The sequence below is a fragment of the Mus musculus genome, chromosome 2 (assembly GCF_000001635.26).
Source record: "Mus musculus strain C57BL/6J chromosome 2, GRCm38.p6 C57BL/6J".
In the NCBI taxonomy this organism is placed as follows: domain Eukaryota; kingdom Metazoa; phylum Chordata; class Mammalia; order Rodentia; family Muridae; genus Mus; species Mus musculus.
Window position 1 is genome coordinate 172,383,430 of NC_000068.7, and position 141,252 is coordinate 172,524,681.

The 141,252-nt window shown below is 49.2% G+C and overlaps 4 protein-coding genes, 2 long non-coding RNA genes and 1 pseudogene across 13 annotated transcripts; 4 read left to right on the top strand and 3 right to left on the bottom strand.

Annotated features, from left to right (window-relative positions):
- Positions 1 to 10,214: 10,214 nt before the first annotated feature.
- Positions 10,215 to 50,323, top strand: Cass4 (Cas scaffolding protein family member 4). Of its 7 annotated transcripts, none has more exons than NM_001379465.1 (7): positions 10,215 to 10,576; positions 32,691 to 33,113; positions 40,170 to 40,271; positions 41,171 to 41,251; positions 43,207 to 44,496; positions 46,213 to 46,290; positions 48,804 to 50,323. In NM_001379465.1, exons 1-7 carry the CDS (start codon positions 10,541 to 10,543, stop codon positions 49,212 to 49,214), a joined length of 2,421 nt encoding a protein of 806 aa, NP_001366394.1. In that variant the 5' UTR covers positions 10,215 to 10,540; the 3' UTR covers positions 49,215 to 50,323. The 7 variants fall into 7 exon arrangements, with proteins under 7 accessions (NP_001366394.1, NP_001366395.1, NP_001074289.1 ...); NM_001379466.1 differs by having other exon boundaries at positions 46,216 to 46,290; NM_001080820.3 differs by having other exon boundaries at positions 41,171 to 41,245.
- A 6,825-nt stretch (positions 50,324 to 57,148) lies between these two features.
- On the top strand, positions 57,149 to 86,470 carry Rtf2 (replication termination factor 2). Its single transcript, NM_025542.2, has 9 exons — positions 57,149 to 57,310; positions 61,218 to 61,312; positions 61,898 to 61,991; positions 63,193 to 63,332; positions 63,606 to 63,684; positions 79,748 to 79,861; positions 82,845 to 82,902; positions 83,000 to 83,095; positions 85,167 to 86,470. The coding sequence occupies exons 1-9, from the start codon at positions 57,242 to 57,244 to the stop codon at positions 85,343 to 85,345; spliced, it is 924 nt and encodes a 307-aa protein (NP_079818.1). The 5' UTR covers positions 57,149 to 57,241; the 3' UTR covers positions 85,346 to 86,470.
- Gcnt7 (glucosaminyl (N-acetyl) transferase family member 7) lies at positions 66,813 to 75,167 on the bottom strand. Of its 2 annotated transcripts, NM_001039560.3 has the most exons (4): positions 75,061 to 75,167; positions 70,492 to 71,533; positions 69,513 to 69,608; positions 66,884 to 67,858 (listed from the first exon to the last, which is right to left on the bottom strand). In NM_001039560.3, the coding sequence occupies exons 2-4, from the start codon at positions 71,471 to 71,473 to the stop codon at positions 67,635 to 67,637; spliced, it is 1,302 nt and encodes a 433-aa protein (NP_001034649.1). In that variant the 5' UTR covers positions 71,474 to 71,533; positions 75,061 to 75,167; the 3' UTR covers positions 66,884 to 67,634. The 2 variants fall into 2 exon arrangements, with proteins under 2 accessions (XP_006500059.1, NP_001034649.1); XM_006499996.4 differs by lacking the exon at positions 75,061 to 75,167 and having other exon boundaries at positions 66,813 to 67,858; positions 70,492 to 71,885.
- A 2,654-nt stretch (positions 86,471 to 89,124) lies between the features above and the next one.
- On the top strand, positions 89,125 to 90,887 carry Fam209 (family with sequence similarity 209). Its single transcript, NM_029608.1, has 2 exons — positions 89,125 to 89,412; positions 90,527 to 90,887. Exons 1-2 carry the CDS (start codon positions 89,164 to 89,166, stop codon positions 90,788 to 90,790), a joined length of 513 nt encoding a protein of 170 aa, NP_083884.1. The 5' UTR covers positions 89,125 to 89,163; the 3' UTR covers positions 90,791 to 90,887.
- A 19,972-nt stretch (positions 90,888 to 110,859) lies between these two features.
- Gm40009 lies at positions 110,860 to 131,456 on the top strand. The gene is made up of 3 exons (XR_867064.2): positions 110,860 to 110,937; positions 116,000 to 116,113; positions 130,620 to 131,456. It is a non-coding gene; the product is annotated as a predicted gene, 40009 (long non-coding RNA).
- Positions 125,973 to 126,308, bottom strand: Gm14303 (predicted gene 14303; annotated as a pseudogene).
- Positions 131,457 to 135,121: 3,665 nt separating the features above from the next.
- Gm35864 lies at positions 135,122 to 135,756 on the bottom strand. Its single transcript, XR_375344.1, has 2 exons — positions 135,712 to 135,756; positions 135,122 to 135,568 (listed from the first exon to the last, which is right to left on the bottom strand). It is a non-coding gene; the product is annotated as a predicted gene, 35864 (long non-coding RNA).
- Between the last annotated feature and the right edge of the window lie 5,496 nt (positions 135,757 to 141,252).

The following is a 141,252-nucleotide window of genomic DNA, read 5'->3' on the forward strand; positions in this document are numbered from 1 at the left end:
TATGACAGCGTATCTGAACCCAGTCCTCGGTCCTCCCAGGTTACAGGACACGGGAGGCCACAGGTCACCATGGTGCCAACCACTGACAACAGACTTGCAGAGTTAGAACTCCGTGTAGAATGTATGCATACATAGAGTATGTATATGTATGTACCAGTAGAGGCCAGAAGGCATTGCTTCTCTTGGAATGGTATATGTGGGCTTGTATGAGCCACCAGCCATTGATGCTGGGAGCCAGACTGAGCCATCTCTCCAGCCCCTTATTTTTGGTTTGGTTTTAGTTTTTTGTTGGTGTATGTGATCATGTTCTTTCCACCATGGGTTCCGTGTGTCTGTGTGTGTGTTCGTGTTTTTCCACTGTGAGTTTTGAAGATCAAATTTAGATTATCAGGCTTGTGCCACAAATGCCCTTCCTGCCAAGCCATTTTTCCCTCCCAGTCTCAGACAGACTTGAAGCAATACAGTTCCAAAACTTTAAGGTCTTAATCTTCAGTATACACTCTGTGTTCAGCCATCTTTATAGTCGTGGTACTGTGTGGGGATCCGCCCTCACATTCACCGTTGCAAGATGGCGCTGACATCCTGTGTTCTAAGTGGTAAACAAATAATCTGCACATGTGCCAAGGGTAGTTCTCCACCCCATGTGCTCTGCCTTCCCCGTGACGACAACTCGGCCGATGGGCTGCAGCCAATCAGGGAGTAATACGTCCTAGGCGGAGGATAATTCTCCTTAAAGGGGACGGGGTTTCGCCATTCTCTCTCTTGCTCTTGCTCTTGCTCTCTTGCGCTCTTGCGCTCTGGCTCCTAAAGATGTAAGCAATAGAGCTCTTGCTCTCTTGCTCTCTGGCTCTTGCACTCTTGCTCCTGAAGATGTAAGCAATAAAGTTTTGCCGCAGAAGATTCTGGTTTGCTGCGTTCTTCCTGGCCGGTCTCGAGAACGTGTGTAAGAGTACTGAGTGCCCAGTTGAAATACTACCAAACTCAACAAACTTCACAGTTGGTGCACAAACTGTTGACGCAAGCAGTACACACAGGTAACTGGCCATCTTAGACATGTGTTAGACGCTGTAGAAACGAAGCGAGAAAATGCACTAAGGCCAGGAAAGGATACTGAGTCCAAAGTGTCACTGGCTTTGTGATAATGGGCGTGTGCTATGATTCTGAGACCACACTGGACTTGAGTACCAGCTTAGCCTAAGCAGCAGTAAGGACTTCACTACAAGATAGGTGTGGCAGGCAGTGTGCCTGTAATCCCAGCACTTGGGAAGTAGAGGCAAGACGATCTAGAGGAAGGCATCCTGGTCATCCTCTGTTATATAGCCAGTACAAGGCCAGCCTGGGCAAGATTTAATACAAGAAAACTCCAAGGTCTCCCCTGTGTGGTTCTCCTTCACTCTGGGTCAGCTTCAGGTCATCAGATATTTTGAAAGCTCCTAGTTTCCCAGAATAGCCTGTTGCGATATGTAGGCTTCCGGTGAGCTTGCCTTAAGATGCAGGCAGGTTGCAGCAGAAGAGCTAATGTGACTTCTCAGATCTTCCATTCATAAAGTTGGACTGGATCAAACCTGCACTGAGCGGTCACATGTGTTTGCAGATAGCCCAGTAGGAGGTAACCCAACCATTGCTGGGCCAGATCCCATTTGTTCAGTGTCCAGCAACTTGAGATGGCTTTCAGTGTGGGGAAGGAACGGAACGCTGCCACCCTAAATTGTGGTGTCTTTCTCAACCTCAAATTCTACATAGTTATTTCACTATGACCTTCAAGTTTGTTGTTTTTGTTTTGGGGGACAGGGTCTTTTAATCTGTCGAAGGTTTTACACGAGTATGTATCAGAAGGACACAGACTTGTATATGTATCCTCCCCCTTCCTTTCCTCTCCTCTGTCCACTTAGGCAGTTCTCTCTCTCTCTCTCTCTCTCTCTCTCTCTCTCTCTCTCTCTCTCTCTCTCTCTCTCATGTGCGTGTGTGTATAAATGATTTCCGATGTCTTTATAAAATCTAGGAGCTTAATCCCAGCTCTTGAGACGCAGAGGCAGGTGGATTTCTGAATTCGAGGCCAGCCTGGTCTACAAAGTGAGTTCCAGGACAGCTAGGGCTATACAGAGAAACCCTGTCTCGAAAAACCAAAAAATAAATTAATAAATAAAAAGTAAAATAAAGTAAAATCTATGAGCCACAATGAGAGAAAATGCTCCTCTTTCTGAGGCTGTCTTCATAATTATCATAATTATCTTTGAATCCATTTTCTTGCCAATAGCATAAATTTCTTCCTCATGATGACTGGGGGAAAAAAGTCCCCCTGTGCACACCGCACAGTTCCTTAGTCCTCCTCTATTGCTGGATGGGTAGGTGGGTTCCATGAAGGAGTTACTGTGGACAGTGACACACAAGCGCCTCTGTGACATGTTGACTTACAGAAACTTTGGCCAGATACCCAGGAGTGTTCGCTGGGTCATGAGGAAGACCCAGTTTTAGTTGTTTGAGAAGCCTCCATACTGTCTCCTCAGTGGCGGGCCTGGGTAGTCTTCTCTCAGTGGTGTGGAAGGGGTCCCTTTGTCCACGTGCACATCAGCATTTGCTGTCATTTGCTTTGATGGCTGCCGTCTTGACTGGGCTGAGATTGGATCTTGGTGTGCTTTGGATTCACATTTCTCTGATGGCACTGGACATTTCCATGTTCGTTGGCCACTTGTGTTTTGTCCTCTAAGAACTGTCTGTCCAGGAATCCACCAAAGAGTGAACTCTTGGTGATAGAAACGACACGGCGCTCTCCACAGCTCTTGGCTTCTGGGGCGTGGGGGGGGTGCTGCAGTAGGGGAGAGAGAGCAAGTGACTGAGAGGCCGAGCGGGCCCGGTCAGTCCACAAATAGAGAACACAAATTGGACATTTTTCTTTTATTCCTTATTTTTATTTTTACTTTTTTTAGGGGGTCTCACAAGGATTGAGGGGCAGACACAGAAGGACTGGGAAGTGAGTGTGATGGGGGTGCATGATGTGAATTCACAGAGAACCATCGAGAGGAATGTTGGGGGCAGGGAGAGCAGTCTGTCCCAGTCTTTGATCTGGGTGGTTTGGCTACTTGTTTTGTTGTTGAGTTCTATATATCAATTAGATACCAGTCTGCCAGATGTTTAGCTAGCAGATATTTTTTTTTCTCCAATGTGTGTGTGCGTGTGTGTGTGTGTGTGTGTGTGTGTGTGTGTGTGTCCCTTGAGACTTGCCTGTCTTTGTCGCCTGAGTTCTGGCATATGTCACCACACCCATCTCTTGCCCCTTTCTGAGGGTCCCAACCCTCAACCTCTCCAGTGCTGGGATTAGACAGGTGCCACCATGCCCAGCCTCCTGGATTTTATTACAGGGAATCTCAAGTGTAGACCAAAGTCAACAGTGTAATAAAGCTATGGTTGCCAGGCTCTGGGAGAGGGAAGCCAGCTACTGGGGATGGGGTTTCTCCAGGGAGATGAAGTTAGTTTAAGTTAAGGGTGATGGTTTTACATCTCCAAATATGCTTTTTGAATCAGGGTTTTGCATCATAAAAGAGTAAATTTGGGGCCTGGAGAGATGGTTCCAGGGTTAGGAACACTGACTATTCTTCCAGAGGATCTGAGTTTGCTTCTCAGAACCCACATGGTTGTAATTGCAGTTCCAGAGGATCCTGTGTCCTCTTCTGGTGTTTTTGGGCACTGCACATACATGATGGACAGACCAAAAAAAAAGTCCACATGCAAAATAATAAAAATAAAATCTTAAAGGTGAATTTTATGGTACTTGAGTTAAATCTAAATAAAGATTTGAGCTAGAGAAAGTACCCAAGGAGCTAAAGGGATCTGCAACCCTATAGGTGGAACAACATTATGAACTAACCAGTACCCCGGAGCTCTTGACTCTAGCTGCATATGTATCAAAAGATGGCCTAGTCGGCCATCACTGGAAAGAGAGGCCCACTGGACACGCAAACTTTATATGCCCCAGTACAGGGGAACACCAGGGCCAAAAAGGGGGAGTGGGTGGGCAGGGGAGTGGGGGTGGGTGGATATGGGGGACTTTTGGTATAGCATTGGAAATGTAAATGAGCTAAATACCTAATAAAAAATGGGAAAAAAAAGATTTGAGTGGGTAGCTGGGGTGGGTGGTGGGTGGTGGAGACAGGGTCTCATTCTGTAGCCCAGACGAGCCTGAACTCACTGTTTCACGCTGACCTTACACCATGGCCTTACAGCATGAATCCTGCTTCAGATTCTCGAGTGTTCGTATTACAGCTGTGAACCACCATATCTGACTTGGTCTCTTTATTCGTTAAAAAAAAAAAAGTGTAAGGCTAGAGAGATGATGGCTCAGCAGTTACCAAAGCTTACTATTCTTTCAGAGGACCCAGGTTGGTTCCTTAGAACCCACATGATGGCTCATGACCAGCTGTAATTCAAGCCCCAAGGGACCTGACACCCTCGTCTTGACCTCCACGGTCACGAGGCTCACATGTGGTACACATACACACATGAAGACAAAGCACTCATCCATGTAAAATAAAATAAAATATAAGTGTAAAAAGTCTCCAGGCAGGGCCGGTGAGGTGGCTCAGTGGATGAAGGCTCGTGTCACCAAGCCTGAGCACCTGAGAGAAACAGCTCCTGCGTGTTGTCCTGGCTGTCACACTATGGCATCTGTGGCAAGCTGTTGCACACTACATACACACACACACACACACACACACACACACACACACACACACACACCATGGTGCTGCAACAAAACACCATGACCAAAAAGCAATGTAAGGAGGAAAAGGTTTATTCAGCTTACACTTCCATATTACTGTTCATCACTAAAGGAAGTCAGGACAGGAACTCACACAGGGCAGGAACATAGAAGCAAGAGATAATACAGAGGCCATAGAGGGGTGCTGCTTACTGGATTGCTCTTCATGGCTTGTTCAGCCTGCTTCCTTATAGAACCCATGCCCACTCGCCCAAGGATGGCACCACCAACAATGGAATGGACCCTCCTTCATCAGTAATCATCACTAATTAAGAAAATGCTTTGGGGGGCTGGAGAGATGGCTCAGCGGTTAGGAGCTCTGACTGCTCTTCCGAAGGTCCTGAGTTCAAATCCCAGCAACCACATGGTGGCTCACAGCCATCCGTAATGAGATCTGACTCCTCCTTCTGGAGTGTCTGAAGACAACTACAGTGTACTTACGTATAATAAATAAATAAATCTTTAAAAAAAAATGCTTTGGGCTGGCAAGATGGCTCAGCTGGTAAGAGCACTGACTGCTCTTCTGAAGGTCCTGAGTTCAAATCCCAGCAGCCACATGGTGGCTCACAACCACCTTTAATGAGATCTGATGCCCTCTTCTGGCGTGTCTGAAGACAGCTACAGTGTAGTTATGTATAATAATAAATAAATTTTGGGCTGGAGCGATCAGAGGTTCTAAAAATAATTCAATTCCCAACAACCACATGAAAGATCACAACCATCTGTACAGCTACAGTTTACCCATATACATTAAAAAAAAATAAATCTTTTTTTAAAAAAATAAAGAAAATGCTTTATGGGTCTGGAGAAATGACTTAGTTGTTAAGAACACTAGATAATCTTTTCCAAAGGACCCAGGTTCAATTCCCAGCACCCACATGGCAGCTCACCACTGTCTGTAGCTTCAGTGCCAGGCGATGTGACACCCTCACACAGACAAGCAGGCAGAACCCCAATATACATAAAATAAGAATAAATAATTTAAAAGTTTTTTTTTTACAGGAAAGAAAATGTCTTACAACCCGATCTTTCTCAATTAAGGTTCTCTTTTAAACAACGAGTTTCTGTATCAAGTTGACATAGGACTGTGCCACACACACACTAAGCAAAGTTATATCTACTCTGCAACTCTGCCTAGCACATCTACCAGACAGAGCTTATGATCTTTTCTGTGGTCCCAGGGATCAAACCCAGGGTCTTGCACAAACTAGGCACACACTCTACTCATCAGCCACATCGCAGGCCCAATCATGACCAACCTTTTTATTATTATTATTAGATATTTTCTTTATATACATTTCGAATGCTATCCTGAGAGTTCCCTATACCCTCCCTCTGCCCTGCTCCCCTACCCACCCACTCCCCCTTCTTGGCCCTGGCATTCCCCTGTACTAGGGCATATAAAGTTTGCAATACCAAGGGGCCTTTCCTCCCAGTGGTGGCCGACTAGACCATCTTCTGCTACATATGCAGCTAGAGATATGACCTCCGGGGTACTGGTTAGTTCATATTGTTGTTCCACCTACAGGGTTGCAGACCCCTTCAGCTCCTTGGGTACTTTCTCTAGCTTCTCCATTGGGGGCTCTGTGTTCCATCCTATAGATGACTGTGAGCATCCACTTCTGTATTTGCCAGGCACTGGCATAGCCTCATACAGCTATAACAGGATCCCTTCAGCAAAATCTTTCTGGCATATGCAATAGTGTCTGGGTTTGGTGGCTGATTATGGGATAATCATGACCAATCTTGATTGACTCAAACATCCACATATTTCCCGAAAGACTGAAGTAAGATCTCAGATGCAGATAGATAGGTAGATAGATAGACAGATTGGTATAGATAGATGTGTGTGTGTGTGTATGTGTGTGTGTGTGTGTGTGTGTGTGTGTGTGTGTGTGTGTACACAGACAGACAGGGTCTAAGCACCATCAATCAGCACCACCATTACACCTGAAAATGTGATGTCACATTAGCAAGGTGGTCACATCCAGCCAGTGTTTGCACTTCCATACAGATGTGTCCTAACAGAAGCTCCAGGGGACCCCTTTGTCATCTATTTCCCCGGATGAATTCAGTTCCTCGTAAGTAAAGCACCTATCACAGTCCAGCTACTTTTTGAGACTGCGCTTGATGCTCAGAGAAACAGCTGCCACATGGCACACCAAGCCTGAAGGCTGGCCCAGTCCCAGGTGACTGGTAGGTAAGCCTAGACCTGGCCCTGTGGCCCTAACCAAACCATAATGCGCTGGAGTCCCAGCTTCAGTGTGTGGCAGCCCGTCACATGGTACAAATGTCAGCCAACAGGACACAGCCTGCCACCACTATCCTCCTCTCTGCTGAGCATTGCAGAGAGCATGGGAGACCCTGGCAGGGAGGACTGGCTGCCCCATCACTGTGAACCCACAGCGGGACCTGGGGGTTTGAGGTCACTGGTTACCCACAAGCTCCTCTCTGTCCTGGTTTCACAGCTTTTCCAGGTGTTAAAACAAACACCACCACAAGAAAGGGGGCGGAGATGGGGGCGGGGGCAGGGGACGAAAGGAGCAAAATCAAGAGTTCTGTGGCTAGAGAGCATTGCTCTAGTAGTGTGGAGAGCTGGGCTTCTGATATTGAAGTCTTATTTCTTCGACAGTTTCATGCATATTCACATAATGTATTTTGAGCACACACACCCCGTACACACACTTATATAAATATAGAATCTTTTTAAAAAATGATTTCCGAGTATTGTGTGCATTTTGAGTGCCGGGAAATCCTCGGTGGCTTACAGGCTCACATGCAGAACGGGTTTAAGGAAGCAACTTCAGGTGAGTTCTGTGGAGGCCGTGCATGACCATGAAGATGTGTGCCCGGTCACTCTTGCATTCACTCGGATGACATCTGACCAAACACTCACCTCTGATCTCTTCCTCCTGTTTCCCTAATAAGTGATGGCATTTGGGCATGGACCTTGGGTTTTGGTAGTTTTCTGGATATGTGTTTGTTAGGGATGTTATTCACTCTCAGGAATTTTCTCAGATCCCCACATCCATTTTTGCCTTTAGAAATTAGTATAAGTAACAAATGCTTTTTTGTTGAGTTCTGCCTTATTTAAAGCATCAACATTGGCAGAGGCTTGGGCTATAGGTCAGTTGGCAGAGTGCTTGGGCTATAGGTCAGTTGGCAGAGTGCTTGGGCTATGGGTCAGTTGGCAGAGGCTTGGGCTATAGGTCAGTTGGCAGAGGCTTGGGCTATAGGTCAGTTGGCAGAGTGCTTGGGCTATAGGTCAGTTGGCAGAGTGCTTGCTTGCCATGCTCCAGGTCCTTGGTTTGACACCCAGCACCACATACATGGGTATGGTGCCTATAATCTCAACACTTGGGAGGTGAAGGCCGAAGGATCAGAAGTTCAAGGCCATCCTTAGCTACATAGAAAATGTGAGGCCAGCCTGGGCTACATGAGACTCTATTTCAAAACAAAGGAAGGGCTGCTGGGAGTGGTGGTGCACACCTTTAGTTCCAGCACTCCGGAGGCAGAGGCAGGAGGATCTCTGCAAGTGAGTCTAACCTGGTCTACAAAGTGAGTTTCAGGTCAGCCAGTAATATTACACACAGAAACTCTGTCTCAAAGAAAGAAAAAAAAAAAAACAAAAACAAGAAATAAGAAATAAAGAAAGGGAAGAAAGAAGGAAGGAAGGAGGAAAGAAGGAAGGAAGCAGGCATGAGGGGATCACTTCAGTAAATATCTGGACTTAAGGTCAGTGGCATAGCAGCTGAAAAGATGCTCAACACCGTCTGTAACTGCAGTTCCAGAGACTCTGACGCCTTCGTCAGGCATCTGTGGACATTGCCTGCACATTTACAGACATATGGGCAAAACACCACACACGTTTTTTTAAAAACTGGATGACTGATGGAGAGTGGCCTGCTACCAGGGATGCCTGGCTCGGTGAGCGAGAGCACGCCTTCTGATCTGTCCCTGTGCAGAGCAGTGGGCTGAAGCTCTTATGATTCACAACTCCTCTCTGCAGCTACAGCGTTTCCTAAAATGGAGCTCGCACTGCCTCTGATCTGACGCACCCCACCCTTTTCAGAATGTGTCTCTCTTGTGAAAAGCCTTCTGGAAATTACTACTTCTTCCCTGTGGACTTTGGCAGGGAGCATGTGGCTGACAGCTACTTCTATTTGCTAAGACAGATTCACACCGTAGTCCAGACTGGCCTAGAACTCTGAGGTGGCCCAGAACAGCCTTAAAGTCGCAGCTGTTCTCCTGTCTCAGCACTGTAGATGTGGGGGTGGGAGCATGCCCGGTTCTACATTTGTCTAGAGCCTGTTCATCCTGTCTAGTCATTGTCACCCCCTTTCGCTACTGTCGCCTGCAGATTGCTGATCACTGGTTCCTTAAAGACCATTTAAAATAGAGACAGCATTCTATCTGTTTGCTTGTTTTGATTGCATTTATTTTATCTGGGGAGGGAAGTATGCACACGAGTGGCAGTATGCATGCAGAGGTCAGAAAGACAGCTTGCAGGAGTCCTCTTCTCCCACCGTGTAATTCCAATAACTCCAACAAGTTTTCAGCTTAGCAGCTGACAGCTTCACCCACTGAACCATCTCACTGGTTCAATTTTTTTAAATTTACTTTTTTTTTCCACTTTGAGTTCGGGGCTGGCCCCAAACTTACTTTGTAAGTCAGGCTATCATTAAACTCACTGAGATTAGCCAGCCTCTGCTTTCTGGGAGTGCTGGTATCAAAGGAGAGTGCCACCGTGGTCTGGCTATGGCATGCTTTTTAAATCTCACACCTGGGAGGCAAAAATAGGTGGGTCTTGGTGAGTTTAAGGCCAGCCTGGTCTACAGATCGAATCCCAGGGGAGCTGGGAGGAGCTGCTTAGAAGAGGGGACCCTTATGCTGAAATGAAATGAAGCCTAAGCTAGTTTTGGGTTTTTGTTTTGTTTTCTTATTTGTTTGTTTGGTTTTTTTGGGGTTGTTTGTTTGTTTGTTTGTTTTTGGTTTTGGTTTTGTTTGTTTTTTGGTTTTTTTTTTTTTGTACTCCGTGGCTCCTCTCTGGATATTGGGTCTGAGTTGAGGGAAACTTTAAACTTGGGAAGTCGTGAGGACTCCACTTCATGAGTTCAGAGCACTCGCTTGACACAAAGAGCCAAGTGTGGGGCAGTATCTGGTGCTCTCAGCAGCGCCCGCTAAAATATAACCACGGAGAATTGGAGTGAAGGTGTAGAAAACGTGGGGTTCAGAGCAGGGCAGTTTACTCCTGTTACCCCAGCTGTCACACCGCAGGGGACAGGAAGGAAGACATGCTGACCCTCAGCGGAAGTCCAGCAGCTTTGCTTCATCATGGAAATGTGTTGCCTCGCTGGGTGGGAATTGTTCCATTAGTCTTCAAGGGACAAGAATGCGGTGTGATCCTACGCTGGGCTGCTCAAAGTAGGAACTTCACCTTGTAAAGCAGAAGGGTGGGTTTTTTTTTTTTTTTTTTTTTCTCCTTCTTCTTCTTTTGTGGTTTCACACAGCAAAGGAGTGTCAGCCTCCACTTACCATGAAGTGGGACAGCAGGCATGGAGGCGTGGGTGTGGCCTGAAGCTCTGGCCCCGCCTCCCCCGTTCCTTTCATTTGACTCTCTTTACTTGAAAGAATCATCTCGACTGTTTCCATGTGTTGGCAAACAGTTCCATAGAATCCAGCTCCTGGGAACCAGCCAGCAGCATGCAGTGATATTGCATCATTGGTCCCTGGAACCAGATATATCAGCGGCAGAACTCCGAGGACCCTGCTCACATCACAGCCATGAGAGGCACCAGCATCAGAGAGGGTGCGCCCAAGGTGAGTGACTGATTGGGGCTGAGTGCATGAGAGCAACAGTTGACTCAACTGTTTTTATCTTTGGGTCTCTAATGAACACGAAGGGTAGGTTATTAGTGGCAGGCAGGTTTGGAATGAGAAAGCTTTGCTCTTTACCAGTTGTTGGTTTCAAGATGACTGGAAATGATGGGGTGAAATCGGCAGGAGGCAGACAGCCCAAGCCCCCACTGTGTGTCTCTTCACCACTCAGCAAACTTCTTAAACATTCTCTCTTTCTCTGCATCCTGAAGGTGCTTAGTGTGGCTCTCAAGGATTCTGACTGGCTTGGGGCACTCACTTCTCTTGAATAGAGAGAGCTTAGACCTTGGCTCTACTCTTGCTAACTCCAATAAGGACACCCATGAACTGCCTTCGTGTTCCTTTGGGCGCTGGGGACTGGAACTCTGGTACAAACTGCAAGTCTGGGCCAGGAACCAAGAGACGGTCCTATAGCATATGTATAGCATGGCACACTGCTAACCCAAGAAGGGCACTGGAGCCTGAGATGTGACGATGGTACTTGCAATACAGGCATAAGGACCTGAATTCAGTACCCAGTACCCACATAAAAAAACAAAAAACAAAAAACAAAAACAAACAAAAAAAACAGGCATGAAAGCGTGTACCTGTAACCCCAGAGACGGCAAGGAGGTGACAGCAAGGTCCCTGTAGTTCTCTGGCCAGCATCCCTAAGACAAGCAACTCCAACTCCACACACACACACACACACACACACACACACACACACACACACACACACAAATAAAGTGGGTGGGTGATGGAGAAGGACATTGTGACATCAACTTTTGGGTTTCACACACCCATACTGTATGCGGGGGCTTGGGGAGAAGGAGGAGAGATCACAAGGAAAGTGAAGCTCACAGTCGTTGCTTTTCTGTCCCCTCCTATTCTTTCAAAATGTGATAGAATGGTAGATACAAAAGAGCCATGAAACAGTTGCTAAATGGGAGGCTGCTTGCCGGAATTAAATGTTGCTTGTCATTGTGATAGTAACAAGTGTTGGGCGTGGGATCCAGGGCTGGGGTCTGTGGCGACTCCTTGTTTAGATGACTTGTAAATATCTGAGTTGAGAATCTTGCCCCACAAAGCGCTGGGGAAGTGAGTAGTTGAGCCAGCCCCACTAAATCTTTCATCCAAAGGCATCCCCGCAGTTCCGGGCAGTCTGTCTCTCCGGCAGTCTGTCTCTCCGGCATACGGCCTCTGTCTGTACATCGACTGATGCTACAGCTCTGCTCACTGTTGCTGTTCAGCTTCGTGAAAATAAATAGCCAGCCCTGCACTCCTCCCTCCTGGGCTGGGGATGTTGTTCCGTTGGCAGAGCACTTGTCTCACAGGCACAAAAGCCCGGGTTTTGTCCCCAGCATGGGCTACACAGGCCTGTAACCCAAGATGATGGGGAATTCAAGGCATCCTCAGCCAGGGCCATCAACAACAGCAGGACATGCTTCATTCCTGTGCGTTTGACCTGTATCCTTACCTTCACATAGGTATTATGAGCCCATTTGAACGTCAGAACAGTCTCCAAAAACACCCTTGGGTCTGTTTGTCCAGTTCAAGGCTTCATCTCAAGGTCACACTCTTTGCCAGGTCTTGTCCTTAATCTGGAATAACCCATTTCCTATTTGTCTCTCACAACTTTGTCGGCTCTGTTTGTTTTGTTTCTGCTGAGATGCTTTTAAGATCTGAAACTTGGCACCACTCATTTCTGCACGTTTTATATGTCATAGTATAATCTGTAAGCGCATATGTATTGTCCGGGCAATGATGCACAGCCCGCTTGTCTGTTTGGTGCAAGGCCCAATAACTAACCGTCACTCACTGCGTGTGCACCAGGTGCTCCATGGAGCACCCAACTAGTCCTCACTCCCTTAGTGTGTGGACTCCGTTTGCAGCCTTCCCATGAGACAGGTCTTCTCAGCCTCATCTTGCATATGAAGAAACCCCCCCGACCCCCATGGGCAATCAGCGGCCCTGCCTAAGCAGAGCAAGAAGAAGACATCTGGCTACCCCCCCCCCGCCCCCCACTGTGGTCTCACCATAGCCATGGGGTCAGTGAACTGCATCAACAAAGAGCCATCTCATGCTGGAGGGGGGAGGGAGAGGAAGAGGGGCGTGGCTTGGACTTTCAGCTCCAGGGAGGCTGGAGGCAGGGGTTGGGGTGTGAGGGGTGTTGCTGCCACTTCAAGGCCAGCTTGAGCCACATAGACCCTGCCTCAAGAAACAAACGAAAAGCCAGGCGCTGCTTCTCACTTGGCAGGGCCCAGATCATGTCTGTTGTGCCGCGCCCTGTTTCTAGGACTCTTTAAAATACGGATTCTTTCTGACCTCACCGATGCCATCCAGCTCTGGTGCTCTAATCTCAGCTCATGCAAGACACCCCTTTCCAGTAAGGTGGTGCCTGAGGGGATCCCTCCCTGAGTGGGGGTCCAGTCTTCATCTCCCAGGCCAAGGAGCCTCCATCTGATTATTCACTCCATTTTTTTGAGTGTCTGTGTGGATGTATTTCTCCCCTTCCCTTCCTGGGTCTCACTAGTTAGCCCAGGCTGGCCTCAAACTCTTGGAGATCTATCTGCCTCTACAGTGCTGGAATGGAAGGTGTGCTCATCACGCTATGTTTGGCGAGTTATTTTCTCACATAAATGAGCAGGAGCAGTGAGTGCGGGGCCTTCTGGGCTTGTACTGTTTAGAATGTAATCAGCATGTCATAGAATACAATCATTAGTCAACATGTCATGTATAATATAGTCAGCATACAGTGTGATATAGTCAGCACTATGCCTTAGATTGCACTGACACAGTTGATCTGCCAGTTGATTTGTTAACCAACTGCCCTCGTTAATGTGGTGCCTCACTGTTCTGTTTTTTAAGTGACATTGTATTTATTTCATGTGTCTGTACATGTCTGGAGGATGGAGGTGAATGTCATGGCATGTGTGTAGTCAAAGGAGGACAGTTTTGCAGGAATCAGTTCTCTCCTTCCACCAGGTGGGTCCCAGGGATTGAACTTGGGACATGAGCCTTGGTAGCGGGAGCCTTTCACCACTGAGCTATTTCACCACCTTCATCTGCTTCCTAAGCAGGAGCACTGTGTGTGAGCAGGCTATACAGGGAAGCAGTTCTCTTTCTCTTCTTCTTTTTTTAAAGGCATTTTTTTATTATTTTTATTAGATATTTTCTTCATTGACATTTCAAATGCTATCCCCAAAGCCCTCTATACCCTCCCCCTGCCCTGCTCCCCAACCCACCCACTCCTGCTTCCTGGCCCTGGCATTCCCCTGTACTGAGGCATATGATCTTCGCAATACCAAGGGCCTCTCCTCCCATTGATGGCTGACTACACCATCCTCTGCTACATACGCAACTAGAGACACTCTGGGGGGTACAGGTTAGTTCATATTGTTGTTCCTCCTATAGGGTTGTAGACCCCTATAGCTCCTTGGGTACTTTCTCTAGCTCCTTCATTAGGGGCCCTGTGTTCCATCCAATAGATGACGGTGAGCATCCCCTTCTGTATTTGCCAGGCATTGTCATAGACTCAGAAGAGAGAGCTATGTCAGAGTCCTGTCAGCAAAAGCTTTCTGGCATATGCAATAGTGTCTGGGTTTGGTGGTTGTATATGGGATGGATCCCCGGGCGGGGCAGTCTCTGGATGGTCCTTCCTTCCGTCTCAGCTCCACACTTTGTCTCTGTAACTCCTTCCATTGGCATTTTGTTCCCCATTCTAAGAAGGAGCAAAGTATCCACACTTTGGTCTTCCTTCTTCTTGAGTTTCATGTGTTTTGCAAATTGTATCTTGGATATTCTAAGTTTCTGGGCTAATATCTGCTTATCAGTGAGTGCATATCATGTGTGTTCTTTTGCGATTGGGTTACCTCACTCAGGATGATGCCCTCCAGATGCAGTCCTCTTCTTTGGTGCATTTAACTTCAAAGCTCTTCACTACCATCCAAGGCCACTTACCCACCTGGATGCCAAGTTCAGATTTGTCCTCTAGCAGTTAAACGAGCTGTGCTTTTGCTCCTGCTGTGGCTGCCTGGTTGCTTTATAAAACAAGAGGGAACACTTAAAATTACGTGTGATATTAGCAATAGGAAATGTTGGTGACCTCAGCATTTAACAGACCCAGCAGAGGGAAGTCATGTACACGGCCCTGCAATGAGCCTGTCATCTCCTTCACTGGCCTACTGGCTGGCTGACCTCCGCTGAGGAAGTGCTAAAAATGGCTCCGCAGGTAGAAGGTGCTTGCCACCAAGCCTGTGGATCTGAGTTAGATCCCAGGACATAGAGGGATCCTAGGACATGCAGGACAAAGGAGAGCACTGACTCCTGTGAGTTGTCCTCTGAGCTCCACATGTGTGCTGTGGTGCATGCCCATGCATGTGCACACACACACACATACACACATACACTAAATACATAGACAGATGGATGGACAGACAGATAATAAGCTGCTTAAAGAAGCGCTAGAAACTTGTTCTAAAGGACAGAAGGAGCTGCCGTTGTGCACTTGGAAGTTAGAGGCAGGGGGATCTTGTGTTTGAGACCAGCATCTGCTTCAGAGAAGAGCCTGTTTCAAAGGAGGAAGAAAGGGAAATCAGTAGTTTATTAGATATGAGTTTTTATTTTGACTTCTTGATGTCTTTAATGCTGTCTTGTCTGGGCAGCACAGGGAGCAGCCTGTGATCTCAGAGCTAGGGAAGGAGAGACAAGAGGATTGGGAGTTCAAAGCCAGTGTGAGCTACATGAGATGTCGTCTTCCCTATCTGCAAAGACTGCTGTGTGCTCACAGGTCTCCAGAAGGGCTTCTCAGAGCATCGTTACAATCTTACCCAAAGTGATGGGCCCTGAATTCACCTTTAGAAACATCTACCTTCGGAACATCAGGGATTCCCGTCTCAGAGGCAGCAGCCTCCTCTCCCTCTCCACTCTCAAGAAGTCGGAGCAAAGACTTAGTATGAAAACAGTCTTCAAGGCTCCTCTCTCTTCTCCTATCTTGCAACCTATCACATGGGTCCCCCCCCCCCCATCAGCCCCACCTTGGATCTGTGAGTCTCTATCTAACCACACCCCAGATCCCCCACTACCTCACGCATTCCCGTCATTTTCTTGCCCATCTTGTCTTTACACAGCAGGACTAGACATTGTCTGGGCTTGCTTGGTTCATGGCTGGTGTGTTTCTCTCTGGAAAGATATTGGGGAGTGCAGGGGATACAATATGACACAACACACAACGTTTGACTTGCTTACAGTGCTAAAGGTACTTCCAGCAGTGCGTGTATACAGCAGGTACTAAGTAAATGCCTCCTGTCATGTGTGAACAGGCAGTTACAGAGAAGCAGACACAACCCTTGCAACACAGTCGCACCGCAGAGACAGGGGCAGCACTTCCTAGTTCTTAGTCGTCAGGTATCTGGGAACAGAGGTCACCCTGCACTCTCAGCTCTCTAGCCTGAACACCACTTGACCTGGATTCTTGAGAAGTGGCCCCTCCTCCTGTGGTCACATTAAAATTCGAATTGTTAAGTTTAAAGTCAGGGTCACAAGGACCTTCCCTCTGAGTTTGCCAGCATGGTCGGTCCCTCTATCACCTCGTGAGGTGAAATTGTGCAAGCACAGGACCCAACAAGAACACCCAAGCAAGTGTCTTCATTGTTTACCCTTTCACCCCACATGGAGGCTCTGGATTGTAGGAGTTCTGGCGTGTGAGGCCTGGGCTGATACTACAGTTGGATCAGAGCAACAGACGGTAAATGCACACAGTGACTTCAGGTATAGCAAGGTGACCTGACAGGGGATGGACGCAGAGAGTCACCGTGGAGATGCAGTGCCAGGCAAGGGAAAGAGCATGTGCAAAGGCCCTACATGGGGACTGAGTCCCAGGAGTGGCCACGGTAAACAAATGGAGGGACTGTCTGGAGAAGAGGCTGGGGTGGGGGAGGGGTCAGTGGAGTAACGAGCCTCATCTGCTGTGTCAGGACTTCAGTGTAAGAAAGGAAACTACTCACCTACATCGGGGCGGGCGGGAGAGCGGATGACACCCTGTGATAGATGTTTGAAAACATTACTTGGGTTGCTATGCAACAGAAACGGAGTGAGGAAGAACTGAAGCCTAGAGATGAGCTAGAAAACTCAAGGCCAAGGGTTTTCACTTCCACTCTGGATAAAAGCATCCGGTGCCCATTGTCCTAGAGAGGAGTGCATTTTCTCTGAACTTAGTGGGCAGGGGGAGGGGCTACTGTTGAGGGCACGAGCAGGAGACAAGGGGCCCTTCATTCATTCATTCCATACACACCGAGTGTTCATTCCATACATACCAAGGGTGGCCCTTCATTCATTCTATGCACACTGAGCGAGCGCCTACTGTGTGGCAGGCACTGTTCTAAGTGCCACAAAGGAACAAGTGTCCGCTCCTCCTCACTATGTGTGTATTTATTTATTCAGAGCCAGGCTCTCCCCGTGGATCCCTGGCTGGCCTGGAACTTGCTGTGTAGACCAAGCAGAGCTTGAGCTAGGAGACAGGCCAGCATCTGCCTCCTGAGTACTGGGGCTAAAGGTGTGCACCACCAAACCAGCTCTCTCATTATTTCATTGACAGTTCTCATTCACTTATAAAATCTACCACTCGCTCGCTGTCTGTTCTCTTGTTGAATAAAGGCCCTTCTCCTTCGCACATCTTATTTCCTATAGAAGACATTTTATTTAAAAGAAAGAAAGAAAGAAAGAAAGAAAGAAAGAAAGAGAGAGAGAGAGAGAGAGAGAGAGAGAGAGAGAGAGAGGAAGGAAGGAAGGAAGGAAGAAAGAAAGAAAGAAAGAAAGAAAGAAAGAAAGAAAGAAAGAAAGAAAGAGAGGAAGGAAGGAAGAAAGGAAGAAAGGAAGAAAGGAAGAAAGAAAGGAAGGAAGAAGAGGGGAGGGGAGGAGAGGAGAGGAGAGGAGAGGAGAGGAGAGAAGAGAAGAGAAGAGAAGAGAAGAGAAGAGAAGAGAAGAGAAGAGAAGAGAAGAGAAGAGAAAAAGAAAGAGAGAAATAGGAAAAGACCACAATCGTGGCTCTTGAGACATGGGCTAGCGTCGGAAAGTTCAAAAGAAAGTGATCACAGGCTGACGGAGTCAAGAGAAATAGGGAAGCGGCCGTGGAAATGCAGTGCAGTCATCTTGAGCAGTGGTGAGTAAGAGGGGAAATGACAGCGGCCCAGAGGGGAAATCACTCAGAAAAGGAGGAAGGTGGAGGCTGCTAAGAAAGCTGCCTCTGAGGAGGAGGCCACTCTCCAACATGAGTTGCAAAAAAGGGGAACTACAGTTTCTTTGTTTTTTTGTTTTTTCTTACTCATGAGCCATGTACTCAGCCCAGAGTTTTGCTGTGAGCTCAGCACGTTGGAGCCTAGGTGTGTGCTGTGCCTGGACAGCAGCTTTGGCTCCAAGCCTCCCACAGGAGCAGCTGCAGCCCCAAGCTGCTCCTGACACTCAGAGAGCCTTCCTCTGTGGGCTCACAGGGGGCAAAATGCAAACTGTTGTGCTCTTCATTTCCGTTAAATTTTGACTGAAAGGGTGTGTGTGTGTGTGTGTGTGTGTGTGTGTGTGCACCACGGCCCACGCGAATGGAGTTCAGAGGACAATTTCCAGGAATCGGTCTTGCCTTGTGCCACGTAGGTCCTGAAGGTTGAATGCAAGTCATCAGGTTTGATGGCAGGTGCCTTTCTACACAGAGCCCTCTCCCTGGCTCAGGAGTGGTGCTGGTCATTTGCACACGTAACTATCGGCCAGGCTGCTTGTCTGCTTCTTGTAGGGGGACAGAAGTGGAGAAGGAAGCACGGGGTCTCTACTCCCAGAGATGAGGTGCCTGCCACCTGGTTAATGAGAACAAAGTATTGTGTGGAATGTTTGCCCCAGGTTCAGAATTTAGGCTCACCTCAGCTGAAAGAGACATAAAAACCCAGGCCGGTCGCTAAAGTCTCATATCTCTGGGCTACTCTCTTTTCCTGTGGATGCTTCCTAGGGTAAGAGATCAAAAGCCACTGAAAAAATGACTAGCAAGGACCAGGCCGGTGGAATGAGCCACCCGTTAGCCTGGGCTGAGTTGATCTGTATCGAACCCAGTTACCAGGCATGAGTGAGTGCATGCTAGCAGAAGAGCTGCCACAGTAAGGTCCCTCACCTATGTCTCTGGTAGGCCAGATGGCTTTTAGGTGCGGCACACAAGTAGTACTTAACATACCTTTGTAAAGTACATATAATTTACATTTCATTAATATATTTCAGGGGGAAACTAGCTCATTAAATCTGTACTTTTGTTTTTTTGTTTTTTTGAGAAGAGGGCTTCTCTGTATAACAGAGTCCTGGCTGTCGTGGACTCACTCTGTAGACCAGGCTGGCCTGGGACTCACAGAGATCCACCTGCCTCTGTCTCCTAAGTGCTAGGATTAAAGGTGTGTATCATCACTTCCACCCCCAGATCCCACCAATTATCATTACACATCAATCACAGAGTGGGGGTGGCGATGTCTGTGGAGGAGCAGTGGGGGGGTAAGGGGGGGCTCCACAGCTCTGCTCCCTCCTGGGTTTCTCTTAGGCCACAGCACGGAGAATGAGTCACTCCGTGCTCACTCCATGGCCTGTGAGGAAGCATTCATGGGCATGGTGGCTTCCAACATGTATGAGTCTGAGGCAGGAGGATTGCCACCAAAACGAGCACAAGGTTGGGATGTGCTTCAGAGCAGGCCAGTTGGGGCTACACAGTAAGACCATGCCTCAAACAATGACAACAAACCCTGAGCTTAGACCAGGAGCCCCGAGTACCTGTTTCTACACACACACACACACACACACACACACACACACACACACACACACAGGACAGATAAATAGAAGCTTGTTCCAGGGAGTGGGCAAGACCCATCCCCACTGGGAACCCAGGGATCAGGTTTTAGGGAAGAAAATGTTTCATTTCTAGTAGTGGTTTTGGAATTTTTCTATGGCCACAGCCTCTTCCTCATAGAAGGTGCTCCCTTCTACAATTGTAGAAGACACTGTACATGCGTGGCTTTTCCATTCGAGCCAGCCGGAAGAAATGGCCACCAGATGGGTAGGCATTCCCTCCCACCATGCAGATGTCACCTTAAGTCTGGGCTTATGCCATCAGCGATCAGGTTTCCCCTTTCCTCATCAACGCGGCCTCATTGTCGTGTCCACTGGCTTCATTCCCTTCTTTGTCGCTGGTGCCTCTGGATAAGGTGGCCACCATGGCTGTCTGCATCCAAAGGAAGTGCAGGAAATGCAGGGAAGGTCCATGGGAAGCTGTGCCCAGACCCCTCCGAAGTTTTGGTTTCTGTCCAGAAAGACAGGCCAGAGCAGGGGCTGGAGAGCCCCATCAGGCACACCTCCTCTGCACTAAGGCTCTGCAGAGAGTGAGGGGTCTTAAACAGTGATCTCCACTGGTCTTGCCTCATGAGGAGGCTGTAGGGTGACTGACTGCCTCTGTGTCCATAGAGGACCGAGATGAAGGTGAACGACCCTCTTGTCTGATGCCCTTTCCTGACTGCTCCCGGAAGGGTAATCATAGTTTCCAAAAGAATGATACCTTGGGGAAACAGGCTTGGAAACAAAAGTAGAGAGTCTATATTTTATTTTAAAGCTCCTTTCTGTGTATCTGGGAAAGTGTGTGAACATCCAGAATCTTGGGCTGAAAAAACGAGAATTGCTACAAGCTTAGAGCCAGCCTGGGCTACACAGCAAGCACCAGGCTAGCCTAGGCTACCTAACAAGGGCCTGGGGGCAAAAACAAACCAAAAGGTGACATATTGCCCAATTTTTTAAGGACTTAAATGTCACATTGCATAAAAAGAAATCAGGGAGGGAGGGACCCAGTAGCAGCCTTTCAAATATGTGGCACCAGGTCACTTTCTGCACACTCTAGAGACTGTCTGGAATCTCCCGCTTACCCCCCCGACAGCTTCTTCTTCAGCCTTCAGCTACTTTGTTTCCGAAAGCACAGCAGGGACCGCAGTCTCTCCAGTCTCTAGATCTAGGATGCTACAAGAAGTCACTTGATCGCTACCTCATTTAAACATCTCAAATCCCCTTGCTGATGGAATTCGGGATAGAGAGAAGCTGTCTAGGAGAGGGGTGGGCAGCATTACTACATAGAACATCTGGGTATGGTTCGATTCTGAGGGCAAGTTCTGGGCATGAAACAGGAAGCCTTTTTGCTACTCTCAATGACTCTCTCGGCTCCCTGTAACTCATGGAATTTTACTTTAGTGAAAATACAGCTGTGGAAAGATTCTAAGGGGAAAGTGACAGTTAAAAAGTGGCTTCATGGTGGGCATATGACTTCATGATGGGTGAAGAAAGTGGGCACGTGACTCCATTCGATGGTGTCATGAATGTCACTGTGTCCCGTCGTGGCAGACCTTCCTGCCAGCTAAGCCACCTCCCCTGCTGGATCTTTGTGCACAGGACCCAGAGCACCATGCATCTGGTTGTGGGGGAGGGGGTGGGGCAGCCTCCTTGGTTACTTAGAGACTCATCCACCCTTCCCTGACTTGCCTGAGCTGGGAGTCTCTTCCAGCGTTAAGGATTTGAATATCCGCACATCTGCAACTGTATTCTGTTGACTTTAGCAGGTTAGGGTCTCCTGTCTTCTCTCTGCGCCTTCACTATGAGCCTGTCCTTGAGCCTCCGGAGCGAACAGTCTCAAAAGTCTCAAAATCCAGTGGCTCTTAGGGGTCGAAGCAGCAGCTCAGTGGTAATGAGATCACCAGGCCAGCAGGAGAACAGAGTTCAGATCCCCTGATCCACTAAACAGCCAACCCGAATCTAAAATCCCAGGGGTAAGGGGTTGAGGGGGCAGAGACAGGAGGATTCTTAGGGCTTGCTGGCTGGCCAGTCTAGTTGCTTCAGTGAGCTCCACATTCCATGAGAGACCCTAACTCAAAAAAATAAGGTGGAGTGTCTTTGGAGACTCTGAGGAGGATGTCTGACCTCCACGTACATGTGAAGACTTTCTGTCCCTTGCTGGTAAATTACAGGCAAATGCTGTTAGATAACACCTAGCAGTAGGAAAAAGGCTGTGTGGTGTGGTGAGTTTCACAGAATCTTGGTGCTGCAGCTTCTCGGAGCACCTGACCATCATGTCCTCTGTCTGGATGTCTGTCACCTCACATCAGAAGTGGCACCCCAGGAGAGTGTCACTCAGACTCTCTGCTTCTTCCTCCGGGCCTCCCCCTCCTTCCCTTTTCAGAGAGTGTGGGTGGGGAGCTTAGAGGTGGTCAGGGGGTTTTTATCTTGCTCTTGGAAACTTTTCTTTCTTTTTTTCTAAACATAATATACTTTGTTTTGTTTTAAAGGATGGAAAGTGAGGATTCTCAGTCCAGTGGCTAGAAAGACCATCTGCTCAGCTTTGGTCATTCCTAGCTGAGCTCTGCATCCAGACAATCCAGACTGTCCTCAAGCTTAGCTTCCTCATAAAGCTGTGGAGTTTGGGGCTGGAGAGATGGCTCAGTGGTTAAGAGGCACTGGCTAGTTCTTTTCCAAAGGACCCAGGTTCAAATCCCACCACCCGTGTGGCAGTTCTACAACTGTCTCTAATTCCAGCTCCAGGGTATAGCACACCCTCCTACAGACATACATGGAGGCAAAATACCCATGTAAATAAAATTTAAAATAAAAGATATATAGCAGGCTCTGTGGGAGGCCTCCTCCATGTCCCATATATCCACTGACTTCCCACGTGCACGGTCTATGTGTTCTTTTACACTTTGATTTATTGTTAGGGTGTGTATTTGGTGTTAGGTGGTGCATTTGTGCCATGGTTTGGGTGTGGAGGGCAGACAGCAACTCTGTAGAGTGGGTTCCCTCCCTTGTGTTGGTTTCAGGGCTCAAACTAGCATCCTCAGGCTTGCACATAAAGCACTGCCACCCATTGAGCCGTCTCACTGGCCAGTGTTGCTTTCTTATCGTGTGTGTGTGTGTGTGTCTGTGTGTCTGTGTATCATTGTCTGTATGTTTGTGTCTGTGTGTTTTGCCTGTGTATACGTGTGTGTACCACATATGTGCCCAGTGCCCATGGAAGTCAGAGGAGGGTGCTGGATCCCCTGGTACTGGAGTTACCAATGTGAGGGAGCCACCACGTGGGTGCTGGGGATTGAACCTGTGGACCTCTGGAAGAGCAGCCATTGCTCTTAACTGCTGAACCATCTCTCCAGCCCTGTAGTGTATTTTCTTTTTAAGTGTAGTTTCCATGTAACCATCCTTTTGTGGGCCTCAGAAGGGAAGTGAGTCTTTCACCTTCCCTAAAAACTAAGAATTCTTGAAAATGAGCCACAGACACTGTAAGGCCGGAAGGCTGCAGTGTTCAGCGTGGCTGCGTGTCAAAACTATAGTTCAGAGAGGTCCAAGGCCACCCTGCCCTGCTGGCCCTTCCACCCCACAGGGTCTGCCACCTATGTCCCTGGCTTCAGCGGAAGCCATTGCTTGTCCCCAGCTGTGAACTTGTTTATTTTAGAAGCAAAGGAGTTTGGTTGGGGAAAGGGGAGTTTGTGAAAGATAAAAGGAGCAGGAAGCAGGGTTGGACAGCATCAAGCTCACTGACCCCTGATGTGGAAAGAGGAAGGAAAGAAAAAGAGAAGGGTCCAAAATAGCTGGACACTCGGGGACTTCTGGGATACTGCCTTGGGCACAGGTGCTCACACCCAGTGGTTGTGGACTTTCACCTTCCAAGAGAAGCAGGGTGAGACTTTTAAACCCAGCCGTGGGTGTGAGGTACCGCTAACTGCTTCCCTTGATCCCCTTGGTGCTATTGTCTTCTTATTCATTATTATTATTATTATTATTATTATTATTATTATTATTATTATTACTGTGTAAATGTGTGTGATGTATATGATGTATGTGCATGATGTATATAATATGTATCTGTATGCATGACATATATGATGTGTGTGTGATATATATGATGTGTGTGTGTGCATGATATATATGATGTGTGTGTATGTGTGATGTATATGGTGTGTGTGCATGATATATATGATGTGTGTGCATGCATGATGTATATGATATGTGCATGTGTGATATATATGATGTGTGTATATGTGATATATAATGTGCATCTGTATGCATGATCTATATAATGTGTGCATGCATGATGTATATGATGTGTGCATGCATGTGTGATGTATATGGTGTGTGTGGATGATGTATATGATGTGTGTGTATGCAGATATATATGATGTGTGCATGTGTGATGTATATGGTATGTGATGTATATGTGCCTATACATGATGTATATGATTGTGTGTGTATGCAGATATATATGATGTGTGCATGTGTGATGTATATGGTATGTGATGTATACGTGCCTATACATGATGTATATGATGTGTGTGTGTATGCGTGATGTATATAATATGTGTGTATGCATATGGAGGTCAGAAGGATTCTGTAGTGTCAGCTCTCTTCTTCCACTTTTGTGTGAGCTCTGGGGATCAAACATAGGCCACCAGGCTTGCTTGGCAAGCATCACTACCTGCTGGGCCATCTCCACAGTCTGCTACTTCTCTCAGTTTTTCCTTCTCTCTGGCTTGGTCAGCCAGAGAGCAAGGTGACTCTTTAAAGCCAGCCTGTGCATGCCACAGCCAACACCTCACCCACATGTGTCATAGCTGCTGCACCCACAGAGTGATTTCCTGCCCAGACCCTACCTGGCATCTCTGTGCTTCAGTGTTGCTTCAGTGCTAGGCTGCAGCCCAGGCTTGCAGGCACCAGGCAGCTTCTGCCAGAGAGTCGCACCCCAGCCTATGCCATTCTTAAACCAGTTCATTTGAGATTTGAACTCATTTAGCAAATTCGACTTAAGCTGAGGGAACAGACTATGGAGATGGGACAATGACAGCCCAAGGTGATGGGCCCAGATCTGAGTGAACCCCGAGGCACTGTCTCTGCTGGGTGACCTTGGGTACAGAAGTCCCTAAAGCTCCCCTGCTCAGAAGTGCCCCAGAACTTTTAGAGTGAAGCTAACCAAGCAAACATCCAGACCCCTCCAGGTCTGACACTTAGCTTTCTGCATTTTTCCCTGTTCCATAAACAGGAAAAATTGAAATCAAAGGTGCAGCTGAGGGACTGGCTCCTCTCGTGTGGGAACTGTGCCCATCCAGCCTGCAGAGCAGATTCCGGCTTAGGCACAGGGAAAACACAGATGCTGGGATGGAGCTGTGGTTGCTGCTGGTCCTGCTTAGAGCTAGGGCAGGCTACTGCTGCGCTTCTCTTGCTGGAGGTAGGATGGTGTGGCCCTGTCAGCTCCCCCAGCGTGAGCCCCCTGCCTCTGTGAGGCCCACTTCCAGGGGACCCAGCACTTCTGCACCTTTCCTGCAGCCATGGGAAAGTAGGCTACACCCATTTGTGGCCTCCAGCAGCCCATTCGCCTTGAACTCCACAAGTCCACTTTCCCCAGACTACAAATAATAGCCGTTGCTTAAATTTTTAATCCCATTTCGGGGTTTCTTCTCCGCCTTTGGTCATTTGGTTCCCAGATAAAAGACACACAACTCTTATTATTTACAATAAGCCTTAAACTGCAGAAGAGCTGGGCAGATATCTACCCTCTATGCTATTAAAATTTAGTTTTCTATTGATAACCCCAAGTTATTACTTCTATGTTTTATCTGGGCTGCTCTTAACTCCTACTAGCCAACCCTCAGGGCCACATTTTCATGACTTGCCTAACCTTCTTCTCCCTCCGTGGTTCTCATCCCACCCCCACCCCTCACTCCCATCTCCCGAAAGCTCCAAATCCTAAACCCCACCTATGTCTCTTTTGCCCAGCTATTGGGTGTTGGCATCTTTATTTATGAATAGGTCACTTGGATCTACATACAAAATCTTTTGTCTCTGAGACCACGAAGGCTCGCCCCCCCCTCCCCGCCCCCGCACTTAACGTTACAGTATGCAACAAAAGACCAAACCTCAATAATTAGCCACGTCAGAAATCAGAATCCTGGCGACTGTGTAAGGCCACACAGCTGCTTGTTTCCCAGCGCCTGTGACTCCTCCATTCACTCACCCTCACACCCTTGCCTGGGGTTTCCCACATCTCTCCTCCTCTGCTGACAGGCCCCTCTCAACACCTTCCCTCTGACTAAGTCCTCACCCCCAGATAGTCACTGTCCCAGGAAACTTTCCCTCAGTCCTCTCCTACCACAGCTTCCCCACAGCAGGCATGGCTTCTTAAAATTTCCCATATTGTCTTTTCTGTCCCACTCAAAAAGCCTCTTGTCTTCTTCTGTGAACTCAATGTTCACTTCTGTGGAGGTTGAATAGTAACAAGCCTTATGCATAAGAAAGTCCATTATATAGATTAGGAACTGTCATGCTTACTATGGTGCCTTTAGGGAGCTCCTGGCAGGGGCACATTCATATTTGTGTCCTGGTGAGTGAGTGGATGGATATAAATGGATGGGTGGGTGGGTGGGTGGGTGGGTGGGTGGGTAGATGGGTGGATGGATGAAATATGCATGGATGGATGGGTGGATGGGTGTGGATGGATGGATGAAGAATGGGTGGATGGATGGATGAATGGATGGATGATGGATGGATGGGTTGATGGTGGATGGATGAATGAATGGATGGATGGATGATGGATGGATGGGTGGATGGATGGGTAGATGAAGTATGAATGGATGGGTGGGCAAAGGATGGATGAATGGGTGGATGGGTGGGTGGGTGGGTGGGTAGATGGGTGGATGAAATATGCATGGATGGATGAAGAATGGGTAGATGGGTGAATGGGTGGATGGATGGGTGGGTGGATGAATGGATGATGGATGGATGGATGGATGGGTGGGTGGATGAATGGATAGATGATGGGTAGATGATGATTGGATGATGGATGGATGGTTGGATGGGTTGATGGATGGGTAGTGGATGACTTTCCAGATATCTCCAGCTGAATAGAGTTTGCATACTGATTTTTGCAGGTGCACAAGGTACCCCTTGCCACCAGCTCACTCCTGTTCTTTGTCCTTAAGGCTATAATCTGCCTTACAGAAACCTATTCCTCTCTCCTCCTTTTCCTGACTGTTTTATTGAGATAAGTATGTGCAAATGTGGCCATGGAAACATCTATCTGAGAGTGAGGGCTTGGTCAGATGAAGGGTGAGGAGGAGGCCTGCCTGCAGAGGAAGAAACAAGTGTGAGGGTCCAGGGGAGGGCTTGAGGATGTGTGAGCAGGGAAGTCGGAGGGAGGGACTGAAAGGTGAGCAGTGGGCAGGAGACCAGACACTTCTCCCACGTTAGCTGTGGTGACACACATCTGTAGCCCCAGAATGTAGGGGTTAGAGACAGGAGCACTAGAAGTTCAGCTATTTAGGGAATGTAGACCAGTGTACCTATACGAGATCCTGTCCAAACCATAGGACCTGTAGAGATGACTCAGAGGTTAAGAGCACTGGTTGGTCTCCCAGAGGACCAGGGTTTAATTCCAAGCACCCACATGGTGGCTCACAGCTGTCTGTAACTCCAGTTTAAGGAAATACGAGGTCCTTTCCTGGTTTCCTCAGATACCACGCATATACATGGTGCACAGCTATGCATGCAAGTAAAATAGCCACATATACGAAATAACATAAAAATAAAGATAAGTAAAGAATAAACTAAGGATTATCTAAAACAAAACCCAAAACCCACATAGCTCAACCTACAGGATGGATGGAATGCACAGGACAGCTGTTTAATTTTTTTTTTCATAAAAGCAAGAATGAAGAAGAACCCCCTGGGGCCAGTGGGAAGACTCTGGCTAAAGGGCAGTAAGGAAAAACCTGCTGCATCCTGTTGGCTTGAGTTCTATCTGGAGACCATATTGTAGAAAGAACTGACGCCAGCAAGTTGTCCTCTGACCTCCACATGCATGCTGTGGTTCATATGCAAGCACACACACACACACATACACACACACACACACACACAAGTGCACATACACCTATGCACACAAAACAAAATGTTTCTAAGTTTTAAAATAAGAACACCTCTCCTTTTATGTGTGAACTCTAGCTGCCCGTGTGCCCACCCACAAGAAGCAGAGACAGTCGTGTGTCCTGCATCATCCCTAAAGTATCCATGCCAACGTTTCCAAATTAACACGCTATTAAAAAATAGTTTGCGAGCCATCCTTGACGACCGCTGGACAGCTGTCAGGTTGCATAGCTGCGGCGGTCAACTGCTTCCATGTGTTATTTTCAAAGCCCTGAGCACAGTGGTGCCAGGAGCCTGGGTGCACAGTGATGACTCACTGCCTGCTGTCACCATGGGGGGCTGCTGTGCTGGCTCCCCTCCCTACGTGACACACTGGCTATGACTCGCCTCGCTATGTCCTCCCATAGGGCCTTTATATGGGAGTCCAACTCTGCATAGAGGGAGGTGGCCTTGGAAGAGGTGACCCTTGAACTGGAAGCTAGTCAGGAAGAGATCTGGTGAAAGAATGTTCTGGGTACGTGGAATGGCAAGGGATGAGCCCCGGGCTGGAAGCATTATGGAAATGTCAATCAACAATATGGCTGGAAGACCATTAATGAGGGCAGGATCAGCAGGCCTGAGGGTGGACCGTGGGGCCTCAAAGCCACCGGGGGGCTTAGCTGGTATCCTAATGCAGTTGTGAGCAATTCCAGTTTTTAGACAGACTTAGATGTGTGTGTGACACACACACACACACACACACACACACACACACACACACACACACACACAAGTCTTATATTATTCTTGCTGGAGACCAAGAAGGGATATGTGAGTCAAAGATAGATGGGGAGCAACCCCAAGAGCCCGAGGGACTTTGAACAGGTTATTAGACCTCGCTGATCCTCTATTTTCTTACCTGTAAAATGAAGATAAGACAGCCCACATCTGAAATATTCTGGGAGTTCGTGATGTAAAATGTCTGAGCACTCAACTTAAAAACCAAGTCTCATCCCATATAATTCACTCTGTTCCGAGAATTACCACGTGGGGTTCGCTCCTCTTCTGCTGTTGCTGTTGCTGTTGCAGTGTTTGGTTTGGTTTGACCTTTTGAGACCAGGTTTTCTATAGGCCAGGATGACCTTGAACTCCCAGCTTCCACCTCCTAAAGCTTGAATCCATTACAGGAACCGGGCCACCTTGCCTGATTCCTTCTTCTTGTGTAACAAACCGGAATTGTCTCTCTTATTAAAACTTGGTGACCTACACTAGGGGAATTTTTGTTGCCTACCCAGCAGACGTGAAGCCCTAGGTTCCATCCCCAGTACTTCAATTAATTAATTAATTATCTAATTAATTCATACTTTGATTAATCACTTGGCTATTAATTGGTTAATTATTAATTAGACACTTAATTAGTTGTTTTATTAATTGGGGAATCATAATAATTGCCTGTTTAATGTTCCAAAGGCACTCTGTGCTATTTATAAAGAACTACTATACAGAAGGGACTCGTTCTGTGACACACTTAGAGGTTACTTTTGCTTTTCAAGACGTGGCCAGGCGGCAGGCAGGCAGGCAGTCGGAGGAAACCAACCAACCGTATCTCAGGAATGAGGCAGCTGCTGGTGATCCAGCGCAGCTGTGGGTGCCCTGAGGGGCAGATGTTTCCTGGCTTGGATGATCCTAAAGATCCATTGCTCTCTGGAAATGCCCCTCCTCCCCAGAAGAAGCCACAGCTGCTGGGACAGTGTGACACTCACGGGGAACCAGATAGATGCTGCACGCTTCAGTGGCAAGCCTCCCTTCAAAAGCACTTTGAGTAGATTTCACAAGAGTGGTGAAGGGTGAAAGCCAGCGTTTGCTTTTCATTTTCCCAAAATAAATAGTTAAGTTGCAATTTTCTCTTCCCTCCCCCTCTCCTTCTCCCTCTCCCCCTCCCCCTCTCTGTCTCCCTCCCCCTCCCCTCCCCCTCTCCATCTCCCTCTCTCTCTGTCTCCCTCTCTCTCTCCCTCTCTCTTATTTTTGAGACAGGATTTCTCACCTCAGAGCCCACTTCTAGGACGTACAATGTGTCCCATGGTGGCTTCAAACTAACAGTAATCCTTCTGCCTCAGACCCCTAAGTAATAAATAGAATTACTAATAAGTAGCTTTCAACAAGGTAAAATTGTGACTCTCCTACAGAAATAGAACAAGTTGCCAGGTGTAGTGGCTCACACACTGTCCCTGAACTCTGTGGAGACAGGAGGATCAGAAGTTTAAGGTCAGCCTAGACGGCAGAGAAGCAAAGTTTGAAAGCCAAACAAAACCTCTAGAAAGGATCCCGTTGCTTTACCAAGTCTGAGCCTTTAGTCAACACGCAACAAGAGTCTGTAACCCTGCCCTTTAGCACATCAACCCAGCTGGTTTCTGCAGGCCTCCATGTGAAACAATGACACCACATTCCAGGGCAATTCCAGCATTTATCTGGTTCCAGCTCTGTGAGCATTCCTTCTACATTGTGCTTAAAGGGCCACCACAGTGTCACAGGAAACTGCCTGTCTCCCACTCTAGACAGAACTAGGTGTTCCTGCTCTGACTTTTTATCTCCTAGAGACTCAACAGCCCCAGCAGCGTGTGGCTCTGCCCTGTCCATCATGAAACCAACCAAGGGCTAATGTGGGCCCCGGGGGACACAGCTGAGAGGGAGGAGGGTGTGAACCCTGCTCTCGTGGGAGACAGTCAGAGGGATGGTTGTCCTCTGTGAGTTAGAGACAGACATGGGAAGATCCTAAACAGGCTAGAAGAACCAGTTTGGTTTGCAGGGTGGCATCAAAGAACACTTTTTCTCAGGAAGTGGCATTCATGAAGAGTCTAGAAGCGTGGAATTTCAATGGGTGAAAAGCTGCTGGTGTGTTTGGGGGTGGAGGGGAGAGCGTGGGCAGGACCGAAATCCTCAGCCAGAGAGACCATGGAAGGCTGGTGGGGAAGTATGGGAGATAGAAAACCACAGAGGGCCTGGAAGCTTCTGGACCCCAAGAGTGCCTAGGCACTGAAGGATGGTTGGGGGCGGGGAGGGGGCAGGGTCAGTGCCACGTGACAGCAGCATTAGGTAAATGTTTGCTGACCATCTGGAGGAAGATGTGTTAACATATGGAAAGGGTAGTCGGAGCTGCAGGAGTGCCAGTTCTCAATAGGAAAGTCCCTGTGTTTGTGGTTCACCATGGGGGCCAGGGGAAATCTCTGCAGCCATGCTGTGACTCTGCAGGACTCATCACCTGTCTGGACCAATAAACTCTTCCAGACAGGTAGGGTGGGCAGGGAGGTGACCCACTTCCCAAGATGAATAGAAGCCACCCACCCACTCACAGGGCAGTTTGGACAGTCTAAGTATTTCCAAGAATAGGTTAAGAGGGAACAAAACACCCATAGAAGGAGTTACAGAGACAAAGTTTGGAGCTGAGACGAAAGGATGGACCATCTAGAGACTGCCACACCCCGGGATCCATCCCATAATCAGCTTCCAAACGCTAACACCATTGCATACGCCAGCAAGATTTTGCTGAAAGAACCCTGATATAGCTGTCTCTTGGGAGGCTATGCTGGTGCCTGGCAAACACAGAAGTGGATGCTCACAGTCAGCTATTGGATGGAACACAGGGCCCCCAATGGAGGAGCTAGAGAAAGTATCCAAGGAGCTGAAGGGGTCTGCAACCCTATAGGTGGAACAACAATATGAACTAACCAGTACCTCCAGAGCTCGTATCTCTAGCTGCATATGTAGCAGAAGATGGCCTAGTCGGCCATCATTGGGAGGAGAGGCCCCTTGGTCTTGCAAACTTTATCTGCCTCAGTACAGGGGAATGCCAGGGCCAAGAAGTGGGAGTGGGTGGATAGGGGAGTGTGGGGGGGATATGGGGACTTTTGGGATAGCATTTGAAATCTAAATGAAGAAAATACCTAATTAAAAAAAAAAAAGATGCTTCAAAAGGGAACAGATATGACTCAGCAACTAGGTGGGCCGGCTGCTCTTTCAGAGGACCTGAATTTGGTTCCTAGCACCCATTGGACAGCTAACACCTGTCCCTGCCTCTTGGATGACCCTTAGACACTTCACACACACACACACACGCACACACACACACACACACACACACACGCACGCATGCGCGTGCAAAATGTTTTTGTAAAGCTAAAATTTAAAGTATTTTTGGCAAACACACTAAAAAAGCATGTCCCAGACATGCTCTTCAGGGAAGGGACAGTGAAGACGGATGCAAACTTTGTCACGGTGCTGTCACCTTGTCCCCTCCCACAGCAGTACTCAGTATGTGCCTACCACAGGCGAGGCACACACTCTACCACTTATTGCTATTTTTTAGACAGGGCTCACTAAGTGGTCCAGACAGATCTTGAACTCTCAATCCTCCTGCCTCAGCTTTCCGAGTGCTAGAACTGCAGGTGTGAGCCACTAGCTAAGAGACATCCCTTAAGCTTCTCCTGTATGCCCGTGCCCGAGGCAGATGCTAGAGACAGAGTAATAGATAAACAAAATGTATTTATTTCATGTGCGTGTATATAATACATGTGTTTGCAAAGCACATTAATAATAAATAATAAATAGGTAATTTAATAATAGGTAATTCTAGTAATAATAGGTAACACTACTCTTCTCATTTCATCCATAAGGAAATGGGCTCAGACAGGGTAGATAATGTACTCAAGGGTACACAGCTAAGAATTTCAATCTAAAGGTGGTATACACAGGACACAGCATGTGACATCATGCAGCAGGCAAGCACGAAACTCCAAGGAGCATAGCCCCTTTAATAAACAGGACTTTGGCTGAAATGTGTGTCATAAAACACACCTGCGTGTAACCACGAGGGTCATACTGTCTGAGAATTTAAGAAAGGGCTTATTAGGGCCACTCAGCTTGGGTTTGGGGTTGCAGGCAAAGCACCCCAGAGGATGTGGCATCACCAGAAACCCTGAGGATGGGAAGTCTCAGCCAGGAAAAGAGCAGGGTCAGAGCCTCTGGGGAGGGTGAGAACACAGCTTGGAGACTTGTGCTGCAGTTTCTTGGTGGCCTGGTGCAGCCATGGGCAATAATAGGACAGCCTCGGCCAAGGACTCTAACAGCGCGTTCTCTCCTCCAGACCCTGTTGGCCAGGGCACTCTACGACAACCATGCTGATTGCTCCGACGAGCTTGCTTTCTCCAGAGGGGACATCCTGACCATCGTGGAACAAAATGTGCCAGAAAGCGAGGGCTGGTGGAGGTGTCTGCTCCACGGGAGGCAAGGCCTGGCTCCAGCCAACCGCCTCCAAGTCCTCAGAGAGACCCCTGCAGACAGACCCTGTCCCCTGCTCCCGAGAGGCCCAGACACAGATCTCACCAGCTCCGGGGCGCCTTACCAGGTGCAGGACTTGATCTCCCCGCCACCCCAGGGACCTGTGTATGAACCAATGAGGAGCTGGGTGGAGGGGCCGTCACCAGCGACTGCCCAAGTCTACGAATTGCCTGAGTCACCTTCCAGTGCCAGGATCATCTGTGAAAAGACGCTGAGCTTCCCCAAGCAGGTGAGTGTTGTCTCCGGATGAAAGCATGGGTAAAGGGTACTGGGATACCCAGGGGCTTCACTACACTGCAGTCATCACCATTGCATCAGATTAAATGTGCAAAGCAGGACCTCAGAGCCCTACTGAGCATGCCCAAGACCCAGCCCCACTTCATGCACACGCTTAGCATCCCCGTGACTGCCCGGCTCACCAAGACTGACCAACCTGTGCCATCAGTTGAAGGTGTGTGCAGGAGTTTGTTGGCTATTCACAGGACCCCACGTCACAGAGAGCGCTGGAGACAAGGGGAACAAGGGATGGCTTAATTCACACCATGTTAAGGCCAGGGCATCACTCATAACGTTCAAGACTCGCATCTGCCTCCCCCAGACAATTAACTTCTAGAATTGTTACAGAAACATGCAAGAGGGTCAAATAGAGATCAGAAGGGGGTTGGAAGTGACCACATTGGTGCTAGGGAAAACCCACAGGTCCCCAAGTGTTTGCAGGGGAGAGTGTTGGGTACAGACATTTTGAAAGATTTTTTTTTCCCCTCCATTTACTTATTTGGGACCTGAGCATGCCTGGGTCACTGCACATTTGCGCAAACCGGAAGACACTCTCAGGTGTTGGTTCTCTCCTTCCTTCATGCGCAGGTCCCAGGGACAGGCAGGGTGGCATGTGCTTTTCTCTGCTGATTCATTCCTACCCCAACCCCCAAACTTTGTCCCAGAAAAATCATCTTTTGTCCCTGTCATCATGGTGAGCTTAATTCACACAGGGATAAGAAATGTTTCTATGTGGTTGTTCTAAAAAGGAAGACAGAATCCTTTAATGAAGGATTAAACCTTGGTGTGTGTGTGTGTGTGTGTGTGTGTGTATGTATGTTCTTGTATGCAGATGAACACATGGACTGGAAAGACCTAGAAGAACCCACACAGGTAGTTCTCCTCAGGAAGTAGAATTGAGTAAGGAGAAAATTAAATAAGAGAGTGGCTGGGCATGGTGGCGCGCGCCTTTAATCCCAGCACTCGGGAGGCAGAGGAAGGCAGATTTCTGAGTTTGAGGCCAGCCTGGTCTACAAAGTGAGTTCCAGGACAGCCAGGGCTACACAAAGAAACCCTGTCTCAGGAAAAAAAAAAAAAAAAAGGCAGTAACAGGGACCTTTCTTTCCTTTCTTTTATTCTGTCCATGTCCCCAGCACCTTGAGTGAGGCAGGTCCTCAATAAATATTTCACGAAAAAATAGATCAGGAAGATGCTGGGTGCCCTGGGGGACACGTGGACACCTGTGAATTTTACAAGCAGAGGGAAGCTGGAGCTTGAAAAATGTGTGGTCACATCGTTGGGGCCTTAAGGAAGGAATTTAAAGGCGAAAGGAACCACTCACCTCACACCCCTGGCTTCCTGGGGCTTTAAAATTACAGTGCAAGCAGCTTGGAGCTGAAGCTCGGTTGGTAGAGTGCTTACCTGGTATGCTTGGTCTATCCCAATTACTGCATACACCAGGCTGGGTGGGGCGCGGCTGTAACCCCAGCACTCAGGAGATAAAGGCAGGGGGATGAGGGGCTGGGGAACAGCCTCAGCTATGTAGTGAGTTTGAGGCTAGCTTTTGCTACATGAAGATTTGTCTCACAAACACCAAACACACAAACAAGACCCCACTGGCCTCAGTGTTCAGTGACAATAGGCCTCTCCTAACCCTGACACTCAAATAGCACATCTCGCCAGGCCATGAAGCCAACTGATGTCCTAGGAAACTCCACGTAGACAGAAAGACAGACCGCTGCCTCTGATGTCTGTGTGGCAGGGTCCTGAAGCACTGCTCACAGCTTCCAACACTGCCCGGAAACAGGAACTGTCCCTTCAAACATGTCAAATACTTCATATTTTCCAAGGCAAGACAGTTTCCAAGCACAGACAGTTGTCACACACAGGTGCTGGCTGTAGCCCCCAGACACTGCCACAAGGTGGGCCCTATTTGTCTTTTCTGGAACAAATTATCCCAGCACCCAACTGCTTGCTGTCTGAGCCACTGACTCAAGACAGGCTTTGGCGGTATTTCTTTAAGACCAAGTCATGTGGGGTGGAGACATGGCTTCTCAGGTAAAGAAAGGCTCCTACCAAAAAGAAGCCCGGTGGCCTGAGCTTGATGTCCAGAGCCCACATTGTGATCAGAGGATAGACTCCACAGTTGTCCCCTAGCCCCACAGGTACACTGGGACCCCCATGTGTGCACTTACTATAAATAACTGAAAGTGCAGAGAAGAAATCACGCCAGACCGTTTTCATTTGCATTGTCTTCCAAAACCACTGAAGGGGGTCGGGGTTGGGGGGGAAGGCCAAGTTCCATCTCACTCCCGAAAGGAAAGCAGATGTGATGCCCACTGATGCCAAGACCCCTCAGGACCCAGCACAGGGCCAGGCTCTACTGCTGAATAAACGAAGTGACTCAACCCAACAGTAGCCTGTTCACTGGGAACTGACACGATACGAGGGGAAACTGAGTTTCCCATCACAGCTTAATCCAGGAGGATGGGTACTGTGCGAGCATTGAGATCTGTCTTGCTGAAGCGAAGCCTGTCAGAGTATGCATCCTTGGAGGGGGCGGGGGGGGGGGTGCTGTGGTGAACAAGAGAAACCACAATGGCTGGAAGGAAACTTGGATCCTCTGTCTCCGAGCAGGTTCTCCCAGGGACCGCAGAAAACCCCTGGGGAATGGCCTTGCCTTTCCTCCTTCAGATTCTCTCCGTGTCTGTCCTAACTACATTCCGGTTTCCTCCTCCTCTTTCTCTCCTCCCTCTCCCCTTCCCCCTCCTCCCTTTCCCCTTCCCCCTCCTCCTTCTCCCCTCCCCCTCCCCCTCCCGCTTTCATTTTAAAAAGCTATTCTAATCCAAGGGCACCCCCCACACACACACACACACACTTTGATTTCAGAGGCAGCTACTATCAACCCAGGGCATTGCAAACTCTCCAGTACCTTCTGTCCCTTTCTTCATGAGCTAGGAGTGTATTGGACTGACCACACCTAAGGTCAGCTCCTAGCTGTACCTTTAGGAGATTCTAAATAGTTTCCTCTACCTCCCCAAAAGACAAGAGCCATACACCCCAGAAGAGTAGCCAGCGATTGGTTGTGAATGAAGACAGGCATGGATGCCTTCCCTGCTCAGACATCTGCCATTTATCCCTGAGTTTGAGGCTGCCCAGAAAATGTGTTCCAATCAGGAGTTCCAGTCAGGAATACATAGAATTAGGTGAGTCCAAACCCAGCCCTCTGAGCTGTTTCTGCCACAGTTTGCATGTTCAAGCCACAGCTGGAGAAGGACATGTCATGGGCTCCTTTGATACCAGTGCCAGGCTCCCGAGGTTCAGAGTGGCCCAGCTTGAAAAGCCAAGGTGGCTGGAATGCACCACTTTTTCTCAAGTGGTCGTGAGAGTTTCATCTCTGCGCCAGAATCGGAAGTGTCCATCCAGGGGATGCCTCTGGGGACCTTTGGATTCCAATAGCTCTCCTTTCTACACAAGATGAAATTGATTCCTGAGAGGTCAAACCGCCCGTCCCTGGTGAGCCCAGTGGGAACCCAGGGTGGGAACTAACACCTTCAAGCCAGTCTGTGTCCACCTTACTCTGAAGGCAGACCTTTATCCTCGGTGTCTCTGTTCTCTGTGGCCTTTTTTATGTGACCCTGGCTAAAGCTACTCTTTTTTTTTTTTTTTAAAGCATATATATTTGGTTATCTAGAAAAGTTTTTCCTCTTTTTTTTTTTTTAAATCACATTTTATGTTTATGGAGGTCAGGGGACAACTTGTGGAAGTTTGTTCTCTTGATTTACCCATGAGTCCTAGGAACCGACCTTAGGCCACCAAACTTGGCAGCAAGCACCTTTACCCACTGAGCCATCTCGCTGGCCCCAAAGTTATTCTTTCTATAGAGTTTTTGTCAATTTGTCTTCTCCAGACGCTGGAGGCACAGCCCAGCTACTAGTATCCACAAGGAGAAATCAAAACCAGCTTCCAGAAGCTCCGCGCCTTCCTCCTGTAGCTTCCGCTCTTCTGTGTTTTCTTTTACTTTCCATTCCAGCTTCCTGTATTCAATGTGGAAACCCCGCTTAAACACGCATGCACGCACAAAACCACACACAGAACACACTTCCATTCTGAGAAGGGACACTTTGGTATTTCAAGTGTAAGGGGACAGATTTCTTGCTGACAGCCTTTTGGAAGTGCCTCTCCTGCCTCTGGAAACCACAGCACTCAGGCCTGTTCCTTAAATGCTATCTGGAACTTAACATTTTCCCAAGAAACATGGGACAGTTCTGAAGTGGCACACACAGGAAAGTCCCTGAGTGGACTGTTCTCACAGTCACATGTGACACACAAGGTCATCCATTTGAAGTTCTGCGGCTCTGAGCAAGGAAAAGCTTGGGAAAGGTCTATGGAGGCAGGGACAGGGAAAGCTGGATATGGATTTAATTCAACATGTAATCTAACCAACCATTGATGAGTTTGGTCCTGGGCCAATCAGCCTACGATACCAGGGACAGAACTAGGGTTTGATTTTTCTAATATGTAGGTGTGTGTGTGTGTGTGTGTGTGTAAATGAGATTGTGCCCATAGACATGTAGAGGTCAGAGGTCAACATCAAGTTGTCTACCTTGTTTGGTTTTTGCTATTTTTTTAAACATATTTTTTAAGATTTATTTATTTATTTTATGTATATGAGTACACTGTAGCTGTCTTCAGACACACCAGAGGAGGGCATCAGATTCCATTACAGATGGTTGTGAGCCACCATGTGGTTGCTGGGAATTGAACTCAGGACCTTTGGAAGAACAGTCGGTGCTCTTAACTGTTGAGCCATCTCTCCAGCCCCGGTTTTTGCTATTAAGGCCACATTTAAGCAGAGCGTGGTGGGACGTGTCATTAATCCCAGCACTAAAGAGGCAGATGCAGGTGGGTCTCTGTGGGCTTGAGGCCAGCCAGCCTGATCTCCGAGCAAGTTCCAGGCCAGCTGGGACTAGATGAGTGAGATCTGTCTCAAAAACAAACAGAAAACCCCTCCCCTACATTTATTCGAGGCACTCGCTTGCCACAGCAGTGCGTGAAGGGCGGAGCTTGCTTACTAGAATCAGTTCTCTCCTTCCACTGCGTGAGTTCTGGGATTGAGCACAAGTCATCAGGCTTCGTGGTGAGCGCCCTTACCCAATTAGTGAGCCTTCTCACCAGCCCTACCTTGTTCTTTGAGACAAAGTCTCTCACTTGCTTGGAACTTGCCCTGGATGGCCAGAGACCCCCACCTCCTCAGTTGTTAGGGTTACAAATAGGTGCAGACATAGTCAACATTGTTTGTTTGTTTGTTTGTTTGTTTGTTTGAGGACGGTTTCTCTGTGTAGCCCTGGCTGTCCTGGAACTCACTCTGTAGACCAGGCTGGCCTCAAACTCACAGAGATCCTCCTGCCTCTACCTCCCAAGTGCTGAGATTAAAAATGTCTGCCACCATTGCCTGGCAAGCCCGGCTATTTTTACATGGGTTCTAGGGATTGAAAGGCAAATAGTTTACCAACTGAGCCATCTCCGCAGCCAGCGTTCAGAAGATTGCTGAACCCGGGTTCTGGGAGTATCGCACAAGCAGTTGCGAATGTGTAATTTGAAGGAAAGGTGGGATTTATTGGGTCAGCACAAGCTTAGGCTGCAAGGTCTATCCCTGGAAACCATGAAGTGGAGATGGGCGGAACGTGAGGCTAGACCTTCTTGTCAAGCTTGTGAGGAGACGCGCCCGCCTCCATGCGTGTTACTCGGGTTTCCAGGTGAGAGTGGGTGTTTCCTTTTTAGGACAGTACTTTAGAAAGTCCAGCTCGTGGGAACCTTGCCCCTTGTGAATAAGCAAGCAGTTGCCATATAAAGTGGGTTGGTTTGACCCTGGGCAGCTGCAGTGTGTGCCTGGACAGACGCATATATATGGCCTCACAGCAGCTTTATCCATGCCCGTGACAGAAGTGGAGAGACGGCCAGGAGAGTTTTTATGCACGGCACAGTCCTGGGCTATGTGCCTTCATTCACCAAGTCATCCCGAGGCTGGGTCCTAGGGGTAGTGACAAATACAGGAAGCCTGACCTGGTCCTCGGAAGCTGCTCCTCAGCCTGGATTATATCTGCTGCCCTAGCTCCATATTCAAATCCCGAACCCTCACCTCAGTGATCCAACTTGGCAAGTGCCCTATGCAATGCCTGGTTCCTTAGGACCTAGCTAGGCGGTTCACCCTCATTTGGGCTCTCAGTAACTTTCCTCTCTTGCCTCACTCCTCAGCCTGTGGCCTTGGTAGGACGAGTCCTATTTCCTTTTTCCTTTGTTCTGGAGTCCTGGCAACAAGTATTCATCAGCCTATTAAAACCAAACCAAACCAAACCACACCACACAACCACACAACAGGGCTGGAAGTGGAGCTCTGTTGGCAGAGCGCCTGTCTAGCATACATGAAGACCTGGTTAAGCCCTGGGTTTGATCCCCAGCACCGTGTAAAGCTGAGTGCAGTGTGGTACACACCTGTATTCCTAGCCCTTGGGATGTGGAAACAAAAAGATAGGGATTTAAGGTCATTCTTGACTTCCTGGGTTGTTTGGGGCTGGCCCCCAATCATGAGACAAGTTTGTCTCTACTGCAGGCTCCCAGGGCCTCCTCTGCACCAGATTCACCAGGCATACGCACCAGAAATGCATATTCTAAGCCACTTCTCAGTTGAATCTGATGGAGACACTGCAGCCCACCTTGTAAGGAAGGCACGCCCATCCCCGCGGGCTCCACCTGTAAGCGTCCCATGTTACCTAGACTCCAGCAGTGACTTCCAACAGCGACATGACGCTGCCGTTTATAAAGCTCATGCTTGAGAATTGTATAATCAAGCTTTTAAAGCTTGCAAACAGATCTTATATTTCACTTACATCTGGGACTGTGTGTTGGGCTGCGTCCACAACACCCTCAGCCTGACAGCCTCAAGGGCAGACCCACCCGCTAGTGCAGACAAACGCTTGGTGGCCATCTTTGCTGTCCGGAAGGTGACTTTGTTCTTTTTCTCTCCAAGGCCCTCTCTGTGCTTCCCAGACCGACGAGGGCCTCGTTGCCGACACTTCCTTCCCAGGTGTATGACGTGCCTGTCCAGAGGCAGGGCTTCTCAACCCTTGAGGTGAGCTTCACTCTGCAAACCCTGCCCCAGCCTGAGGCTTGGTGCCATCTCTGGGTTCTCCACGCTGTTTGCCTTTGCGGCTTCCTTCATTCTGAAGGCTGGTTCCCTCAAGATAACTGCCGGTGTTTGTTTGGGTGACGGCTGGGATAAATCTGTGCTTGTACCTCTCTACCCCACCCCCATACCTTCAGCTAAGATGATGCCTTTTAAAGCATCGAGTCCGTCATCATAGTGAAGCTCATTATTATGTACAGTCATTATATGGTGATCAGAAACCCTTAGGTTGGAGAAGCAGCACATAGATAAAGTGCTTACAGGTGTATGGAGACCTGAGTATAGATCGGCAGAACCCACACAAAACCAGACACAGTACTGAGGCGCTCAGCCCAGTGTTGCTATAGTGAAATGGGAGGTGGGGACAGGGGAATCTGCAGTAGGGCCAGGTAGACAAAGAAGCAAACAAGAGACCCTGCCTCAGACAAGGCAGAAGGTTGTGGTCCTGGTACATATACACCCATGCTTACACATACACACCACACACACACACGAGAGAGAGAGAGAGAGAGAGAGAGAGAGAGAGAGAGAGAGAGAGAGAGAGAGAGAGAATGAATCACGACTACCAGCCACAAAGTGTTCAGGGATTTGTGTCTTTTTTCTTTTCGAGACAGGGTTTCTCTGTGTAGCCCTGGCTGTCCTAGAACTCACTTTGTAGACCAGGCTGGCCTCAAACTCAGAAATCCGCCTGCCTCTGCCTCCCGAGCGCTGGGATTAAAGGTGTGCACCACCACGCCCAGGGATTTGTGTCTTTCATTGGAGAAAACACTGAACTCGTAGGCGTTGTGTGGGAAAACCCTTGGAAAGAGAAGTTAAAGTTGTCCTACTGTGTGGTCTTTCCCTAGAGGCTGGAGAAGCAGCAGTTCTATGACATACCCACCAGCTCCCAGAAGGCTCTGCTCCACTCCTCCACCAGCCAGGCAAGTGTGAGTGCCAACCGAGCAGGGATGGGGCACTAGGGGACTAAGCATCCTCTGGGAACCTTATTAGTTAGATGGATTGTCTTCTTTCTGCTGCTGTGCTGAAATACTGAGGTAAACAGTTTATGGAGAGGGAAGGTACGCTGTCTCAAGGGTTCACAATTGGTTGTCTGGTTGCTTTGGAAACTGTGGTCCGGGGTGGTACATCTCAGAGAGAGAGCACAGGATGGAAGAAGATGCTTGCTCTATGGAGAGTAGGGAGCAAAGAGAAGAGAGAAGAGAGGGCTGGAGTCCCAGTATCCCCTCAAGCTGATGGCCCTGATGGCTCAACTTCCTTCTACTAGGCCTTATCTCCCAAAGGGTTCATTACCTTCTATCAGCGGCACAGGCTAAGGACCAAGCCCTCAACACCGAGGAACATTCCAAGTTCAAACTGTGGCACTTGGCCAGCACTCAGGTGCAGGGTCCCCATAACCAACTCTACTGCACTGGAAGTGAAACCCCTCCTTGCCCTGGTACTCAGGGCTAGGGCAGCGGGTTGGGGCATGGCTCTGTTGGTGAGCATTTATCTTGCAAGCATAAGGGCATGGGTTTGGATCCCCTGTGCTCACATCGTTTTTTAAAAGTGGAGCTGGCGCGAGTTGGCTAAGACCATTGTGCTGGTCTTCCTGAGGTCCCAAGTTCCCAGCATCCACATGACTGCTCACAACCATCTGTAACTCCAGTCCAGGGGATCTGATGCTCTCTGTTAGCTTCCATCATTAACACACACACACACACACACACACACACACACACACACACACACACACGGTACAAGTACATGCAGTCAAAAACCCATATACATAAAAATAATATTTAAAGTGCTGGGCATAAGTCAGGAGTCCCAGAGCTGTGGAGATGGAGGCCAGGGGATTGTTGGAGCTGGTGGACCAACAAGTCTAGTGAGTTTTAAATTCAATGAGAGACTCTTGTCTCAAAAAACAAGGTGAGGGGTGAGAAAGGAAGAAGATGCCCAATGTTAATCTCTAGCCTCCACACACACAGGCACACACACACACACACACACACACACACAGAAAGTGAGAAGGTGGGAGGGAGGGAGAAAGAGCACAGTATAAGCTATGTGGTGGTTTGGATATGTCATTTAACTTCCCCATGCCTGCATTTTTACTACAGATGTTCAGGACTATTCTGTGAGATAATTTGTATAACACATAGAGGAATAGGGGGAATCGTCCAACTTTGATGCGTTTCGACGATATCATGAGTGCTGTGTAGTGGTTTGTTAGATGCAAAAGAAAAGGTTCAAGGCCCAGTAGCAGGATCGGGACAAGTAGAGGCAACTCGGGGGTATGGGTGTGTTTTCTGAACTGAGAGGAAGAAAAGCAACTTGGGAAAGTGGGTGGGTGGGATTAGTTCCTTTGCTGTGACAAAATGTCATGACCAAGGTAACCTATAAAATCCAGCAGTCCATTGGGCTGGTGGCTCCAGAGGGTTTGACCCCAGGATGGCATAACGGAGCCATGGCAGCAGGAACAGTTGAAAGCTTACATCTTAAGTCATAAGCAGGGGGGCAGAGAGCGCACAGGGGATGGTGGAAGAAAGCTTTCCTTTGTGACCCATTTCCTCCAACAAGGCCACATCCAATCCTCCCAGACGGTCTGGCCAACTGGGAACCAAGCATTCGGATATAGGAGTCCATGGGGGTTATTCTAGTTCAAACCACCATGAGTGTGCAGACGGAGATGGGTGGCTGTGGAAGTGCAGAGAAAGGAGGTTTGACAGAGGATGAAGCCAGACTGGGAGAGCCCTTGAGTGACAAGAGCAATGGGGGTGGGGAGGGCACACTGAAGGAACCTGAGCAAAACAGTGCACTCGGATGTCAAGGGTCTGTCGGACTCTCGTTTGGTTGTTACTAACCGGGGACAACTTTGTGTGTGTGTGTTTTTTTCCTCCAGGGACGGGATGTTACATTGGCACCGACAATGGCCTTCAGACAAGGTGGTGGCTATAACCCGTTATCCAGCCCTCAGAAGTCAGAACGGATTCATGACACTCCGGTGTTGCTGGAAAAGGCCGATGTCAGAAATGTGTCTATGACCAGCTTCACCAAAGACTCAGGTTCCAGAGCCATTCCAGGCTCCTCTGCTGTCCACACTGGAGCTGTGGCCCTCTCCCCACAGCTGGGGAACACTGTGCAGAGAAAAAACAGCCTCCCAGAAGAACCTACCTATGCCTTCCCAACGTCCAGGGACCCACTGCCCTCTGATGCAGGTGGCAGCTACAAGGTCCCTTCCAGGTTTCTTATTCCCAGAGTGGAGCAACAGAACACCATGCCTAACATTTATGACACCCCTAAAGCCATGCAGGGTGTGTCTCATAACGCCCCTAAAGCCATGCAGGGTGTGTCTCTGGCTGGAAAGGAGCTGGAGAGAGGCAGAGAGGCTCCAGAAAATTCCCCCTGGATCTCCGGACAGACAAGTTTCCTGTCTCCTGACTCGGACCGATTATCTGTTGCCAGCTCAGACAGCAGGGCTAGTGTGGTGTCTTCCTGCTCCTCCATATCCATGGACTCCTCCTCTGGCTCCTCCTCAGAGGACTCCGTCAAGGAGCTATGGATGGACGTGGACTTTGCAAAGGAGACAGCAGTGTCTCTGCAACACAAAGTGGCCAGCTCGGCGGCGGGCCTGCTGCTCTTTGTAAGCAGGACTTGGAGGTTCAAAGACTCCTTGGAAACCAACATCCACAGAATCCGCAGGGCCGCTGACCACGTAGAGGAATCTGTAAGAGAATTTCTGGATTTTGCCCAAGGGGTTGGTGGGACCGCTTGCAATCTCACAGACAGCTACCTTCAGGCTAGAATTAGAGATCAGCTCCAGACAATCTCTAGCTCCTACCAGACACTGCTGGATGCCAAGGGAAGCTTGGACCGCTGCAATTGGTCCCTGGAAGTTCTTGTGACAGACAAAGTCCAAAACAGCCTGGATGACCTGGAGAGGTTTGTCGCCACTGCACGAATAGTTCCAGAAGACGTCAAGAGGTTTACCTCCATCGTCATTGCCAATGGGAAGCTCCTTTTTAAACAGAACTGTGAGAAAGGAGAGATGGACTTGAAGTGTGAGAGATGCATCCGGCCTCCCCAAAGAGAAACTGAGTCCTACCAAGAGAGCAGCCCCTTCGACAGGCAACCGACAACTGAACACTCCTTTGAACTAGCAAGGAAAAACAGAGTGAATGTCTGTTGGCAGGTAAGTCAGGGTGACAAACAGTACACAGGGGACTTCATCTGTTACCTGAACTGGTCATCACTGAGGCAGATGCTGGCATCATGTGCCTGTAGAAATGTGCACTTGCACGTTCATGGGGAAGCCATAGGATAAGCCTGGGTATTGTTCCTCAGTGTCTCTCACTGACCTGGAAGTGGCTGAGTAGGTTAGGCTGGCTGGACGGCAGTGCCTGGGGATCCGCCTCCCTCTGCGTCCCAGAGCTGGAGAGACAGGCTTGTGCCACCACACCCAGTCTTTTTCCATGGGTGCCAGTGGTTGAGCCCAGGTCCTTATACTTGCAAAGCACTTTACTGATTGAACTGTCTCCTGGCTTTTTTTGAGTGTGTGGTGTGCAGTGTCTGTCTCTGCCTTTCTCCGTCTCTTATGGTTGTTTGGGCTTTGTTTGTTTGGGGGACAGGATCTCACTATGTGGCCCTGTCCTGGAACTCACAGAGATACACCTGTTTTCACCTCTGCCACCTCTGCCTCCCCTGTCCCCCCTCCTGCCTCCTGAAGCCTGGTTTAGATGCATGTGCCCCCATGACAGTCACCACTCTTTTTACCCTTTATTTTGAGACAGGATCTCCCTAAGTTGCCCAGGCAAGCTTTGAACTTGGGTTCTTCCTGCCTTAGCCTCCTGTCCTAGATAGGGTTTCTGTTGCTATGACAAAGCACCATGACCAAAAGCAAATTCCAGAGGAAAGGTTCATTTGGCTTACACTGCCACATCATAGTCCATCACTAAAGGCAGCCAGGACAGGAACTCAAACAGGGCAGGAACCTGGAGGCAGGAGCTGATGCAGAGGCTATAAAGGAGTGGCTTGCTCTGCATGGCTTGCTCAGCCTGCTGTCTTATAGAACTTAGTACCCAGAGGGGAGGCACCCACACACACTGGGCGGGGGGCCTCCCACATCAATCACTAATTAAAAAACACCCTACAGGCTTGCCTACATCCCTACCTTATAAGGGCACTTTCTCAATTGGGGCGCCCTCCTCTCCAATGACTCTAGCTTATGTCAAGTTAACATAAAACCAGCCAGCACCCCTCCCAGGATGCTGGAGTCACAGGCCTGTGCTGCTGACCGCCAGATCTCTCCATGTTCCAGCTTGGAGTCGTAGTTTCTCAGAGTCAGAGGAGAACATGTATTCTTCTCTGGGCCAGACTGACCAGCCTGCAGCTCCAGGCACCCCGAGAAACATTGCTCTGGCTGGCTGCCTTTGGACTCCACAAGGAGATGCCTGAGTTTAGGCATCCTTAGACTGCTGAGGCCCAGCAAGTGACCATCCCAGCTCCTTCCAAGGTCCCTGCTGCTAGACGAGCATCGACACACTCTAGAAGTTGATGGTTGTTCATTTCTGTCCTGTCGGGCTACCCTGGCAGGCAGGACGCAGCCCTTGGCCACCAAAGCCAATAAATGAATCAGTAGGCAGAATCATGAACAAAATCTCACATTTAGGAGTAAACTTTTAAAGTGGGGCATGGTGGTCATGCCTGTAACCTCTGTACTCAGGAAGCTAAGGAAGGGGGTGGGGAGTTTCAGGCCAATCTAGGCTACACAGCAAGATCTTGAGGGGCCTTGGGGGGCACAAAACCCACCAACCATAAAAGCAAAACAAAAAAAAAGTGAACTTGAGCAGCTATCGTAATTTGAAAGCTATTCAAATTAGTGATTGGAAGATTTGATTTTTTTTTTCAGCAGTCACCTAACCTACAAGAGAAAGGAAAGCCCACCATGGAAGGAAAGTCAAACAGAAACCCAGACTTCCATGGCATGGTAAGTCGGAGTGCTCCCCAGTGCTCTGATTGTGATTCTGCCCTAGAGAGCTCTCCTTGGCTATGAAAATTCAGTGTTATAGCCTACTCCATGTTCAAGGCCTCCATCTGTCTTTTGCTTTCTTTAGTAGTGGAAGGACACCTGGACACCCAGGGTAGAGCATCAGCCCCTGAGTATCAGGGGAAAAAATTTAGGTATTGTTTGGGGTTATCATGAGTAGCACCAACATGGCATTTAATGACACTGTCACACGTCTTGTGATAATTGTCTCTTCCCCTCTTTCCTTTCTTTGTACTTGGAATTGGATCTAGGGCTCTGTGCAAGACAGGCAAAGACCACCACTGAGCTACACCCTCACCTGGCATCCCTTTCATGTCTCTGATGATGAGCACAGTAAAGCACTTTGGCTCAGGGGTTAGGTATCTTCATGGTATCTTTGACACTTGATCCACGTCTTTTAAACCAAAGATGTTATCACTGTTTGTCTTTACTGGCTGTCTTCTATTTGTGGCAGGAGGCAATTTTCCGTTTACCAACTTTAAATGTTTCCACTAAATTAACGTGCCAACATTGAGTCCAGGGCTAGCGACATGGCTCCATAGTAAGAGTGCTTGCTATGAATGCATGTGGACCTGAGTTCAAATCCCTAGCACCCATGTAAAAAAGCCAGGCATGGCTGGCCCCCATGTGCCTGTAACCCCAGCACTGGTGGGTGGGAGAGAGAGATTCTGGGAGCTCACTGGCCAACAAGCCAAGCCAAAATGGGGCCCTTCCAGTTCTCTGAGAGACCTTTCTCAAGGCAGTAAAACAAGGAAAGACCGGGGAAGAAACCTGGTGCCGTGTTTTGGCTTCTGAATGTATGTGCACCGCAATATCTGTACACCTACATACATGAACCATACATTACACACACACACACACCCCACACACATAAGCATAAACAGTGAGTCTATTTAAAACCCAAGTAAGAACCCAGACAACACTGAGAGGGTAAAGATGAAGGCTACAGAGCTGCCTAGCAACCAGGGTCCTGGAGAGAGCAAGACAGGATACAGATGTCCATTGACTTGGACAAGGTTATCTGCCTTCTCAGCAACAATTCTGGGCAAGAGCCCAATTCTCTCAGCGCTCTGCTCTCTAAGCCCTTATCACTCAGCTTTGCTCCTCCTGCTGACAGCCACACTGTTTTGTCCCACAAGAGGAATGCCTTGGCTTTCTCCAAGTCAGTTTCTGATCTCTTGGGTCTGGACAGAGGTGGAGAATCTGCATCCCCAGCAAGCCCAAGTTGATGGTGATGGGGCTGGTCCAGGGCCCACATCTGCACAGTGCTATTTCATACTAACAAGGCTTCCCCACTGGCCCATGTGTGGGATGCACCATTTGGCTTCCCAGGGGCCCTCCCTGCCTGCTAACTGACTAAGGCTCACAGCAGCCCCTCATTAAGAGATGGCAGCTTCAGCCCTGATCCCTGACCCAGGTACATTTTTCATTTTCAAGCCAAGATGCTCATGATGCAATGTCTGTCTTTCTGTCTGTCTGTCTCACTGGTTCTACTGTCTGCCTGAAAAACGGGGCTCATCATATAGGGCAGGCCAGCCTTGAATGGGCACTCTTCCTTCTGCCTGCAAAGAGTGGATTTAACATCTAGTTCCTCACCCCTAGAACACTGGAAAGTCGCAAATTTATCGTTATAGATGTGTTAAAATGTGATTCTTATGTCTTACAGAGCTGGATGAGTAAAATCGTACACACAACTGTGTTGCAATCTATAACAAAAGAATACATACAGAGCCGGGCGTGGTGGCGCAAGCCTTTGATCCCAGCACTTTGGGAGGCAGAGGCAGGTGGATTTCTGAGTTCGAGGCCAGCCTGGTCTACAGAGTGAGTTCCAGGACAGCCAGGGCTATACAGAGAAACCATGTCTCGAAAAACCAAAAAAAAAAAAAAAGAAACAATAACAACAAAAAAAAAGAATACATACAGTTGCATATGTAACAGTACTTGGGAAACACTGATATTTGAGCCTCATGTCTTCAATCCCAGCACGTGGGAGGAAGAGGCAGGCAAATCTCTGTGAGTTCCAGGACAGCCAGGGCTACACAGAGAAATCCTGTCTTACAAAACAAAACAAAACACAAGCAAACACTGACATTCAATTCACATTCAATTCAAGTGTCACAGCCAGCTCTGCATTTCCTTAACAAATCTGCCTTTTCTTTCTTTCTGTTTTTTTTCTTTTTCTTTTTTTTTTTTTTTTTTCATTTTTCGAGACAGGGTTTCTCTGTGTAGCCCTGGCTGTCCTGGAACTTTGTAGACCAGGCTGGCCTCAAACTCAGAAATCCACCTGCCTCTGCCTCCCGAGTGCTGGGATTAAAGATGTGTGCCACCACCGCTTGGCTTCTGCTTTTTCTTATAAGGGTTCTTGCAAATTGAGCCAAGACAGGAGAGGAAAGACAACCAGCATCCCGCTGGTGGTTCTAGTCCTTACATGTTTTCTCCTTCCTCTTCCCTAGAGTCCTCCCCCTCTTACCTCTCCATCTCCCAGTGGGCAAAACACCGAGAGGAAGATCCACCTGTCTAAGCATAGCAGACTCTATTTCGGAGCACTCTTCAAAGCCATCAGTGTCTTTGCAAGCAGCCTCAGCAACGGCCAGCCCCCCGAGGTCTTCATCACTCAGAGCAAGCTAGTCATCACAGTTGGACAGAAGCTGGTGGACACGCTGTGCAGTGAGACCCAGGAGAAAGATGAACGCAATGAGATCCTGTGTGGCAGCAGTCACCTCTGCGGGCTGCTCAAGGACCTGGCGCTGGCCACCAAAAGTGCAGTGATCCAGTACCCGAGCCCCAGTGCCCTGAGCCTCCTCCAGTCAGAGGTGGAGAGGCTAGAGCACCACTCTCGGAAATTCAGAGACACGTTGGAATGAAGCCTGCGGAGGTCCGCTCCCGGCCAGTTTCACACCCACCATTCTGTTCCGTGGAAAAGCCAATCAGAATGGCTGAAACAGCCACGGGTGTCAGAGCTGGTGTTAGTAAGTGGCTAAGCCTCCGAAGGCCACTGACTGACCACGAGGTCAAGAAAGAGAGGCAGGCGACAAGTCAAGACCTTGAGATGCTGAACTCACTGAGCCGAGGTGTTCAGCATCAACAGGGGCAGTGGCATTGTAGGAGCCACGTTTCGTGTCAGTCAAATGAGTGTGTGGCTTACAGTCACTCTACATTTGTTAGGTAGCGCCTAAGGTCAAGGTCAAGGAGTTGAAGAGACAGCAGTGTGAAACAGGCTCTGACCTCACAGAGGCACCATCTAATTGGGAAGACAGACAAAGGGACAGGCTAGACTAGTCCACAGTAAGCTCCAAGCCAAAGACTATATAGTAAGAAACTATTTTTTTAAAGCCTCCTGAAGAGTAATGAGTTTGCCTTTTTTCAATCAGTTGTTTTAGATGAATACTGTGAGATGTATACAAACTGTTTATGCACAAACACCTGTGTGCATGCACGCGTGTGCATGTGTTGCTAGAAACTTAATCTAGGGTTTCACAAATGCTAAGCATGTACTCTGCCACGAAGACTGATCCCTAGTCCCCCAAATGTATGCTGTTACTTCACCCCAAAGGTGACAATTATGTGCTCTGTTGAGTCCCCTACTAACTTATTTTGTGTTACAAATCCTGTATTGATCTGTTCCCCTGCTCAGTTAGATTAGGTTTATATTTCACTAGTCTCAAATCTGTTATATTATTTATCTATAATCTTGGGTTTAAACATACTTGCAAGGTCCTGATGGCTCAGGAGGTAGAGGCACCTAACCCCAGTCCTGATTTCCTGAGTTCTATCCCAGGGACCCACGTGGTGGAAGGAGAGGAGACTCCTGATAACTGTCTTCAGACATCCATGCACAAAATAAAACGAAACTTGTAATTAAAAACTTAAAACATACGAGCAAGCTGGCAGCAATCCTTTCTCTGAAAGGGCCTCTGAGCCGTGTCACCTGAGTGCTGGTACCAAAGTAAAGTGTTTGTTAAAGACACCTCCACTTTGAATGCATCTGCAAGTTTGTATGTGTCTATCTGGACTGGAAAGCAAAACCATCATTGGTGTATTCCCGGAGTGGGTCAGGAAGATGTGGCATGCAGACGACACCCACAGTTGGTCACAGCTGTGGAAGTGTTACCGAGCTCCTCATGCAAACCACTTCCGTTCTCTCTCCCCAAAGCTCTGCCTTTCACCTCACGTTACTATGGTTACCTTAGGCTTTCCCCCATGGGAGGGCCCTGTCCCTCCTGAGCACAGGATACTTTGACTGAAGAAGAAAGCATTCCCAGGTTGTGTCTCCTGCAGAGGTGCCAAGTCCAAATCCTGTCTTATCTGCATGTAGTGGGCACATGAAAATACTGGCTGGAGGGACTAGAACATGTGTGAAAATACTGGCTGTAAGGACTGAAGAGACGGCTCCGTGGTTAAGAGCTTGTTACTCTCACAGAAGACCTCAGCCATTTGCAACTCTACTGGCTCCTTAGACAGCAAGCATGAGAGTGACACAATACATACATAAATGCATATGCACGTACAAACATACATCCACACATATTCATACATGCAAACCCTCATACACTTTGAATAAACATAAATCCTTTTTTTAAATGTTGATGGGGGGGGCAGGGAGCACTTTCTGCTCTCCCAGAGGACCTAAGTTCAGATCTTAGCACCTTCATTAGGCAGCTCACAACTGCTTGCAACTACAGCTCCAGAAGACCCAATGTCTTCTAGGCTCTGAGGGCACCTGTGCACATACGATGCATACACACACACAACGTATGTATATATATAGATAGATAGATAGATAGATAGATGGGGAGGGGAGAGAAAGAGTATGTGTGTGTGTTAGTCAGGGTTTGTATTCCTGCACAAACATCATGACCAAGAAGCAAGTTGGGGAGGAAAGGGTTTATTCAGCTTCCACATTGATGTTCATCACCAAAGGAAGTCAGGACTGGAACTCAAGCAGGTCAGGAAGCAGGAGCTGATGCAGAGGCCATGGAGGGATGTTACTTACTGGCTTGCTTCCCTTGGCTTGCTCAGCTTGCTTTCTTATAACCCAGAACTACCAGCCCAGGGATGGCACCACCCACAATGGGCTGGGCCCTCCCCCCTTGATCACTAACTGAGAAAATGCCTTACAGCTGGATCTCATGGAGGCATTTCCTCAAGAGAGGCTCCTTTCTCTGATAATTCCAGCTTGTATCAAAACCAGCATAGATATGTAGTTTTTTAAAAGAAAGAGTTCCTCTGTGTAGCTCTGGCTGTCCTGGAACTCACTCTGTAGAGCAGGCTCGCTCAGACTCACAGACTCACCTTCCTCTGCCACCTGAGCGCTGGGATCAAACGTGTGGACCACCGCTAAGGCCTAGCCACATAATACATAATACATAAATAAATAATAAAAAATTTTAATGTTGAGTGTAGAGCTAGGTATAGAGGTATACATCTGTAATTCCAACACTTGGAAGGTAAGCAGGAAGATCAGAAGTTCAAAGCCAGCCTGGGCTACATGGGACCCCTCTCAGGAGACCAAAACAGAGGTGACAGAGGGGAGTGAATGGCGGTAGGGAGAAGGGGTGGAAAGGGAGCAGTTGGGGACTCTGTCTCAAGTAAACAAACAAGAAGCCATTGCCCCTAGCAGCTGCCATCTCAAGACCCTAAAATGAGGACCCCTGTGAGGCTTAGGCTCAGCCCCCTGTGGGGCTGGGGTGGAGGTGGGTTGTCACATTCTGAACGGCAGGATCTCACCTGTTAGGATCCTGCTGGGACAGAAGCTGTGCCCACTCCATCTTAGCAATGCAGCAAAACGCTGGGCTTTTAAGACAACCTGGAGCCAACTAGCCACGGGGCCTCCAGGGGTGTCAAGGGACAGTTTCCAGGTCCACACACACGAGTCAACTCCCGTGGGGGCAAAGTGGCTGCCTTGGATTATGACCAGAGGAGAGGGACTTCCCTTTGCTTATACTACCTTAGATCAGGTGCCTGCCCCGACAGTGTGAATAACCTTTTCACAGACACACACTCAAATTACTACTACTCATTCACCCACACAAACTCACTCACAAATACATCTCCTCCACATGCCCTGCTAGTCTCTCTTTCACACATTTCCACTGCTTTATGTGTGCGCGGGCACGGGCACACACACACACACACACCGAAACATACTCAAATTCCAATAACCCTAACCGCTGGCTCTGTGTGGCAGTGTGATGCACCCAAGGATTCCTCCTGTCAGCTCTGGGTGCAGAAATAAAGATTGGAGGTTCTGGGAGAAGAGACTATGTAGGTGGGTCTTAAGTAACCCTGTGACCTAATTAGTCACAAGGGGACTTACAGTCACACTCAGACCTATGCCTCACTTCTTTTTGTTTGGTTTTTTGAGACAGGGCTTCTCTATGTAGCCTTGACTGTCCTGGAACTCACTCTGTAGACCAGGCTGGCCTTGAACTCAAGAGATCCTCCTGCCTCTGCCTCCCAAGTGCTGGGATTAAAGGTGTGCGCCACCATCCAGGGGAAAGCAGATGGTTACACTGAATCACACTGTATGCGTAGTTTAGACGCAGAGAGCCATGCTTAGCCATCCTGAGAATGGTGAAAAGCCCTCCCAAGTCCAAGTTTCCATGTGCTGATCTAGAGCCACCCTTGGAGCTGTCTCTCCTAAGCCTGGCAGCCAGGCACACTGCATAGACATACGTCTGCCCAGAAACAAGGATTGGCAGCATCAAAAGAAACTGGCGCTCACTTCTACATTACCGACTGATCCATGTCATTTCAGTCCCAAGGCTGGATGTAGGGGTGAGCTCACACGTAGGCCGGATACAACAGGTTTGTATCAGAGCCAAGGAGCCTCTGAGGTTAGGAATGCCTTGCCTTTTACAATAGACCCTGAGCATAGCTGGTAGAGCTGTGTCTCTAAGACACCATTATTTATCTGATTTTCAGCAGCTGGCGATTGGGAAGCAGAGGCAGGAGAATTGCTACAAGTTGAGGTATCTCTATCTCTATCTGTCTGCTGGGTGGTGGTGGTGGTGGCAGTGCACACCTTTAATCCCAGAGCTCTGGGGGCAGAGGCAGGTGTAGCTCTGAGTTTGAGGTCAGCCTGAGCTAAAGAGCAAGTTCCAGGCCGCCCAGGGCTATACAGTGAGCCCCTGTCAAAAAACAATAGGTGTCTATTGGTAGATAGATGGATGAATTTTTTTCTTTAGCAAAAATAAAATCTGGTCTGCAATCTCGAGGACGAAAGTTATCTTTTAAGGTCGTCAGCTGCAGCACTCTTGAGAAGATAACAGATCAGAACAAAATGCTACATGGTCTGCTCAGATATGCAGAAATGGAAGATACACATTGCAAGGTTGGAGAGGCAGCTAGGAGCAGGGATGGGATGTAGCTGGAAGCAGGGAATACCACAGGGAACCAAAGGGTGAAGTCGGTCACTCAATGATAACAGTATCTATTTGCACTGGTTCTTTGGCTCTGCGATGTTCTAATGCCTCATCAACTTGAGCCCCGCCTTCCCCCAGTGACAGACAGCCTAGGAACCTGTGACCTGGGGCTGCTTTTCATAGTTTTACATTTCTTGAGTTCTGTTCAATCCAAGAACTGTCATCAAGAGACCCGGGTAAGTTGCTAGTGTGTGCTTAGCATGCACGAAGGAAGCCCTGACTCCATCCCCAGCACCTCACAGATGGGAGGGGGAGGATCGTCAGGATTTCGAGGTCATTTTGAGGCCACTATGTGAGACCTTACAAATCAAGCAAAGAAAGCCCTTGTCGACAAAGAGCAAACCTCACGAGAAACCCTGCAACGGCTGCAGATGCTTCCTTCTCTTTTTGCAAAGATGGCAGTGAGCCCGCCCAGACTCATTGCAGAAGACGGCCTGGGGCTTTAGAATCAAACGCATTCTCTCAGCTTTTGGAGGCTTCTTGTTGAATATGTTTTTTTCTAATAACCAACATTCTGTACCATTTCCTCCACAAGAAGAAAGAGGAAACGGTGGGTGGTGGTGACAGCAATCTGGCCTCGCTTACGTTCAGTCCACAGAGAGGATGGAAGTGGTGATGACCCACTGAGCAGCTTCCAGTGTGACAAGCACTGGGTGTCATGTATCCGTTTTGCTGCAAATACATTTTTTTTTTAAGAGAGGGTCTTGCTGCGTAGCCCGGGCTAGCTTCAAAAGCACCATCTTCCCATGTGCTAGGATTATAGGCATGTACCGCTCCCCAACAAATAATATTTATAAAACTCCTTGGGCCAGAGGGTGAAACAAGTCAGTGGATAAAGGTGCTTGCTGATCCACAGGATCCAAATAGTGGAAAGATAGAACCATCTCCTGTAAACTGTTCTCCAACCTCCACACCTGAGCTGTAGTCTACGTACGTACATGCATGCTGGCAAACCATTCAAACACATAAAATGAAAATAAGTTTAAAGACTTTTGAAAATTCTAATACACAGTTTTTGAGGCAGGAAAGATAGAAAGGAAAATTCTAAGGGACATAGGAGGCAAGGAAACTCTCACCTAGGTTAGTTTGAATTTTTCACAGAGAGAAGTGTGTCATAACTGACCAAATCATTTTTGTTTGCAGATTTATTTCTGTGAATTCAAGGCCAGCCAGGGATACACAGTAAGCCCCTGTCTCAAGAAGAGTAGAAGGAGACAGAGGAGGGGAGGAAGGAGTAGAAGGAGGAAGAAGAGGAGGAAAAGGGAGGAAGGAGGAGGAGGAGGAGAAGGAAGAGGGGGCCTAGAAACTGTATTCCTTTTAAAGAGATTCATTAAATAACTACATTAAGCCAGGCATGGTGGTACATCCCTTAAACCCCAGGACTCAAGAGGTAGAGGCAGCCATATTTCCAAGAGTTCTAGGGCCAGCCTGGTCTACATAGTGAGTTCCAGGCCAGACATGGCTACATAGTAAGAGCGTGTCTCAAACAAAAACACCAGGGCTGTTAAAATAATGTAAGAGCTGAGGCTCTGCCTCACTGGATATTGTGTCCGCCTATTACACACAAAGCCTTGGGGGGCATAACTGGGTGTGGTGGTGCACAACTGTGATCCCAGCATTGAAGAGACTGAGGCAGGAGGATCAGAAGTTCAAGATCACCCTTGGCTACACAGGCACTTCCACCTTTCCGCAAACCACCACCACTGCCAGACTATGTTTCCCTAAGGACAGAATACCTGTGAGCCTTTGGGGTTCTCTGAACCTGCACACTCCTCTCACCCCTAAACCGGGGCAACACAACCATGGCAGGAAACTAAGAGAGCCAGTTCCTAATTTTGTACTTAATTTTTGTTTGTTTGTTTTGAGACAGGGTTTCTCTGTATAGCCCTGGCTGTCCTGGAACTCACTCTGTAGACCAGGCTGGCCTCAGACTCAGAAATCCGCCTGTCTCTGCCTCCCAAGTGCTGGGATTAAAGGCGTGCGCCACCACCACCTGGCTTTAACCTTTGATTGATCTCTGCATTTTGTGGCAAGTTGCATCCTTTGAGCTATGAAATTTCAGAAGCCACAAAATCAGATGCAGAACTACTGTTAAGACACCTACGTGTGACTCTCTCCCTTGAAAGAGCCATCGACAAGTTGAGGGTGTTTAGTGTCATAAAGCTGAAGGCACAGTAAGTCACTTCTTAGGCCTGCAACCACCTAGGATCCCAGGAGCATTGGAGTCCCAGAGGACACAGCACTCCCCTAAGTGAGGGTGAAAAGGCAGAAAAGATGGTCATCTGAGACTATCTGGTCACTTTAAGCAGTGTGGGCTTCAGAATGGCCACCTTGCAGGACTGGTGTAGACACAGAAATGAAGGAGGCCATACTTATCCCAGGACTGCTCACTTATGCATACCATTTGCCCCTGTTGTTCCTCTGGGCCTACAGCTCATGTTAGTACCCCAAAGGCAGACTAGGGGGTCACTGAACCCCTTATTTGTTCTCTTCCCAATATGATCACCCTCCCCTTTCTCTGTCTGCACTAATCTCTGTAGCTGGTACAATGGGATGAGTGGCTACTCTAAGCTTGTTGGAGACACTGTAGCCCTAGCTTCTGCCCAAAATACATCTGGATACAGGGTGGAGAGGCGCTCAGTGGCTAAGAATGCTTGCTGTTCTTTGAGTAAGCACAGGATGGATTCCCAGAACCCCAGCAGCTCACAACCATATCAACTCCAGTCCCAGGAAGATAGAACACCCTCTTCAGGCCTCGACAGGCATCTGCAGTTAGGTAGCGCACAAGCAGGCCCACCCACCACGTCTTTTTTTTTTTTTTTTTTTTAATTTTATGTATTTGAGTACACTGTAGCTGTCTTCAAACACACCAGAAGAGGGCATCAGATATCATTATAGATGGTTGTGAGCCACCATGTGGTTGCTGGGAATGGAACTCAGAACTTCTGAAGAGCAGTCAGTGATCTTAACCACTGAGCCATCCCTCTAGCACCCACAACGTCTTTTCTTTTCTAAGTCTGGATTTAAAATACATGAGAGGTAGCTGAGAAGACAGATTCCGGCCATCTCCTCCTTAGACTTACAGCACTACTGGTCTGCAAAAATGCCAGAGACGCAGACCTCGGGACAACCCCGACAAATGTTCTCCCGTCCTCCCTCAGGCCCAAGCTTACGGAACCACAGAGGAAAAAACAGGGACCGCCCACGACCGGAAGTGGACGCACTCCAAGGATGCTCCAGCACGTCGCCCTGAAACCACGCCCAACTCCCGGACAAGATTTTCAAGACAATTGGTGTGGACCAAGGCCTCGCGCGGCGACCCCGCCCCTTTCGCGGCGCGCTGGTTGTGTGCGTCATCAAGGAGCGCCGGAAGTAGGTAGGGTTTCGCCAGAGACCCCGGAAGCGACGGCTTCTCGTCTTTGCTAAGGCTTCTGGTTTTTGCTACGGTTTCTGATTTCGGCTTTGGGATGGGTTGCGACGGAGGCACCATCCCCAAGAGGCACGAGCTGGTGAAGGGGCCGAAGAAGGTCGAGAAGGTCAGTGGGGACTGCGGGCTGCGGGGCTCGGGATGAACGGTGGTCACAGCGCTTGTGGAGGGTTTACTGTTTGCAGGCACTGAACAGTACGGTTAGACTGGGATCCTCCCCACAGACGCTGTGTTGATTTGAAACATTAACGTTGAACGGGACGGAGACTGGAGAGCTAGTTAGTGGCCCAGCCAGGACTGGAACGTATCTGTAGCTAGCGACGATCACGGTGATAGATGCTATTTATGGACTTTGTGTGTTTTTGTGAAAGGCTCTCACAGTGTGGCCCTGGCTGGCTGGGACTCCCACCTCTGCCTGCTGAGCACTGGGATTAAAGGTGTTGGCCAACAGGCCTTGGTATTTGAATAATACTTTTTTTAAAAATGTTTTGTGTGTGAGTGTGGTATCCAAGGAGGCCAGAAGAAAGCATCGGACGCCCGGGAGCTAGAGCTACAGGTTTTTGTGAGCCATTAATCTTGGCTGTTAGAACCAAACGCGGATCCTTTGGAAGAGCAGTACACAGGCTTAACCACGGAGCCATCTCTCCAGCCTGAGCTTTGTGTATTAAAGTCTCCCCAAACCATTCCCCTTTGTGAAGTCACACCCTTCTTAAACTAATTATCAGCTCTTAGCACTCTGAATTGGTGGTTGAGCCCAGCTGATGGTCACGTGACTGCAAGCTCCTCCTGGTGAACTCTGTGCACTGTTTTTCTTCCAGAACTAGCACAGTTTCTGCCACAGTGAATATTTTTGAATAAATGCGTGGGCATTCTGTAAATCTTACAAGACATTGAGCAAAGTGTGTACTTAATGGATGGGAAATTGAATGCCGCAAAGTTAGTTAACACCACTGACGTGGCCTAGAGTCATGAACCACTGTCCCCATCCATTTATGTGCATTTCAAAGCTAGTGTTGATGATGACTGTTTAATAATAGAAGGCACAGAATGCCCCCGATACAGTTCCCAGCACGGGGAGAGAATGCCCCCGATACAGTTCCCAGCACGGGGAGGATCATGTTTCCTGATCCAACATTCAGAGAACTTTGGGATGGGAGGTGAATCCCATCCAGTGTTGTACTTAAGACACTGCATAACTTCCTGACACATCCCTAATAAACTCCATTGGGTCCTGTGTGAACAAACCTCTGCTTGTCTTTTTGCCCTCTCTTCTGCCCCTCTTTAGCTCTTTCACTCTGTTCTAGATACCATAGACCTTGCCCCAGCGTCCTGAACATTCCTCACTCATAGTGACATCATGACTTGGGGGGGAGGGGCCACTTGAAGCAAGGTCTTGCTGTGAGGTAGCCCAGGCTTGCCCCAGCCCCCGGAGTGCTGGTTACAGTGTGTGCTGCTTGGCTCTTTCCCCTCATTTGTCCACCCAGCCTTCACCACAGTCAGCTGCAGTCACTCTTTAGGCCCGCCCCCTCTGCTGCTTTCCTTTTTTTTTTTTTTTTTTTTTCTATGATCCCTGCCTCTGTGGTTATCGACTATGTATCTCTCTCTCCCATGTGCTCTGGGATCCTTGCATGTCTTAGCTCTGCAGTCTATAAGATGTTTCTGCACATTATAGACATCCACTGAGCATATGTTGAAAGTCTGAGGACAGAGTGCCCTCGGACCAGGCCAACATGTCACATTCAAGTGTGCATAAAGTATTCATCTTACTGTTGTTGTCTTGTGCCCAGGGCTGACATGGAGTAATGGAAGAGTTGGCAAAAAACAGCCAACCACACCCAAACAATTAAAAACAAACAACAAACAAAAAACCCTGATCTTAGAAGGGTAACGAAAAGAAAGAATGATCAGGAAGAGTAGTTTTTATTAACCCATTTGTCCAAGTACTTATAAAATGCTTGTTATATATACAATTCTGGGACCTAATGGCAAATTATCCCTTCTAGAGCTTCCATTTGAAATGCCTGTTATGAAGTAATCATATAGATATGGGGTAGGGATCTGCCCCTGTCTTGGCAACACAGCCCCTAAGTCCCATGGAAATAACACTTGCCCTAAGTGAGATGTGTGGTGACTTTTTTTTTTTTTTTTTGAAATACAGTGTCACTATGTAGTCCTGGCTGGTCTGGAACTCTCTGTAGATCAGGCTAGGCTCCAACCAATGGAGATCCATCTACCTTTGCCTCACATGCTGGGATTAGAGGCGTGCACGACCACATCCAGCTCGTGGGGACTAGATAAGCTCCTGGTTGGGGACCAGTCACCAGAAAGACAAAATCGTGATCAGAAGTTGACACTTGTTTTTCTATTTTTGCTCTTTCTCTCTTTCTTTCTTTCTTTCTTTCTTTCTTTCTTTCTTTCTTTCTTCATTTATTTATATATACATGAGTTTATTTGCACCATGTGTATGCAGGAACCTGAATATATATATAGAGTGCCCTGAAACTGGAATTGTGAGCTACCTAACACTGTGAGCTTCCTAGCATGATTATTGGTAGCCCAAAACTGGATCCTCTGCTAGAGCAGTGAGTGCTCTCAAACACTGAGCCGTTTCTCCAGCCCTGAAGCTTGGCACATTTATACCCCCTCCATATTGCAGGAAGATGTTGTATCAGGTGTTGCCAGGAAGAAGTTATGTTGTGTAAGATGTTAATTTACTATATAAGTATAGGCATTAATGTTGGTACTAGGATTGAGATAGATCAGGATGAGGACCTCTTGGTGTGTGCAGAGTTCACTCCCCGCCCTCCCTCCATTCTGTTTTTATAAAGCTTGCACACACGGTTTAAAGATGGATATGAACTTGCCTTGTGTGTGTTGGGTGTTGGTGGATCTTAACATAATACTAATTTAAACCCTTTTAAAATGTGTGTTATGTGCTGCGAATGTGGGGGTCAGAGACCAGCTTTTGGAGGCTGGTTCTTTCCACCGTGGTTTCCAACGGTCAGATTGAACTTGTTTTGTTTTTTCACCTCTGAGCCATCTCACCTGCTCTAATTTCTTAAAACTTTATAAAGTCCCAAGTTCATATGCCACTATTCTATTTACTTATTATCAACTTACTTATTAGGCTGGAGATTGAGCCCCATGTATGCTAGGCTGATGTCCTGCCCTGGAGCCACGTTCTCCACATCCCAGCCATTGACATGGTTGCTTTTATAGTTTTTAAAATACATTAATTTATTTAGTTGGGAGGATGTATGGCAGACATGTGGAGGTCAGAGGATAGTTTGCAAGAGTCAGTTCTCTCCTTCACCTTTTACCTAGGGACAAACTCAGATCTTTTGATGTTCTTCTTATTATTATTGTTCGGATTTTTTCGAGAGACAAGGTTTCTCTGTGTAGCCCTGGCTGTCCTGGAACTCACTTTGTAGACCAGGCTGGCCTCGAACTCAGAAATCTGCTTGCATCTGTCTCCCAAGTGCTGGGATTAAAGGCGTGAGCCACCAGGTCATTCAACATAGAAGCAAACACCAGTGCCTGCTGGGTGATCACCGGTTCCATTGTTTTAGAAGTAGCATCTTGTTGGGTTATCTAGGCTGGCCTCAGACTTTATCCTCCTGCCTCAGACTCTCAAATACTGTGATTATGGTCACTACTGCTACTGGATGTGGGTCATTATTCTGATTTTAAAATTAAACACCACAGTATGCGTATTAGTTGGAATGTTGGAATGGAGGGGATGTCCATGGCTTAGGCCTCTGGAGGGAGTGTCCATGGCGGCAGGTGGCAGAGAGGCAGCTGACTGATCCATTTTCATCCCCAGGCAGGAGAAGTAGGGAGAGGTTATAAACCTCCAAGCCCCCCTCAGGCCCGTGCTTCCTCCCACAAGGCTCCACCTCTGAGGTTTCATAAACTCCTCAAACACCACCCCTGGGGACCTCGTGTTCACTTGGATGGGCGGAGTTAGGTACATCTTACAGGTGACCGGACTGGAGTGTGTGTGTTCTCTTTCTTAGGTTGACAAAGACGCTGAACTGGTAGCCCAATGGAACTACTGTACCCTAAGTCAGGAAATCCTGAGGCGCCCAATAGTTGCCTGTGAGCTTGGCAGGTATGGACCCTTCGTGTAACCGAGATTCATTTGTTCTGTTGGTTTTGAAGAAAATACTGAAGTACTTGATTGATAGGAGCTGTCCTAAGCACACTAGTGGGGAAGGTGAGCTCGTGTCTGGACATAGCCTGGACCTTCTATCTCAGTTTGTTTTATACTCAGGAGCCAGTAGTAAATGCTGAGATATAAGCCCCAGAGCATAAAGCAGCCATGAGTGCTGTCAAGAGCAGGAGGCAGTTGGGAGTGGAGCGGGCATGACATGTGGGGGGTTAGAGGGGGAGCGGGCTGCTACTCAGTTCCAGCTGGTTTTTAGAGTGAAGAATGTGGGCCTAGTGGTTCTAAATCTTCTGATCTTTACTTTTTGAAGGACAGGGAGAGATAGATAAGTGCTTGCATGTTGATTCTCCAAGTCTTAAAGTCCACCATCCTGGCTTTAAGCCGCTGCTTTGTGTGTTCGGGCAGCAAGTGAAGCAGTGCAGAATGTTTTTAGCAAAGGCAGGCACCTTTGGGGACACAGTCAGGTCTTCCCCTGTTTGGTCATCTAGAATCATCACTGCAGTAGTAAACTCACGCTTCCTCTTGTAGACTGTATAACAAAGACGCGGTCATCGAGTTTCTGTTGGACAAATCTGCTGAGAAGGCCCTGGGGAAGGCGGCATCGCACATCAGAAGCATCAAGGTAGGACACTGGTGTGGCTGCGCTCCAGGCACCTCTCAGGGAGGTTGCTTTAATAGGATCTGTGTCTTAGTTAGGGTATCATTGCTGTGAACAGACACCACAACCAAGGCAGCATTTAACTGGGGCTGGCTTACAGGTTCAGAGGTTCAGTCCATTATCATCAAGGTGGGAACATGGCAGCATCCAGGCAGGCATGGTGCAGGAGGAGCTGAGAGCTCTACATCTTCATCTGAAGGCTGCTAGGAGAATCCTGGCTTCCAGGCAGCTAGTACAGGGGTATTAAAGCCTATGTATGCCCACAGTGTCATACCTACTCCAACAAGGCCACACCTACTGCAACAATGGCACACCTCCAAATAGTGCCACTCCCAGGCTAGGCATATTTATACAATCTGTATACATTAGGGACTGAACTCAGCACTGGCAAGATGGCTCAGTGGGTGAAGCACCTGTAACCGGAGTTCCCTGGGGCTCACGTGGTGCAAGGAAAGAAACAGCTCAGCAGCTTGTTTTCTGACCGCCTTGGAGCACTCCAATGTATTTACTAAAGCCAACACAGAAAGCTCTGTTTTAAAAACAGCGTTCAGGGGCTGTGGTGATTGATTATTGGGTAAAAGGCTTGACAGACGAGCACGGGGACTTGAATTCAGATCTCCAGCACCGAGGTATAAAGCTGTGTGTGTGCCTGTGCCTATAATCTCAGCACTGGGGACCTGGAGACGGCAGAGCCTCTGCGGCTCACTGGGCAGGCAGCCGTGCTGAAGTGTTGAGCTGAGGTTCACGTAGACTTTCTTAGTGAGGAAGCCGCAGAGAGGGAGAGGACACCTGAGCTGACTGCAGTGGCTCTGCCAGGAGCACGTGCTGGAGAGGTGGAGGCAGGAGGATCACACCGGACATTGACCTGGCCAGAGCCTCGGGCACATACAGAGGAGCACATAGACATTCATGCACCACCCCCCCACACACACACACACATGTACACAAATACATGTGATAAGATCCTATGCTGAATGCTGGAATGGTCTCTATCTTCGATTGGGTCAGCTTACAGTTCCTTCCCTTCTGGTGCTGCTGAAATGATGGGCGTTCCATAGAAGTGAGCCGCCCTCTCAGGCCAGCGTGCTGTGCTGCTGACCTGTAGAGCTCTGTGGTCAGGTCCCTGCGCTTATTTCACGTCAGCATTATTAATGCTTCCCCACAGAATGTGACAGAGCTCAGGCTTTCTGACAACCCCGCCTGGGAAGGAGATAAAGGGAACACCAAGGGCGACAAGCATGATGACCTCCAGAGAGCGCGGTTCATCTGCCCTGTGGTGGGCCTGGAGATGAATGGCCGGCACAGGTGAGGGTGACATGGCTGATATGACCCCAGTCTCGCCTCATTTCTCTGTGTTGTCTTGGAGATGTAGTAGGGCCTTGTGGGAAATGGGACCGGGCATGGTGGGCTCTTTCCCCAGTGGCCATCTGTGCACTTAACTGCCTACCCTGCTTAGCTCACTCAGGAGAGTGGCCCTGCTCTGCCCTGTGCCCTGCTCTGCACGATGGTTGGGTACTGTATGCACACTGGTCATAATGCCGGCCGGCTCAAGCTTGCTCTCCCTTGGTCCCTCTCCAGGTTTTGCTTCCTCCGATGCTGCGGTTGTGTGTTTTCTGAACGCGCCTTGAAGGAGATAAAAGCTGAAGTGTGTCACACGGTGAGTTTCCACCACACTCCATGTGTTCCTTCTTGGCAGCTGAGGGAGTCACTTTAACATCTTTCCTTCTATTTAAATCCTAAAGTTGTTCTGAAAGCAGTCAGTAGGTCCTCTCTTCTTCCATAGCGCTTCACCGCTCCAGGTACATACTCAAACACATTGAGGTCATCCCTAGTCACACTCTTGAGGACCGAGTTCTTTCTACTCCAAACTGGCAGCCTGAAGGCCCTGCTCTCCTCAGCTTCACGTGCTCCTTCCTTGTCTCTGTTGGGGACCTTGTTACCCATCCCATCTCATTGTCACAAAATTGTGGCATTTAGTGAGGTGTTTGTACAGAAGCCATGGCTAAGTAACTATTCAGTGAGTGTGAGTGTGCTTAGACCTGTCCTGGGTGATGCCCTCTGCTGGTGGCTTTAGTGAGCAGTTGTCATGGCAGCTCCTGTCCTAGCCCTTACTGCTGGGATGTCCTGAAGGAAAAGATCCACCAGAGCTCTGCTCTTGTCGATGCCCCTTGCACTGGAGAGACCGCACAGAAGTATTGATCACGGTGGCCTGCTTAGAAGGGAGATCACAAGGATGTATAGTTGAGGGGGAACGTCGACCTTTGCAGTGGGCAGCAAAGGCATCTTGAAGCTTCTTGAAGCTTTGACTTCAGAGCTGGAGGGCACAAGGCACTGGCAAAGGCTGGGCAAGAGCAGGGTACAGCAGCAGAAGGGTCAGGGGACCCCAATTCCAGGAGCAGCCGGCATGGCCGGGGTGAGGAGGCACAGGCGTAGTTGTAGATAGTCATCTCACATCGAGGGCTGGGCTGACCACTTGGTGTTCATGGATTTTAGTCTAAGGTGGCTCCAGATGCTCTTCACATTAAAGCACACCCTCCACTTGTAGCATTCATGAAGCTAATGGATGGATGGTGACGTCAGTATGGGATACTGACTAGTCTTCACAGCATGTGCAAATGTCATGTCACTTTCTTTTTTGAAAGTGGTACCCTTGGGAGGTAACCTTGATGCAGTGAGGTTTGAATGAGTGGAGAAGGCCCCGCCCTGCGTCGGGTGCTTCCCGCTTAGACTTCAGCAGTGGGGCAGGCCCTGTTTCATCTGCAAGACTGCAAGAGTCAGAGTGTCACCGAACACAGAACAGCCACGACGCGCGGGCAGGGATCTTCTGGCCACTCATTTATCCCTCCCGTCTTAGGCTGCCTGACAGACACTGTCTACTGTGACCTGGCAGTTTTATAGAGAAGAGAAATTCACTTCACAGTTGGTGAGGCTGGGAAACCCTAGCAAGGTGCCAGTGACTGCAAGGGTGCATTAGTCCATGTCATAATGTGGAGGACGTTAGCATGGGGTGGGGTGGTGATTGTGAGGGCAGGGAGTGACGTGTCACAAGCAAACACAGATTCAAATGTTCCTGAGCATCGGGTTTGCGCAATGCTCTTCCTGCTGACAGATTCTCCTGTCTGTGGAGTGCCCCTCCCCACCTGTCTCTCAGCCAGGACCTCTCCCCCACTGACCCTGCCAGATCCTCTCTCTGAAGTGTGGTTATGCTCCATGAGCAGAAAGAACTTGTCCTTTATAAGGAATACACCTGTGACATTAATTAATGTCATTAACATTAATTACTTCATGAGACTGTGTGACCTAAATGCCTGCCTGACACCAGGCTCTGCACACTGCTACACTGGGGACTGACTTTGCAGCCCAGGAACTTTGAGGAACATATCCCCGTGGTATGTCCATATAGCACCTCTCTGGACCCAGAGTCCGGTACGTGAAGTGAAGGAGTTACTATGACTCTTCAGAGCCCTTCTTTTTACATCCAAAAGTTCTAAACAGGGACATTTTTAAGTTGGGAAATAAATAGTCCTATTGCTATGAGGAACCAGACTCTGACTTGCAGTGTGAAGTGTCTGAAGTTTGTTAGTAAGAGCATTGATAGAAGGTTGGCTTGCTGCTGGAACCATCCTCGGGTACTGGGTGCCCAGCACAAAGAAGTCTGGCTGGGCAGTTTCTTCCACCCATCTTTCCTTGATTTGATGAAAAGCAGAGAGAGCCTCTTTGGGGAGGTTTTATAGGTCAGGCCTGCAAACTATACCTGGAGCATCTCACATTTCGTTGGTCACTTCAAGGAGCCTTTGAAAAGGAGTCAGGCTGGGGGTGTAGAGCGAAGTGGCAAGTGCTGGTCCTTTCTGCAGCAGCAGCCACTGCAGCGTAGAGATGGCACAGCATGCGCCCTGCTGTGCCTCCTGAGGAGGGAAGGAGGTGAAGCCACAGGGGCAAGACCAAAAGATTGCCAGGTTCAGGCTCTTTTTGAAATTTATAAATCACCAATAGGACAGTGACGGCTACGCCTTTAATCCCACTAATCAGGAGGCAGAGGCAGGCTGATCTCAAAGCTGAGTTCAAAGCCAGCCTGGTGTTCTGTGGCGGGAAGGCAGCTTGTTCTCTGCTTGTCAGCCTGGGTGCACTGAGATCTGTTCCTTGTCTCCACAAGAGGCTCTGACACACTCACAGACAGTACACACAGCAATAAGATAATTCAGGCTCTCAGAGGCTTAAGCTGGCTTTGCTCACACTGTACTACATGGTGTGCACTTTGCCTCCAGAGAACAGCACCCATAGACGTACAAGTGCTGCAGTTTGGTTTTGCAGAAAATGAATTGTATTTCTGCTCTCTGCTCTGTGGCTTGTAATAAGAAACACATCGCCATGCAAGGGGGCAGGGAATATCTTAACATTTTCAGTGTATAGTAAGGAAAGTGTTGCCTAGGCAGAGATTACTTCAATCTTATATATTTTGCTTACAGTTGATTTGTGGTGTCTGCCTTTAGCGTCTCTTCTCTCTGCTCAGCTCTTCCAGACCCCTCAGTACCTCACTGACGTGATCAGCTCTGTGTGGGGGAAGCCTCCGTTGGCTGAGGTGCTAAGATGTGGCCTTTACAGTGTGTTGGTTTCTTCTCTGGGTTCACTTAAAAAACAGCTGCAGGGTTGGAGAGGTGGCTTGGTGGCTAACAGCACGGGCTGTTCTTGGAAAGGACCTGAGTTCAACCCCATGGTGTCTGGCACCACATGGTGTCTGGCAACCATTTGTAACTCCAGTTCCAGGAGTGCCAATACTTTCTGACTTACATGGGCATGTGATACACATATGTGGTACACATACATACATGCAGGCAAAACACTCATATACATAAAATACTTGAACATGTCAGTCTTTATGCCACCAAGGACATTGCTAGAGAAAGAGCATCTATAGAAGTTTCCCAGAACAGCAGCAGCAACAGTCAGGGACATAGGAAGGAAGGGCCTGCACCTGAGGCCCAAGATGGTCATGGCCTTTTATGTCTTCAGCCCATACACCAGGGTGTTGGCCACTTGCCACATACCTAACTCGAAACACTCCGTAAAAGTCACGCTCTTGTGTGCAGAAGCCCCTGTGGAAGTGGCACGAGCAGTGCAGTTGTGGCCCCCAACATGGCAGGAAGAACAGCAGATGGCACGCCAAGACTACACAGAGTTGAGGCAGCATTCTTAAGAAGCTTGCTTCCTCTGTGGGATTATTCATTCTACCCCTAAATGCTTTCCTGGAATTTTCTAGAACAAAGTTGTACTGCTCTTAGTCCATAGGGACAGCTCCAGAGAAGCATGGCTTCCTGTGGGTGGGGCTTTGCTATATATGCGCCTCTTACTCAGGCTCTCTAGGCCTTCAGAACCAGACCCGCTGCTGGTGTGTCCCACGTGAGCTGGATTGAGCAGGTGGAGAGATTCGGCAGCTGATAATGCGCTGGGCCTCCAGCTGTTGGCTTGGGCTCCTAGCCACAGCCTCGGGTGTTTTCCTCATAGTTCTCTCCCTGCCTGTGTAGTGGTGAAGTCTGGTGGCACATGTCTCTGCATCATTTTTTAAATCATTCACATCCAAGAATTTAAAAAGCAATGCTGACAAGTGCCTTAATGGTGAGGTTGACTGTTGAAGTGGCTTTGCTGGGGAAACTGCCAGTGTGGCTCTGGAGGGACCTCGGCCTGCTGTAGGGCTCTGAGTCGGTGCCGCCTCTCTAGGCATACTCCCACCAGCGGGTCTGAGGAGGGCTCCAGCGTGGCAAAGAAAGCTGGCAGCCGGATGAGCCCAGGCAGGTCTCCCAGGCCATACACACAAGTGTCTTGGGCATCGTGGTCTGCAGAAAGAAGCAGAAATGTAACCGCCTGTTTCCCCAGGCGTTCAGTTCCAGTACAAGTAAGGCAAGTACACTTCCTCAGGTGTCAGCTGGGGGGGGGGCACCCTCACTGTGCACAAGAGCTCAAATTGAGTATCGTTCTGAAGCTGTAATTGGTCTCCAAGGGTGGATTTTGAATTTACACTGGAGGGAATTTCACCTTTGGGCTGGTATTTGGGGAACATTCTAAACAGCATGAACCACTAACGAGTGCTGCTGCACCAGGCAAGGGGGCCCGTGCCTATAAATCAACACTTTGGGAAGCTGCTAAGGCAGGAGGATTGCCATGATTATGAGGACAGAGTTAGTATCCAGGCAGTCTGGGTCTAATGAGCCTTGGATTCTAATTCCTATTTTAATTAACTTATACTTACATCGAGTTTTACTCAGAAGAACTGATAGAGTTGATAACTTTCTAGACCAGACCTTTCTGATGGACAGCCCACAGGCAAGGAGAAGCCTGAAAGGCCATGGAGTGGCCACTCACACCTCTAATTGCAGCACTTGGGTGAATGAGGCAGGAGGATCATGAGTTTAAGGCCAGCCTGGCTACACAGCAAGACCCTGTCTCAAAAGTAGAAGGAACGTGGTCTGTCCATGAAGCTCAGTAGGTGGTAGGGAGAGGGTTTTGTTAGATGCTGTTGTAGCTCCCTGTTGAATTACAATGTCTACCTTAAAAAAAAAAGTTCTAACCAGACATGGAGGGATATGCCTTTAATCCCAGGAGGTAGAGACAGGAAGATCTCTGAGCTCCAGGCTAGCCTGGTCTACATAGTGGGAGCCTGTCTCCTCCCTGTCAAAAAAAAAAAAAAAAAAATCAACCCAGTGAGGTGAACACTTGTGGCTCTCTGACCTGGCACTGTCAGGACAGTGTGTTTACTCACCTTTGAGCTACCTTGGCCTCACAGTTGGCACCCTTCCCCGTCATTAACCTGTTTATTTTAGGTCAGTCTTTTAAATGGCTGGGAAATGGGGAACCTGGTGGCTCTCTGTGTACGTCCAGTTTACTGTCTTAGTTTAGACTCCATATCCAGGCACACCATTGAGCGGAATACGTGTAGTAGCTGATGCTTAGGAAGCTGCTTGTGGACAAATGGCAGCACCCAAGAGAGGTGCTGTGCTCTGCCACAGTCCTTCTGTAGCCAGCCTGTGTGGCCTGCGACTGGTACCCCAACGTGAGTGCACCCCTGCTTCTGTGTATTCTGCAGAGTATTGAGCACCTATTCACTCATTAGCGTTGTGCAATAAAGTAATGGTCCCTCTCCAATCCTCAAGCAGCCATCTCTAAAGTGAGCTGGGGGGTAGAGGACTGGACTTTACCCTCCAAAGAACTCTGTAGTTTGCTGTACCCCAAGTGTTTGCCCCAGACAGGTTGGCCATCAGCCAGGTCCCTCTAGACCTTTCATAACTGGACTCAAACCTCTGGAACATCAGCGAGAGGTGAATTCGTGGTTCCTGGGGGAGGATCCACCAGAGAACAGAAAGACTCGCCTGCAGCAAGGGCCGCCCGAGAGTTGCTTGGCCGCCGGGTGCCCTGCATGAGCAGCACTTGCTGGTGCACATCCTTAGTCCTAGCACCCCACAGGCAGAGGCAGACTGCTCCTCGAGACTTTACCTGTGCACCCCTTGCGACCATCTCCTGCCTCTGTTCTCCACTTTGTGGCCCGAATGTGTCCTTCCCATCCAGCATCTGGTGTGGCACCTGGAGCGTCTGAGGGGAGAGAAATCCAGGGCACACTGGAGCATACAGTAGTGTACAGTTCCCAGCTGTTGTAGTGCAAGCTGTGCGGCCTGCCATTGCCTCCCGGAGATGCAGTCACTGTGAGAAAGACCTGTGCAGTGGCCATCAGTGTATGGGCTGACCAGGGGCCATCCTGCCCTTCACTGCAGTCTTCGCCCTTTTCCTGCCTCTCAGAACTCACTGGATGTGTGTGATGTGCCCTCAGGACCATGCTGGGGGCTCTGCGCTGCATTCCTGTCTGACAGCCCTGGTAGGTGATCTGGGAACAGGGCTTGCAGTGGGCCTGAGAGATCACAGAATCCTCCAAAGCCATTCCTGCTGGGTCCCTGTCTGCAAATGTGTTATTTATCAACAGCCGTAGGTGGCCATGCTTGAAGCAGCATGCTGTGAGGGAACCAGTCAGCCTGTCTCAAGACCGCACCAACCAGAGTCCCCCACAAGTGCTGGGGGGTTGCCACAGACAACATCACTTTTCCTGTTTGGGGTTTTTTTTTTGTTTTTCTGTTTTCTAGTCAAGACCTCACTCAGCTCAGGCTGTACTGTACAGCTGTCCTCCTGCCTCAGCTTCACAAGAACTGTGATTTATAGGATGAGCCCTTAGCAAAAATGCAGATTTTTCCAAACATTTATGCCCAGGATTTCCAAAAGAGTCTGTTGAAAGAGACACAGGTTGGATAGGCACATGGCAAGACTGTCCCCCTGATGCCACATTCCTAAAACAAGAGGCTACCCCAAGTGGAAGGCCTTGTGAGATGCAGGCTCTGTACGTAGGTAGCCACAGCAAGACATCTAAAAGAGTCAACCCCCCGCCAGCTTCTTCACTGCGTGTCACCCACATGGTGAGTTATCCTACCTTTCAGTCGGTTCAGGGTCACCCAGTAGTGCTTCTCCGGGCTTTGGATGTCTTTGGACCACTGCAGCATGTCTTTTGCACGGGGATCAGTTAGGACGAACTCTACAAACTTCCTCGTAAGTGCATAGTGAGCACTTCCAGAGGAAATTGTTAGATTGTGGGGTGGGCTTTGTTTGAAAATTGTATTTGGAGCTGTGTAGCTGTTTTCATCGGGACTGGGCTTTGGAGGGCCTTGGCCTGTCTTGGGTTTGGAGTTTGCGGGTGGGGTCACCCCAGGCGTGATGTTTTTACCCTTCCACCTGGTTCTGATGTCATAGATGATTTCTTTGTTGGTTTTGATAGGGAATTCCTGTCCACAGAGATTCATGACATAGTGCCATTGAAATGGGGAGTGGACCAGGTCCCTCATGCAGTCAATCTCTGCCTGCAGCCTCCTGAGGTTGTCATGAGCCACCTTCTGTGTCTTTGATGAAAGAAAGATGTTTCCAAAACAGTCCACGAAGGTTTGCATGGCACTCTTAAACTTCTTTGGGGCATTTTCATCACTGTGGATACAGTAGACATTCTGAGGTGCATAAATCGCTCTGAGAAGCCGCACAAACATGACCAGCTCCCTCGGAGCATGTATAACATAGGCCAAGGAGAAGTTCCCCTCTTCTGCAGACAGGGGTCTGGTTATGAAGTGCAGCCCCCGAGCCAGCCTGGAGCAGTTTCCAGGTGTGCGCAAGCGAGCAGGAACTTCAGAGTTCTGAGGGGGTTTGCAGAATTGAGCGATTTGGGGGGCTGCCTTTTTCCCGTCAAATAAAGCCGAGCACAGTTCATCTGGATAGAAGCCACATTCCACCACAGCTGGGTTGGTGGGCTCAGCCTCAGCCTCAGCCTCAGCCTCCTCAGGACCTGGGTTTCTCAAGTAAAGAAAGATGAAGGCGCAAATCATGCCACATGCCACCAGCCCAGCCTTTGTGGTCCGGAGCTGGCTCATGCTTTGAGCTCTCAGTGTGTTGTCGCCACCATAGCTTGAAAGGTTTTCCTTTTAGTTCTCCTAAAGGAACAACAGAACATTTAGAGTAGGGTGACCTCCTCCAGCCCCTGCTGAAGCACATTCACTGTATGTTCTTTTTTTTTTTTAAAGATTTATTTATTTATTATATGTAAGTACACTGTAGCTGTCTTCAGATACTCCAGAAGAGGGCATCAGATTTTGTTACGGATGGTTGTGAGCCACCATGTGGTTGCTGGGATTTGAACTCAGGACCTTCGGAAGAGCAGTCGGCGCTCTCAACCACTGAGCCATCTCGCCAGCCCTTACTGTATGTTCTTAAGGGAGTCACTTGGGCTGGGGATGCAGAGCAGTGGGTGCAGTGCCTGCCTGGCATGTGTGAAACCCTGGGTCCCCATGTCTGTCAGCTCTGCACATTTGGGTAGAGACAGGAAGAGCAGAAGTTCAAGGTCATTGTTGGCTACACAGTGGTTTCCAGGGATCAGTGGATGGATAGATAGGTAGATGGTCAGATGGAAAAGTGCCATTTGGGCTTCTTTCTTTCTGCCCTTTTTTTTTTTTTTTTTTTTTTGAGGGGCTTTTATGTTGCCCAAGCTGACCTTGAACTTAAGGGTTTACACATCCTCCTGTCTCCGGCGCCTAAGTCTGTGGACTGCAGGTGCAGTAGGCACATCTGGCTAATTTGACCACTTTTAAATGTGTTTATACTCTGAAACTACCACCACATCAGGGCAACTTTGCCCTACCTTTCCTTATACCCCTGGTGACTCGCCTGCCTTTCTACACCATTTGTGTGATTTCTGTGTCCTGGATGGTTTGCATGTTCTGTAATGTGACATAGTGACATAGTAGACTCAGACAGTGGATTCTTGGTAGGGGTGCTTTTTCCTAGTTATGACAGTCAGCCTCATCAGCCCAGTTCTCCATAGCTCTCATTGCTGAGTGATGCTCTATCTCATGGCCATGCACAATCTATTTGTTCAACTGTTGATGGACACGTGAGTCATTTTTGGTGTCTCATTGTTACAGGGATGCTGTAATCATTGTGTGCAAGTCTTTGTGTAAGCATGTTTTTGTCTGTCTCCAGTGAATGTGGGGTAGTGAAGTGGTGGTCTCCCGTGTTGGATAGCTTCACAGTGGGCTTCTCTGGGTCAGTAGTACAGCAGCAGGTAGGAGAGAGAGTTCCTTACACTCTGCACTCCATTCCCATGGTAACCATCCTAATTGGGGGTGATTCCCTGTGGTGTCACTGTGTGTCCCTGATGACTCCATCTGCTGAACACAGCTCATGAGCTGTGTATTCACGCCTTTCTCTGTTACACTGAGTTGGAGTCTTTCCGTAAAGAACTTAAATGACAAGTTGAGAGCAGTCTATGGTTACACAGCTAACCTGCTGAAGTGAGCTGATGGAGCTGATAGGTTGCTTTTAGGCATTAAAATCGAGGTGTGTAATGATGTCTCTTTATACCAATGTGGTCAGCTGCCTAGAAGCGGAGTAGGAACTTGAGCAGGTACCACTGCGGCAGACAGTTGCTGAGAGCACATTAATGAGGCTACTGTTGTATAGCTACCATCATTGTCCTTCTGCACTGAGAGAGGAGAGCTGGCCGAGTGAGAGGTCAGGAGGTCTTGCTCTTTGTGACTCCTGGTTCTGTGGTGCCACAAGTCACATTGTCATGGCCAATGGACGTGCAGGAGCTCTTTCCTTAAGTGACATGGCGGTTGGTAGAGCTCTGAATCACTCTTAAGACTCACAGCCTTGAGAGTTCTGCCTGTCTCAGATGGTTAAATACCACATTGATTTTCAGTGCAGTTTCTGATCACCTAATGTGAAATACAAAGCAGCTGCTGCCCCGGGCGCTGCTCACAGATTCAGTCAACACATGCCAATTGCTGAGAGCATCAAACCTTAGGGTCTCCTTTATTAAAGAGTTTGTGAGTTTGTAGGGCTTGCAAGGTCTACCTTCATAAACACTCTGATGGCTCATCATTTCAAGTCTGGTCCCCAAAATAAACAGCCCCTCCCCCAGTATAGAAGTCCCCTAGGGCGGAGAACCCTGGTTGACGTAGATGCAGATCAAGCAACACTGAGGATTCTTGGGTGCTGTCACTTCAGGCTTTACTTATTTTTCAGCCTGCTTGGGTTTTTTGAGACAGAGCCTCACAGTGTCGTCCTGACTAGCCTGGAACTCACTGTGTAGACCAGGCTGGCCTGGAACTCACAGAGCTGTATGCTGGGGTTCAGGGCTTGTGCCGCCACACCCGGCTGAAACTTGGGAATTTTGAGCAAGGTACACAGTAAGTGCTCGTGGCTTGGCACACCCTTCCTGGTGGTGTAGGTTTTGCCAGGAAGAAGGCTCGGGGTCTGCTTGGTTCTCACACTAGCAGAGTGTGCCCCTGTAAGCCTGCTGTAGCCACGCACCAGGGACTGCCTTTTCAGACATCTATATAATTAAATGAAGACAATCCCAGGGGTAGCCCAGTGTCCTTCAGGGCACTCCCTGGCCTAAATGGTTTTCTGCCTTTTTTAGGTGGATGAGAGCAAGGTGTGTCTTTCTTATCACCTTCTCCTGGTCCTCAGCGCAGCTGATACTGCGGTCTGACTGTCACCCACTCAGACACCACTGCCCAGCCAGCTGCTACTTCAGCACAAGCCACCACTGTTTCTATTTAGTGTGTTGTCACATGAACTATAGTCTTGCTCCCTTTGAGAATTCTCTTCATTCGATCAGCAGTTTCCAGAATTTCCTCAGGCTTTACCACAGCCCAGCTCACTGTGTATTCCTCACCCTGAGAGCCTGCTGTGGAACCTGGAGGCTGAGCGCAAACCAGGGAGCCAGGCCAGCGGCTGCCACAGGACCTCCTGAGTGTCCCTTCCCATGATCTTCTCACTGGGGTCATCACCAGCCTGCCGCTTGGTTGGTTGCAGACCCTGTGTGTCACAGCTACTTTCTGAGCATGGTGACACAAGTCACTGTGGTCACAGCAGGGCAGGTTCTCATCTGTCCTCTTAGTCCTCCCTGGGCTCAGGACAGTGTCCACAGCACCATGAATGTCAGCTTTTATAAACCGCTAGATAGATCATGTTAGTTGGGCTAATTTGAACCCACAAGCTGTCCATAAGATGGGCATCTCGTTCGCAGTGTGCTTATGCCTAGGTCTGTGTGCTGGCCCAGCTGTGTGTCTGCAGAGGTGGGCTCCTCTATGGAGTGTCCACCTGGAGCAAGCACAGCTGCCAGATCATCTTCAGAAGCAGGCTTCGGCAGTGGCCTTAAGTAAGTCGGGGTTGAGACACGGTGGCTTTTTAACACCTGTGAAATGTCATCTGTCACATGCTGTGGAAATGGTCCACCTTGGTTTTCTTTGGCTTAAAGCCAAAAAACATGGGACTATTTTTGAGGGGAAAGTGGTGCCCACCTACCATAATCGCTAAAACTGGGTCTGCTGTCACAGGCAGCTGTGCCTGTTGCTGTGTTTACAGTCAGAGAAAGCTCTATTTCCTTCAGAACGCACACCTGCTTGCCCTGATGCCCACCGTCCCCTCCCCATCCTGTTAGCGACACACTCACCAGGTGCAGGTCCCGTTCCTGGCAGGAACCTGGGCAGGTGCTGGCCTAGCCACCTCTCCTCTGACGGACGAATGCTTCCCTCACTGCGGCTCCTGCTTCTTAGAGTTGCCTGGCAGGCTGGGCTGCCTCTGTGTCCCGGGGGACCTGTATTCTTGTTGATCCTGATGCGTTGTGGAAAAAAACTGCTGTATTTGATCCTGAGAATCCTTCAAGATTGTATGCCTGCCCCCAAAGAGGGATGGGGCATAAAACAAAGCCCTGAGAGATGCTGATAAGGTGTGTGCATGACACGCCAGGTGTGGCGGGCCTGGCGGGGCGGGGCTCAACCTGCAGACTCTGAAAACCCCTGCTTCTGGTGGCCTTGTAGTTTCTAAGATCTTGGTCAGATTCCTTCAAAGCCAGGCGTGGTAGCACACGCCTTTAATCCCAGCATTCTGCACTGGAGAGAGAGAAACTGCGGCAGGCGTATCTCTGATTCCCAGTTAGCCTAGTCTACAAAGTGTTCTCTAGGCCAGCCAAGCTCCACCGTAAAACCCTGTCTCAAAAACAAACAAAAAACAACAAAATACTCCTTTTAGAACAGGAGGCCAATTTTTCTGACACTTCTGTCTTTAGGTTCACTCTGCATAGATCTGCTTTTGCACATTCATTCATTCACTAATTACTTTAGGGGAGGGCTCCCGAGCCCCTGAGCATGAGAGGGCGTCAGAGGACACTTTGCAAAGGCCAATTCTCCTTCCATCATGAGGGTTCTAGGGATTATACTCAGAGCTCGGGACTCAGCAGCAAGTGCCCTTACCCGATGAACCATCTCACTGGCCTGACAGATGTGTTCCTCGCACGGTGCTGCTCGGTGCAGCTCAGTGGCAGTGCTCAGCTAGCATGCCTGGCTTCTGGGTTCCACAGCCGCAGCACAGAACATGGAGGGAGAAGTGCATCACTGAAGATTTATCCCCTTTTATGTTTCTCAATTCCTGAGCTAGATGGCGGGATGAGTGGATGTGTCTTCACCTGCCAGCGGAGCCTGAGTGTGTTTTGTGGAGCAGCTGTCACAGCTGCTATGAAGGAGGTCTTGGTGGGGTAGCTGACAGAGTCGCCGTGACCTTCAGGCCTGGTCCTCATCAGACCCCAGATGGATAGAGCAAGCACAGCTGGTGTCTGGGGGTGGTCAGCCCCATCCTCCGAGGCTGTTTCTCTACAGCAGTTTACAAGAGCAGCCAGGCATGGAGCACACGACTTCACATTGGAGGCCAGCCTGGGCTACCAGTGAGGCCTTGCCTCAAGACTCAAGATCTTGCCTGTCACACTTGGAAGGCTGAGGCAAGAGAATTGCCAGGAGTTCCAGGCCAGCTTAAGTTAAGTACTTCTCAGCTAACCTGGGAAGGAGGGAAAATGTGTTCCTCACAAATGTGGCTCAGTCCCCATGAACCATCTCTGCATCAGCCCTGCCCTTCCTCCCCATCACAGTACCTCTGTCCATTGCTGCTAGCTACCGGATGCGTCTCTCACCTACATCCAAGGTTGGGGGTAAGGAAGTTCTCCCAAGGCCAGAGCATGTGACATGTGACCTGGAGGAAACTGTCTTAAGGGACAGTCCTACTTAGTTTAGGTCTAACTAACCAATGTCATTGAGTGTTAATGGGACTTTTGAGGTGGGGGGGGGGGGCGAATGCTTCTGTTTTTTTGTTTGTTTTTGCTTTGTGGTCAGGGTTTTGTTATATAATCTATGTTGGCCCAAAACTCTATGTGTATGTAGCCTAGGCTGGCCATGAATTCACAGTAGTCCTGCCTCAGTCTCCTTATCGCTGGGATTATGGCTTAAGATAGCTCATTAAAGGACTGGAGAGATGGCTCAGTGGTCAAGAGCACTGGCTGATCTTCCAGAGGTCCTGAGTTCAATTCCCAGCAACCACATGGTGACTCAGAATGTAATGGGGTCTAATATCCTCTTCTGGTGCATCTGATGACAGCTAAAGTGTACTCATAAATTAAATAAGTAAATAAATCTTTTTTTTTTAAGATAGTTGAATTTAAAAAGAAAGACAGGTTTGTTGTGTGTGTGTGTGTGTGTGTGTGTGTGTGTGTGTGTGAGCGTGTGTGTGTGCCTACATGGCTGTGTGTGCACCACTTGCATTCAAGTGCCCACAAGGTCAGAAGCGAGGTCAGATCCCCTGGAATTAGTTACAGGTGGTGAGCCACTGGATGGGGGCTGGGGACTGAACGTGGGTCTCTAGCAAGAGCAGTAAGCACCCTTAACCACTGAGCCATCTCTCCAGCTCCAAATTCCTAACAGTTTAGCTATCAAGATATTTCAGTGCTGGGTATGTGTGTGTCCTGAGTCAGGCCACAGCCATGGCTGTTTCCAAAGGAGGTTGTTGCCAGCACCATAAAGGAAAGAGCAGGGGCAGAGAGGCAGAGAAGGTCACCCTGAGGTCCCAGGAGGATAGCCACTAGTGTGAGGCCAAGTCTGCTCTACACAGATAGTTCAAGGCTACAGAGTTGCTTAGTGAGACCCAGGTTCAAGAGAGAAACACTCAGCAGGCTTTAAGGTTCAGCCTCTTTCCAGGTCTGGGCTCTTTCTCCACAACCACCTGAATGTACAGAGAATGGTCGGTGGGCAGCATCCTGACCCCTGGAGGTGGTGGTTGCTCCTTGGTGGACTCTTAGGTCAGGGGTGCTAACCCTGCCTGTGCTGGGCTGGCTGGGTTTCCTCACCTTGACACACCCTAGAGTTACCTGAGAGGAAGGCACCTCAGGTGAGACGGTGCCTGTGTGAGCCTGGCCCGTAGGAAGCTGGTGAGGCATTTTCTTGTCGGGTGATTGATAGGGAGGTTCCAGCTCCCTGCGGGCTGGCCGTGCCACTCCTGGGTGGTTTAAGAAAGCAGGCTGAGCAAGCAGGGAGCAGTGTTTCTCCGTGATCCCTGCTTCAGTTCCTGCCTCCAGGCCTCAGTGGTGAGTGCAGCCGGAGGGTGGTGAGTGGAAAGAAGCCCTCTCCTCACAAGCCGCTGTGGCCATGTTGTTTATCACCGCAGTTAAGATATGCTGTGCTAGTCCTGGACTAGGAATTCCATCCCCACAAATTTCTCCCTCACAGTCTTGTCTTGTATGACATGGTTTTGTGTCAAGCTTTTCAATGATAAAATCCACTGGTGGCCTCTCCGCTGGTGTTAAAACTCAGAAGCAGGGAGGTCTGGGGCCTCTGGAGAGAAACTGCAGCTGAGGTCCCAGCAGGGAGATGGCTCTGCACTAAGGGTCCCGCCTCCTGCACCCTTCACCGTCCTCAGGAGGGTTAGTTACGCCAGCGAGTGCCTCTGAGCCCCTGGGGCCTTCCTTCCCACCTCACTCAGTTCCAGAAAAATCCCTTTTCATCCTCTCTCCAAGGAAGATCCCTCCCTTCTTCACTGAGGGGGTCTCTACCCAAGTGTGCCTGGTCCCAGACTTCCCAGGGGCCACCTGCTTAGAGGTTGTTCCTCCCCATCTCCCTGCCTCATGGTGGCTGAGATAGCCCTCTCCCTCAGTGGGAACCTCCTTTCCTTCAGGTCATTTCTCTGGAGGCCGCCAAGCTCGGGGCTGGCAGATACCTTCAGTCAGCAGCACTCCTCAGGGCAGCCCTGAGCAAGGAGCAAACCACTCGTCAGGCTCGCACGCTGACCTCTGACCTGTGTGCCCAGAGGTGCCAGAGACCTTGGGCCCTCTTAAAAGAGGGTCCTGTTTATCAGCTTTCTTACAGAGGATAGCATGGCACCTCTTCCCAGGTGTGACAGCCAGAATCATCTGCAGACTGTGTGGAGTCCCTGGGGAACAGAGCAGCCACCTTTGAGGGTCTCTTCTCTGGAGTTACACCACCCTTACAGCTGAGGAGGCTGCCCTGGAGGCAGGAGCAGAAGCCTCAGTTCTGTGTAGGAGCCTTGCTCTCCGACATTGTCTCTCTTCCTGCAGAGACTAGCATTGAGAACAACTCGGATAACGTGAAGAAGATCCCAGGCTATCAGTGCCTAGGACCTAATTCTCAGGGGCGAAGGGACTTAGTGGTTTGGTGGCAGGTGGCCTCTGTAAGGTGGGGGCTTGCTTGCTTACAATTCTGTGAATATGGGCATGTGTGCAGCTGGCAGAGCTGAGCATGAACTGACAAGTGTCTGTCCCTGCCTCTAGGACACCACTGGGACACCTTGGACATGGCTCAGTCCTGTTCTGCTAAGGTGTGTCTAGGGTCAACCTTAGAACTGGAAGTTAGCAGACACTTGTTCTTTCAGCTAGGGCTGCTGCCAGCAGTAGGTATGCTGTTGGTACCCAGCAGTATGGTATGGGCATGGGGAGGATGAGCGGGCTCACAGAGTAACCATTAGCCCCCAGCCACACTGCACAAGCCTCCTCAGATGGTCCCACTGCTTAGAGTCCTTGCTCAGGCCTGGTTAGTCAAGGATTACAGACTTCCAAAAGGAAAACAGGTGTCCAGCTTGGACCAGTGTGTACAAAGTCTGATACATGAGTCACCCTGTTGGAACCCTCCAGAGTCGGGCTGCCAGGCTATGTTTCTCTAGGCACATGGACCTGAGAGCAGCTGATCCAAGATGGAGGCAAAACTGACAGGAGCCTAGCAAGGGCTGGAGGCCAATCGAGAGTGAACGGTGGGACCATGGGTGCCTCCCTCCTCTGGTGACTGACTCTCCTCTCTTTTGATCTTCAGTGTGGGGCTGCCTTCCAGGAGGAGGACATCATTGTGCTCAATGGCACCAAGGAGGATGTGGAGATGCTGAAGAAGAGGATGGAGGAGAGGAGGCTGAGGGCCAAGCTGGAAAAGGTAGTGCCCCAGAGCCTGCTGCAAACTATCCTGCAACCTCAGCAGATGCTGCCCAGCCTAGGGGGCCTGGCCTCTAGAAACAGATTTGGGGCTTGGCTGCATTGGTCTTCATCACCAGATAAGTAGGTGGTCGGTGGCTCAAGGCATGATGGTGTAGGGAAGATTTTAAAAGGATGGGTCAAGCACTTGCGCACAGTGTCGCAGAATGAGCTCTCAGGAAAAGCAGTCATGGAGGTGAAAGAGCACAGGCGGGCTGGGCTTGGAGCTTAGCAGTAGAGTGTGAGGCCCTAGGTTCTGTCACCAGTGCAGAAAAAGAAAGGAGTCATAGTGCATTTTCATAACTTGTAGAGGTGAAAGCAGAAGTCAGTGTCACCTCAGCAGGTCTGAGGTCCCCCTGCAGTGTAGTCCAGCAGGCATGGAGGGCATACAAAGCAATGGACCTCATCGTGGCTCCAATTGTTTTGTTGTTGATTGTTATAGAGAAAGGTTAGGCTAAAGGTAAACTCTAGCCTACTGTTTGTTTTACTAAGGTAGAAATCCAGATGTGGCACACCTGTAATCCTATCCTCCTAAGGAAGAGTTAGGAGAGTTGGAGGAGTTTGGAGAGCCAAGGGCTAAGTGTGGCTTAGTGGTAGAGCACCTGCATCTCATGTGCAGTCATGAGTTTGATCCCAGCACTGAAACAAAGAAAACCCTCAGGGCAATGCTGGAAGGGTTAGAAAAGTAGTGTGGTGAGGACACACTGACCAGAAACAGCTGGCATTAAATCAGCCTACATCTGCCAGTGTGGTCTGAAGGTATAAGGCTGTAGTGACAGGAGGGGCTTCAGAGCTTTGCTTGTGCCTTTTTGTCATAGATGAAAGAACAGAAAGAATCACATCACCCGTGGGTGACAGTGGTTCCATGGTTGTGAGGCTTAAAAAGCTGATGGCCACACAAGGGACCCATCTCTCAGAAGCAAACCCATCCTCATCTCCTCTATCAGCTTGGAAAATAGTGCATGGAGCCCGTGCAAATGTTCAGCTGTGGGAATCGTGGAGCTTCAAACATCTGTGTGTGCATGTTAATTCCAAATTAGTTTTCTAAAATTCACTTACCATCATAAAAGCATAGAAAAGTTGCAGTGTCTTTGGCAAGAGACAGCAGCCAAGGGGATCTGATTGGTTTTTGCTGTTCTTGGTCAGTTTTTTAAAAATGTAAGGAGAGGCATAGTGTGCTAAAAAGCAGCAGGAGCCCTGTCAGCCTTGGAGTGGCTTCCCACGTGGCTGTCCTATCACAGGCCTCCTGCCAAGTCCTGCAGAGCCCAGTGGGATTGCATCCCCTCTGCAGCCTCTTCAGCAGGGCCTCTGTGAACGCGCTTAGATACTGCTACCAAGATACAAAATATTTCCCAAATATCCTCACCTGCTGTCAGGGCTTGTGTCTCTGCGCACACCTCCAGCTTTGAACAGCCCAACCGTCAATGAGGGGAGAGAACTAAGCGTTCGTCTCAGTTGTTTTGTGTGACTGGGGGTGTGTGGACACTGAATGTGTGCACACAAGATGTCAGGTGTCCTCCTCTGTCCCTCTCTGCTGTTACCTTGAGACAGGGTCCCTCAGTAAGCCTGAAGAACACCATTTCGGCATGACTAGCTAACCAGCAAATTCTCAGGATCCTAGTCTCTCTACCTGTGAGTTCTGGGGTACAAACATGCACAGTCATGTTTCTGCAGTGGGTGCTTCTGCACCAAGACATCTCTGTAGTCTGTGAGGTTTTTGCTTTGTAGTAACAGCCTTCAAAGATTTGTGTGTGTGCATTTCATGTGTAAATGAACTGTTTCTTACCATTTTTTTCCCAAATGCTTTAAGTCAAATTGCATGAATGTCACACATCAAAGTCCACCACCGAGAAAGATCTTTTGTTCAGTGCAAGAGATGAGGGCCTTCCAAAATTCATTATCTTGTTTTACTTTGTTATTTTAAAGACAGGGTCTCATGAAGTCCAGGCTGGCCTTGAACTTACTGGTCTTAAACTCCTGATTCTCTTGTCTCTGCCTCCCCTGCGCTGAGACAGCAGGTGTGCTGTGTCTCTGGTACAGTTTGGGGTTCTTATGGAAATGGTGTTTTAAAGTAAGCTGTGACCTGCCTTTCTGATGGTCTGTGGGGTTAACTGTAATTTCAGAATGATCAGCCTTCTGGGGGATGAACACTGTTACCCATGCAGCATCTAAGAGTCCAGTGACGCTGACCTAGAGCCTCACCAGCTGACGCTTCTCAGTGAAAACCTCCTCACAGCTGAGCAGGCGTCGGAGGCTGACAGCTCTGGGGCTGAGTGAATGAGGCTCCGTGTGTGTTCACGTGTGTGGAAGTTGTTATTGTTTCACTGCTCTTTTGTGTACGATAGTCACTGGAGAGAGTGAGTGGCCTTTTGTTTGTGCTGCGGTTTTGGAGATCATCAATGCCTCCTCAACACTGAATGGCTGCCCCATCACAGAGCAACTCTGTATGAGTCTGTGTAGACTCAGTCTTCTGTGAGGCATGGCTGCTAGACTGGAGACAGGTCGTCCTCAGAGAATGTGTCTGGCCATCAGGGACCCTGGGCCCTAGGCAGGCCCACTGACACTGTGGTCTGATTATCTGAGCACAACCCTTCCCCTTCTCCCACCCTGTCAGTTACTTCTCTGTGTTCGAGAACCCCGTGACCAGTGGCGGCCTCCAGAGGCAGAGCTTAGTTTGGCTCCCAGTTCCACAGGGTGAGAGTCCATCGTGGCCAAGAGGCACGGCCACAAGAGTAGGAAGCTGAGAACTCCATCCACACACGAAGCAGAGTGGACTGGAACTGGGGTGAGGTTGTACACCCAGTAAGTAGTGCACCACCACCCCCTGAAGGTTCCCTAAACTCCCAAACAGCACCACCAGTTTGGGATCAAGTGTTCAAAAAGCCAAGCTGGGAGACTCTCCCATTCAACCACCACACCCTCCAAAGGTTTCTTTCTTCTTACAGAAAACAAAGAAACCGAAGACAGCGACCGAGTGTGCGTCAAAGCCGGGTACCACACAAGGTACGACCTTAGGAACCTGGGTGCGGGTTGTCCACGGATACCGGGCCCTTGCTCTGCTTTGGCTCAAGGTTTGTTTTGCTGATTCTGTCTTCTCCAGATTCCGCAGGGCCATCAAAAGTGAAGTCTGGCAAGCCTGAGGAGGCGGACCCTGATCCTAGAGAGAAGAAAAGCACCCCGGCTCCCAGGGGCGCAGGTGGGTCTTACTGAGCCAGCGGAGAGCTGAGAACAAAGGGATGAGAAAACTCAGGCTCTCCTGATCGTTCACCCGTGGCTCCCGTGTCCTTTGAATTAAAGAGTAGTCAAAGGTTCTGGGCACAAAGCCCATATCTTACTGTTGTGCAAGCTTATGGTGCCATACCACAGCAGCACACAGAGCTACCCTCAATGCTTCACACTGTGGAGGGCTTAGGCACTGCAGCCACACTGTGTGGAGGCCTTGGACACTGCAGCCACACTGTGTGGAGGCCTTGGGCACTGCAGACACACTGTGTGGAGGCCTTGGGCACTGCAGACACACTGTGTGGAGGCCTTGGGCACTGCAGACACACTGTGTGGAGGCCTTGGGCACTGCAGACACACTGTGTGGAGGCCGTGGGCACTGCAGACACACTGTGTGGAGGCCTTGGACACTGCAGACACACTGTGTGGAGGCCTTGGGCACTGTAGACACACTGTGTGGAGGCCTTGGGTACTGCAGACATACTGTGTCGAGGGCTTAGGCACTTCAGTGCCTTCCTATTTTCCCCTTAGCGATCTTTGTCTCTACTTGCCTCTTTTTTCTTTCTTTCTTTCTTTCTTTCTTTCTTTTTTTTTTCCTGAGACAGGGTTTCTCTGTGTAGCCCTGGCTGTCCTGGAACTCACTTTGTAGACCAGGCTAGCCTTGAACTCAGAAATCCACCTGCCTCTGCCTCCCGAGTGCTGGGATTAAAGGTGTGCGCCACCACGCCCGGCCCAACTTGCCTCTTTTGCCAAGTGGCCAAACTGCTCTTGAAACTCAATGTCTTTACTTCAGAGGAAGCATCGTTTACATCAGCCCAGTGGCAGAGGTGACTCAGCCATGAGCACCAGGCCAGTCTGGGCCACATGCTTGAGTTCAGGCTAGCTTAGGTCACATGGTGAGTTTCTGTCTCAAAAAGAAAACAAAGGACAGGAGAGCTGGCTTAGCAGTTCAGAGCCAATAGTGCTCTGCTCCTAGCACCCATATCTGGCAGCTCACTGCTTGTACCTCCACCTCCAAGAGACCTGACAGCCTCTTCAGGCCTCACCAGGCACACACACACACATACACCATACACGTACATATAAAGAAAAAAGAATAAACAAAAAAAGGAAAATAAATATTTATACCATGCCTGGTGACACAGGCCTCTCATCCCAGCTACTCAGGAGCTGAGGCAGGAAGATCAAAAGTTTGAGGTCAGCCTTGGCAGCTTAGTCAACTCCTCTATCAAAGTAAACCATCGAAGGGACCTGGGGCAGAGCTCAGTCAGTAGAGGACTACTTACTCTACTTACTCTGTTGAGCGTGTGTGAGGAGAGAGAGAAGAGAGAGATTGTGTTATTATGTCCAGCATAAATAGTGGCCAGTGGCTCCCATTCTGGCGTCAATCAGCATAGTAAGCCGACCAGAACAGGCCACTGGGGCTTCTGGGCTCTTTGTCCTGGTTCAATACCAACCTGAGCGGACCAGGCCCTCAGCCTGAGTGCTGAGAAGCAGGGGACAGTCTGGTGCTGGCATACAGTGCTCAGCAAGGCCTTATGTGGTTGGGGCTCTGCCTGGCTTTCAGGAGACACTAATAAGAGTCTGTGCTTCAAGCCAGGCATCGGAGGCACAGTTAGGAAAATCACTCCAAATTCAAGGTCAGACTGGTCTACATACTAAGTTCTAGGCCAGCCAAGACTACATAGTGAGGCCCTGACTCAAATAATATATTGTAGGCAGGAAATATAGCTCAGTGGTTAGAATACTAGCACATATGCATAAAGCCTGGGCTCAGTATGAAGCAGTGTGATGGCAGCTTCTGTAATCCCAGCACTTGGGAGGTGACGCCACAGGACCCGAAATCAAGGCCAGCCCCGGCTGCAGAGAGTTCAAGGATGGGCTGGGCTGAATGTGTCTCTGCCCCTTTACTTCAGCTGCTTTCCAAATAGCAGCAAGACATTGGGAGCTTAGCCAAGTGGCATGCATGACTTGGTCCCTTTAAAACTTAGTCATTTGGAATGATCTTCAGCCCCAGCCTCACCGGTTTTGGCTTTGTTTTCTAGCAACTAATGGGAGTGCGTCTGGGAAAGTTGGCAAGCCCCCATGTGGGGCCCTGAAGAGGTCCATTGCAGACAGCGAGGAGTCTGAAACCTACAAGTCTATCTTCACCAGCCACAGCTCTGCCAAGCGCTCCAAGGAGGAGTCTGCGCACTGGGTCACCCACACATCCTACTGCTTCTGAAGCGGGACCGGGCCTTCACCCTGGGTTTCCCGTGGCCTTCTGTGCCACACTTGCTTGGTGTGGCACTGTGCTATAAAGCTGTCCTCTGCAGTCCTCAGCCAGCGTGGTCACTTGCTGTGAGATCTTGAGGGCCCTGGGAGTGAGAAGTGGTGTGTGACCTCCCTAGTAGCAGGTCCACAGGCCGTACCTCTCACCTAGCCTGGTGACTGCTGCTTCTATTAGGTAACAAAAGACTCCAGCTCTCGGTGTACACTCAGCTCATAATGGTCAAGGAGGGAGTGGCCCCGAGCTTAGGGACAGACTTCCAACAGTCTTAGACCTTGCTCCTCACAGGGTTCTTCTTGCCTGATCAAGGACTGCAGAGAGGACGCATGCCTGACTGCCTGGTGCACACTAACATCCTTTCTCTGTCTTCCTTCTCTCTCCCTCCGCTATCTTGGTAAGAGAATGGCAGCCATCCAGGTGCCGGTGGCAGGCAGGAATGACTCCTTTTCCATCCCCACAGTTAAAATTGGGACCTCTGTGACACTTCATGTGGTGTGATAGATCTGCCTCTGGGCTGGGCAGATGGCTCACTCAGTGGATAAAGCACTCGCCATGGACACTTGTGGACCAGAGTTTAGATCCCCAGAACCTTTATCAAAGCCCGGTGAGTGCAGTAGCTGCCTGTGATCCCAGCCCCTGTAAGGCAGGGTTCCCTCAGCAAGGCACTGAGTTCAGGGTTCGAGGAGAACCTGCCTCAGACACTAGCTGGAGTGCAGTTGAGAGATTCCCAGTGTCAGCCTCTGGCCTCCACACTTAAAGTCCCTGTTCCCAAACCAAACATGGTGGCATGTCTAATCCAAGCAGTCAGAAGACTGAGGCAGGAGGATCGCCGAGATGTCAGAGCTGGCAAGGTTAAATAGCAAACCCTCACCTCAGGAAACAACCCCAGAAAAGCCCCTGTTCCTGCTGCCCTCTGGTTTGCTGCTTGCAGGCGATGAGGCTTGGCCTCAAATACACTTGCATTTATTCTGGGACAGTGCTGGGAGCATGGTAGGAGTGTGCAGCAGGGTGGGAGTGAGCATGGTCCAAGGGACCCTGGGCGCATGACCTTTGTACTTAGAAAATTGAAATAAAGGTTGTAGAAATATTTGGGGGGGTTGGTTTTGCTTTTGAAACATGGCCTCACTATATGCATGGCTGGCCTCAAACTCAAGATCTTCCTGTCTAACCTCCCAGAGGCTAGAATTAGAGCTGAGGGTAGGCACTTGTGCCTACCTAGCATGCACAGAGCCCTGGGTTCTTCCACGACATTACATAAGCCAGATGTGACAGGCACCCGTCGCTCCAGCATTTGGGAGATGGAGGCAGATGGATCAGAAGTTCAAGGCCCGTGCTGGAGAGTTGGCTCAGTGGTTCTTCAGAGGTCCTGAGTTTGATTCCCAGCAACCACGTGGTGCCTCACAGCCATCTATAATGGGCACCTTCTCCTGGTGTGTCTGAAGACAGTGACAGTGTACCCATATACATAAAATAAATCCGATTTTTAAAAAAAGAACTTCAAAGCCATCCTTGGCTACATAGAAGTGTTAGGCAAGCCTGGGATACGATAGACCCTGTCTTTAAAAAAAAAAGAATTTTTATTTTCCAAAACAAAGCTAATTAACTCTTTTATTTCTCTGAGCTATTTTCAATACAGTGAAAACTACTTTAGAGGTATTTTTTGATGTTGTTAAATTCTCATAACGGTTACTTTATTTTGGTAGTTTTCTTTTAATCAAAAGAGAACTTTATTGAGGATGAAAACAGTGTAAAACTCAAAGCTACTCTGTCATTGAATTAGCACACCACCATTTCTCTTATCCTATTTTTACAAAGAAAACTTAGCCCTTGTTTTTTTTTTTTTTTTTTTTTTTTTTATTTATTTATTTATTATATGTAAGTACACTGTAGCTGTCTTCAGACACTCCAGAAGAGGGAGTCAGATCTCGTTACGGATGGTTGTGAGCCACCATGTGGTTGCTGGGATTTGAACTCCTGACCTTCGGAAGAGCAGTCGGGTGCTCTTACCCGCTGAGCCATCTCACCAGCCCAAACTTAGCCCTTGTAAGCCATATTTTATTAATTACAACCTTTAAATGTTTAATTTTTTTAAAGATTTATTTATTTTTCTTCTCTTTCTTTTTTTTTTTTTGGTTTTTTTGAGACAGGGTTTCTCTGTATAGCCCTGGCTGTCCTAGAACTCACTTTGTAGACCAGGCTGGCCTCAAACTCAGAGATCCACCTGCCTCTGCCTCCCGAGTGCTGGGATTAAAGGTGTGCGCCACCACCGCCTAGCACTTACTTATATGAGTACACTGTAGCTGTCTTGAGACACACCAGAAGAGGGCATCGGGTCCCATTTCAGATGGTTGTAAGCCACCATGTGCTTGCTGGGAATCGAACTCAGGACCTCTGGAAGAACATTCAGTGCTCTTAACCTCTGAGCCATCTCCAGCCCCTTGATGATTTAAAAAAAAAAAAAAAAAAAAAGAATACTTTCACATTTCTCAACCTTAAAACTTCGATATCAGGCTGGCGAGATGGCTCAGCGGATGGCTACCGAATGCCAGATCTGACTTCAAAAGCAGTACCTACAGACATGGATACCTAGCCCAGCAATACCTTCACCATGGGAATTTTCACGATCTTGCTCAGGGCCTGCCAAGGATGACCCTCCAAACAGACTGCACTGCACCCCTGGCCACAGCCAGAAGCACCAGGGCCGCCTGCTTCTCTAGTGAGCGTCTGTAGCTGTCTAGATGTCAGGGCTCGTTTCTGATCCAGCAGGAGGCCTGTGCCAGCATCTGGTAGGAGGCCCACAGAAACCGATGCTCTGCCCTAGGGGAACGCCCTGCTGCCCACTGGCCCCTGGACACAGGAGTCTGTAGAAGCCACGCTAAGCTCAGAGTGTAACACATTTGGAGGCAGTGTGAGTGTTAGCAGAAAGTCATTTCTCAGGTCATTTCTCAAGATCCCTGCAGTGAGCTACGAGGGACAAGCGTGGGCCTTAATGCTGCATGAGTAGTGCGTGTGTGTGTGTGTTGTGTGGTAGGTGTGTATGTTGTGTGTGCACAGGTGCATATGTGAGCATGTGGAGACCAGAAGTCAACCTTCAGTATTATTCCTGAGACACTGTGCATCTTGTGTTTTGAGATGGTCTCACTGGCCCAGAACCCAACAAGTACTTGGGCTGGGTAGCCAGCAAGTGCACGTTCAGGCTGTCCCGGCCTCCCCAGCTCTGTGACTACAAGTGCCCACCACAACTAGCTTTTTAATGCATGTGCTGGGGACTAAATTCAGGCCCCTATGCTTGCATTCAGACACTATCTACTGAGCCATCTTCCCGGCTCCTTGGGTGACAGTCCCCACAACCCTTAGATGGTAGTGTAGGCCAAAGGAAAGAAATCCATGAGCCCCAGTGAGTGGCCTGTGGCTGGTAACCTTGTTTCTCGATCTACCCCTGTTGGGACACCTTGTACCTGTATCTTACCACTGTCTGGATCAAATAAGTGAAACCAGAAACAGACGATGGCCTCTCCTTAGAGGGTGCCAAGCTCAGAGCATTCCAGCAAGGAAACAGCATCCTCTCTTCTCGTCCCTGGAAGTCCTACCAGGCAGGCTACTCACGGTGAGTGAGCCTCAGGCTTCTTAAGCTAAAGGCATCACAATGACTGGAGCTGTTGGCTCAGGGCCCTCTGTGACATCACGAGCCCCCAACACTAGCCCATCAGTGTCTCTGGCACCACGGCAGGCAGCCCCACCATGTGTAGCTCCCTGGGCCAGCTCTGCTCACCATGCGGACGCTGCTGAGATGGTGCCTGTTCTTGTCTCTGTGCGTCTCTTGTGCCTGTGCCTTCATGTTTTCTTCGATGAGGGAGAAAACCAAGGAAAGCCCAGGGAAGGTGCCTTGCGGCGGACACTTCCGGATTAGACAGAATCTTCCAGAGAATGCCCAAGGCTGGCTTGGGAACAAATGGCTCTGGCTTTTTGTTGCCATTATGATATATGTGATGCTGAAGTTTCGAGGAGATGGCGAGAATAAGGTAAGGATGTCCTTGGTCACACCACAACCATTCATTCGCTCTCAGAAACCCAGGTTAGGTTCCTACAAGTAGGACCACTAGTGTCTGACCTTGAACTTTGGCCAGAAAGCCCTATGATGATAGCTAGGTGAAGTTGCTTCCTCTGAGGATGAGATGGTTTGAGATGGGTTCCTAAACAGCTCATGGTTTTCCTGTGAAGTAAGCTTTGATTATTTTCCCCGACTTGAGAGTAGACTCTGGAGCTCACGGTGTGTTCTGTGGTGTCAGACCTGCTCACAGGGCCAGGCTCACACACTCCAGGCGAGGTGAGCTCTTATTTCCCTTGCTTTTGACTCACTGAAAATGTCTGAGCCAAAGGAAGTTTCATCTCGAGTAAAGTTTGAGGCCTCTACTCAAGAGTCACTACGGGTGTCCCCCACAGTGGCTTGGAGCTCTTCGGGGATTGGAGGGACAGAGGTTCAGTCTAAGATAAACCCAGCATTTCAAGACACTGTGGCCAGGGTCTGGGAGATGCCTCAGTTAGAAAAATGCAGCCTTGGGGACTTAAGTTCTATCCATAGCACCCAGATCAAAGTCAGGCCTGGTGGCGCCCCTGTCCCTGGAGAGCTGGCATACCCCTGTCCCTGGAGAGCTGGGGAGGGAGGCTTAGGAGGACCTTGTTAGACAGCCAGTCTAGCAGAATTCTGGAGTCCCAGCTTCAGTGAGAGACCTTGCTTGCCTCGGGAAATATGGTGAAGTGGTGAGGAAGACAACCACTATCTATCAACCTCCACACACATATTCTGGCTAGAGCAAAGGCGGCCAAGCTGCCTGTAAAGGCTCAAGTGGGAGTCATTTTCAGCTCTACAGGCCATAGAGTCTCTGTGGCAGCTCCTTCCTCCCTTTCTGTCATTTGAGCCTGAGAACAGGCCCAGCTAGTAACAGAGCTTGGCTGTGTGCCAATAAAACTTTATTTACGAAATCAAGTCGCGGGCCAATTTGGTCACAGTTAAAACCAACAACATCCAGACTAGGTTTGTTATTGTGTCCCCTCTTGGCTGAGTCTAACTTTTGGAACTGCGTAGGAACTAGTGAGGCCACTGGAATACTTCACCCGGAATCTCTCTCTCGACAGGAGCAGCATCCTCCTGGCCTCCGAGGCTGCCAGCTCCGCTCTCCACCAAAGAAAGCTCAAAATATTTCCCCCAGCAAAGACTTCACTTTCAATACTTTAACCCAGCTCGAGATGGAATTGGTGAAATTTGTGTCCAAGGTGCGGAACCTTAAGGTCTCCATGGCAACTAACAGTAACTCCAGGCAGCAGGTTCCAGAGAGCCCCACGAACCTGTACAATAATGTCACAATATATGAGATATGGGGGGAGGAGGACTCTGAGTGAAGAGGTTTATAGTAAAGTATAAGAAAAGACAAGTATTGACAGACAGTATCCGAACTAATAAAGACTATTCTGAAGAAGAAAGAGTCCCCCACGTGAGCTCTTTCTCCCCTCCACAACCCCTCTTGTTTGTTTGTTTGTTTGTTTGTTTGTTTGTTTTTAACTGGAGTTTAAAATGCCAAGTCCCAGTAGACTTGGAAGTACAGGCACGCACAGATCACTGATCTGAGCACAGGTCGCTGGTCCTGGGAATCTGCCAGGCTCCAGAATGTGGAGGCAGGCGCTGACATTTTCCTGGACACTCTTGGTTTCTATATACTATCTATATACTATCATATCAGATTCGAATGACTAATTTCATCCCAAAGTCAAACTTCATGGGTTTAAAATGACAGTGACTCCGTCAAGAGAGGTAGTTCTGGAACCTTCTGCTTCCCCTGCAACCAGGAGAATCTTTATTCATTCCATCCTACAGGCCTTCTGCAGCATTACAAACTTTTTTTTTCTAGTAAACTGGCAATTACATGTGGACTTTTAGAGTACAGAAACAGCGGGTTTTATCTGTTCCAGTCTGTGGTTCCAGAATTGGAGACAGTTAGTGCACAGGGACTCAATAGGGAGGAGGGGAGGAGATAACTTCTATGGCTTTGGGTTTAAGATACTGATGAACTAAACAAGGACTCTCGAGTTAGTCTTTTTAAAATGTATTTTTAAAATATTTATTTATTATATGTAAGTACCCTGTAAGCTGTCTTCAGACACTCCAGAAGAGAGCATCAGATTTCGTTATGGATGGTTGTGAGCCACCATGTTGTTGCTGGGATTTGAACTCAGGACCTTTGGAAGAGCAATTGGAGATCTTAACCGCTGAGCCATCTCACCACCCCCCTTAAATGTATTTTTATGTATGTGCACATGCCTGCCGTTTGAATGCACACCACAGGCATATCAGTGTCCTCCGAGGGCAGAAGAGGGCCCTAGAGGGCGCTGCAGTTACAGGTGGGTGTGAGTGCTTTTAACAGCTGAGAGGAATTGGCTGGCTTACAGTAGTGTCAGAATGGGAACCTGAGAGGAGCTGATGGCACAAGTTATTTTCACAACATAGGAAGGATCCAGATGGGCAAAGTAATAATGATATTGAGAGAGCTACCGGTAGTTTCAATGTTTCAATATGGGCATATTTCAGATGTTCACCACACCTGTAACTGCCAAGGTAGACAGCTCACTGGCCGCACCTGGCCCACTGTCTGGGTTTGTGCGGCTTTGCAAGCTGTACATTGTTTTTATATTGTCAAGTGGGTTTTTTTTTTTTTAAAATCAAACTCACTCCCATGTGATGTGAAAACGACAGATCAGGGTCTAAATCCTCCCAGAGCCCGGCCACGCTGGCTAACTTAAACATCATCGGTGGCTGCTTTGATGCCACCGGGGCAGACAGAATGACTACATCAGAGTGGGACCCTTTGCAGATTTGACTGGTCTGACCCAGGAGAAACTTGCTACCCTCTAGTCTGCTCTCCACCAATGGGAATGACACACCCCACCTGCAGCCTTTCCCGTGAGTGTTATGAGATGCCCCGGTGGCCCTTGGGAAGAAAATTGAAATGTGAGACATTTGTGGCAGGTGGGGGACAGCCTCTAGGACCCAAAAAGGGTTCCCAAGTAACAGAAAGTGGGTCATTCACCACTCAACACAGGAGGTGGATCCACCACAGGCCCTGGAAGAAAGAATGAAGCCTTGAGTGACAGCTGATGCTGGCACCTGACACAGCCTTGGGAGATGTGTAGTAGGACTCTTCTGGCCAGTGGGTAGCCTCTGCCCTCAGAGGGACTGTGTTGTTTTAAGTCGTGAAGTTTCTGGTAATTTTCTTACGTAGCAATAGAAAATAAGTCCAATGTGTAGTGCATGCGAAGTGGGTTAAAGAGTTGTTTCCATCTGCTGCTTTTGATACACTCAACCCTGCCTTTCCCCTGGCCTCTGGTCCCAAGCCACAGAAATGAGGCCAAAGAAATAAACAGCAGAGGGCCGTGAGAAACTGTTCCTTGAGTCAAGATCACACATCTCACCCAAAGGAGCCCTTGACCCGCAGCAGTCTGCGCCTTATTCTGAAAATGGCAGATCCCAGAGCCGGGTGTGCAGCTCGAGCATCTGCCTTGTGTGTGTGATGCTAGGTTAGATCCCATGCTGCATAAACTGGGGTGTGGTGGTTCATGCCTGAGGAGACAAGAGGATCGGAGCTTCATCCATATAGGAAGGTCAAGGCCAGCCTAGGATATTATGAGCTCCCAGCTTAAAAGAAAGAAAGAAAGAAAGAGAGGGAGAGAGAGAGAGAAAGAAAGAAAGAAAGAAAGAAAGAAAGAAAGAAAGAAAGAAAGAAAGAAAGAAAACTTAGATTAGCAGAAAGTTACCAAGAGGCAAGCCCCCCACCCCCAACGCCCTTCATTTATCCTGTGGGTGACTTAAAGCACAGCAGCAAACCAGAAAATTGACATTAACCCAATATTGGTTGGTAGAACCCTGTGTTCTTTTGTACCAGTAATCTGTGGCACCATCTCCCGGGCCACATCCACGGCCACTTCCACTCCTACCTCGCTGCTGTAGCCTATGAGGCCAGTCTCCTCCTGGCTAAGCTGGCCCAGCTCATCCCTATCTTAGGACCTTTGAACTGCCCTTCCCCCAGCTGACATCTGATGTCTCCCCAGCTGACATCAATAGCCCTGTTGCCATTCTGGTCTCCCGTGTCAGCAGCAGCCCCAGCGAGGCCTTCCAGGAGTTAGCAGGAAGCCCTTCCATACCTCAGCATCGGCACGCTCTGCTCTGTCATCGTCTCTCCCCTGTGTGCAACCAGGCATCTCACTAGACTTCCTGCTCTCCTATTCCGTCTACAGCCAATGTGGAGAGGCTGGGGCTTGTAGCCAGAAGTGTGTCTTGGATCCTCAAAAAGTCCATAGCCCCCAGCTCCAGAACCCCGAGGGAACCCAAAGGGACCAGGGATTGTCTGTGGGTGGGCTGGGATGTTCTGACCACCAGGAGAGCTGAGTGCCTAAGATGTAACTCCACCCCTTTACCCTGCCTTGCAATAATGGAGGGGCACCTAGTTTGGGAAGATGGTCCCCTCTTTCTATCTCCCTCTCTCCCCCACTCCGCTCCCTCTCTCCCCCTCCCCCTCTTTCCCTCTCCCTCTCTCCTCCCCCTCCCCTTCTCCCTCCCCCACTCTTTCTCCCTCTCTCCTCCCCTCCCCCTCCCTCTCTCCTCCCCTCCCTCCTCCCACTCTCTCCCTCTCCCTCCTCCTCTCTTTCTCCCCACTGCTTCCCAGAATAGCCCTAAGGACAGCCAGTCTCTACAGTCTATTTTTTGTCCTGTGCCTTTTGCTCTGATCCGTGTGCCTGCCTTCTCACAGGAAGGCAAGTGTGCCTGCAGTTTCTCTTTCTTCACAGCCTTCCTAAGAACACATCTTGGTTTTCCCTCCGGCTTCAGGACAGACCATGTATGTGCAGGTGCCTCTGAATGTCCCACCACACCCATCTATAGGGAATCTCAGGGAGTTTCCAATCATTTGTAACCACAAACACCTCGTACGTGTCCGGGTTGGTTGAGTGTGAACCTCCAGGCAGCCTCTTGAGAGAGGGAACTCTGACAGACATTTCCACATTACCTCTAGAGGTAGTGTGCCTGTCTGCACTATCACCAGGAATATATGAATAGTTGTCTAATCAAGCATGGGGTTGCATGTCTGAAGACAGATTTGCTCGACACAGCAAAGTTCCTTTAGAGCCAGTGTATGAAGCATGAAGATCCTTATATGGCCACTAGGTGGCAGACAAAGCCCATTGGAACAAGAATGCAGTTTCCAAAGCCTGAGCTGGAATACTGGGGGGGGGGGGCTTTCACTTACAATCTTGTCATATGCAAAGTGAAGCTCACTGTCAGTTAACATAGAAGCCGGCATTGAACAGTGTAGACCTCTTGGCTTTATTTTGTTTTGAGACAAGGCCTGAAACAGGCTGGACTAGAACTCACTTTGTAGTTCAGATGACCCCTGGACCTGTGTGTGATCCTCCTGCCTCAGACTCCTGAATGGTAGAATCAGGTGTGGGTCACTACCCCTGGCTTCCACCTTTGATGGAGATAGAAGATCTCAAGCTGGCTGTGTAGCTGAGGATGGCCTTGAACTCTGAATCTCCTGCCTCTGCCTAAACAAGAGCAGGGGTTACAGGCATACCGCAAGCCAGGCTTCCATAGTTTATTAACAACCTGTATTTGCTCATGGGCTCAACAGATATACTGCTGTTTTAGATGATGTGAACAAGACAGAAGAGAAGACAAAACACCTACAGAAGGCTGGCATTCCGCTGGTGGGAAAGAGAGGCCGTAAGTAAATACGGAAGGGCTAAGTGGTCACTCTGAGGTGAGGTCCCGGGTGCCGCTGCCTGGGGTTAAAAAAGAGAAAATCCAAGCTGGGCGTGGTGGTGCATGCCTTTAATCCCGGCACTTGGGAGGCAGAGGAAGGCAGATTTCTGAGTTCGAGGCCAGCCTGGTCTACAAAGTGAGTTCCAGGACAGCCAGGGCTATACAGAGAAACCCTGTCTCCCCCCCCCCCCAAAAAAAAAAACCAAGAGAGAGAGAGAGAAAGAGAGAGAGAAAACCTGCAAGAAGCTGAGTGTATAGAACTTGCCTGGCAGTCCTCAGACTCTGGGCTCAGTACACATACACACACACACACACACACACACACACACATGAATTCTCAGCTGACAGTGTAGCTCGGTGGTAAGAATTCTCGCCTAACGCGTTTGAGGTCCTGGGTTCCAGCCCTAACAAAACCAACAAAAAATTAGTTTAAAATTTAAATTAAGGGCTGGAGAGACTGCACGATCCAGCGTTTGAGACTGGCCACTCTTCCAGAGGTCCTGAGTTCAATTCCCAGCAACCACCTGAGGGCTCACAACCATCTGCAATGGGATCCGATGGCTTTTCTGGTGCATCTGAGGTTAGCAACTGTGTACTCGTGTACATAAAATAAATAAATCTTTTTTTAAAATTAAATTTTTAAAATTAAATTAAAAAAAACAAAGCCGGGGGCTAGTGAGATGGCTCAGTGGGTAAGAGCACCCGACTGCTCTTCCAAAGGTCCAGAGTTCAAATCCCAGCAACCACATGGTGGCTCACAACCATCTGTAATGAGATCTGACTCCCTCTTCTGGAGTGTCTGAAGACAGCTACAGTGTATTTACATATAATAAATAAAATATTAAAAAAAAAAAAAGAAGAGAGGAAGGGCCAAGTAGCCCCTTTAAAAAAAAAAAGAAAGAAAGCCGGTGTCTTAATGTTTGCAACTGTCTCTGAGCCCACCCCTGCTTCAGCTGGCCCAGGCTGGCTCCTTGATGTCCTTTGTCCCATTGCAGTGAATAACTGCTCCCGGCACCCCCACCCCCCACCCCCCACCCGCAACAGTGAGCTAGATAGCTGCGGACTCTGGGCTCCTTATCCACAGACAGGAACCATGATCCTATCTGCTCCCTTCTCCAGCTTTTCTGGAATGGTTGACCTGGAAATAAAGACACAAGTGTCATATTCCAAGAGATTGACTCACTTCTGTCCCCAGACCCCATGGAGGAAGCATGAGCAGAAGGAATGGTGACTGGCACTGGGCCCTTGGGACTTAAATTCCCTGGGGTGTCACGGGTCAAGTGAAAACTGGAGAGACTTACCTAGAAGAGGGGCAGGGAGTGTGGAAGAGCAGATGGGTCGGACAGAGCCTGGAGACCAGGGCTCTGCTGCTGCAAACAGGACACTAAGCTCCCTGGCAGGACCTGATACACCAATGGGGCTCAGGGCTGGTGGCCTTGAAGCATCTGAACGCCCCATTTCTTCCTACAAGGTCACCTAAGCACCCTGACAATGCCCACTCAAATCAAGGCAAGGGGAGAGGCATTGGGTCTGCAGAGAGCTTTGAACTCCAGGAGGCCTGGGACTGGGGGTTCCTGCTTGGACCCTCTCAACCCCCAAGCCACTTCAGGTGATCTTGTCACTCCAGAGTCACCCTCTCTCACGGGTCCTCTCATTTCCCAATCAGACAGTCCTTCGCCTATTTGTTGTTCAAGAAGCTTTCAAGTTCTGTGGACCACGCCTGTAGCTCAGCCCAGGGGCAGACGGGGCAGGAGCAGCATGAGGGAGCCAGGGCTGCAAAGCAAGAGCACCCCAGTGTGTAAGCTGAGGGCTGAGCTGAGGAAACCGGTGGAGAGGACACAGGCAGGGTGCAGGGTACATGCAGCCTGCTGCAGACAGGATGGGGGTGGGGGGCTGAGGCTGCTGCTGCTGAGGGTACAACCACAGGGTTGGAGTAAGAAACCTCAGTGACTTGCTAGGACCAGAAAACAACCTGGCCACCTTGGAAGGCAGCGTGGAGAGTCCTCAGGAAGTTAAAAACAGAGAGCTGATCAGAAAGTGCCACGCAGAATCTCTCGTGTTTATCTTCAAGGACCCCTGAACTGTGGAGGCCAGGAAGATAGAAGGGACCCTTAACCATTTAAGGAGGGGAGGTAGATACCAGCACTGGAAGGTAAAGGCAGGTGGACTCAAAAACAAAACAAAACAGAAAATGACTTTTTGAGGCAGAGTTTTTCTAGTCTGAGGCTAACCTGGTCTACAGAGCATGTTTTAAGGGAGCCAGGGCTATACAGAGAAATCCTGTCTTGAAAAGAAAACCCGGGGCTGGTGAGATGGCTCAGTGGATAAGAGCACCCGACTGCTCTTCCAAAGGTCCGGAGTTCAAATCCCAGCAACCACATGGTGGCTCACAACCATCCGTAACGAGATCTGACTCCCTCTATTGGAGTGTCTGAAGACAGCTACAGTGTACTTACATATAATAAATAAATAAATCTTTAAAAAAAAAAAAAGAAAAGAAAAGAAAAGAAAACCCACAGAGATCGTCCTGCCTCTGCTTCCCAAGGGCCTGTACCACCAAGCTTGGCCTATTCCTCTGTGTGTGTGTGTGTGTGTCTGTCTGTGTGTGTCTGTCTGTGTGTGTCTGTGTGTCTGTCTGTCTTTCTCTGTGTCTCATGGGTGCCTATGCTCCTAAAGAGGCCAGAAGAGGTTGTTGAATCCCTGAAGTAGATTTACATGTGTTGGGTTGTGAGCTCCCTGATGCGGAGATGAAGCTTCCAGTCGGGTTTTTAATGATTGAAAACAGACAGACCTGGGGCTGGAGAGAAGGCTCAGTGGTCAAGAGCACTGGGTGATCTTCCTAGAGGTCCTGAGTTTAAATCCCAGCAACCACATGGTGGCTTACAACCATCTCTAATGGGATCCAAAGCCCTCTTCTGGTGGTGTGTCTGAAGAGAGCAACAGTGTAGTCACACACATAAAATAAAAAAACAAACAGACAAACCTGATGGTGGGGTCTCTCCCTGCCTAGAAGGGGTGACTCAGGGCTGCTCTGGCCCCACCTCCGTGGTACCTGTGTGGCTTGGCCTGGAAGACACTGTAGTACCCTCCCACCTGCCCCACTGCCCCTTAGCATTTCTGTTTTCTTGACTCCCTGTTCTCCTCCACGGATGGTCTGTTACGGGAGATACCATCTTCCTGACAAAAAGACCTTGTGGGCTTTGACCCCTTGGTGGCCCCTCCCCCCTCTTCCCAGCCACTGACTACTTCCTGTCTGTCTGTCCTTCCTCCTGACATTTCACACACAGGGACTCTAAAGCTTGTGGCCCTTTCTGTCTCAGCATGTTGGTGTGGAGAAAGGGTCCCATTCGTCTCAATGGTGGATAATACTCCACTGTATGATAAATTATATTTTAGTTTCCCATCTGTCCCCTGATGGTCATTTGGGTCTTTTGGCAAGCACCCTGTGTAGCCCAAGCTAGCTTCAAACTCATGGCCGTGTAAACCCCGCCTGCTGAACTCCAGAACTGCAGACATCTGCATCCTGTTCAGCTGCCGAACTCACAGGTTCGCTGAATCACCTCCGCAGCGGTCATGTGATTACGCCAGGCTTTTTCCTTGTCTAAGCCCCACTCCCCGCTTACTGTGCAGTAGGCTCCCTCCGTGCAGGCACCGAGAACCCTGCCTGATTCCTGCATGTTCCAGTGTAGACTCCCTGTAGCTCCCGCTCTGCCAACTCAGGCCTCTGAGAGGCCCTGGCATGGCCCGGCTCCCTCCACTCATATAAAATGATTTAATGTTTTACCGAGAACCGACATACACTTTTTGAAACTGGGTCTCTTATAGCCCAGGCTACCCTTGAACTCACTATGTAGCTGAGGATGACCTTGAACTTCTGACTCCCCTCTGCCTCTAGCTCCAGAGTGCAGGGACTACAGGCTTGTCCCACCACAGGCAGTGCTAAGCAAGCACTCTCAGCTGAGCCACATTCCCAGCCCCTGAAGGTTCTAGGGTGTTCTCTGCCTTTCTCTCTGTGCCTGGCAGTGCTTGGTGTCCTATGGATGTTCTTTGATGGCTACAAGCAAGGGGTTCTCCTCTGTAACACTCTCTTTGTGGGGTTGATCTCTTGGGGTCTCCTCATGGGTGTCTATGACTCTTAGAATGTCAGTCATGTTGGATTGTGAGTGTGCCCACCCTCAGGGTGACAGATCCTGTGCGTGCCAGGTGCTCCACCAGTGAATGACAGCCCCAGCCTATGGCTTGAATCCAAAATGACCCTCCTAGGCTCAGGTTTTCAGTTTTCAATGCTCTGTCTCTGAAGGACGTGCTCTCAGGAGGTGGGGCCTGACTAGTGGGAGCAAGTTGTACGGAGGCTGTGCCTACCCTGGTTTACAAGGCTCTCTCTGCTTCCTGGCTCACCGAGCCATGAGGAGCCTTCACCATCTGCTCTGTCTCTCTCTCTCTCTCTCTCTCTCTCTTTTTTTTTTTTTTTTTCGAGACAGGTTTTTCCTGTGTAGCCCTGGCTGTCCTGGAACTCACTTTGTAGACCAGGCTGGCCTCAAACTCAGAAATCTGCCTGCCTCTGCCTCCCGAGTGCTGGGATTAAAGGCGTGCGCCACCACGCCCGGCCCGCTCTGTCTCTTTGAAACCAGGAGCCAAATGGTACCTCTTTCCCCGCAAGCTGTTTCTGTGCAATATAGTTTTGCACAGTGAAATGGGAAGTTAATATTGGGGGAAGAGGGATGCAAAGGGGCAGGAGAGATGGCTCCACAGTTAAAAAACCCTTGGCTGATCTTGCAGAGGACCTGGGTTCAATTCCCATCACCCCTGCTGGGGCTCTCGGACATCACTAACCTCAGTTCAGAGTGACCGGCTGGGAAGATGGGTGTTCTACTTTCAGGAGAATGGATTGGAGTGGGGCTAATCCCAAATGCTGTCTTAAAGGAGCAGAAAGCAAAAGCCTGGGGAATCAGTGGGTCTGGTTGGTCCGCTCTGAGAGCACAGCACAGCTAGGCCGACCTCCCTCGGCCTTCAGGGACACACACACACACACTCACAGGTAAGAGCACAGGTAAGACACACACACACTCACACTCACAGGTAAGAGCACAGGTAAGACACACACACACACACACACACTCACAGGTAAGAGCACAGGTAAGACACACACACACACACACTCACAGGTAAGAGCACAGGTAACACACACACACACTCACAGGTAAGAGCAGGTAGGAAACACAAACCAATGTTCTCCACATCCCTGGCCTAAGCCTCAGACAGAGCAAGATCCAAGATCTCATGGCCCCAAATCTAGGTGTGCGCCCCCACCCCCCTAGTACAGGCCTGTTTTTACAAGGGGACATGTATGAGTGGTCCATCCTCGGGGACAGTCAGTTCCTCCATCTTGGTGACATAGAACCTAGCTCTTCTTGTGGCTTGACACCACCCAGGACCTTTAGAGTTCTTCACACTTGGTCTCAATCTGCCAGAAATAGTCAATATTTTAGGCTGTGCTGACCGAGCGACCGTCTGTTTCTGTCACCACCACTGTGCTGGGTGGGTGACAGCCAGCCCTCATTTACATGTTGTTTGTTGCTCTTCTTGAGACCATCTGGGCTGCAAAGCCCGAGTTTGCTGTCACAGGGGCAGTCTGCCAACACTACCATCCGCTAAGCACATTTGTTCTTTTCAGCACTGAGGAGGATCGAACCCAGGACCTTGAGCACACCAGGCAAGCTCAGACACAAGCCCAAGAACATCTTTCACGTCTGTAAATAATGCACCCTACACACTGCGCGCGCGCGCACACACACACACACACACACGAATACACACATACACAGAGAGACACACACATACACAGACAGGCACACACATACACATACATACACACATACACAGACAGACACACGCATACACACACACGCATACACACACATACACACTCATATACAGAGAGACACACATACACAGAGAGACACACATACACAGAGAGACACACACATACACACACACACAGACACACAGATACAGACACACACACAGAGACACACACATACACATACATACACACACACATACACACACAGACACACACACACAGACACACACAGACACACAGAGACACACACAGACACACACAGACACACATACACACACACAGAGACACACACATACACAGACACACACACACGCACACACACACACACACACACAGAGCTGCATTTTGCATCCCTCTCATGGCACCTTTCCCAGTATCTCCAAGCCCTGTGTGACATGCCACCAAGCCCAGCATGTCTATGTTCTGGCAGGCAAGGGACTAGGTATATCTAAGTCTCTTAAACTTGCAAGCTATAAACAAGGCCTTTGATGGACATGCCTCCCATTACTCCCCTCACCCCCACGCCCCACCCCTGGTGCTGCCGTGCAGGGTGGTCTCCGGTCCCGTGACTGGGTCCTCTGCTTATAAGGCTGCAGTCCTAAGCAACTGTGTGCTGAGAACGCCATGAAATCGTCTCTCCCTTGTAATTGTAGTTTACAGCGGTTTACTGGGGGTAAGGAATGTCTATCTTGCCTGAGGCCGTTATAGATCCAGCTGGGCTGGGGGAGGTGATGGGGGGGGCGCAGGTGGCAAGATCCAGGAAGCTGCTCCAGCAGACAGAGCAGGGACCAGTTTTTCTGGTTCCCGGGCTCGTCAGAAGCTTCCCTGAGTTTACCTTTCTTAGGAAGCAGCCCTACAGGGATTAGCTGGTGACTGGAGCACCCTTGGGGCCCATAGAGAAGTCACTCTAGAAAGCATGGCCTCTTAGACCCTTTCTTTCTTTCTTTCTTTCTTTCTTTCTTTCTTTCTTTCTTTCTTTTCTTTCTTTCTTTCTTTCTTTCTTTCTTTCTTTCTTTCTTCCTTCCTTCCTTCCTTCCTTCCTTCCTTCCTTCCTCTCTCTCTCTCTCTTTCTCTCTCTCTTTTCCTTCCTTCCTTTTTTAAAAAAAAGATTTATTTATTTATTTTATGTATGTGAGTGCACTGCAGCTGTACAGATGGTTGTGAGCCTTTGTGTGGTTGCTGGGAATTGAATTTAGGGCCTCCGCTCGCTCAAGTCAACCCTGCTCTCTCCAATCAGCTTTACTCACTCCAGCCCAAAGACTTATTTATTATTATAAATAATAAACAGCCAGAAGAGGGCATCTGATCTCATTATGATGGTTGTGAGCCACTGTGTGGTTGCTGGGATTTGAACTCAGGACCTTTGGAAGAGCAGTCAGTGCTCTTAACCACCGAGCCATCTCTCCAGCCCCCTTCCTTCCTTCCTTCATAGAAAATGAATCAGAAACTTTGCACCCGTCATCTTGGATTTGTTCCAAGATATCTTAACACCACTGTCACTACTGTCTGCTCCTGACCCAGAGGGGCCTCTCACTCTGGGACCTTCCAGTGTAATTCTGTGCTTCCTCTTTCATGAGAGACCCCGAACGCAAACACCATGTCCCCAGGTGCCTTCAGATGCATTTGTGGGTACTGGAGGACAGAAGATAGGATTATTGTCTTTAAGTTTCCCAAATCTGAAAAGGTGCTGGTGATGCTGGGCACGCCTTTAATCCCAGCACTCGGGAGGCAGAGGCAGGCGGATTTCTGAGTTCGAGGCCAGCCTCGTCTACAGAATGAGTTTCAGGACAGCCAGGGCTACACAGAGAAACCCTGTCGTAAAAAAAAAAAAAAAAAAAAGAAAAAGAAAAAAGAAGAAAGAAAGAAGGAAGGAAGGAAGGAAGGAAGGAAGGAAGGAAGGAAGGAAGGGGAAGGGAAGGAAGGAAGGAAGGAAGGAAGGGAAGGAAAGGAAGGAAAGGAAAGAAAGGAAAGAAAGAAAGGAAGAGAAGGGAAGGAAGGAAAGAAAAGAAAGGAAAGAAAAGAAAGGAAAGAAAAGAAAAGAAAGAAAAGGAAAAGGTGCTGGTGTGCGATGCTGTTGGAGCCCAGCAGCCAAGATGCTGGGAGCGCATCTATGTGGGATACAGACAGGCTTGTTAGTGATACACAGCTGTCCCCAGAGAGAAGCCCCAGAGAGCAGCTGAGTTGGGGTTAGTGATACACAGCTGCCCCCAGAGAGCCCCAGAGAGTGGCTTAACTGGGCAGTTTATGTCAGGGAGAGGGAAGCAGGAACCAGCAGTAAACTGAACATCAGAGAGAAGCTAGCCAAGACAGGTATGGGGTCACGACAGAGCCTGTAGTCTCCACTGCCCAGGTATGGGGACATGACAAAGTCTGTAGTCCCCACTGCCCAGGCAACTGGAGCAAGAGGGTCATGGGAGCCTAGGAACCAGTTCTTCCCTCAGCCAGACATTACATCACATGCCTCTAATCCCAGTCCTTGGGAGGCTGAGACAGGAGAGATGGTGCAAGTTCCAGGACAGCCTGGGCTATATAGTGAGTTTTGGGCCAGCCTGTGCTAAGTAGTAAGATCCTATCTAAAAACAAAAAGCAAGTTGGAGGTATAGCTCAGGCAGGGGTGCTTAGCCATCCACGCTCCTGGCCTGCTGTAAAGTTCCCAGAGGATGATGGTCTGCTAGGGATGTCATCTGGTGGAGTCAACAAGACTCACCTCTCCTTCTGGTTGTGAGCAAGGCCGGTTTTCACAGACACTACACATGTGATACTCAGAACAGGACATTACAGTGGCCTGGGCTTGGGTGTAGCTCAAATGGTAGAATGCCTGCCTAGTGTGCTCTAGGTCCTGTGTTTGATCTCTCACTGCGCTAACCATGGGTGGTGCATGCCTGTAAGCCTACATTGCAGAAGTAGAGGCAGAAGGATCAGGGGTTCGAGGCCTGCTTGAGACCAACCTGCACTACGTGAGACTCTATCTTGATAAACAAACAATCTGTTTAAATCCATCTGTTCCATAAGTAATAAGGACAGAGCGGCATCCTCTCCAGACAATTAAAAGCAATCAAAACATTGTCTTGCCTCCTCTGTGGAGAGACAGGAAACATGTGCTTTGTGTTTTGTTTTGTTTTGTTTGGGGACAGGGTCTTACAGTCCTGGTTGGCCTGAAATCCACTACGCAGACCAGGCTGGCCTCGAACTCTCAGCGACCAGCCTCTGCCTCCTGAACCCTGGCAGCTTACTCTTCTAATCAGAATTCAGGCAATTCGGGCAAGTGTGTAGGCTCCGCAGATGCTCTTACCGATGTGACCGGTCCCTAACTGTGCCCTCCAAGCAACCGCAGGGCCCTTCACCTGCTCGGCCTCTGACACATGCATGGACCCAGTGACACCTCCACCCTGCTCCCCGCCTGCTGACTTCCTCCTCTCCCCCAGAGTCCGGGCCTCTGTCTCTGGTCCCTGACACCTGTCCTCAGGCCTCCTGAGACCCTGACTCTTGTCCCAGCTCTGCCTGCTTTCCTTCACACAGTTTTCTTTTGTTTTTAGATTTATTATTTATTTTATGTATATGAGTACACTGTTGCTGTCTTCAGACATACCAGAAGAGGGCATCAGATTCCATTACAGATGGTTGTGAGCCACCCTGTGGGTGCTGGGATTTGAACTCAGGACCTCTGGAAGAGCAGTCAGTGCTCTTGACCGCTGAACCATCTCTCCAGCCCAGCACACAGTTTTCTGGTCAGTGGAACTTCTCTTGACTGGGCTGCCTCCACGTGGGATGGAGACTTCCTAAACTGCCCTTAACACTCTGAGCCCGGGGAACACCGCAGTGTAGGCAGCCACAGCTGGGCTCGACCCCCTCACTGCAGCTGTAGTTTTCAAAGTAAAGAGGTCTGTGTGTCTGTCCTTTACTGAGTTTACTCCAAGTGCAAAGTCCAGGTTGTGCAGACATTTCCCACAGCTGTAGGGTGAAAGACCGACCGTCAGGCTGCAGCCTCTGAAGTTAGAGAACACGCGAGCACCCGCGCAGGGAGAGTGGATGGTGGTCAGCGGCAGGCCAGCAGGAAAGGGACAGTGGCATTGTGAGCGCATATATGGGGGAGGGGAGAGGGTGTGCCTACCGCACGTCCCTCCCTATGCCTGCACCTTGATTCTACTTGATCTGGTAAGTTGTGTGGCCCTTGGCCCACAGGGTCATCCTGAAATGAAAACCCAAAGGGTCCTGTGACTTCCCCTTCTTGTGGCAATGTACAGTGAGGCCCCCAGGGCCATACCAACATTTAAATTTAAAAAATTAGAACAAATTTAAAAAAAACCTACTTAGTTTTACTTTTCTATTTTATATTGTTCTCTATATTTTTATTTACCTTGGAGACAGTGTCTCCTGTAGCCTGGACTGGCCTCAAAGCTGATTGGGATAGCTTTGAACCTCTTCTGGTCTTCCTGCCTCCACCTCCTGAGTTCTAGAATTACAGGTGCGTGCCACCGCACTTGGTTTGACATGTGTATTTTATTTTTAGCTTATGTGCATGTTTTGCCTGCATATAGGACTGCACCGTATGCATACAATGCCCGAGGAGTCCAGAAAAGAATGTCAGATCCCCTGGGGACCAGAATTCGCACCTGTGTCCTCTGGAAGAGCAGTCAGTGCTCTTAACGGATGAGCCCTTAGCATCCATACTTCAAGAGCAAAGTTTGGCTAGAGAGCTGCTCAATGGCAGGGAGTTGCTCACCGTGTAGTTTGAGCAGAGCCTCAGGTTCTAGCTCTGGCATTGAAAGGACGGACAGGAGAGGGAGGAAAGGGCCCGCAAGCCAAACACACGTGGTCCTCTAGACTAGGCCCACACCTGTAATGTCAGGACTCTGGGCTGAAGCAGGAAGATCTCAAGGCTAGCCTGAGCTACACAGTGAGACCCTGCCGCAAGAAGCTGAAAGTACAGATATGGTTCAAAGGTAGAGAGAGCATTTGCCTAATTTTGTTTTGTTTGCAAGCTAATGGGTTTGAAGCTTAGCATCACAATCGCACACGCATGAGAGAGAGAGAGAGAGAGAGAGAGAGAGAGAGATCACCCATCCATTTTCACATGTGTAACTTCCCTTTTAGAGCAAGCTTTCTCCAGCTTAGCACCACAAGCGCCTGGTCTGTTGACAGATAGCATCCTGTGCCTTATGAGCTAATTAGCAGACTCCCTGACCGGTGCTCACCTGCTAAGGCTACTCACATCCTCCCACCCCTAGTGTAACATCCTGATTGGGCCCTGGCATTGCTAAGTATGCTCTGGAGTCAGGGAAACTCTTTCCCAAAACCGCTACACTAGAAAGGAAGAAGTAACCGCCCCAGCTTCTGAGGCAGGAGGATCGAGAGCCAGGGAGAGATGTGTAGTGAACTCTGTGATCCTGCCCTGATTTCTGTCTCACATGCAGGGGCGACCTACAACACAGAAACGTGGGGAATAGCTCTGCGTGTGAGTTCACGCAAGTATGACTAAACAGAGCATCCTCAGAGCTTCACAGGAGACTCATAGGCGTGTGAGAACGTGTGACTGTTGTTTGTGTTTTGAGACAGGTTTTCCCTGTGTAGCCCTGGCTGTCCTGGAACTCCCTCTTTAAACCAGGCCAGCATTGAACTCAGCGGTCCTCCTGCTTCTGCTTCCCCAGTGCTGGGATTAAAGGCACCTGCCACCACTGCCTGGCTTGGGGAGGGATTTTTTTTTAACCTCTTCCATCAACAGAGAAACTTAGAACAAGCAATGTTGCAAAGATCAGAGATAATCCCAGCACTCAGGAGGCAGAGGCAGGTGGATTTCTGAGTTTGAGGCCAGCCTGGTCTACAGAGTAAGTTCCGGGACAGCCAGGGCTACACAGAGCAACCCTGTCTCAAAAACACAAACAACAGCAACAAATTAAAACCAAAACAATGACCACAAAAGTCTCCTCCATATTGACTAAAGCTAGGGACAGAAGGCAGATGGGACTTCACATCGTCTCTTTGCTATGGTGACAAGCCTCTTCTGCAGCATCCTGGGTAGGTGCCATTGTTGTGAGTGACTGTGGAAAACACAATCTGCCACACGAGTTTCTGTGTGTGAATATGTGTGTGTGTGTGTGTGTGCACATGCTTGCAGATGTGTGTGTGCACGTTTAGGCCAGAGGATGACCTCAAATGTCACCCCTCAGGAGCCATCCACCTTTTTCTTTTGGTTCAGGATCTCTCACATGCCTAGGACTCACTAATTCAGCTAGGGTAGTGAGCCAGTGAGCTCCGAAAGTCCACTTGTCTCTGCTTTCCTCTGCTTTCCCAACGTAGGAATCTTTTTTTTTTTTTTTAACCTAGGTTCTGGCGACGGAAATCAGGTCCTTGTGCTCCTAAAGCAAGCACTGTATTGACCGAGCGCAGTCTCCCCGGCCTGTGACCTGTTCTTTTAAGTGACAGTAGGTAGCCCTGCCTAGATGTGAGGTCCTGGATCCTAAAGGCCACGGTGAAGGTGTAGTCACCAGCTTGTGCTGTCCTGAGAAGTAGCAATTAAGAGTTCAGCCTAGTGGGCGAAGGTAAGGTCATTGTGGACAGGTTCTGAAGGACGCGTTGGAACTCTGGCTCCTTTCTGTCTCTGTCTTTTATTGCCACTGTCACATGCTCACTGCCAGTGTGCACAGACCTCACCACAGGCTCACAAACAGAGACAAGTGACCGGGGTCTAGACACGGAGACCAAGAACAAAGCAAAACAGTCCCCTTTTAAGGTATAACCTCGAGGGCTTTGCCACAGCAGCAGAAAAGCTGACAGACACAGTAGTAGCCAATGCCACTCACTCTGATTCTTGGGATTCCGCAGATAAGAGCCAGGAATCTCTCTGCCTGGCCAGGGCCTGGAGGGAACGATTACAAAGATTTTAATTGGAATGATCCCAGGAGAGGATTCTGATGCATACAGCTTAAGTCTTGTAGGTTAAAAACAACAACAACAAAAAAAAGAAAAGAAAAGAAAAAGAAAAAAGAAAAAAGAAAGGAAAAGAAAAAAAAGAAAGAAAAGAAGAGAAGAGAAAAGAGAAGGGAAGAAAAGAAGAGACAAGACTAAAATGCTGACCTGCCTGTAGGATTCTTAGGTTCAAAAACTGTCTTCCTAATACCTCGTTTTTACATTTCAAATGCATTTCACTTCCCCCTTTAAAAATATCTATCTATCTATCTATCTATCTATCATCTATCAATTATCTATCTACTTATTAATATTTATTTATCTTTTGTTTTTGTTTTTTCAAGATAAGGTTTCTCTGTATAGTCCTGCCTCCAAAATACTGGGATTAAAGGTGTGTGCCACCACTGCCCAGCATATTTATTTATCTATCTATCATCTACCTATTGTCTACCTAGCTCTCTATCGGCTATCTATCTATTATCTATTTATAATCTATTATCTATCTATCTATCTATCTATCTATTTATCATCTATCTGCCTTGTGAAATATTCATGTAGCCCAAGGTGGCACCAAACTCACAGTGTAGCCAAGACTGGCTTTGAATTCTCCTGCCTCCACTCCCCAAGTTATGGGATTCCAAGAGCACACCACCATACCCAGCCAAAGCCTTTAATATTTTATTTTATAAGAGTTATTTTAATTTGTGTGTGTGTGTACCTGCATGTCTGCATGTGCACCTCAGAAGAGGGCTAGAGAGCTCTGGATTACAGGCTGCTGTGAGCCTCCAGGCATTGTGCTTACCATCCAAGAGGTGAGCTCTCAGCCTCTTGTTTCTGCAATCATGCCTAGGGCTTGTTGTCACATCTCTGTTCTACCAGCATGGACTTGTGCACATGGAACCATAAGCCAGAATAAACTCCATCGTCTTTAAACTACCTTTGTTCGTGGCACTTCATCAAAGCAACAGAAAAGTAATGAACGCAGAACTTTGGTACCAGAAATGGGGTATTGCTGTGAAGCAGCTAACCATGATAGTTTTTTTTTTATTATTTATGTATTTATTTTATATATATAAGTACACTGTAGCTAACTTCAGACACACCAGAAGAGGGCATTGGATCTCATTACAGATGGTTGTGAGCCACCAAGTGGTTTCTGGGAATTAAACTCAGGACCTCTGGAAGAGCAGTCAGTGCTCTTAACCACTGAGCCATCTCTCCAGCACCCCCATGATAGTTTTCAGAAGAGTAAAAGAGACATTAGAAAAAAGCTGGGTAGTGCTATGTCTTAGTCAGGATTTTACTGCTATGAACAGACACCATGACCAGGGCAACTCTTATGAGGACAACATTTAATTGAGCTGGCTTACAGTTTCTGAGGTTCTGAGGTTTCTGGGGTTCAGCTCATTATCATCAAGGCGGGAGCATGGCAGCATCCAGGCAATCATGGTGCAGAAGGAGCTGAGAGTTCTACATCTTCATCTGAAGGCTGCTAGTGGAAGACTGACTTCCAGGCAGCTAGGGTGAGGGTCTTAAAGCCCACACCAACAGTGACATACCTACTCCAACAGGGCCACACTTTCTAATAGTGTCACCCCCTGGGCCAAGCATATTTAAACCACCACATGGTCGTTCATATCTTTAATCCCAGCACTGAGGAGGCAGAAGCAGGCAGATATCTGAGTTCTAAGGCAGCCAGGGATACACACAGAACCCCTGTCTTGAGGAGAAAAAGGAGGTGGGGCAGGCTTTGAAACTTTGGACTAGAAAAATGAAAAGTTGGGCATTATAAGTAGAGATTAAAGGGTTTCTGGTGGGACCCCAGAACACAGCAGTGCTAAGAGCCATGTGGACTGTGGAGGACCAGCTCAAGAGGTCAGAGAAAGAGAAAAAAAAATCAGCAACTGAGCTACAGGCTGTTCATAGAGTGCTTTGACAAAGAGTGCGCCTGCCTTCTACCCTTGACCTGAGAATCTGCCTCTAGCTCAGTTCTAAAAATGTCACAAACTGAAATGTCCCATCCCAGGTATGTGCTGCCACAGAGGCTGTGGTTGTTAAGATTATTGGTGACTTTCATGGTCGGATTGGGTCAAATAGATGGGTTCTCCCAGGCTAAGACACCACACAGTACATCCAATTTGTGAAACCAAAGGTCTAAGTCGTTTTCTGTTTCTAGAAAGAAACCGTGAAAATAAGTAAGTCAAAGCTGTTGCTAATCGAACAATTTCACTGAACGGAGGAGATTTCAAAACATGATATTGAATCTGTGGCGTGGTTATTATTAACAAGTCTTAAGTCTCAGTGGAAAAGTGCAACTGAGGCAGAAAAAAATGCAAAATGTACAGTTCAGAGGGAGGAGTAGGGAGAAGTTGCTTAATGCTCCTGCCAAGGCAACAAACAGACTGTAGTTGGTAAGAGAGGTCTCCGCACACCAGACAGCAACATCTCCAACCTGTGAAAGAGAAAGCCAAGGCATTTTCTGTTCCTAGAAAGAAATGGCAGACAACCGTTGCTGTCAATATGGTTCAGTGGGGCAAGGGGCCAGTCCAGGCTGACAGCAGCATCCACTTGGTGCTGACCTTAGAGATAAGAGATCGAAGGGTAGAGGATTCCTAGATTCCTCTCCTGTGGCTTTAGAGAGCCATCAACCAAGGCAGCATGTGGCAGGAGAGTCCCTTGCATGAAGGCCCCAAGAAGATAGAAGGGCCCTTGTGTGACGCTGGGAGAGCCTAGGTTACGTTGGAGACATTAACATGCTGAAGATTCCAGAGCCATGATACACCTGCCAAGAAGAGCTGCCCACGGGGAGTGGAAACATCCCAAGAGCGAGTCATGTGCTTCAGGTAGCAAAGTGGGAAGGGTGGAGCTGTCTAAGCCAGTCACATCAGATGTGGAGCTACGGGGTTTTGGAGTTTGTCCTGCTTGGTCCAGTGTTTCCTCTCTGTGCCCCCATTCCTCCTTTCTGGAAAGGTAATTTATATTCCATGCCATTATATGTTGGAAAGATGTAATTTGCCTTTTGATTTTTATGGGGGTTATAGTTAAGAGGTTGCCCTGAGGCTCAGAAGAGACACTCGGCTTTTCAACAGTGTTGGGTGTGTGGAAGACTAAGGGAACTTTTGAAGTTGGACCAAAGGTGTTTTGCATTATGATATGACCACGAACCTTTGCGGGCCCGGAGTGGGATGTGATGGTTTGAACAGGAATGTCCCCCACAGGCTCACAGAGTTGCATACTTGGTCCTCAGCTGCTAGCACTATTTAGAGGTTTGGTAGGTACAGCCTTGAAGAAAGTATGTCACTGGATGTGGCCTTGAAAGTTTAAAGACTGTGACATTTCCAGTTCACTCTCTCTTTGAGCTTGTGGGTCAGGATGTGAGTTCTCGGCTTCCAGGCCCTTCCAGCAAGTCAGCAGCTTGTTGGCACACGTCTGCTCTGCAGACACGGACTGGAAACTTGTAAGGCAAGGAATAGGAAACCCTTCAGCTGCTTCTGCTCAGGGTGCTTCACCACAGCAGCAGGAAAGAAACGAATGCAGCTACATAAGATCTTGTCCCAACTAAGCACAGAACGAGGGCCAGGCAGTGTGGCTCAGTGGGCAGAGGCACTCGCTTGCAGGTCTGATGACCTCAGGTTCCATCCCTGGATCCCACAAAGTAGAAGAGAAAACTGGCTCTTGAGAGTTGTCCTATGAGCTCCACATGCATGTGCCTGCATAGACACACACACACGGACATGGACACGGACACATACAGACACATATGTACACAGAGACACACAGACAGACACACACATACACATGAAAAAAACATACCGTGCATGGTGGTGTATACTTTTAATGCCAGCACTCAGGGTGCAGAGGGAAGTGGGTCTCTGTGAGTCTGGTCTACATAGTGAGTTCCAGGACAGTCAAGCTAAATAGAGAGACCTTGTCTCAGAAAACAAAGCAAAAGGAACCCACGATAACTTGGATGATGTACTAGTTTACTTACCAGTTACAGAGATAAAACACCACCGCCAAGACAACTGAGAGAAGGCAGGAGGCAGCAGGAGCAGGCTCAGATTTTAAACCACAAGTGAGAAACAGAGCAAGCACCCTTGCAACGGCATGGGTCTTTTTCCTACTTTTAATTTATATGTACATGTGTGTGCCTGAATGTATGTGTGTACTGAGTGTGATGTGTGGTATGTGTGTGCAGTAAGTGTGTGCACAGTGAATGTGACTATATGTGGTGTGCATGCAGTGAGTGTATTGCAGTGAGTGTGCAGTGTGTATATGCAGTATGTGAAGTAAGTGTGTGCAGTGTGTGTGCGTGCAGTGAGTGTGTGTGCAGCAAGTGTGCAGCGAGTGTGTGCGCAGTGTGTGTGCAGTGTAAGTAGTGAGTCTGTGCAGTGTGTGTGCACAGTGAGTGTATGTGCAGTGTGTGCAATGAGTGAGTGTGTGCGGCAAGTGTGTGTGCAGTGTATGCAGTGAGTGCAGTGTGTGTGCTCCCACACTATGTTCATGCAGGAACTACACCACATCTGCGTATCTGTCTTGTCTTCTGTCTCAGTCCGTCTCATATTGCTAAAACAGAACACCTAAAATCAGATCACTAACAGAGAACAGAAAAGCATCCATCTTGTTGGTTTCCAGTTATTTATGTTTTGTTTTTTTCTGCCATGCTGGGAATGTAGGCCAAAGCCTGGGCCGCAGTAAGCACTTCACACACTCGCTGCGCTCTACCCCGGAGACCCAGGATGTATGTGAGCAAGAGGTGGACCTCTGTCTGGTGCATGGCCAGGGTCTTCTGGCTAAGCTGTGCTGTGGAACTTGTGACAAGTATGAACTTGTCCGTGCAGGTCTCTCCACCCTGGGAGCCCCACCCTCACCTCATGGAATCCTAATGACCTCTCAAAGTCACACAAGGGAATCTCACTAACACACAGTTTGGAAGTCAAGCCTGTAGTACACAGATATTTGAGGGATACACTCAAATTCTATTATCCTGCTGTGAGATGCTGCTGGACGTGGGCGGCCATAATTAAAGGAGCACTTGGGACGTTTTCTGCTAATTTTAGGATGGTGGGCCAATTCAACTTCCGCCACAACCCCAGAGGGGCTTTTGGTTCTGTCTGTGGCTTTGCTGTAGTTCTTCTCAAGGTCAAACATTGACCTTGGGTGACCTTGGGTGTCTGATTCTTCCGCCTCTACCTGCAGAATGCCGAGATGGCAGGCGCCTGCCGCCCCACCATATCTGGTTTATGTTGTGCAAAGTCTCTCCCTCCTGAGCCACATTCCCAGCAGATGATGGGTCTTCCATAGCTGCATTTCACAGATGGGGAAGCAGCAGTGTGCAGGGCTTGGCCACCCCTTATGAGAACTCCACAGCGGCAGGTGAGTGACAGAGCTTCTCACACCAGCAGCCAGGCTGCAGAGACAAGCTCTGATCCCAGCGGCTCTGCAGTCCTTTGCAGTCCTCTCAGAGACACAAAGGGTGGAGGCAGCATGAGCAAGCTTGGTTCTCTCTGCTGGGAACCTTGACAGACACAGGGTTGGAGGTTCTCCGTGGGAGGTCAAGGTCTTGCTGCTCAGTGACTTATGGCTTGGGTAGTCCGTGAGTCCTCTCTCTGGCAGAGACTAGACCTAAAGGGTTGCTAAAGAATTCCTTGGAAACCAGTTTTTTCAGCTTCCCTCTGTGGGGTGAAGCTCCCACAAAGTACCTTCATGAGGAAGTGGGTGAGGGCTGCCAACCTTTGAGACGGTGGGCAGGCCTTGGCAGAGAGTTGGGACTCTAGGCAACCTTTCAGGTCATGTGGTGCAGATCCCAGAAGCAAGACACACTTTTGACCCTGACTTGGGTCAGGTCAGGTCAGCCTAGGCCCTCAGTATGGCCCTTCCGTTAGCTTTCTCCCGGTTGTGCCCTGGTAAGCTGCCGGGGCTGTGGGGGAACCTGGGTCTGCACTTTTTGTTCTTGTCCAGGCCCTGGTCTCTACCTTTCCTCTCCCTCTCCTGATTGATCCGTTGCTCTGATCCTTTGCCACTCCTTGGCCTGTAGACCAAGACATGGTTCTAAAGAAGAAAACCTGCCCAGTGTGCAGCTGGTCCTCCATCCTACACTGCATGCACTTCCTCGCTTCCCTTTAGACAGAACCCTTGCTATACCCCATCTTTATCTCTTTCTCCCCAGGCTGGCTTCTGTCCATCCCCCTTGTTGTGGGTAGGTTTAAAAGTCAACTTGGTGCAATCTAGAATTATCTGGGAAAAGAATCTTAATGAGGGGTGTCTAGATCAGGTTGGTCTGTGAGCGTGCTTGAGGGGAGTGGGTTTTTTGTTTTTTGTTTTGTTTTGTGTTTTTGTTTTTGTTTCTGTTTTTGTTTTTTGAGACAGGGTTTCTCTGTGTAGCCCTGGCTGTCCTGGAACTCACTCTGTAGACCAGGCTGGCCTTGAACTCAGAAATCTGCCTGCCTCTGCCTCCGGAGTGCTGAGATTAAAGGTGTGTGCCACCACGCCGGGAGAGGGGACTGTCCACTCAGTCCCCTCAGTCTACTGTGGGTGGCGCCATTCCCTGGCTTTGGGTTCTGGAGTGTATAAGAGAGGAGAAAGTGGGAGCTGAGCAGTGACAGGCATCCATCCTCTCTGCGCTTGACTGTGGATGTGAGCAGAGCTTCAAGTCCTGCTTCCTGGGACTTCCCAGCTGTCATGGGGCTGAACCTGGAACCTTGCAGCAAAAAAAGCCCTTTCTCCCCCACCTTGCTTCTGTCAGAGTATTTTATTGCAGAAACTGGAAGGAAACTAGAGAGTGCCTTTTCCAGCCCCACACTCAAGGTGCCTCACAATTCTTTATTTTTTTAATAAAAAAAGGTGTGTGTGTGTGTGTGTGTGAGTTATGTGAGTGTGTGAGAGTGTGCGTGTGTGTGAGTATGTGTGTTTGTGAGTGAGTGTATGTGTGTGTGAGTTATGTGAGTATGTGAGTGAGTGTGTGAATGTGTGCATGTGTGTATGTTTGAGTGTGTATGTTTGTGAGTGAGTGTATGTATGTAGTGTGAATATATGTGAGTGAGTGTGTATGAGTGTGTGAGTATATTTGAGTGTGTATATGTGTTTGAGTGAGTGTGTGAGTGTATGTGAGTGTGTGTGAGTGTGTATGTGTGTTTGAGTGAGTGTGTGTGGGTGAGAGTGTGAGTGTGAGTGAGTGTGTGAGTGCATGTGTGTGTGAACCAGGCCATTCTCACATTCCTCATAGAGCCTGTGACTATCTCCCAGACACTCACCAGATCTGGTTTCTCACAGTGTTGCCATTGAAATCTTGCTAGAATAGTCAGGTGAGTCCCTTTCCAAACCCATTTCACGCTCCTGAGAAAGACTTCCCTCCTCATCTCGGCCCTCCAGACCTCTCCAGACTCCAGGGCCACTCACGCCTTAGAATACGCTCCTGGTCAGGGCTGGCCCCCAGGGCCTTAGTGCCTAGACTGGGCAGGCTTCTTCTTAATGCCTTCTTCTTTCCAATTCTGGTCAATCCCCTCCTATTCTTCTGTCCCTGGCTTGTCACTTCCTCCAGACTCTCCTGACACATCTCTCAAATCAAAACCGAGTCAGAGGGAAACACTGAGTCATCTACCCCTCTTCCCGGAGAAGGATCTGGAAAGCCAGGTTTGCATAACAATATCTGCCCTTGCCATGAGCCTTCCTTTCTGCTGAGCAGAAACAGAAAGAACACACAAATGAGAATGTGTGTGTGTGTGTGTGTGTGTGTGTGTGTGTGTGACTCAGAGGTCAATCAAATGCACACTTCGTTCACACATAAAACCTTCTCACACAGAGTCTAATGGATGGACACTGGGTTTGTCTTTCTTCTCAGTGGGTGGTCAGTTTTTCCAGTGACAGATTGGAGAATCTTCATCTGCCTTTTTTGCATTAAGTAGCTACCTGCCTGCCTGGGGTCTGACGTATACCCAGGCCTAGTCTTGTTTGTGACGTCATGTCTGGTATTTTAGACAGCTTGAGCACACTGTCAACACTGACTTTATATGTGTTGTGTTTTATAAAAAAGAAAAAGGAGCCAAAGAGATGTTTGATAGAGCGCGGTATGGTGAGGTTGGAGGAGGTGCCTCTGCGGCCCATGCTGTGGCATCCCTTTCCCCCTGACGTACCAGCCACAGGACAGGTATAGTATCAAATAGAGTTTATTTAGGGCATGGGGAGGGGAGTTGAGAAGGGAGTAGAGATATAGAAAGACAAGGGGGAGGGGAGGAGGGGAGGCAGGCCAGGAACATATGGGTTGGGGGGGGGTTGGGATGGGGGAGAGAGAGAGTCGGGGCTGGGAGAGAAGGGGCAGAGAGTAAGAGGGTAAGAGAGTGAGAAGGGAGCTGGGCATGGTGGTACACGCCTTTAATCCCAGCACTTGGGAGGCAGAGGCAGGCGGATTTCTGAGTTCGAGGCCAGCCTGGTCTACAAAGTGAGTTCCAGGACAGCAAGGACTATACAGAGAAACCCTGTCTCAAAACAACAACAACAACCAAAACCAAAACAAAAACAAAAACGCACAAACAAACAAAAAAAAGAGAGTGAGAAGGGGACAAGCAGCCTCTTTTATAGTGAGTCTGGCACACCGTGCTGTTGCCAGGTAACTGTGGAGCGGAGCCTAGAAGGAATGCTAGCAATCTGTTTTTGAAATTTTTATTTCTTTATTTTATGTATATGACTCTGGATGTATATCTGTACCCCATGTGGGTGGGGTGCCATGGGAGACCAGAAAGGGGTCTCAGATCCTCTGGAACTGGAGGAGCAGATGATCGTGAGGCTCTGTGTGGGTGCTGGGAATTGAACCCCCGCTCCTCTGGAAGAGCGGCCAATACCCTTAACTGCTGGGCCATCTCTCCAGCCCCTGGAAGGTTAACTTTACATCACAGTGACTGTGTTCCAAGTGTTTAACAGACACTGGAGGTGGGGTAGGAATTATGGGTAAATGGATGAAGGCTGAAGGATGAAACTGTTCTTAGCCCAGACCCCTCGAAGCTGTGCGTGGTCAACCTCCAGGCATTCCACGCCCCATCTCTCCTCTCCTTTCTTCCTTCCTTTCTTTCCTTCTTTCTTTCTTTCTTTCTCTCTTTCTTTCTTTCTTTCTCTCAACTACTCTTTTTTTTTAATTGTATTTTATTTATTATTATACGTAAGTAGACTGTAGCTGTCTTCAGACAGACCAGAAGAGGGCGTCATATCTCACTACAGATGGTTGTGAGCCACCATGTGGTTGCTGGGATTTGAACTCAGGACCTTCGGAAGAGCAGTCAGTGCTCTTCTTACCCGCTGAGCCATCTCACCAGCCCCTCTCTTTCTTTCTTAAGGTCTTGTTCATCCTGAACACTAGTCTACCCTTCTTCCTCATGGGTAGTTCATTTTGCCACCAGGCACAAGACCAGACACGTCTCCCACTTGTGGAATCACAGAACCACAGTGGAACAGGACGGGTTTTTGGAGTGCCCATGGCTAGCCTCCCTTATCAGCTGAGGCTGCTCAGCCACAGCCATGACTGTGGGAGTGCGGGGAGCCGCAGGTGCTGGCTGCAGAAGGAGGAGGGATTAGCAGAGCCCGGGTATACTTGAAGTCCAAGATACTTCAGTGTATCCATTGCTTCTTTCTGTTTGATTGTGTTAAGATCTCTGCAAATGGCTACAAAAACAGATGCAGGCTTAGAGATAGAGACTAGGGTGTGGCCCCAGCCAAGTGGCGCCTGTTTATAATCTCACACACAATCTCACACACTCATGACAGAGGCAGGAGGATCACCACATGCCCAAGGCCAGCCTGGTCTATGTAACAAGTCTCTGTGTCAAAAAAAAATAGACAGGTTTGGCTGAATACACCTCTTTAACCCTAACATGGGGAGGCAGAGGCGGCAGATCTCTGCCAGTTGGAGGCCAGATTGTTTATGTAATGAGACCCTGGGTCAAAAAGAGAAACACAGAAAGAGAAGGGGGTGGGGAGGGAAAGGGGGAGGGGAGGGAGAAGAGAGAAGAGAGGAGGGGGAGAGGGAGAGAGGGGGAGAGGGAGAGAGGGAGAGAGAGGGAGAGGGGGAGAGAGGGAGAGAGAGGGAGAAGACCCTGGCCATCCCTTCCTGACACCTACTCTTTAATGGAAATGCCTTACAAGCAAACGCTTAGCCTTAGTTCTCCACCTTGTGGTCAAACTGTGGCATTGCGTTCCCCCCCCCCATGCTTTAGGCTCACGCATGGAGGGAGGATTTGGAGTCAGGATTAAGGCTTCTCTCCAAAGTCCCAATGTAAGGGCTGAGACCAATTCCTGGTCCTCACAACCCCAAGCCACAGTTCCCAACGATACAACTGAAGACACACCTCTCAGAGTAAAGGCCCAAGGAGAAGAGAATTGAAAGCCATCACTGTGTCTCAAGAAAGTGTGTGTGTGTGTGTGTGATCTTTGTGTATGTCTGCATGTATATGTATCTGTGTATATCTATGTATATCTGTGTTTTGGCCTCAAACTTACAGGGACCCTCCTGCTCCTGCTTCCTGGGGGCTGGGGCTGTGGAGTACACACACACACACACACATACACACCAGCCTCGGCCTTCCTCCAGAGAGGAAGAAGTGAAAAGAAAGCAACGGGCAACATTTTACATTGATTTTATTTTATTTAATTAGTTAGCTCACATACATAATAATGATTTTCTTTACCAAAAAAAAAAAAAGTGCTGTTGACGTCATGAATTTGCATGTCATCTGCACTAAGGCCTGGTGTCCTTCCCGTCAGCACATGTGTGCACAGTTCTGGGGTCTGAATTTGGAACTCAGAGCCTGGGGCTTCAAACTCCAGGTGGGGACTGACCAGGAAGATAGTGAGTCCGCAGGGTATTCCCGAGCGGGGCTCAGGAATGAAGTTAGTAAGGCCAGAAGTCATACCTCCCTTCACGCCGGGCTTCTTCCTGCTCACGGCCAGCTCCCTCCAATGGAGCCTGCGCTGCGAGGCATGTGTCAGGTGCGCAGAATGTAAGGCATCTGGCGATGAGCTTGCCCAACACTCCCTGGATTTTCAGAAGAGGAAACTGGAAGGCTGAGGGAAGAGAGGCCTCCCCTCAGGACACCGCGCAGCTATCAGGAACTGCGTGTGTGTGAGCGGCAGCTGCAAACTGTGTGTCTGAGGTCACAGCCCTTCATCCACATCTGGCAAACAGCTCCTTCTGCAGCAGCCTTGAAAATCTGTACTTTATAGCTCTGCTGTCTTACCTTCCCAGAGTCCTTGCTAATCTCCCAGATAGGAAACTGGCCCTGGGAAGATAGCGTGGTGTGGGGGTATCCAACTTATCTTCTGGGACAGCTTTGTGATCCAACACAAGATCTAAGAACATCGTAAGATTTTGTTTTATGATATTGTAATTCTGTCCAGTTCTCAAGTATGAGCTTTATAGATGACAACTAGTGTCAGAATGCCACGTAAAATAAATACATGCATGTTCTCACAACCCATGGGCCATGTTGGACATCTCTGTAAGGCTAAGACTTGGTGAGAGCTGCCCAGTCTCCACTGGACTCCAGGCAAGGGGCTCATCACCACTGACGTGTGTGATCCACACACAAAAGGCTCTGAGCTGTTCCGGAAGGCAGTGGGGTGAAAGGGTTGGGGTCGGGTGATTCGCAGTATGTTGACCTACTGTGCATGAAGCCCTGGATCTGATCCCTAGAGCAGTTTAAACTGGGTGTGGTGATGCAGGGCACAAGCCCAGCACTTGGGAGGTAGAGGCTGGAGGGTCAGGAGTTCAAGACCATCCTCAGTTACAGAGTTCAAGGCCATCCTGGAATCCATTGGACTTTGTCTCAAGAAAGTGGGAGAAGGGACAGTTAGGCGTTCTGGGTTCGGGAGCAATGTGCTCTTGGGGAGCTATCTTCAGAGTTTATATAATTTTAGGTAAGAGGTGGGCATGGTGGTGGTTCGTGATTTTAATCCCAGGAGACAGATGCTGGAGAATCTCTGAGTTTGAGGCCAGCCTGGTCTACAGAGTGAGCCAGGACTACACAGAGAAACCCTGTCTCAGAAATAAATAAAACAAAACAAAATAACAACAACAAACCAAAAATACTTTAGGTATTTTATGCAACCTGGGTCAAATGATTACTCTCATTCAGTTCTATTCAGTGTGTGTGTGTGTGTGTGTACATGTGTGTGTGTGTCTGAGTGTGCTTGTATCTGAGTGTGTGTATGTGTGAGTGTATGTCTCTCTGTGCGTATCTGAGTGTATGCATTTGTGTGTCTAAGTGTGTATGTCTGAGTGTGAGTATCTGAGTTTGCGTGTGTCTGTATTATTGTCCAAGTGTGTCCATGTCTGAGTGTGTATATGTGTGAGTGTGTGTCTCTGTGTATATGTCTGAGTGTGAACATCTGAATGTGTGTGCACGTGTGTGTGTATGTGTGTCTTTGTCTGAGTGTGTCTGTGTGTGTGTCTCTCTGTGTGTATCTGAGTGTCTAAGTGTGTGTGTCTGAGGGTGAGTATCTGAGTGTGTGTGTGTATGTCATGAGCATGTGACAGGGATTGCACATGCAGGGGGAGGCCAGAAGTCAGTTACTCTTCTGTAGTAGGAATTTATAATCCTAATTAAGCCTACATAAAAGAGACACAATTCACTTATTTTACTTACAAGCCATAAGCCTAGATTGGGCATATCTAAGGCTATGCTAACTTATTCCCCAGTTATAACGTGCCTTGTTACTGGCTATTCCTCCTGGTCACACAGTTCTGGTCCATAGTGGTTTCCTCCTCTGTTCCCCGTCTTCCTCTCTCTCTCTTTCCCTACAACCCCTCTCATGAACCTCCAGTCCCACCTTTCTCCCTCCACTGCCCAATCACAGCTCTGGTTCCCATGGCATCCCACCTTTCTCCCTCCACTGCCCAATCACAGCTCTGGTTCCCATGGCATCACTCGGGTACCGGAGGATCTGCTCCCCACATCTTCAGGGTCCAGCATTTAGCATTGGATACCAGCAGCACCACACCACTCCTCTCTTGCCCTTACTTTTTTGTGACAGGGACTCTCACTGAACCACAAGCTTGCCGATTCAGCTGGACTGTTCAGCAGGGAGGCCTAGGAACCCTCTTGTCCGTTACCCCACTGCTGGGATTACAGGCGTCCACTCCTTACCAACTCTGTGGGTGCTGGGGACCTGCATCTGTGTCCTCACGCTGTGTAACAAGCGCTTCACCCACGCAACATTTCCATTCTTATATTTCAACGTGAAGTGAAAGCTATAAAATGGGTTTGCTGGGTTGAGGACGCAGCTCAGGGGCAAAGGGTTTGCCAAGCATGACTAGGCCTCCCCAGGCTCCACTCCCAGTAACACACACACACACACACACACACACACACACACACTTGCACAATGTATTCATGCACATACACATATACACACTGACACACATACACACACACATACATGTTCACACACATGCACACACATATACACTCAAACACATGCACTCACACACATGCATACACATGTACAGGCATGTGCACATACACACACAAACACACATACTTGCTCACACACATACATACACGCTCACACACATACACACACATGCATGCTCACACACATGCACACACATACACATATACACTCAAACACATGCACTCACACACATGCATACACATGTACAGGCATGTGCAAACACACACATACACACACATGCACAAACACACATACTTGCTCACACACATACACACTCACACATACATACATACAAGCTCACACACATACACACTCACACACATGCACTCACACACATATACATGTATGGTTACGCTCACCCTTACACACACACATACACACGTACACAGGCACACATGTACAAACACTTGTACTCACTTACACAGTCTCCTTTTCTGCTCCTGGAGGCACCTCAACAGCTTTGTGCCACACCCTGCTGTGGGAACCAGAGGACCAGAGAACCTGCATGCTTTGGGCAATACTCAGGGCTGGGAAGGACAGCTCCTTCCTTCCTGCTTGACAGTGCACTCTGCAGAGAGGAGCTGAGACGCCTCTCACTGGAAATACCCCAGCTTCTCCCCAGCCAACCCCTGCTGCCCCAGGAGACTTGGAACAGCCTGCTGAGAGCAGAGGGTGAGATGGAGATGCAGGTGTCTCCCAGGGGAGATGCTGGCCCTGAATTCTCCTCCTCCCCATAGCAGCTCAAAGCCACAGGGTGGGGCTCGGTGGCAGAGTTCATCCAAAATGCAGGAAGTCCTGGCTTCCACCCTCACAAGGCAAGCAAGGCAGAATAACTACACACTGGCTTCCCCGACTAGTATCGCAGGCCACATGTGGGCTATAGATAGGAAGGACTGGGCTTCAGCTGCTTGCTGGTCCTTCATAAGTAGTGGGACTCAGCTGGGGTGGGTGACAGGAATCTTTCCACTCATGGGCATGGGGTAGTGAATGGGCTATGAAGGGTAAGAGCCAGGAGCTTCCTTTCTGGGCCTTATACTCTCAAGACTCTTTGGGGGCACGGGTATCTCCTCCTTACCACCAGTAAGACCTGCCTGTCTTGGACTCTTACTCGGCTTCACAAACTCAGGTGACAATCTCTGTCCACTCTTAAGCTTTAGAGCCTGCAGCTGTGATACCCCAATCTCTACATACAATAGCACATACTAAAAATATCTCCTTCTGCCGGGCAGTGGTGGCACATGCCTTTAATCCCAGCACTTGGGAGGCAGAGGCAGGTGGATTTCTGAGTTCGAGGCCAGCCTGGTCTACAGAGTGAGTTCCAGGACAGCCAGGGCTACACAGAGAAACCCTGTCTCAAAAACAAAACAAAAATATCTTCTTCTTTGTAGTTGCTATTTTCTGTTTTACTTTGTAAACATTTGTTTCCTTAGAGAGAGTTTAACAAAACCCAGGCTGGCTGCCAACTTACCATGTGGTTGAGAGGCTGGGGAGGACTTTGAACTCCTCATCCCCCTGCCTCCACCTTCTGGGGGCCTGGACTACAGTGTGCACACCATCACATCCCGCGTGTTCCTGACTGAGAGGACAGAGAGCCAAGGGTGGACGGGATAGCAGAATGAACGTCATACAACTTTCCAGAGTGTGGCGATTTTATCTGAATGTTCAATACACGACACAGAAGTGGTTGCCGATATACAGGCGTGCCTCCAGGCAGAGCACACGTGTGCACACATGTATACATACCCGTCTATGCTGACCACCATGAGAACTTAGGAGAAGTAGCACCCAAGAGCAATGGGCACCTCGCTCCCAGGTCTTGATTTCTGAATATTACCGTTTGCTAAGAGGGACTGCGATCCCATGGAGAAGAGGCTATTTACCTAGCTGTGGGACTCATATCTGAAATCCCAGCACTTAGGAGCTCAAGAGGCTGAGGCAGGAGGATCACGTGTGATCAGATCAACCTGATCCTGTATCAAAGCAAAACCAAACAGGGCTACGGATAATGGCCTAGGCCTGACATACACAGGGTGTGGTGGTGCGTGCCCACAATTCCAACACTAGGGAGATGGAGGCAGGGTGTTTATAAAGCTACTTAGAGAGTTCAAATCAAACCTAGGCCACAGAAGAGTCTTGCTTTCAGGAGGAAGGAGAGGGGCAAATGTGGAGCTGGTATTGAAGCCGGGTAATGGAGTACTTATTCAACACAGCAATGCCCTGGGTTAGATGGCCAGTAGTCTAGGGAAGGGAACCCATGAGGAAGAGTGAAAGTGCTTGCTCACGTCATCTGCAAGCTTGAGTCTGGAGAGAGATGTGGATTTAGGAAGCACTTGGCTCATCCCACGTCGAACCTCAGGATGAAGCTTCACTGGCCAGATGTGATGGAGAGATCGTAGGTAAGTCACTGCAGACTTGCAGGAAGGAGAGGACAGGCTGTGGGAGCCAGACAGCCTTCCAGACAGCCCCTCATGACTTCTGTCCTCTCTCTCATATACGCATGAGTCCCCTCCCACACTGTAGGAGACTGATCCATGCAATGACAGGACACAGTTACAGGGTAGGGGGAGCTGCAGCTCTGTGGGGGTCTCGTTCACCTGCATCATTTGAAAGATTTATTTTCTTGGTCTGTGTTCACGTGTACATAAAAGAACAAGACAGGACAGAAAGATGGCTCGTCAGTTATGAGCACTTGTTTCCAGAGGGCCTGAGTTTTGTTCTCCACATGCAAGTTACACTCACACTAGTGTGTGTCGTCATTCATTCCTTAAGTACCATCAAACCTTGTTTGAGATAGGCTTTCTGGCTGGCCTGGAACTTGATAAGTGTGTTAGTCTGGCAGGGCAGAGAGCTCAGGATCACCGATTCTGGGATTTCCTCTCCACTGTACAACACAGCTATACTGGCTGGTTTGATGTGTCAACTTGCCACAAGCTGGAGTTAGCAGAGAAAGGAGCCTCCCTTGAGGAAATGCCTCCATGAGATCCAGCTGTAAGGCATTTTCTCAATGACCAAGGGGGGAGGGCCCCTTGTGGGTGGTGCCATGCATGGGCTGGTGGTCCTGGGTTCTATAAGAAAGCAGTCTGAGCAAGCCAGGGGAAGCAATCCAGTAAGCAGCATCCCTCCATGGTCTCTGCATCAGCTCCTGCTTCCTGCCCTGTGTTGAATTCCAGTCCTGACTTCCTTTGGTGATGAATGGCAATATGGAAATGCAAGCTGAATAAACCCTTTCCTCCCCAGCTTGCTTCTTGGTCATGATGTCTGTGCAGGAGTAGAAACCCCGACTAAGGTAGCAGCTTTTCTTGTCTTGTCTTTTCTTTTCTCTTCTTTTTGTTTTCCTTTTCTTGTGGGTTTTTGGAGTGAACTCGTTGCATGGCAAGCACCGCATGCCTGAGCCCTCCCCCCACCCCGGCCCACACACACGCATGTAGGCTCTGTCTGCCGTGCTGCATGCATACAACAGTTCTTGGGTTCTAAGAAAACAGTCCTTGAGATGTGGTCTCTGCCTTACCATCCAATTCCTGGTCCCACTCCACTGGAATGAGAAACCCTGGGACTGGATGGAGCCAGGCAACCAGAGCTTAGTAAGTGTCCAGGAGTCCCTGTGGACAGCAGCGTCTGGCAGTCTTTGTCTAGCTTTGGAAGACAGCCAGTTGGGGAAGGTGGGTCAGTTCTGAGCAGGAACAAGGAAGGACCTTCTTTTGAGGACCAAAGAGAGCTTCAGATCTTCCTTAGGCCACTTGGCCTTGGTTATTCCTAGGCGGAGTCCACAGCCCCATCCCTGGGAAGTGGACGTTGCCCCACACGATTGAGACTCCACTTGGTTTGCCCCTGTTTGAAATCCTGGGCTTCTTTTTATTTTTTTCAAAGGGGATTATATTTAAATTATTAGACAACATTTCAATTATCTTTCAATTATTTAGAAATTTAAAATTTATTATTATACGATTGTGTGTATGGCAGGGTTCACATCGCAACATGCATATGGAGGCCAGAGAACAACTAGGGGGAGTCAGTTCTCTCCTCCCACTGGGATCTGGGAACTGAACTCAGGAGGTTGGGTTTGTGTAGCGAGGGCCTTAGTCTGCGCCGTCAGCTCACTGACCCTCAATTAAAAAAAAAAAATGTACTGTGGTGTGTGTTTGTGTGTGAGAGAGAGTATTGTGCACAGTGACTGCGTGTGTGAGTGTGATGTGTGTGTGTGTCTGTCACATGGGTATGAGTGAGAAGGCCACACAGGATGTCCTGTGCCTTCCTCTAACACTCTCTACTGTATTCCTGTGAGACGGAGTCCCTCACTGGAACAAAAACTTGATGTGCCAGTCAGACAGGCTGGCCTGGGGGTTCCCATCCTCAGCACTGGGGCTACAGGCACCCATGGCCATGCCCAGAGTTTTACGTGGGTCCTGGGGATTTGAACTCAGTTCCTCACACTTGCAGGGCAAGCTCTGTTACCTACTGAGCCATCATCTCCCCAGCTCTGGCAAACAGTTCATTCCTCTACTGACAAGGCAGCACAAGCTGCTGTTGTGTGCCGAATACCACATGCCTGCTTAGGTGTCTATTGAGACTTTTTTTTTTTTTTTTTTTTTTTTTTTTTTAAAGTTCTTCACATTTTTATTCTTTGTGTACAAAGACTAGCATGATCGGTTCCACTTGGTAGTAGTCAGTCGAATCCATTCAAGGTCGCTTAGTCCAACTTAATGAAGCCTATGTCCTTCGCGTACTGCCGGAAGCACTGGCGGCACATGTTCAGCCCGTATTTGCGGATCAGACCGTGGCGGTTGGAGCAGACGCGGCAAGAGCGGGAACCCTGGCCGAACTTCCGTGGGTGACTCCAGTAGAGCTGCTGGTGACCCATCTTGCCTTCAGACGCCCAACGAGGAGAAAGGAACGAGTCGGCTCGCCTATTGAGACTTTTAAACATCTTTTTGATTTTGAGCCAAGGTCCCATTCTGTAGCCCAGGCTGGGCTATAACTCATAGTACAGTCTGGGCTGACCTCAAACTCCCAACACCTCTGCTGTTTCAGTTTTAGGATTACAAATATGAGTTGCCATGCCTGATATTTTGTTTGTCCTTGAACGAGGACTAGATGGTGTAGTTGTCTGCAGAAAAATCACGTTCCACAGCAATGCCAAAAAAAAAAATAATAATAATAAGCAGCTATCTTCCTCATGTAAGCACCTTGAGGTGACCTAGAAAACAATTTACTAGTCTTTTGACCCAGAAAACCCTTCAAATCACACAAAGCAAGAGGTTCAAATCGGTATCATGGCCAAGCCATTGAGGGAGTGCTTATCTGAAAAGCCACCTTACATTTGGAAGATACCACTCTAAAGAGACAAATGTCGGCCATCCTGGTGATGTAATGGTGTCAGTACGCATGCCCAAGACAAACGGTAGGGCTGGACGCAGGATCCGTGGCCCAAACAGTGCTGAAGTTTTGCTGTGAGTGCCGCAGCACTTAAGGTTTGGCTGTAGATTCTCTCTCATCATCAAACAGGTCCAGGGCACCCAAGATGGAGTCCGTGTGTATCAGTGCCTCCTGTCTCATGGAGGTGACCCTCATTAAAGAGGAACAAACTGTTCCTAAGCCAGAAGAGGAGGTTGCACTGAAGAAAAAGATGAAAAAAAAAAAATCCCAGTGGGTGGAGCCTGGTGTGGTGGAGCCCGGTGGGTGGAGCCATGTGCGTAGAGCCCAGTGGTTGGAGCACGGTGGGTGGAGCTCAGTGTGGTGGAGCCCGGTGTGGTGGAGCCTGGTGTGTTGGCGCCTGATGGGTGTAGTCTGGTGCATAGAATCTGGTGTGGTGGAGCTTGGTGTGGTAGGGCATGGTGTGTTAGAGCCCGGTGCGTGGGTCCCAGTTTAGTGGTGCACATCTTTAATCACAGTCTTTGGGAGGCACAGACAGGCAGTCTGTGAGTTCACAGCCAGCCAGGGTCACAAAATGGAAAACTGTCAGAAAACAGCACACAGCAAACAAAACAAAAATGAACAAACAAAACAAAAACAACAGAAAACACCTCATGACACAGAAGTAACTTGGCATAAAATAAATGCAAATGTAAAAGGTGGGATTTTTGTTTTGTTTCCCTTTGCTTTTAGACTGGAAACACCACGCAGCTCTCCCTACACAGCTTCAGCTCTGGGTACTGGCTTTAGTTCTGGCTTGGTTTTGCAGGATCCCTGAGAGTGTGAGAACCCAGGCACGTGTTGTTAGTTCAGAGACAACCAGCCTGGCTTGGGAACCAGCCACAGGGAGACTGCATGCTGTGTTGCAACACCCGTGCAGCAGGCTGGGAGCCTTTGCCCCACAGGCAAGAGGGTGCATGGGTCAAGGTCTGCATGGAAACTTCTAGAAGTATAGAAAGTGAGCTCACAAGGTTTAGCCTTTCCCAAGTCCCTCCTCATGGAAAAATCCAGCTTTCTCCCCCTGGAGAAAAGCAATAGTCACAGACATCCTGGGGACACTGGGTCTCAGGCTCCTGAGGTCTGTCCCCAGGTTGGAGTGATAAGATCTTATCACTATACAAAAGTGGTCTTGAGAATGGGCCCTGGTGGCCCTAACAAGCCAGGCCCAGCCACCTGCCCTTACCAGGATGATTAGAGAGACAGATCACAGTGAAGCAGAGAGAAGGGGGATATATCAGTGTGGCCACACTGAGAAGAGCACGCAAAGAGGTCCAGTGACCCCCAAGTCCATCTCCAGGGTCCTGGCATGGGGTTTAGGCTTAAACACAGGGCAGAGGGTGCGCAGCTAAGGAGTCTGGTCAAGGTGTGTCCTGCCTGTCACTGACCCATCGTTGCCCACTCCAGTCTCTCCTGCAAGGTGGGCCGACAGTCTGCCCAGCTGTGGACTCTTCCTGGGGACAGGCTCCTGCTCTGACTGCACCGGGTCCCAGGCTTCTGCTCCCCAGCATGGGTTCCAGGGAAATTTTTCATTCTCTGACATCTACTGTTTTAATACTCTAAAAGCTAGAGTCGGGGAAAAGTGACTTTCTAGAATGTTCTTCCTTGTCAGGGTAGAGTCATTTTCCAGCTTCTTGAGGGAAGGGGGGGTGGGGCAGGCACACTTGAGTAGTCCCTGCCGAGGGGAGGTAGAGGTAGAAGATGAATCCCTGACTCATGCGTGCCTGCGAACTGGAGGGCTGAGGTGCTTGACAGAGGCTCCGGAGAGGTCTCTGGAATTTTGATCGCTGCCTCCTCCACACCATATAAGCTCTCCTCTTGGTCGGTGCCACCATCTGGGATGCTGTTGCTATTGTTCTCTGCCTCAAATGTCTTGTGCTATCTGTAAAGCCATGCAAAAGAAGCAAGGAGGAAGAGGGTGGGGGAAGAGGAGGAGGGAGGAGAAAGAAGATGAAGGAAGAGGAGGAAGAAGGAAAAAGAAAGAAACATAAGGAGAGAGGAAAGGTGAGGAGGGAAGAGAGATTGAGAAGAGAAAGAGGAGGAGTTAGCAGTCTAGGGGAGGAGGGGGAAGAAAATAGACACAAGAGAGGAGGAGGGAGAAGAAAGTGGGGAGGAAGCAAGAGTAATGAGGAGAGGGAGGGGCTGAGAGGGGGAGAAGGGGAGACAGGAGGGAGAAGAGAGGAAGAGGAAGAAGACGAGAGAAGATGCCCTACCGCAAGCTGACCCGATGTGGCACCTTCAGCACCTAGCTCACGATTCCGTGAAATATAGATGCTCTTCCTCAGCTGCATGGAGACACAGTGCCATCTTGGCAACCAGCTGTGTGCCTCCAGAGAACAGATGTTGGGCTGAGAATGGCGAACATCTGTGGTTGTGGGAGTCCTTGAGCTTGGTCCCCATAAAGGTGTGTGATGATTTAGCTGCCCAGTGACAGACTACCTACCTGGTCATGCCAATAGTGTTGACTTCCAGTGCCTAGTGAATGTCTCTTCAGTTAGTGGCCTTTTGATTGTGTGAAGCCAGCAACCGTCTGCTTCCTTGTCCCACCTCTGATTTCCACTCTCTGTGCTGGTGTTTATTTACATTTGTCAACTTGGCAGTAGCCAGAGTTATTCAAGAAAAGGAAAGAGGCCGGGCGTGGTGGCACGCATCTTTAATCCCAGCACTCAGGAGGCAGAGGCAGGTGGATTTCTGAGTTCGAGGCCAGCCTGGTCTACAAAGTGAGTTCCAGGACAGCCAGGGCCCAGCTCACCTGGACTGGAGGTTTAAGAAAGGAAGCTGAGCAAGCCATGAGGAGCAAGCCAGTCAGCAGCACTCCTCCATAGTCTCTGCATCAGTTCCTGCCTCCAGATTCCTGCTTCGGTCGCAGCCTGGACTCCCTCCGAGATGCACCAGCTCAGTGGGCCCAGATGGGGATTTGTAAGCCAAATAAATCCTTTCTTCCCCGAGTTGCTTTTGGTGAGAATATTTAATCACAGTACTAGAGAACAAACTAAGGCACCCTGCCTCCTGTGTGTCAGGCTATCCAGAGCCAGACAATGTCCCAGGCCGTAAGGTTCCACTCTCCACTCCATTGTAAGTTTTGACTCTGTCATACATTCTTAGGGTGCCCACAGACACCAAGGGTCAGATGTGAGCAGTATTTGGTGGCCATTTGCACCAGGTTTGGTTTTTTCTGTTGTGTAGAATAAGCGCGCGCACACAGAACCATTTTGAATGCTTTCAAGGGCCTTAAGTCCATTGGTTTAAGTCCACCAGAAAAACCTGTTAATCGGGCAAAGCTGGGTTTATTACCCTTCCCAGCTCAGGACAGATCCTCCTCGTGGGCGGAGGTGCCAACTGAAGAAATTAGGGGGTAGTTGTCACCGAGTGGCAGGGCCCTGGCCCAGCGGGTTTAGATAAAATGGCTCCTTACAATGGGAACCTGGGTGGGACAGGGCAGTGTTTGAGCAGATGGCTGAGGCCAGGGTAGCAGGGTTGGAGGGCAGCGTTCCTTATCCTCCTTTGTAGGAAGGAGATCTCTTGCAGCCAGCAGGCAGGGCATATAAATTTTGCTTGACACAGTAATTTTGTGACAGTTATGACTCATTAATTACTATGCTTTGGTTTGTTTTAAGACAGGGTCACATCCTGTAGCTCAGGCTATCCTAGAACTCATGCTACAGCCCCCAGGCTGATCTCAAACTTACAATCATTCTCCTGCCTCAACTCTCAACTTCTAAAGTGCTTCGGTTACAGGCCTGCCTGAGGTACCTTGTCTGGCTAAGCTACTACATCTCAAGTCTCACACTTTGTGCTTTCTCCTACAGGTCGGGCCACCGGGGTGTATTTTCAGCAATGACAACCATACTGAAGGTTAGCTGTCTCAACCTTATCTCCAGACAACAGAGAAATTTCTCTCCCTCTTAGATTTTGGATTCAAAAGCCCAGGATCAAAGACTTGCAGCTCCTGGTGCTGGAGAAATGTCTCAGTGCGCTAAGACCACACACTGCTCTTGCAAAGGACCCAGGTTCGGTTCCCAGCTCCTACACGGCTGCTCATAGCCATCTCTAACTCCAGAGAACCAGATGCCCCCTTCCTTCTTCTGGGAGCTCTTGCACACAGCAGTGCACATAACCTCACACGGGCACACATCCACACATGTTCATAAAATGATAAAGAAGTCTTTAGAAACAGAGTTGGGGGTGCTGCAGAGGCAGCTCCATGGTTAAGAGCACTGCTTGCTTTTCAGGAGGGCTCTGGTTTGATTCCCGACACCCACATGGCAGCTCTCAACTGTCTCTAACTCCAGTCCCAGGGGATCCAACGCTCTGATCTAGAGTCTGCAGGCACCAGGTGTGCACGTGGTACACGGATATGCTCATAGACAAAATACTCATAAATATAAAAAATAGATATCTTTAAGGACAGAGGTGCCCAGCGGCTTCCGGGGCTGTGATGTGGGTCAGCGGTGAGAGAGGTGGATCCAGGCTTCAGGCAGGAGACAAACAAACAGAATAACCTTTGTGTCCCACACAGTGCGGCTGACAGCTGGCTGTCTATTTCAGAATCGCTAGGAGAAAAGACTTAGGACGTTCCCAAGAAAGAAATGGTGGGTGTTGGAGGGGGTGCTACCTACACTAAGGACCCTGCTAGGACATGGTGTAGACAGGTGTCAGAGCACTGCCCTCAAGAGCTGGGGTGTGGCCAAGTGGCAGAATGCTGACCTACAATGCATGAAGCTATCTATGTCTGCTTGCCAGCACAAGAAGGAAGGGAGGGAAGGAGGGAAGGGAGAAGTGGAAAGAAGTGATGGAGGGAAGAGAGGGAAAGGGGATGAGGGAGGGAGGGAGGGAAGGAACAGGGGAAGGAAAGAGGCAGGGAAGGAGGGAGGCAGGGAGAGAGGGAAGAAAGGGGAGGGAGAAAGGGAAGAAGGAGGAACCAGGAAGAGAAGGAAGGGGTGAGAGTGAGGGAAGGAAGGGGGACGGAGGGAGGGAAGGGGAAGGGAGGGAGAATTACACTATACCCCATAAAAATAAATATGCAAAGTTACCATGTTCAGCTATTTTGTTGTTTGTTTGTTTAACTCGGCAGGGCGGGGCTGGAGAGAAGGCTCAACCATTGCTGGCTTTTGCAGTCCCACCATGAGTACTAGATCCCAAAACTCATATAACAAGGCCACTGTCCCTTGCATCCTGCAACCCCCAGCTCCGACTGGGGCAGAGGCAGGAGATTTCCAGGACTCACTGACATTTAGCCTAGCTGAGGAAGTTTGAGCCCAGGGTTCGGAGAGCACTCCTGCCTCAAAGGAATTCACGAAGAGCAGCAGAGAGAGATGCTTGACGCCGTCTGGACTCTGTGCACACACACAGTGCTCACACTCACACACATGAGCATATCCTCACATACACACACATTCAAAACAAATAAATCCTCTTAAAAAGTCTGAAGGACAGGCCAAGTGCTGCTCCTGCCTGAAACAGACAGTGACAGGTTTTATAAATAGTTATGTATTTCTTTGCCTGACTCTCAAGTTAACAGCCCGAATCTGGTGGGCGTGGTCTATATCTAGTTCTCAATGCCTGGGTCAGTGAAGACAAGACATATATATGTTCAGCCCTGGCTTGGGGCCAACCTGGAAATGCTTAGCCTGTACTGGGGAGAGCTCCAGGAAGTCAGTGTCCACATCTTACACCTGCTTCTGCCCTCTTGAGACACACCTCTGGAGCTGTTCACTCCAGCAACCAGGTCACCATTGTGGCGCCGCAGACACAAGGTGGAACTCGAACCCACAACCATCACTGTCACCACCACCAGCATCACTCTCATCCCCATCATCATCATCACCACCACCACCACCATCATCACCATCATTATCCTCAGCAGCAGCAGCATCCTCATCCTCCACACCATCATCATCACCATCCCCAGCAGCAGCAGCCCCATCATCCTCATTACCATCAGTCACCGCATGACTCATTACTAAAGCCATCATCCCCACTGCCATCCGTCCCCACTGTCACTCTCACATCACATCTATAACCATTCTTCATCATCACCTGTGTCACACCTACCCTTAACCCACCACCTGGTAGCAAGGGCTGGGGCTCCCTGTAAACACTCTGCTCTGGATACTTTGTGCTCAGAAACTTACTGCTATCCAATCAGACAGGTGTCTTGGGCGCCCTCCCCTTGGGGGGGGGTCTCATTTGGAGCTGGGGTAGCGGGGTGATCCCTCCTGCTCTTATGTACTTAGGTGAATGGAATTCAGGGGTCTGGTGTAGTAGGAAGGCCCTTGCTAGTGATGGTCGCCTTTGACAAGTTGTGCAATCTTTGCAGACCCCTCCCCCCCGGTGGTGACTCAGCGCTAATGGCGGCTAGAGCTTCTTTAATGCAGGGCTGAGCAGGTGTGCAGCAGCTTGGCTTTATCTCCTGACCTAAAAGCAGAAAAACTGGAACAGCTAGGGGACCTTTGAGGGGAGAGGTCACCAGCCCATCAGGGAACTAGCACACAAAGGAGATTTCTGGGCTTGGAAATGGGAGTAGGCTCTGGAGCCAGGAAGACAAAACCTTGGCAGGCGGAGATTTCGAATAACAGTCCGGGTCCTTGAAATGCTAAACGTTCCTGTCCTTTACCCTGCTGGGTGTCAAAGAAAAAAAACAACATTTACTGGTACTGGGGTCGCCTATAAAAACATTAGAGGCATTAAAGCAAACAAAGGGGAGGTAAAAAAGACAGCCTCCTGAAGAGGGGTTCGGCCCCTAGCCCAGCCCATGGCCCCAGCTGGCGGGAGGAAGAAGCAGTTCACAGCCTTGGCTACTTCGTGAGTCTGAGGCCAGCCTGAGCTACACAAGGCTGGGCCAGGCAGGCTGGGCATAGGGACACCCACCTTTTACTTCTGGCACTGGGGAGGCCAAGACATTGATCTCTGAGTTTGAGGCCAGCCTGTCTACACAGCCAGTTCTCCAGCAATCTAGGCTACTTAGTGAGACCTTGTCAAGAAAAAGAGAAAAGAAAAGAGAAAACCCACGCAAACTCCCTAGAAATATTTGTCTCCCAGAGGACAAATCACCTCGGTTGAGAGCCACTGTGTGTAACAATACAATATGGCTGGTCCTATATGTATCAGGGCGAGAAACACTATATATCAACATCATATGGTGATATTGTGACCCAAATGCACCAGGGGCCCCTTGGGTCCTTTCAGAAGATGACTACATCTTGTAGCGGTTAAATAACTAGCATAATTTTCTTCCTTTTTTTCTCCTACCCTCATCCTGCTCTTCTGTAGTCTGCCTGTAGTTCTGTAGCCTGTAGTCTGCCTGTAGTCCTCCTATAGTACTCCTGTAGTCTGCCTGCAGTCCTCTTGTAATCCTCCTGTAGTCTGCCTGCATTACTCCTGTGCTCTGCCTGTAGTCCACCTGTAGTGCTCCTGTATTCTCCTGTAATCCTCCTGTAACTGTAGTCCTTCTCTACCTGTAGTTAACCTGTAGTCCACCTGTAGTGCTCTGCCTGTAGTCCACCTGTAGTGCTCCTGTATCCTCCTGTAATCCTCCTGTAACTGTAGTCCTTCTCTACCTGTAGTTAACCTGTAGTCCACCTGTAGTCTTCTTGTAGTCTGCCTGTAGTTCTCATGTAGTCTGCCTATAGTCTTTTTGTAGTCTGCCTGTAGTTCTCCTATAGTCCACCTGTAGTCTGTCTATAGTTGACAATTGTTTGAACTCCTGATCCTCCTGCCTCAACCTCCTTCATGCTGGGATGGCAGCTGCAGCCCACAGTCTCCTGCCATACAACACTCTCCTTTTGTCCTGGGAAAATCGATCTGTGCTGAAGCATCATGATCCCAGTGTGTGACATCTGGTCCCATGGATGATACGATGCTAACCCAAAAATGACAAACATGCACTGGAGCCCTGCACAGATGCAGCTGGAGCCAAATCTTTACCATTTCTGAAATGTGGACGCCCGATATCACTGTTTCTGTGGTCAGCTTGTGCTCAGCTGCTCTTTCGGGCCAAAGTAAATTGAAAAGCTTTTGAGATAAGACAAACTGAATGAAACTGTGGAAAGCCTTCAGCTGGTGAGAGAAGTTTCTACTTTAATACCGCTACCCCAACAGACAGACAGACAGACAGACAGACACACACACCATCTAATAGGACCAGAGATGAATCTTCCCCTGTAATTCTATGAAGAGATATAAAAGGTTGTGAGGAGGAGGTGGGGGATGGGATGGGACAGTAGTGACCACAGGCCAGGTCCCCATGCTCTGGCAGCTGTAGCAGGGGCAGAGGGCGTGACCCACAGACAGCACATAAGGAACAAGTACAGACGGGCCACTTGTCTGTATTCAGGCTGCCACATCACAGCCCTCACCCCATCTTGCTCCATAGCGGTTCTCTGATTGCTCAGTATCTTGCCCAACCCTCCATGTGCAGGTTGATGCAGGGTCTAGTTCAGCGGAAGGCCAGCTTCGGGAGGACTGGGTTGTCAGTCTGTCTTGTTCACTGCTGGATCCCGAGACCGCAGAGCTGCAGTTGGTTCACAGATCATCCTTGATAGATGCTTGAACACAGACAACGAGGATGCTCGTGGGCAGGTTCTGATTCAGTGGTACCAACCACTCCTCCAAGCATCAGGGAGAGCCTTCTCCTGGAGCCACAAGAAGTTAGTGTCTAGCTGGAAATGAAACAGGCTCGGCCTTGAAGTGGCAAGGTGATTGTAGAGGAGTCTAGGAGATGGTAGGACTTTGCCGACTGGTGCTGGTTCATCACCTCCTGGTACAAAAGAGCAGAGATGGCACAGAGGAGATGGAGGGAGGAGATGTCATCACCTAGGCTGCTCCTGTGACCACCCAGAGGTCTGAGATGCTTCTGGCACAGGCAGGGGAGGGGTGGGAGGGGGGGGCGGGTGCAGTCACCTTTGAAACACCAGCACCCCAGCCAGACCCTCGGCCTCCCTGACTCTGAACATCTCTATAAAGTGTTATTCTGCCTGCCGTCTCCTCCACCTGATCATAAAGCCGAGTCTTCTGTGTGATAATTGTGATAATTGTGACTGCGCTAACCCAACCTGTCTATGGGGGTGGGGGCGGGAGTAAAAAAAAAAAAAAAAAAAGCAGTAACTAAATGGGAAGCTACCAACAGTAAAAAGTGCCAGTCCAGTTTCTCTCTCTCTGTGTGTGTGATCTGTGTGTGTCTCTCTCTGTGTGTGTGTGTGTGTGTGTGTGTACACTCGTGTGCATGCACATATGTGCTGTTCAGGAGGGAACCCAGGGCCTCATACCCGCTAGGCAAGTCCCCAACCACCTCTTCAGCCTCTGTCTGCCTGTCTGTCTGTCTGTCTGTTTTTGAGACAGGGTCTCACTATGTATCCTGCTGGCTTGGAACTGGACATGTAGACCAGGCTGGCCTCAAGCTCTCAGAGACCTGCCTGCCTTAGCCTTCCAGTGTGTGTGGGGGGGAAGGATTAAGGGTGAGCAACACTACACCAGACTTGTGTGTCGCCTTCATCACTGAAAAGCTCTCTGGAAACTGACTGCTTTGAATCCGATCCCCAGGGCCCTCCCTCACGGTAGAAGGAGAGAACGGACTCCTGCAAGCTATCCTCCGACCTCCATTCCCACGGCACAGCAGGAGCACATCCCAGTCAACCATTTCTCTAACAGTTGATTCCTTTCTCTAAAGACGGACAGAGCACGCTCCCCTGCTACATGGCAGAAGTCAAGTGTCTAAGCTGCATGACCTCCGAGTGTTCGCTTTGCCTTTTTAAGGAGTAGCTGTCGTACCAGACAGACCAGGACAGCCCTCCTGGTGCTCCTGAGCGACTGACAGTGACTGCATGACACTGTCCCTGCATCCCATGACACTGGATGCCTTTCTGTCTACACTGGGCAGACACTGCAGCCACACAGTGAGGTTGAGGCCGACTGTGGCTTCAGGAGACATTGACTCAAAAAACAAAACACAAAAAAGGGTTGGTCTTCGTTTTTATTTAAGTTTTTTTCTTCAAAGTTTTCATTGAGAGACAGGGAAGGCCAACCTACAGCCAAACCTCAGTGCAGTCCACTCCTCTCCTAAGAGGCCACTGTGTGTGTGGCTAACGACAGGCAGTGTTATTCCAAACAAAAGCCTCTGTCCCTGCTGCTGGGGTCAGCTTCCTTACCCAGACAGGGACCTCCTTATGCAAAGCTGTGCGCTGGAGGTGACAGGCTCAGTACTGGCCCATAGTAGGAAACAGGTGATGTCTGTACTCAGGGGAGCTGGTTTAAGCGGGAGAACCCAGAGGGAAGGAGGGACAGTGGATCCCCAAGAGTGTAGAGTCCAGACTGGAGCCTGGGGGCAGAGAATGGCAACTCGTGCCTTTGCTAATGGGTTAAATCTTAGTTATTACTGTTATTAATCCAGGACTGAGGGTTGAACTGAGAACATTCTGGAGTTGCTCTCAGTCACTGGGACACATCCCCCATCCTCATTTTGCTCTCTGTTTTGAGAGAGGGACTTGCTGAGCCACCCAGGTGAACGACCTCCTGACCTTTGGCACAAAGGTTGGAAGTTCTGTTCTGGCCTTGGAATCCAGCACCACCTGCCAAAGTGGGAACAAAGACCTAATCCACCCAAGACTGTAGTTCTAGGGAAGTCCCTAAATGTACCGGCCTTGCTTTTCTGCTTCTGTAGTTCCGCGTATGGCTAACTGTTCTTACTAACTGAGATACATCAGCCCAGGATGTGGATTTTGTACTTAAAAGCCCACCCTGAAAGGCTCAAGAAGACACCTGAACACCCAGGGTAGTTGCGGGTCAGCCAATAAAGAGTTGCTATTGACTTGAACCCGTGTCCAAGTGGTCTTCTCTAGTGGACACTTCACAATTTCGGCTGACCTTGAACTGGCAGCCATCTTGCCTCAGCCTGACAATCTGATGAGCTAGGACAGGCATGCAGTGCTTTGGTTATCTATTGTTTCGTACCCTTCCCAGATGTCCTTGAACTGTCTTTGAACTTGTGACCCTGGGTAGCTGGGCTGTCAGACCCCAGGAGTGTTCAGCCCAACTTTATCAACAGCATCAACTGCGTCTCTCTCTCTCTCACTCACTCTTTCTCTCTTCCTCCCTCCCTCTCCCTTTCTCTCCCTCCCTCCTTCCCTCCCTCCTTCCCTCCCTCTGTTCCCCCCCCACACACACACACACAGTTGTCCTTCTCTGTGTGTTTTGCTTCTACACAGGATCTGAGGTGGCCAGAACCAACCTCAAGCTCACCATGTGGCTGAAGGTGGGTTGGACAGGGCTTGCAGTTAACAACTGCTTTGTTGTTTTCATTTTTCACTATTTATTTTTACGAGGCGGGATCTTGTTCTGTAGCCCTGGCTGTCCCAATATATTGGTCGCAATATATAGACCAGGCTGACCTCAGACTCACAGAGATCCGATTGCCTCTGCCTCCAAAGTGCTGGGGTTAAAGGCAAGCAATTGCTTCTTAGTTATAAAACGAGGACACCTCTATGATCCACATAAAACCATGGGAAAAATGGAATAAAGTAAAAAATTAAAAGCAGCTGTCGGAGCCCTTCACCTCCAGAACAATTTTACAGGACTTCGCATGCCAGCTTGGATTTCATTAGTATCCAAGTGGGTGAGCTCCACTTGCCCTCGAACCTGCAAAAGTGCGTTCACACCCCGGCCCACCCCACCCTGAATTCAGCACGCGACCACTCGTGGAAGTCCTGACTCCCAGGCTGTATCCAAGCAGGCTGAAGCAGCACAGACTCGGTTAACAGGAGTGACTTTCAGAACTGTCAGTACTGGATTCTGGAATCTACCATGTCTAGTGCTGGGGATGTGACCAGAGGTGACCTTTGCCCCTAAGCAGCCAGCTCCCTTCTTTCCCCTTGCTCTTCATTCTGCACGTCCTTGGTGCTTCCTCTGTGCCCTGGTTCCCCTTGATGTGAGAGGCCAACAAGTGGCCAGCACTGCTGGAGCTTGGCAGAGCCGGGCAGATCACCCTCACATTCAGAAACAGATGTGGCTGGTTTTCTTACAACCACTTGCCGTGTTCTATCTCCAAGAAGCTCAGGAGTACAGGGATCCCAACAAAAATCCTAGCTCAGCTCAGAGCTCGGTTGACAGAATGCTTGCCCAGAACACACACGGCCTAGGGTTCCATCCCAGTACCTCATAACCCGGTGTGCTGATGCTCATGGGACTCCCAGTGCTTAGAAGCAAGAGAATCAGGAGGTCAAAGTACGAGCTATGTAGAAAGTTCCAGACCACTCTAAGCACCATGATTCCAGGTGAGGGGGGGGGGGGGAGGAAAGACCTAAACGAACAAAAAAAAAAAAAAAAAAAATCCTACCGTACAAGGCAAGCCTTGAGGAAGCACTCGCTGAGGGAATTATTGAGCAATTTTTGCTTCCCGCTGTGGGTTCACCTCTGCATGAAGCTTCATAAAAGATCCTGACGCCCTACGCATTGCTGGCCCCGGGCTACAGGAGGTGAAATCTCGCTGCAGCTCAGATTCCTGAGACAGGTGCGCCTGAGTGGTCACCAGGCTGTCCCAATCTCAGGGCAGATCAGGGGGCCCCTCCCAGGCTCCGATTCAGGAGTTCTGGGTGAACCCCAGCAACGTAAATTTCAACGTAAATTTCTAGTGAGTGTTCTTCTAGGAAAGGCTGATGCTCTTGGGGGTCTCTTTAGGAGTGGAAGTTGGAGAGTTCCCCTAGCAACGGCCATTGAGGTAAAAGATCCCACAGAACCAACCAGGAACCAGAAGGCTCCACCTTCGGCTCAGCCAGGTGGCCGCTCTTCCTGGGCCATGTGGCTCCCTGCCGCATCTGCCACTGACAACGGCCCCTGGAGGGAAACTGGGCTCAGGCAGATGTTCAGTAGCCTAACTTCATAGTAAGTTTTCTTCTGCCATGGGCTAAATACACCGTAGATTCTCATCAGCCATGGGCGACAGACACGGTGGATTCATCCTCCGGCCTCAGTCACCGTACCTGCCAAAGGGGCGGGGGCGGGGGTGGGGGTGGGCAGAAGTGATTGGCCCAACAGAATCAGGTCCAGTAAGGGTGGATGGGGACAGAGAGCCAGAGCGGGCTATATTTGCTGGCCTTGCAGAATCCTATACCTACGGTTAACTTGCGTGTGCCTACAAGGAAAATAAGAAGCTAAAGTCAGGAAAACTCTAGGTTTGGAAGACACGAGGACCACTGTTAAAGTGTTACCTTCCAGACTTGAAAGGGAACCATCAGGGTGTTCTAACCCCACCCCACCCCCAGCCCCCCATCTTGCCCCAGTTGCCAGCTACTTCTCTAGCTCATTCTTCTCAATTTTGATATCTGAAATACTTCACGTTTGAAATTTTTTGGTAGATGGTTGTGGCGCTCCGCCTTCCTGTCTTCACGCGAGCCTTGCCTGTGGCTGAGCTTTAACAACATTTTAACTAAATTTTTTAAATCACATTTATTTATTGTTTTCTAGTTGAGGGTGTGTAGTGCAGACGTGGAGGTCAGAGGACAGCTTTTGGGGAGCCAATCTTCCACTTGTGTCATTTGGGGCCCACGGGTTGACGGCTTGGCCGTAAGGGCCTTTCCCCACTGGAACCTCTTGCCAGCCTAGCGTCACTTTGCGGCTATGGATGACGCTCTCGCTGTCTCCTGTCTGGAAAGAGTCACCTTTTCCTTCCCCGGTGTATCTCCTAATGGCACCTCTGAAGAATGTGGAAGGACACCTTTTACTGCGTGCCTGTCCCCCCATGCAGGTGGATTTCTGTTACTTCCAGGGAAGCCTGGTCTACTTAATGAGCTCCAGGCCAGGACTCTGTGTTCACAAAGACCTTCGTGACCTTGTGTCCTACATAAATAAATAAATAAATAAATAAATAAATAAATAATAGATAGATAGATAGGAAGAAAGAAAGAAAGAAAGAAAGAAAGAAAGAAAGAAAGAAAGAAAGAAAGAAAGAGGAAGGGAGGGAGGGAGGGAGGGAGGGAGGAAGGAAGGAAGGAAAATATTATTGCACTATTGCAGGGAGCAGCGGCTCGTGCTGGTAATCAGTGTTCACGGGGCTGAAGAGATGGAGCCGCCGTGGTTAAGTGCACTGGATGCTCTCTCAGAAGACCCGGGTTCAGTTCCCAGTGCCCACATGGTGGCTCCTATCTATCGCCTTAGTTCTAGGAAATCTGATGCTCCTGGCCTCCTCTGGTACCTTGAACACACATGGTGTAAACACACACACATGCATGTGCACGCATGCCTGCGTGAATACAAATAAATTTGTTTGTTTGTTTGTTTGTTTTCGGGCTATCTGAGATGGCATCTCCCTGTGTCGCCCTGGCTGGAATCTGAGTTATAGACCAGGCCGACCTTTAACTCACAGAGATCCACTTGCTTCTGCCTCCCCAGTGCTGAGATCAAATTCATGTGCCACCATGTCTGGCTAAAAATGAAACAAAAAATAGAAATAAA

Coding starts and splice junctions, on each gene's coding strand:
- Cass4 (NM_001379465.1), top strand. CDS start 10,541: ATGAGAGGCACCAGCATCAGAGAGGGTGCGCCCAAG. Junction 10,577..32,690: donor TCAGAGAGGGTGCGCCCAAG/GTGAGTGACTGA, acceptor TCTCTCCTCCAG/ACCCTGTTGGCCAGGGCACT. Junction 46,291..48,803: donor ACCCAGACTTCCATGGCATG/GTAAGTCGGAGT, acceptor CCTCTTCCCTAG/AGTCCTCCCCCTCTTACCTC.
- Rtf2 (NM_025542.2), top strand. CDS start 57,242: ATGGGTTGCGACGGAGGCACCATCCCCAAGAGGCACGAGCTGGTGAAG. Junction 61,992..63,192: donor CGCACATCAGAAGCATCAAG/GTAGGACACTGG, acceptor GCTTCCCCACAG/AATGTGACAGAGCTCAGGCT. Junction 63,333..63,605: donor GAGATGAATGGCCGGCACAG/GTGAGGGTGACA, acceptor GTCCCTCTCCAG/GTTTTGCTTCCTCCGATGCT.
- Gcnt7 (XM_006499996.4), bottom strand. CDS start 71,473: ATGAGCCAGCTCCGGACCACAAAGGCTGGGCTGGTGGCATGTGGCATG. Junction 69,609..70,491: donor GACCCTGAACCGACTGAAAG/GTAGGATAACTC, acceptor CTCTCCCCTCAG/ACGCTCCAGGTGCCACACCA. Junction 67,859..69,512: donor TGGTCGCAAGGGGTGCACAG/GTAAAGTCTCGA, acceptor TTCTTTCTGCAG/ACCACGATGCCCAAGACACT.
- Fam209 (NM_029608.1), top strand. CDS start 89,164: ATGCGGACGCTGCTGAGATGGTGCCTGTTCTTGTCTCTGTGCGTCTCT. Junction 89,413..90,526: donor GAGGAGATGGCGAGAATAAG/GTAAGGATGTCC, acceptor CTCTCTCGACAG/GAGCAGCATCCTCCTGGCCT.